This window comes from Salvia splendens, chromosome 3, assembly GCF_004379255.2.
Source record: "Salvia splendens isolate huo1 chromosome 3, SspV2, whole genome shotgun sequence".
In the NCBI taxonomy this organism is placed as follows: domain Eukaryota; kingdom Viridiplantae; phylum Streptophyta; class Magnoliopsida; order Lamiales; family Lamiaceae; genus Salvia; species Salvia splendens.
The window spans coordinates 45,309,731-45,432,072 of NC_056034.1; the positions used below are offsets into that span (position 1 = coordinate 45,309,731).

Here is a 122,342-nt window from a genome sequence, read left to right on the forward strand (position 1 = left end):
AAAACATACATAATTAAATAAAAAAATAAATAGAGAGAGAGAAACTCGTTAATACAAGTGGTGCGAATGAAATGAAGTTCAACGAGCCGTATATATAAAGTTTAAAAGAAAAAAAAATTCGAAAATCGGGACGTCCGTCGTGTCACCGCAATAGCGGACGTCCGCGCACAGCCGCGGATACCTCACGTCCGCCGGGGACGTCCGCGTCCGTCTCAAACGCCGCAATAGCGGACGTCCCGTATAGACGACCGGCACGCCGGTCCGACGTCCGCCAGGACCTCCGCTATTGCAGATGCTCTTAGAAATTAAAATAGAGGAAGCAAATAGTACATGAGTTTGGTTTGCTGTTGGGCTGAGAGAAACATGAGTTGTATTGGGCTTTTTCCAATTATTGGGCTGAGAGAAAATGGAGTTGAATTAGGTTTTTTGCTGCTGGGCTATAATTTATTTGGGCCTTTGAATGAGTCAATTTAGGAAGGCCTTTATTAAAACTCTTAATTATTAATTGTTTCACTTAGTAAAACTATTTTGATATGAATGAGTTTATATGATTGTCAATAATATCATTATTAATAAAATATAATAAATAAACTTTTCATTAACTTTATTATTCTAAAATTGGAGTTTGGGATGGGGAAGAAAATAACGTGTCTATAGAAATAAAAAAATCATTTTCTGACATAATATATATTCTCATTTGGATATTAATGACATGATGACATTTTGAACATGTCCAAGTGGAGGAATGACAATTTTTATCTCATGCAATATTTACAAAAGTTTACCAACTATAATTTAATTTCGTATGATTTATATCATTTGCAACTTGACCCATACATCATAAAAATTCAATAATTAATGTTTTAGTAAAGGTAGGGGTCTTAAATCTTATAATTTCATATAAATCAAAAAGTGAAAAAAGTTAGAGATAAACACCTTGTATCTAAACAAATTAATATTCTTAGAGTATCTGCAATGACGCCCGTCCCGGCGGACGTCCGCCATTGTGCAAAGGTGACGCGGATATGGACGTCCGCTGTGGACACTGGAGTTCCGCAGCGTTCCCGGGACATCCGCACGGACGTCCCGATTATTTTATTATTTTTTTATTATTGCGGGAAGTCCGTCGGGATGTCCTTGGGGATGTCCGTCACTGTGCAGTGGGATGTCCTGATGACGTGGCAGTGCAGTAGGAAGTTCTTATGACGTGGCATGAGGTGTTTTTGGGATGTCCGCCGGGACATCCGCACCACTGTGGATGCCCTTACTAAGAGGATTAAAGTTATTGGCCGCTACATAAAATGATCCAAAATATCAAATGTAGCATTGTTTTAATACAGTAAATTAAACTAGGGCTGTCTTTAAAAGTCATAATTTTTTGTTAAATTTTGGGTTTTTCCACAGACAAAAAAAATTGGCATATAATGTCATGAACTTTACATTCGGTCGCTGTTTTTCCATGAAGGGTTTTTCGGTCATGAAGCAAGCTGACGTGGCTGCTGAGTGTATAAGCTAACATGGCTGCTGACGTATCAAACTGCCCTAAAAGTCATAAACTATTCTCATTTTCTAGTTTTTCCCACAAACTAAAACATTTTTCAGCTGACGTGGTTACTAAGTGCGTACTGACGTGTTAAAATTATGTTAACTCGTATTTTAACCCACAAAATCTCCAAAATTACCCTAATTCACTCTGCATTCTTGCCTTAAATTCACACACCCAAATTCCCTTCACTTCACTCTCAAATCGGTGCCGACGACGATGAGCACGATGATGGTGAGCGGCTTCTGTGTGGCGGCGGAGGAGTAACTTTTCTTGATTCTTAAACGCCACTAGCAACCCGGTAAAGTTCGTGATATTATACGTCAATTTTTTAGTTCATGACTTATTTTAAAATCTTGTTTGATGAAAAAAATGTTTTATAAGATTAAATGGTATATGGACAAATATATCCTTCTTTTAAATCTTTATTATAAAGTTCTTAAACTTAAATTAATTCTTAAACTAATTCATTGATTTAAATAGAGATTGATTGTCGCTAAAATTATCCTTAGTCATGCTTGGTTGTCAAGATTCTGTGTGAAAAAGTAATCTGATTCATTAATTTTCAAATTTTGTGTTTGTTTTGATTATTAATAGAATTGAAAAAGTAATCAAAATCATAAAACCAAGGAAAGTAATATTCCCTCCGTCTCAAGGTAGGTAAGTCGTATTCCTTTTATGTTTGTCCCAAGGTAGTTAAGTCATTTCTTTTTTTGATAAAAACTTATTCCCTTCTTTTACTTTACTCTCTTCACTTTAACCTTTAACAAATAAATTTCTTTAATCTCGTGCCCAAAAAAAATGATTCAACTATCTTGGGGCAGAGGGAATACAATTTTCCAAGATTTTGAATCCTAACTTTTCATAGATGTTCTTTTCCTTAGTTTTAGTATTCCTACATTTTAGGTATTTAATGGAGTAAGTGTAATTTTATACAACTATTATTATTACGAAATTTTCTAAAAAAATTTCTTTCCCCACGAACTTTGAACTTTGAACTTGAGATAGATAATATAACGGACTTTAATAGTTAGTATTTAATTTTTCTCACCCGCAACAAAATCCAACAATATTTCATTTCGTCAAATTATATAAAATATCGATGAAATAATAACAAAAATTACTATTATAGATATATAAAATAAATGAGAAATTAGAAGAAGAGGATAACTTAGTAATTTGATTAGACTATATATCTTGGTCCAGTTTTCAAAGCAAATAGCTTAACCCAAAATAAATTAAGTTAATTTTTCATGAAGTAACATAGGTTTCAGGATGGGCTTTTCTGGACCACAAAATAACATGGGCTCATTTCTAGTATTTATTATGTAATACCAGACAAGTGAACAAGAGCTTATAAGAGCTCTTTATCTTAATGTAATTAATATACTCCCTTCGTCCGTGAATAGGAGTCTCGGTTCATCTTTACTAAAAATGGTAGGGTCTCACACCGCTAACTCATTTTACTCATATTTCATTTAAAACTAATATGCAAGTGGGATTCAAATTTTACTAACTTTTTTTCCATCTATTTTTTTTAGCAATTCTTAAAATTCATGTCGGAAAGAAGGAGACTCTTATTTATGGATGGAAGGAGTAGCTACCAACCAAGTGTATAAATAAAACATGTCAATCTTACATTCAATCCCATTGATAATGCACACATTTCCCTAAAAAATTTAAATTAATCGATTACTATGAAAATTCCGCAAAATGATTATCCATTGAGCACCGCTTGAGCATAACATAACCGACTTTTATTTACTGCTCATTATACAATAATCTTCAGGTAGTAGATGATTACGTAGGAACACTTAATTTACAAAAAAAAAAGATTTCTACCCAAAAGAATAAAGTAAAACTCCATGATTAATTTACGGCTAGTTGTATTAGTTGATGTACAAGTATTGAAATACAAAAAGTCAATAGTTGACAAACCTTCGATCTGGCGTGGCATATCTCTTATAGTCAACGCTATTGCCGCCTTGTAACCGTTAGATTTTGTTTTTGTAGTAAAAATACAAATGTTTTGGTCAGGGGTTCGTACAGTGGTGGGCCCCAATAAGCCACTTATTTTGTTTCGACTTTTCATATTTGATTCGACACTGATTTTAAAAAATATGAACACAAGTGAGTGAAAAAAGTTAATGGAATATAGGCTCACATTTATGTATTAGTTTTATAATAGAATGTAAGTGTAATGGGTTAGTGGAAAGTGGAGTTCATTTACCAAAAAAAGGAAAAAAAGCAAGTGGACAATATTTCACGGACGGACCGAAATGACAAAACTTGACAACATTTCACGGATGGAGGGAGTATACTACACAGTAACACTATAAATTTAGTGACGTTTTACCAAATAATTTGTAGTACACTATAGATTTATTGACGTTTTACCAAATTAAATAATTAGTTATATGTAGCTGGCTAGCATTTACTCTGTCTCACATTACTTGAGTCTCTTCTTTTTGCATTTGTTTTAGAAAAATTATAAAAATTAGTTAAGATAGAGAAAAAGCAAAGTAAAAGAGAGAATATGAACGAGAAGACTTTTCTTTACATTATTCTCTCTTTTATTTTATTTCTCTATGCTTAACTATTTATTATCATTTTTTCTAAAATTGGTGCGAAAAGAAATAACTCAAATAATGTGAGAATGAGGAAGTACAATTGTAGGATAATTCACTGCAAATTTCTCTAAAACAAATAAATAAATAAATGGATTGAATAAAAAAGATAAACGGCACCGATTAAAGCGACGCCTCAATAAACAAAGAAATAATAAAGTATTATAGTAACTTAGATTGTTGAATGGTTCAGAGTTTATAACATTGGCAAATTAAAAATGTCTAGTAGTACTGCTAGAACTTATCTTTGATCTTCTGTGCCTTGAACTACTGTTTTGTTTTGTTTTGTTCCTTAAGATAGATAATACCCCCTCCGTCCCGCACTACTCGCACTTATTTTCTTTTTGGGCGTCCCAAGTTACTTGCACTCTTTCCATTTTTAGTAAAAAATTTCACCTGCAGCCGTCATTTTTGACTTTCCTATACACTCATTCCTTAATCTCCGAGTCGAAAAAGAAATGAGCGAGTAGCCCGGGACGGAGGGAGTACTATAATATAGGGATGTTTGGAATTATCTCATTGATAAAATCACATCAACTCTCTCTCTCTCCAGCCTAAAATTAATTAAACTAACGCTGTATACAGCAAATGTATTAAAAGTTTTACGATGTCACTCCTGTATTATACTACTACCAATTCACTTATAAATTATTATCATTCTTGTTTTTTTTTATTTACCACTATCTTCTACATGTTCTCAATTTTCTACTAGGTGTAATCCACTAAGCTAGTACTATTAGTCAATTGACTACTCATTATTTCCACTATTATCACATTTTAATCACAAACTTGGTAACCTGATGCTAATGTTCTTATTTCAATTCACAGCATCACTTGATGTAACGGAAATTTCAACAAATTTTCAAAGTTGTAGTATAAGGTTATCAACTATTTTTTGTTGAATAAAATATTTGTAAAATAGCTTATTAATTTCCTATAAAAAAAAGGGTGACGAGCACTAGAAGAATTCTCATACGGTGTCGCAAAAAATCAAAAAATTAATTTCCGATTAAAAAACGATCATTTAATCAATCCAAGACGCAAGTGGAGGTTATCGAAAGGCAAAATTTTTCCCAAACCTCAAAATTACGTGAATACACTCAGATAAAATCAAAACATTCCAATTGGAATAAGTATTTTTTTTATTGTGAGTTAGTTAAGACTCACACCTCCTATACACGAACTCAGGGAAATTCACAACTCATTGATTAATTATAGTGGAAACATTTGATCAATTAAGTTATGTTACATATCATCGCCTACCGCTCTGCAATAGTTAAGATAATGGAAACCGGCCAAACCGCCATTTACATACACTGCGATAGAAAGTTACGAGAATTTGCGTGAAAAAAAGGTATAATTTGTCACTCCAAAAACAGCTAAAAGGTACAACTATTATATATCCAAGAACGAATGACTGAATTAGTATTCAATTTGTCAACTTTGAGCCAATACGAAAATGACTACAGAGGTAAAGTAGTTATTCATTTCCCTTCCCTTCTCTTCCTTCGTCAATACTTGATATATCCCAATAAATAATACTCATACTCCCTCCTGTCCAGTCCCCATTAAATATCTCATATTTCCTTATTTGGATGGTCCCCAATAAATGTCTTATTTCATTTTTCCTACTTTTTGTAAATGGATCACACATTTCACTGACAAATTCTACTCATAATTATTATAAAACTATTATATAAAAGTTGGGTCCATTTTCCACAAACTTTTTCCATCCACTTTTTTCACCAAGTCAAACAATTTCTTAAACTCTGCAGCGGTCAAATATTAGATATTTAATGAGGACAGGAGGGAGTAATAAGTAACAACAATATTATAGTAATGGTGATAAGAAAATTCATATCTTCTTATATATACGCCTCACTTAAGAAAGATACTCAAACGTATGGATACAACTTGTTCAAATTAAATGAATAGTAGTACTAGATACTTTCTTGTAATATTAGTATACATATGTACTATTAATTTCTAAAAAATTAATCACACTTTACTGTCCAACAAAATTTTGCTACTTTCAATCCCTTCTTAAAATAATTATCACTTTCCATTTATCCACACAATTTACAATGCTCACTTTTTCTTGTCAAAACCATGGAGTACAAAAGATTTTTAAAAAAATACTGTATATACGTATTAAAGCTGACTTTTAGAATAAGAATTGGGACTTTTAATCATAACTATTGCCACTAATTATATACTACTAAAAATAATACTATTAATTTGCTAAGCCACCCAAATCCATCTAACTATTCCATTGACTTGCTAAATTTTGCATATTTGCATTAGTATAATATAAGAAATGGGGATGATAAGCGATCAAAGACAGAAGAGGATAAGTGCAGAAGCTGATTATTGAAATCCCATTTCTCCACGTTAGGTTTTTGGTAATTAATGCAAATTCTCATCAACTCCCATTATAAAACCTAATTCTCTCACATCACAGCACAACTCAATATACATTTCTCCTTTGATAGGCAAAGTTGAACACCTACCAAAAAAGGTCATCAAGAATGAAGCTCATTTGGTCACCGGAGACGGCGTCGAAAGCTCTCATCGACACCGTCAAATCTGTATAAAATCCAAACCCAAAAAGATCCAATTAATATTTTTTTCGATTTCTTGGCAAGTTATAGTTATTAATCGAATTTCTTTATTCCATGCAGTGCGAGATCTTCAACGAATCAAGTGCGGCGGAGCTGGTTTCGGCGATGGCGGCGGGGTGGAACGCGCAGGTGGTGGTGGAGACGTGGCGGCGGGGCGGGGCGATCGCGGCGAGCGTCGGCCTAGCGGTGGCGGCGCGGCACAGCGGGGGGAGGCATGTATGCGTGGTGGCGGACGAGGAGTCGAGGGCAGAGTACGTGAAGGGGATGAGGGAGTCCGGCCGCGCAGCTGAGGTGGTGGTGGGGCGACCGGAGGAGGCCATGGAGGGGCTCGAGGGGATCGATTTCCTCGTGGTGGACTGGCGGCGGAATGATCTCGCCAGAATTCTGAGGGCGGCCAGGTTGGGACGGAGAGGGGCGGTTGTGGTGTGTAAGAACGCTAGTTCCGACGCTGCCGACGATTTCCGCTGGCGGCAGGGGAAGTTGAGGATCGTGCGGTCGGTGTTCTTGCCGGTGGGGAATGGACTGCACATCGCACATGTTGGCGCCGCCTCTGGTGCTGCCGTGGTCACTGGCCGGAGCAGGTGGATCAAACACATTGACAGCCAGTCAGGAGAAGAGATGGTTTTTAGGAGATGAACTTTCAGTTGCAATCAATGTTACCTTCTTAACTGCGCCTTTTTTTTCTTAGCTTTTGTATAAATGTACAATTTGTATATAAGGGAGAAGAGTTGACTCTTTACAGAATCCACCACTAGTGGATCTGCTTTAGCCTGAAGACAGAAAGAGAGAGAGAGGGGGGATGAATGAGTAAAAATAAGGTGCCAAATGCACCCAAGTAGCAAATCTTTATGATGCAGTTGACATTAAATAAAACTATGAAACTGTATATTGGAAGGCCATTTAAGATATGTGGTACTCCTACAGGATAGATAAACTGCATATATAACAATGAGATACTATTATTTAGTCCCAACTGTCTCGGCTTCTTCGTAGAGCTTTCTTTTGCGAGTGGGATTTCTTGGTGTCGAGTCGTTTCTGCTCCCCAATAGCAGACCTATGGAGTAAGAAAGGAACACTTAGTTAACATGATATTGCATTTTGTTGAAATTAATCAAGCAGCAAGAGTTGCTCACAGTTTCGCTATCTTTTTTACAGTCTCTTGTGAAGGAGGTGGGGGTACATATGAAGCAGCATCGATAATAGCCTGCGTCCATTCCATCCACAACTAATTAACTTTCCAGTTTCCCAACACAACATGAATATATCTTTTCATAATTAATCACCTGTAGTTTTGCCAATGCATCTTCAATGTTGCCCCTATAAACAAACAGAATACCATGTAAACAATTGCTCTCATTCCTTGGTAAAGAAAAAGGTGTGGCGGTCGAGTTTTACTTTTGAGTTCTAGTCTTTGTTGACGAAATAACAATCTCCCCGTCCTTGTTGATCCGGTTCTTCTCCTGTCACCAATATAAGTTAAGATTAATACGATGATTGTCTCCAAAACAAAATACTCCATGAACCAGGAGATGATTAGAAGGATGTGCTCTGCATGTTATAAGCTAAATGACATACATGTAAAATGTCAGGGATTTGACACACAGGTCCATGGGAATCTGCTGCTTATAAGATGCTGGATATGATCTCATTGCAGCAGTATATACGTGGCAAAAGAAAAAATAAAACCATATTGTAACATAGAGAAATTTGGTTGAACCTGATTAACGATGGCGTAAAACACAAACAAAATTGAGATTTGAAAGGAAAGATCAGATATTGTAGATGATGGCAACATGCATTTCCAATGTGAGATAAACAAGAAGCCTTATCAATTTGATGAAAATAATATTAAGATGAAGAGGACATACACTAACTTATGTTCGACAACTAACAACTTTTCTGCTTAGGATAGAAAGAAACATCTTGTTCTCTGACTTCATCTAACTATATATAGGAAGATGCCCAAGGCTGAAAGAAATTGACGCATATTGCATAAAACTCGAAGAGTAAACCAGATATCTGATGGGACAGACTCATAACTCCACACGTCTTTCATTTGCAATCAGTAAATGCATATAATAAAGAAAACATCATTCATAAAAAACTTTCTGGCGACAGTGCCAAGGGTGACCTCGAATTAAAAAACTAAGAGTGAGACGGTGTACAACAAATATGAAAGGGTGCCAAGGATTTGATGGAATAGAACATGAGGGGTAAGCAACACACATGCTTTTCAAAATCAAATACTAATATGGTAAATAGGAACATAGAAAGTAACACCTCACCGTTTGCATTATCCTCTCCCTCACCCATTCACTCAACCAATGTGCTTTTTTTACATTAAATCGCATATCCACCTTCGTGTTTACTGCAGACATACAAACCTACTTAGCTATGCGGCCAATCAAATACGATAAAATGAGGCATCACACACCTTTGTTGACATTTTGCCCTCCAGGCCCACTACTCCTGGCATAGCTTACAGAAACATGATCTGCATAAAGAAAAGAACAGTGTTGAAAATGTGCCAATATTCAGACATTCTACTCTATCATAATTATTTTCCTAGAACGAATCTGGCAACATACAAATTTAAACAATAATTCAATGATAAATATGTCTCATAAAACAAACTCCACTTGCTTTATTCTTTTCGTTATCAGCATAAAAAATCAGTAACATTAGGTGCATATCCTTTCATCTTCATCATCTTAGCAAGAATTCTCAATAATGAATATATTTCCCTCTTCTGTGAATGTCTACTATCTTTGGCCATGAAAACATGCACATGGCTCCCAATCTCAATCCAGCTACAACCAGGCTGTTTGACGACACCATGACATCTCATCAGCTTCCGAACCCTTGTCACATCTCTCCATTTCCCAACCTCAGCATACATGTTCGAGAGCAGAACGTAAGGCCCAGAATTCTGGGGATCAATCTCTATAAGTTTTTCAGCAACAAAATTGCCCAACTCAACATTGTGGTGAACTTTGCAAGATGCAAGCAAAGATCCCCACACAACACCGTCAGGAGGGATTGGCATAGAGAGTATCAAGTTCTTAGCCTCAATGAGTATACCAGCTCGACCTAGTAAATCAACCATACATGTGTAATGGTCCTTCTTAGGTTCTAGACTATACTCCTTCCTCATTGAGTGGAAGTAGTGACGCCCTTCTTCAACTAATCCTGCATGACTACAGGCACAGAGAACTCCAATCATGGTCACATCATCTGGGTCTTCTCCACACTCCAGCATTTGCCTAAACAGCTCAAGGGCTTCCCCCCCTTGTCCGTTTTGCGCAAATCCCACAATCATGGCATTGAATGAAACAACGTCTCTTTCAATCATGGTGTTAAACACTTTGCTCCCATCTTCAACGGACCCACATTTCATATACATGTCGATCAGAGAATTACCAACGAAAACATCCGATTCAAGGCCATGTTGGAATCGGAGTCCCTGCTTCAGGACATGGCTATGAGATTGTCTACCAAGCTTCAAGTCAGCAAGATTTGCACAAGCATTCAGTAGGTTTCCAAATGTATAGTGTGTTGGCCACATAGCTTCCCTTTTCAAGAGAAGAAACAAACGCAATGCCTCTTCATTGTCCCCATTCTGTGTGTACCCAGCAATAAGTGCATTCCATGACACAACATTCCTTTCCATCATCTTGGAAAACACACTTCTTGCAGCTTCAACACTAGCAGCTTTGGCATAGCCACTAATTATTGATGTCTCAGAGACCACATTTCTTATCGGCATCCGATCAAAAATCCACCGTGCTTCCTTTATCTTTCTACATTTGGCATACATATCAACTAGTGCATTGGATATCACAAGATCATTGCATAACTTATCATATTTCACCACTCGTGCATGAATTTCCAGGCCTTCTTTAAGAGCAGAGAGGCTTGCACATGCACTAACAACGCTGGCTAGAGTCATCTCATCCGGCTGAACTCCACATTCCATCATCTTACGAAACACCTCAAGCGCTTCATTCGCCGGCCCATTTTGTTCATAACAAGTAATCATACTATTCCAAGACACAATATTCCGCTCCCTTATTCCAAGAAAAGCCTTTTCAGCACAATCCACATCCCCACACTTAGCATACATATCAACAAGTGCAGACCCCATATAAACATCAGACAAAAACCTCGACTTAGCCAGAGAGCCATGAATTTGTGTACCCATTACAACATCTCTCAGTCCGGCACAAGCACTAAGCGCACTACCATAGCTGTATTCATTCAATACAAAGTTTTCATAGTGCATTTTTGCAAAATGCTCCAATGACCTATCAAACACCTCGAGCTGAGCAAAACCAGAAATCATTAAGTTCCATGAACACTGATCGGATTCAGGCATTGCAATAAAAACTCTTTCAGCCTCAACAATAGAACCTGATGCCACTAATGCACCTATGATCGAGTTATAACTAAAGGCGTTTCTTGTTGTCATATTACCAAACAGTTTTTGGGCATACTTGAGACACCCACATTTCCCGTAAACATCAATGAGCCTGTTGTTGATGAAAACTTCATCACTGAACTGGGATTTGAGAACACAAGCATGAGTTGCGCATACATCGCGTGCGGACTTGGATTTTGTGCAGGTTTCCAAGAGTTTGGCAAAAAATGAAGATGAATGAGTGAGAGAGAGTTTGTTGACATAAACTGAATAATTTCTTCCCATTCCATTACGCGAAGGATAATTAGAAGGGATTTCATCTGCATTTTATCAAGCTCCCTTTTAATCATCACTACAAACAGTTCAGTCAATTTGTTTCAGCTTAGCTTTATCCCGTTTTTCAATCAAGGCAATTACCATAAAATCTTTGTTGTATTATAAAATCTTTGTCGTATTAACTATGCATAATGCACCAGGAATCAAATTTCCGAGTAAAGCACACAAAACAACCGAATAATTAATTCATTAATCATTCAGACATAAAAACTTAGTGCAACCAAAAACTAACTCCAAAGGGAAAAATAAACAAGGCAGAAAACAAAACATCAAAACGGACGAATCTAAAAACTATACCTAGAGTTATTTGAGGAATGGGCTCGGCACCACCTCCGGCAGCTTTATACCGTTCCTCTGCTTCGTCCAAAAGTCGCTGAACCTCCACCAGCCGCGCAGGCGACTTCTTGTCCTGGCCACCGGATTTCGAAGAACTGCACCTCAAGGCGCAGTAACCAGTCGGCGCTCTCCACCGCAGCAAGGTGAAGCCACCGGGAGATGGCGAGGCGCGAAAAAAACGAGCAGAGACTTGCGCATGAAGCGGAGGCCGGAAGATTGATCGAGCAAGCATCGCCGCGGTAGGTGCCGCTCTCATTGCTGCCATTATCTAACAACTGATAAACACTCCTAATTAGGGATTGAAGTTTCTTCCCAAATCGTGTATTCTCTTTTTATGTTAGTGGGCGAAATTTACACTGAAAGTTTCTTCCCAAATCGTATACTACATCTCGTCCATAAAAAAATGTTTTTTCATTTTCTGAAAATTAATTACGTACAATTTTAGTACCTAAATAATTTTAAACAATAAGTGGAGTACTAATGCTATAGTATATGGGGCCACATAATAATTTGCTACAACTTCAATAATCGGGTAATAATAATTGTTTAGCTAAAAATAACATCAATTTTTATTTTTTTATAACTCAGATAAAGCAATTAATAATCTTATAAATTTATTTAATATTAATTCAGTCGTAATCTTAAAAGTTAAAACAGAGGTTGCAGTTGCCCATCAAAAGAAGTCAGAACAGCTCCCCATCCATTCATAATTTCATACACATAATTCACAAAGAGAATTAAGCCATTACAGATATGCTAAATTCAACTTATAACATCTCATATAGTACATTAATTCTGGTACACGTAAATCACTAACATAGCTAGCAACTCTCAAGACCCAGAAACCTCCATCCCCCCCGTCTGTGTGAGAAACTGGACCGCTCAAATTAGTAGTGCTTGTTGTTTTGATGACCACTGCCAGCTCTGTGTTCTCTAACACGTGATGAGGAGCCTGATCCATTACCACCATCAGGTTTTGCTCTTCCTGAATGCTGCTGAGGGAGTCCTCCTGCAGCTGTTTTTGTGCTTCCTGCATTATTCGAACTCCCAACGCTAGGAAGTGCCCAGCCCCCTCTATCACTGATTCTTGCAGACCCTGAAAACATGTCACAACTCATACATCTCAGCCACAGGAGTACGAAGCCAAGAACCTACTCTCGAGATAAAACAGAGTCCATGACTTAAGAAACAACACAAATGAGGGAAGGCAGGGTTGGAAATGATACATAATTGCTTCATAAATGAATTATAGCTAACGGCTAACCACACCAAAAAAAAATAAGTTGTCATATCATAATGGCATTAAATGCAAAGATGCACTCGCCATGCTTTATCTTTTCAATATGCCTCAATAGCACCTCTCTAATAAGATACTAGTACTATTTATTTCATTGTAATTGGTTGTACATAGTCAATTATCAGGTAAACAGGACTAGACCAAGAGTAAAAGCAAATAACATACGCATAGCATCTCGGCTAGCAGATTCTTCACTCCATCCAGGGAGATGCATTTTAGCATTTCCTTTCCATGCTTCCTCAAAACGAGGTAGTTCATCTGAGCATGAAGACATAAACACATTTGTTAAGACAAAAAGGGAGGAACAGAAAAGGAATAAGTATCTATGTTATATAATGCTTGTGCAGTGCCTTGGTTGATATTGTGCAGAGTCTGCATTGTATCTACATGTCCATCTGACTTCAGTTTCCGGGTGACAGAATGACCCTGGAGTATGATCCAAATTCAAAAAAGAGATGCCAAATTAGGATATGTCCAGAAAAATACTATACAGGAGTAACAGGACAGGAAAAAATAGCATTGATACCTTGTTGTGGATTGCCCTTCCGACTCTATGAGTTGCTTGACGAGTTGATGAATCAGCTTCTTTGAATTCTTCATAGGTCAACTAGATTCAAAAGGTCCAAATTCATTTAAATGCCTAGTCCAATGAAAACATTAAAAAGGAAGATGGGTTCAGTGTAAAGTTAAAGCTTACTCCATCACTCCCTGTTCTCCTAGTACTAGATGTGGTGTAGAATGCACCATTAGCACCGCCATAAGAAACACTGGAACTTTGAAAAGTGAAGCTATTCACTCCAGGCTGCATCCTTCCATGTTGCATCTGGTTCATATCATTCCAGTGAGCAAGATGCTTGCTCTTTTTCTCTACAAGAAATGAAGAACAAAGCAGGAGATATTAGGACCAACCAGTCTAATCACCAGATACACCTCAGATGTTGCAACACAAAGCTCACCACTCACCAGTAGCTTCATCATCAGGGTCCTCCACAATGGGCTCCTTGCTCAATCTTCCATGTTTTCTAGGATTCTCTTTCTTCATCTCTCTACTCTCCTTCTCATCCTCTTCGTCGTCGGAGTTCAGCTCCTCAATCACCGGTCCCCTTGACATCACTGGTCCCCTAGACAGGTTAGGCTGCTGGGGTAAGCTGGGTGGCGGGTGTTGGAGGAATCCAGAAGTATGGGAATTCATAAATGGACCTCCATTAGAGCCAAAAGGGCTCGACTGAAACATTCCCCCAAAGGGGCTCCTGAAAAAGGGATCGTCAAATGGATCCCTTCCCCCAAAAAACTCGGAAATCATACTCCTTTGACGTCCAAAGCCACCAAAAGGGTCCCCAAAACCACCAAAAGGGTCTCTACCTCCCTGCATTTCTACAAGCTAGTCCCTGAAAAAAGCGAATGAAATTACAACAATTAGGAATGACAGATAAACCTTTTCGAAATTATGATAAGCAATAACCCTGCCTAAATAACTTTAACAAGTACAAGACAACTTCAGTTTCCAATTTACTCCAACAGATACTCAGATAGGGCTACCAACGAATGTTATAGTTTCAGCAAACATAAAACATTAATACTAAGGGCAAAAGAGTATGAAACCAGTTCTAAAGGAACAACCAATAAATCTTAGAGCTAGATAATGTTACATCCAGCTCAAAACAATCCTACACAAGGCGTTTGAAATATATCTTGTTTTAAAAATCACTCATATTCTTCGATTAGTAATCTTTTTAGGCGATCAATATCAAGGTAATATTCGCCCCTGGGAAGCAATCGACTAGAAAACTACGCATAAATATCTAACAACAGCTGAAATTTAGATGATTACACCTATAATCATCAAAGCATTAAATCACCCAGAAATTCGAAAGAAAAACATTAAGGGCAATTAACCAATCCTACACCAATAGGAAATCATTAACTGACACAAACTATCGATCGCACACATACAAACATAGTCCAACCATTACTTTGGGGAAGAAGACAATGAATATACCTAATTTGATAGCGTAAAAGAGATTGACGAACTTCGATTCTGCAGATTTGAGGAGAATTGAAGTAGATAGATGAGAGAAGTTTCTGGTAGGCCCAAAGAGAAATCGGGCTATGCTTTATCCAGCCCATTATTTATCGTAAGTAATATTTTTGTAAATTTATTGTTCAATAAACTTTTTTATATGCAAATGTGTTGTAGGAGACTAGTAGTAGTATAATTTAAAGTTTTTGTTAAATGGATTCAAAAGCTAAGATATCTATTAATTACTCTACCAGGCTAATTCACATACAATTTAATTTATTTTAATGCTGACTAATTACTGTTTAATCTACGTAGGTTTTACGTATTTTTAATATATATATATATATATATATATATAGGATATACCATATCAACAAATGACAAAATAACAGCAACAAAAAATGTTAACACAGTGTCAACGATTGACATTGTGTTTATACTTTATTGATATCAAAATCTTGAAATTGTTAACACAGTGTCAACGATTGACATTGTGTTTATACTTTATTGATATCAAAATCTTGAAATTTTGAAATTTTACAGTTGACTGCAACATTAGTTTGATATTGTCCGTTTTGGGTCAAGTCCGCATGGATTTGTTTTTGAGTCACTCCCAAAAGGCCTCAAACTAATTGGAGTTGGATAGAAATTATATACACCTTCCAACTTCCCTCACTCATCCGATGTGGGATGAGTTTGTATCCGAACAGACATTGTATTGAAAAGTTTAGAGTTTGTACAATAGAGTTTACATTTTATATAATATAACGTGGGTCGATAGAAGATGAGAGGAAAGTATTTAAGACCATGATCGAGAGAGACATTGTTTTATTCAAGGCCCATGATTGTGGGATTTGGGGAAAAAAAGGCAAGGGGTGAAGCTCTCGAGATGTTTAGCCAATGTTGGAGTCTGGCAGAAAAAAACAGATGACGTGTCCATGGTTGGAATTATAAGTGGATGTAATTGTAGGAGATGGTGGCTTGAGCATCAATGCATGTGCATGGTTTGCATGGGACTGAAGCAGCCGTGTGTGTGCTGAAGTCCACAGAAGCTTAAGGTGTGGAGCACACCATTTGATCAAGGTTTAGAAGTTCAATAGTTAGTTGAGCAACTAGCCGTTAGGTTGTTTGATTAACCGATTCTTGAAAGTGAAGCGATTCTTTCACTTTGTTGTTTCTTTTTTAGTTTGTATAAGTAGTCGGTTAGTATTGATAGTTGTGTGAGTTGAGCTTCGAAATAAGAACAGTGTACACAATAGATTGCTTCAATAATATTCTTCGTTTTCACCCTCAAAAGTTTCATCTTGTTCTCGGTTTACAAACCCCAATTTGTGTTCTTGAATTGTAGATCGTTTGATTTCTAAAACTCTTACAATTGGCGCTGTCTGTGGGAAGCGATCAAGAAGCTTGAAGAGATGGCTGCGCGCATGGAGGCTGAGAAGTTTAGTGGAAAAAATGACTACGGCTTATGGAAGATAAAGATGAAAGTCGTGCTGATTCAACAAGGCTTAGCGGCTGTGATTCCTTCTGCAGATCCAACCAACAAAGGGAAAGAACCAGCTTTGGACGAGAAAGCTTTGGCTAAGTTTGAAGAGATGCAATTAAAGGCTCATAGCGCAGTCGTTTTGTGCTTGGGAGATAAGGTGTTGAGGGAAGTTCAAAGTGAAACGACAGCGGATGGAATCTTGGCGAAGTTGGACAAGGTTTATATGGAAAAGTCTCTGGCAAATAGGCTCTATATGAAGAGGAGGCTTTACTCTTACAGCTTCTCTGAAAATAGGTCTATAATGGAGCAGTTAGAGGATTTCTCCAAGGCTGTGGACGATCTTGAGGCAATTGATGTCAAGATCAGTGATGAAGACAAAGCCATCCTTGTGTTGAATGCCCTACCTAACTCCTATGATCAGATGCGGGATGCGATCTTGTATGGATGGATAAGGTGAATTCTATGGCCGAGGTGCATGCTGCACTCATGGCTAAGGAACTACAAAAGGGCGCTCCAAGAAAACAGGAATCTCAGCCAGAATCTTTGAACATTAAGAAGTTTGGGAAGAAGAAGTTTAAGAAGAAGCTGGAAGATCCAAAGGGAGGGGTTTCTGTGATTAAGGAAACTCGAAGCTGCCACTGGTGTAAGAAACCTGGGCAGCTCAAGCGGGATTGCTTTGCTTAGAAGAAGAAGCAGGCAATGGAGGGCACATCTCACACCAATATAGTCAGTGGAGAAGCTGATGAAGAGCATGAGGTGCTGAATGTAATGGAGAAGGTTGAAAAGGGGTCTAGGATCATGGATTCGGGGTGCTCATTCCACATGTGCCCTCACAAAGATTGGTTTCAAGATATGGCAGAGGCTACTGGATCAGTACTCCTGGGCAATAATCAGACTTGCTCAATCGTGAGAGTTGGGAGCATTTTCTTGAAAGTCCATGATGGATCTGTGAAGAAGTTAACTGATGTGAGATTTATTCCACAAGTCAAAAGAAATGTCATATCCTTGGGAACTCTTGAGAAAAAGGGATTCTCATTCATCTCACAAAATGGAGAAATGAGAATATGCAAGAATTCAAGAACCATAATGATTGCTCAACGAATGGGAAGTCTCTATTATCTGCAAGCCACTGTGGTGAATGGGGAGGCTAATACCATCATCAGAACTGACTTAAGGAGTTGGCACCTCAGACTTGAGCACCCGGCAGAAGGCAGCATCAAAGCATTGATTCAGAGAGGCCTTATAGATGGTGATGGATCAGAGAAGCTTGGTGTATGTGAGGATTGCTTGCTGGGAAAGGCCAAGAAGCTCTCATTCCCCACTGGTAAGCATAACTCAGTCTCACCTCTTGATTATGTACATCTGATTTGTGGGGACCTGCCCCAGTTAGAAGTCAAGGTGGAGGCAGGTATTATATGTCAATAATCGATGATTGGTCTAGAAAGGTGTGGGTTTATGTGCTTAAAGAGAAATCTGATGCTTTTAAAACCTTCAAGACCTGGTGTAAGGAGGTGGAGGTTGAGAAAGGGTGTACACCTAAGGTGCTAAGAACAGATAATGGCTTGGAGTATGTCTCAAGGGAGTTTGATGAATTCTGCAATGAGAAGGGTATAAGGAGGCATAAAACGGTGCCAGCGAATCCTCAACAAAATGGTGTGGCCGAGAGGATGAATAGAACTCTTGTTGAGAGGGTAAGGTGCATGCTATCTTCTTCTGGTGCTAACAAGAGTTTCTGGGCAGAGGATGTGGCAACTGTTGCGTATCTTGTTAATAAGTGTCCAGCTTCTGGGATACAAGGGGAAATACCAGATGAGAGATGGTATGGGAATAAGGTGGATTATTCTGGACTTAGACCTTTCGGATGCAAGGCATTTGCACACCAGAGACATGGGAAGCTCGACCCCAGGGCCATTCAATGTATCATGCTCGAATATCAAAAGGGTGTGAAGGGGTATAGGCTGTGGTGTATCGAGCCAGGGGGTCAAAAGCTGATAGTGAGTAGAGATGTTGTCTTCATAGAAGACTTGATGCCCTTCTTGAAGCACAAGGCAGACTCAGAGGCTGACAAAACCAGTACTGCAGATGATGACCAATTTGAGGTGGAGCTGGATGGGAAAGAGGCTGCTCCAGTTCATAAGGAGAATGTTGATGAGGTTTATGAGATCCCAGGGGTGGATTATGAAGACCAAGAACCACACACTGATCAGCCTCCAGAACCTCAACATGATCAAGCAGATCTTACAAATTATCAATTGGCAAGAGATAGACAAAGAAGAACCAACATCAGAGCTCCTGCAAGGTTCAGAGATGATTCAGAGATGTTGTATTTTGCTCTGCACATTGCTGAGCAATTGGAGATGAATGAACCTGCTTCTTACACTGAAGCTGTCAAGGGACCAGAGAGCAAGCAGTGGATTCAAGCAATGAAAGAGGAGATTGATTCTCTGATCAGCAACAAAACATGGATTCTTGTTGACAAGAAGGAATTCAGAAAGGTCATTGGCTGTAAATGGGTTTTCAAGAAAAAGTTTGAGACTGCTGGCTCAGATAAAGTTAGGTTCAAGGCAAGGCTTGTGGCTAAGGGCTATAACCAAGAGGAGTGAGTGGATTACAATGAGGTTTTCTCTCCAGTTGTTAAACATAATTCAATAAGGGTGCTCCTATCAGTGTCTGCTAGAATGGATTGGGAGCTTGAGCAGTTGGATGTAAAAACTGCATTCTTGAATGGGGACTCGGAAGAAACCATATACATGTCGCAGCCACAAGGCTTTGAAGTCCCAGGATCAGAGGAGAAGGTTTGCTTGCTAAAGAAGAGCCTATATGGCTTGAAACAAAGTAGTAGGCAGTGGTATTTGAAGTTTGGAGAAAGCCTCACAGATCTGGGATTCACAAGATCCTTATATGATAGCTGCGTGTTTGTGAAAAAACAGCAAGGAAAGGAGCCTATATATCTTCTACTCTATGTAGATGACATGCTTATATCTGGTGCAGACATTGGTGAGATCAATAAGGTAAAGGCTCAGCTCAGAAAGAGTTTTGAAATGAAGGATTTGGGAGTTGCTAAAAGGATTCTTGGAATGGACATAATCAGAGATAGAAAGAGCAATAAAATGGGGCTGATCCCTTACTCCAACATAATTGGAAGTCTAATGTACATGATGATCTATACGAGACCAGATATAGCTCATGCTATAAGCACCACGAGCAGGTACATGACTGGTTATGGAAAGCAGCACTGGAATGCCTTAAAATGGACTATGAGATATCTGAATTCAGCTGATAAACTGGGAGTCATGTTCACTGGAGGAAAGAAGGATGAAGGGGAGCCCTTGGTAGGGTACTGTGACTCAGATTATGCGGCGAATGTGGATACAAGGAGGTCTCAAACAGGCTATATATTCACCCTATATGGTTCAGCAGTCTGTTGGAGATCAAGTTTGCAAAGTGTGGTTGCTTTATCAACCACGGAAGTTGAGTATATGGCACTTACTTCAGCAGTAAAGGAGAGTAAATGGCTGATGGGGCTGATATCAGATTTTGGAGTGAAGCAAGCCAGAATCTCCAGACATTGTGACAGCAATGGAGCTATCTGCCTATCAAAACATCAAGTGTTCCACGAGCGAAGTAAACACATAGATGTGAGGGCTCATTTCATCAGGGATGAGATAGAAAGTGGAAGAGTAAGGGTGGTGAAGATAGAGACAGCCCACAATCCGGCAGATATGCTAACAAAGGCATTGAACAAAGAAAAGTTGGACTGCTGCTGCAGACTTGTGAACCTGTTTGTAGTAGGATCTTGAGCATTGACATGCTAAGCCAAGGTGGAGATTGTAGGAGATGGTGGCTTGAGCATCAATGCATGTGCGTGGTTTGCATGGGACTGAAGCAGCCGTGTGTGTGCTGAAGTCCACAGAAGCTTAAGGTGTGGAGCACATCATTTGATCAAGGTTTAGAAGTTCAATAGTTAGTTGAGCAACTAGCCGTTAGGTTGTTTGATTAACCGATTCTTGAAAGTGAAGCGCTTCTTTCACTTTGTTGTTTCTTTTTTAGTTTGTATAAATAGTCGGTTAGTATTGATAGTTGTGTGAGTTGAGCTTTGAAATAAGAACAGTGTACACAATAGATTGCTTCAATAATATTATTCGTTTTCACCCTCAAAAGTTTCATCTTGTTCTCGGTTTACAAACCCCAATTTGTGTTCTTGAATTGTAGATCGTTTGATCTCTAAAACTCTTACAGTAATCATGCAGGATTAGTTAAAGAAGAGTGTCATTACTTGACTCGATGAGGAACGAGTATGGTCTAGAACCTAAGAAGGACTATTATACATGTATGGTTGATTTACTTGGTTGAGTTGGCATGCTTATTGAGGCAAAGAAGTTGATTCTCTCTATGCCAATCCTTCATGATGATGTTGTACGGGGATCTTTGCTTGCAGCTTTGCTAAGTTCACCACAACATCGATAGACAATTTTTTTGCTGAAAAACTTATTGAGACTGATCCCAAAATTTCGGGTCTTACGTTCTGCTCTCGAACATGTATGTTGAGGTTGGAAAATGGAGAGAAGTGATAAGGGTTTATAGAAGCTGATGAGATGGCATGGCGTTGTCAAACAGCCCGGTTGTAACTGGATTGAGATTGAGATCCATGTGCATGTTTTCATGGCCAAAGATAACAGAAGATGGAATATATTCATTATTGAGAATTCTTGCTAAGAAGATAATGAAGCTTAAGAAATATTCTCCTAATGTCAATTACCTTTTAAGCTCATGAGAAGCATTCAAGATGAAGAATATTTGTTTGAATTTGTGGGAAATGTATGTTAGTTTTTTCTCAGTTGTTATAATATAGGTTAGAACTTATTAGACTTAAGAAATAATTGGAATTTCAAGTAATTATTGGGACCATATAAAGATATCCATATATGTACTAGAAAAAGTTATGTTAAAGCATGAAACATAACATGCTACCTAGTCATATCAACCAGAAAACTTTAATTTTTTTCCCTTTCTAAGTAACAATTGAATGAATTTTATTTAACTTGAAGATATATAGACAAAATAATAGCTCCAAGTATGTGATATCGTTTCTACTTGTATAGAGAATTAAATGATGATAATAACAAGTTTTTAGTATGTTTACACGTTTCATAATTTCTTTAGCTACAACAACAACAAAAACGACGACAATAACAATAACAATAACAATAACAATAATAATAATAATAAATAAATAAATAAATAAAGATGAAAAAGAAAATGGATAATGAGACCAAGGCGTGTGGACTAGCAGATGAGTAGCCAGCCCGGGGCTACAACTCTTACCTTCAGCCCAACATTAAGATACATTACGTCGCACTAACCTAAATACAAATTATAACTCATACTGTAAAAAAATTCTGACCTTCAGCCCAACATTAAAATACATGACGTCACACTAACAAAAATACAAATTATAACTCATACTACTATAAAAAAATTCAATCTCATTGCATAAGATTCTTTATTTATTTCTTAAGATTTTTAAACGGTTTTAACCCGAATGAGATTGTTAAAACCATCCAAATCGATAAAATCGGGTTAAAACCGTTTAAAAATTGACAGAATTGTTAGTGTATGACCAATTGTGATCCGAGTTGAAATGTTCATGATGCAAAAATTCAAAAGATAAAGTATAAGACCAAAATCATAAAGTGAGCATATGTCCAAGACCAGTTTTGGCCTTTACTCTTATTTCTTATTTTGAACGAGTATATAAATATATACTCCATATATATTAGAAAACTTTGCATCTAAGTTAGACAGTATATTCAATGCATTTCATTCCATTGAATGCAGCTCACATAGTTTTTCTTGTTTTCAAATCATTATACGTCATTGTTATGGACTGAGAAACGTGCCTATGGCACTTGAATTTATACCAAATATTAGTCGGTAAATCAAATTCTTTTTTTCATGAGAAATAATGAAGTCGCAGATAAATCTACGTAGTCATATTTATGTTTTGATGAACAAATAGTATCTGTATATGGTCATGACAATTAATCGATTTAAGTGTTTTAATGGTTGATTAATTCTTTGCAATACATATTCAATTTTATGATATAGTTACTAGTTATAGATACTCCATAAAAATTGGAGCTCAAAGGAATTCTCAATCTGATTTCTACTCTTATGATACACTTTTGCACAATGCATTTAGAGAAGGAAGATGGTGACAACAAAAATTTAAGATTTCATGGAATTACGAAAAAATGAAAATATTGTAATTTAGGTAAAAGCTAGAAAGTTGAAGAAATGAAATCCAAAAATGATATTCCTTGCAAAACGGGTAGCACGAGTCTTCATTTAATGCTCTGGAGATGGAGATGGAGATGGAGATGGAGATGGAGATGTAACTCCACTGGACCTACCTACCTCCACAAATTGCTCTCACCATTAATTATCACTTTATTATTTTCAACATATAATTTTGTTTTATAAATTTTCACCTATCACCCACTCAGACGTTACGTGGACTCGGGCTTTAGAGCATCTGTAACGCGGCGGGCCGGGCCGCAAGTCGCGAGTCCCGGCCCAGCGTTATACGCTCCTCGGGCAGGGCCGCAACCGATTTTTATTTTTTTTTAAATTCGAAATTTTTTTCTATAAATACTACTTCATTTTCATACACATTCAACTTGGACAAAATTTGGACTCGCACCAACGTTTTCCAGCATTGACGTTATGTTTTTATGTATTTTATTTTCAGTTTTAAAATTTATATGTTGTAATTTTGCAGTATTCGGTGAAATTAAATTTTCCGTGTTATAAATTTTCGGCGTTTTTTATTTTACGTTCAAAATAGGTTGGAGTTGTGAATAATGTCATTTATTAGTTGTGGCCCGAGTTGCGGCCTGCAGGGTTATAGCAGTTGGGACCTGGGCCGCAACTGTAGAGGAATGATGACGTGGAGGGGACTTGGGGCCGGAAATGGTGACGGGGTTATTGATGCCCTTAGGCCACCCGCAACGCGTTACGCAGGTGGCTCGAGTCCTGTCCCTCCGTAACAAGACGGGCCCGGGACGCGTTGCAGCGTCCCGTCCCGTCACCATCCCGCCGAGACCCCTGTCACGCTGAGACAGCGAGTGGGTTTCGTCACGCTGACGCAATAAATTATTTTAATTTTAAAAATTCAAATATAATAAAAAAATTAAAATTCGAAAACGGTAATATTACCGTTTCCCTTTTTAAATTTTTTTTTATTTTTTTACTCTATAAATACTCCTATTTCATCCTCATTTCACACACAAACACACATGTAATCCTCTCAAATCATCTCTCTTTCCACTCCAATTTTCATCTCAAATTATCTCTTTTATTCTTCTCTCAAAGTTAATCGATCTAATGGGTCCATTTGAGCAAATGCGTCGAATAATGGAAGAATCACTTGAAGAAGATCGACGCCGGGAGGCGAGGAAGCCGCGCAGCCCCAAAGACGCTCCCGGACTTACATCCATCGTAACCGGGAGGAAGCCGCCGCAAGGTTACTTCTGCGATAACCCGGTATGGGGAGATACCTACTTCCGTCGTTGTTTCCGCATGCGGCGACCGCTATTTCTCCACATCGCAAATATATTTGCGCCCCGGGAAGAGTTCTTCTATGAAAGGTTTGACGTCGTCGGCCGTCCCAGCCACACGACGCTGCAGAAATGTACTGCAGCAATCCGTCAGCTTGCGACTGGACAAACGGCGGATGTGTTCGACGAATACCTCCACATTGGAGAAAGCACTTGGAGAATGTGTTTTATCCAATTCTGTAAATTTATGTAATTTTTTTAAATGTAATTTTTTTAAATGTATTTGTTCTAAATTATTGTACTTTTTGAAATTTTAATAGTATTATTCAATTTAAATGTATTTGTCTCGTAAATTAAATTCCGTACGTTGATACGATTGTAAATTAAATTATATAATTATTATTAGTGATGTGGATATGTAGTGTGAAGGCTATGTGAGGGCTATTTGATGTCCGATGTGGCAAACTGATGTGACAGGAGAATTGTAGTGCTGTGGCAGTGTGAAGGCTATGTGAAGTCCAGGGTTACTGGAGATGCTCTTAGAAGCCCGTTGGCCAGAGAGCCTGATGGCCAAAGAGACGAGCAATGCAGTCGCTTGATTATGGAGTAACAAGAAAATCCAAAAATGGCCGGGAAAAGTGAAAGCATCAAAAGTTTTGAATAGGCAGTCAAAAAAGGTCAATCACTTTTACAGCGGAGGCGAGTATACGTCACGCACCAGTAAAGGTGGAGGCATCAGAGAAGGGCGCGTGGCATTAATGACCCAGCTGCATTTACTGATCCTGCTGCTGTTGCGTTTGGGGTAGATACATACATACAAACATGAGTCATTAAATTCTCACTAATCTCCTTCACTCTCAATTTCTCAACAAATTCTTCACCCAAGAATCAAAATATAAAAAATACTCTTGTGGAATGATTGAGATTTGAGAGATAAATAGGCCATGCATGAATCGTTGTTGTGAAATTGTTGATTTTGGTGGGATTTGTTGAGAAAAGAAAGAATCTGTGGGTAGATGAAATCAATGGCGACTTCTTCTTCTTCCTCCTCCAAAGCCTCGCTCTCCCCGCATCACCCTCCCCACTTCACTCCGGTTAGTCTCTATCTATCTATCTCTAATCTAAATTAGGGCATTCGATTTGATGAATTTAATTTGGTGATTTTGACAGATTGAAGAGGGCAACGAGGAAGAGGAATTCTCGCAGGGGAGGGTGAGTTACAGAGCAACTCCGACCAGCAGCGATTACACGCACTTCCCGACGCCACTGAATTCCGAGAAGAGTCGCCGCAGCAGCAGCAGCAAAACTTGTTCGTCATCGGCGAAGAAGAGCGATGAGACGAGCGGCGTGTCGTGCAACAAGTGCAGGCCTAGCAATAGGGAGAGGTTGTCGGTTGTTCCGTTGGAGGGCAACAACCACAGGCTTTCGATGACTAGCCCCAACGGAATTTTCAAATCTGTTTTAGCCTCTCTCGCGCTCAAGAGGAGCCCTAAGTCGTCGGATTCGTCGTCGTCGCGGGAGGAGCACTGGAAGATCGCGGTGGCGGAGCTCTCCAATAAGCTAATCCAGGCGAGCCGGCGCCGCGATGAGGCCGTTCTAGAAGCTTCCAAGCTCAAGTACTCCATGGCCGAGCTCGAGAAGAAGCTCAACAAGCTCGAAATCTACTGCCACAGCTTGAAATCCGAGCTCGAAACCTGCAATTTTAACGGCAACAATGAGCAGCAGCAAAAATCGATGAATTACAAGCAAATCAAAGTGGGGGATGAGTCTAAAGTGATCGAGCATTTCTTGGTGTCGGTTTCGGAGACGAGGACGTCGGTCCGTTTCTTGGGCCGGGCCCTGGGCCTTCAGCTCCGACAGATGGGCCCGAAAGTCTACGACCGGATCGCTATGCTTCTGCAGCCTTACGACATCAAGATTTCCATCTCGAGGAACCCTCGGGCCCTTGTGTTGTACCTCGAGGCCTTGCTCAACAGAGCATTCTTCGAGGATTTCGAGTCGGCTGGATTCCACAAGAGCGGGCCGAGCCCGATTCTGAACCCCATCGACCGCTGCGAATCCAACTTTGCCATGTTCAGCCGGCTGCAGGAGCTCACGTGGGAGGAGGTCCTCAACAAAGGGACCAGGCATTTCAGTGAGGAGTTCAGCAAGTTCTGCGACAGGAAGATGAGCGACATTGTGGCTCTGTTGGGCTGGAATCGGGCCTGGCCCGAACCCCTCTTGCAGGCCTTTTTCGTAGCCTCCAAGGCCGTGTGGCTCGTCCACCTTCTGGCTAACTCGTTGCACCCGGGGCTGCCCATTTTCCGGGTCGATAAGGGGGTCCGGTTCGACCCCGTGTACATGGAGGATATGGGCGGGGACAAGGCTAGGAAACTCGTCCCCGCCATGGTTCGCATCATGGTCACACCTGGTTTCTATGTGTACGATAACGTCGTTAAGTGTAAGGTGCTATGTAGGTATTACAATAACAACAACAACGGAGTTACTGGTAGCCATATATTGGACGCGGGCTTCACCCCATCCCCGTCGTAGCCGATAAATCGAACCAAATCCAATAGGGAAAAGCTATGGTATCATTTGTCTCGATATCTTGTGTCGATTTGCGAAAAGCTGGGATTTGGACAATGAGCATATTTGAAATTGGAGGGGAATACCGAGAAGTAGTTTTTTATTGTTGATACAATTAGCAAGTGGAAAGTAGAATGTTTGGAGTTATGTTATTGTTTGTTGTGTACTGACTCGTTAGTTGGTCAATTTTGCTGCTGAATTCTCTTGTTTTTTTTGCAAGGTTAAGACAAGTTTGGCATGTGGGTATACAATGTATGAGTAGTGTATAAAATTTTTGGACTTTTCACTTTTTAGCACTATATAATCATTACACATTTCTCATCTGTTTGAGTTGTTTGTCGGGTCGGTTAACCCGGTAGGAATACGGCTCATTACTGGTGTACATTATGGGAGTGTTGTAGTTGGTGTCTTGGTCATTAATGTTGCCACATTAGACTTGGTAAAATCGAAATCTTTTAAATTATTGGACTAACTAAAATTACAAAATAATACTCCCTTGTCCAGTAAATTTTAAGTGGGTCATGTATGGTGAAAGGAAACACTCTTTGTTATAAACTTTTATGATAATATGGGTATGACAAGATTGAAAAACTTGGGACAAAAAATACTTTATGGTAGGATAGTGACCAAAAGATAAATGTCTACAAGTTTTTCTGTTGTACTAAATGGTAAAAACTATAAACTCTTGCAAGAGGAAAGAAGTTTTATGAACTCCAATGTGGTTTTGATTTGAAAGTTAAGAAACTCAGTTCGCACTTAACCTTTTCTCTCAGTACTAAAATAGTGTAGTTAACCAAATTTTGAATAACTCAAGCAGTCAAGTCAATTATAAAACTTTTTTTTAATGAGACAATTGAGAGCAAATTGTGCAATGAGCAGCATTTACAAACAAAACCGTTACAAACTGCTTGAAAAACCTTAGGACTGGTGTAGATTATTAAAATGATGAAGATATTCAGCAAAGCTGAAAGCTAATGCAAAAGAACAGGATTTTAAAACAAAGATAGTTAACAAGTGAGGCCCACATATTTTATACTGTTAACTTGCAAACTATCAGGACCCAGGGCTAGTATCTTCGCTCACATAATACTACAATTCTGTTGAGACTCAAACATTTCTGGAGACCTGCAGCAGCAAAAACAACAACTCAATTAGCTATTCCCCTAAGAAAAATCAAGAAACATATGATACGTCTGGTGAAGAAAATGAAACGAGCCAAAATCCAGGCAACTCACATGAAGCAAAGCTTAACTTAGAAGCATGTCTAGGGAATTAGGAAATAGATTCATCTGCAATCATGCTGTTATCCACAAGCTAAATCTACACAAGGAATTGAACTAATAATAACCTCTTTATCTCTTTTAAGAATTTATCACAACTGTGAAGACCTATTTGCAGTAGAAGTTCATTGAGGAACGCATATTCTTGGATCTCCAACACTGTATTAAGCTTTTGTGTATACCAAATATCTGTGCCTTCAGTTCAATATTTTTTCACAAAACTCAAGCTAGAATACTCCTCAAACTACTGCATGATTGGTGTGGAAATGCAATTTCTCTGATTCAAGTTAAATGATTAACATAGCTGCTCTGCGAAAATGTATGTTCCTGATATGCTACACCAAACTAGTGCATTCCTCTTAGGCTAAAAATATTTAGAATAGAAACAGGAAAATTTATACTAGTATATACTTACAATTGTCCGAGATTTGATAGATCAAAGTCTGGGGCAAGCTCTTGCACAATATCATTCGGTGGTTGACCACACTCTTGCATTTTCTGCATAAGCTCGACAATCTTGTTGAAGTTTTCAGGCTCGGCTTCATACACTTGATTCAGATCTTTTATAAACTGGTGTTGATTAGAATATCGAGTGTACTCTTCATCTGTGAGTTTAGCTTTATTCTCTTCCAACCAAGTTGGGTAGCGTTCACCAATTTCTTTCATAGGTTCATAAAGGATTTCCTTGGACAGGAGCTGTTGCATCATGGTTTCTACAATTGACTCCATATCCTGCAACCACAAGTCCAAAAGTCATGTTTATCACCAGTTATACGTTAAGTAAAACATTAATAAGAAGAAAATTAAAAATAAAACAGCAAGCATTAGCTGCTATATCTGCACAAAATCATGCTAGTAAGCCAAAGAAAAAAAAACTGATGTAGATAGAAAAGAAGAAAAGACAAAATAATTATACATAACCATGTCGTGTGTTGGGGAGGAGGACAGGCTATGAAGAGTGGTGAGATGTTGAACGCAAAACATATAAGGACACCATTAGAAATAAACAATTCCAAATAACCAAATGACTTCACTACCATCGATCCAACATCCTCTTCATTTAGTTTCACAAAGATGCTATCACAAGTATGCGATGGTGAACACTGAGGGAGATCACATTTTTTCTGCCTGAATACCTTATGGTACATGCGCAATCATTCATTGACAAGTGCATTGCATCTAACCATACAACTAGGTAGAATCAGAAGACTTCAGGAATGGCACACATGAAAATAACGTTGTAGTGATCAGGCTTATCTTGTTCGTGGCACTACCATTCTACACGATAATTTTTTTTTACTATTTTCCAATTAATTGTTATATATTTTACAAGTTCTGAGGTTGTTATGATATATTCTTATCTCATGTACTTGAGTATAATTTAATTAACTAATATAGTACTGTTGTAGTGTCGACAAGAACACGGTCCTTATCGTGTTTGTATCATTATTGTAATAGCATGAAACATGACAGAATTACAAGAATTGCCATCCAAACTAAACTCTTTATTTGGGCTGGGGTTTAATCCATAATGCTAAAATAAGTTGATGATAAAATTCATTAATTGATGGGACTTGGGAGAAGGAACATCACAAGATCCTTCCTACTCCTACATAGTCTTTCGCAACACAACAAGGATAACAAGTACCCACGGCTAAAATTATCCAATTAATTGGCTTCAAGACTCATGAATTTGATTATGCATTTTAGTGGTGAGAGTTACACAACTAAACATCTTGCTCAATTCCATCCATTGACCTTAAGGACACGAGACCATGTCACACAGCATGCAACTAAGACTTCAGATCATGTATGTAGCATATATACGATTTTAATGATAAAAATGTTCTTAGTTGCAAGGGAACTGCAGAGAAGGACTAACTGCTCTTTCTTTCTCAAGAAACCATCAGCAGCCAAACTTAACTTCCTTAAGAATTCTCACTAAACAGAACCAAAATTTACACCTCCACTTACAAACAGCAAAGACCATCAGCTAAAAACCATAAACTGCAAATTTAGCAAGCCACACTAACCTGTGTGCCTGCAAGCTCCTCAAACTGCTTGACCCAATCTTCTATCATTGGCTCTCCACCAAAGCCATCTCCAGCCATTGGTGGTCGAGGCCCAGACACCGATTCCAAACCTTTCACCGCCTCCCTAGTTTGTTCCCTCAGCTGATCAAGTGCCTCTGTAATGTGTGATTCTTGCTTTGTTGGTGGTACCTTTTGTTTACCCTTTTTCTTGCTCTTTAAATCGGGCAACCCCATCCCCAACCCTTGAACATTCCCACCAGTCGATGTACAATGCTCTTGCTTGGTCTCTCTATTCTTATCACCATTATCATCCACACCTCTATAATCCAACAACAAATATCATCAGTACAAATGTCTAGATTAAAGAATCCAGAAGTATAAGTATATAATAAAATCCTTAATCACCAAAAATTATTAATTAAAGAATCCAGAAGTAAAATATATAATAAAACTTAAAACCACAGTCCACTTGATTCTCTACAATCCAATCACCAAAAAAAACATAATTTAGGTAAGGGAAAGACTAAGGTGTACCTTTGAGCAGAAGATGCGAGATTAAGGCTCTGAAAATCATCCAGAGCGCCTGAAAATAGTTTTATAAACATATACAGAATCAACTGGCTGCTGTTCTGTGCCCCTCTCCATATTCATCCAAACAAATAGAAAATCAAAGAAAACAAGTAGAACAAAAAGGGATTAATTCCTCTTACTGTCAAGAAGTTGGTCTAAATCGTCGGAGTGGTCAGCCATTTCTTGTTTTCTCCAACTCAAACTTCAATTACTGAATCGCCCCTTTTATCAGTTGCGCGTGTGTATTATTGTGTATATACACAGCAGAAAATATTTCTAGAAAAAAAACAAGAAGAGAAAACTAAATAAAGGGTTTACTGGACAATTAACAAATGCGTAAGCGTAATAATTAATATAGGACGGATTAACCGAGCGAGGAATCTAAGGCGGTGGTTAAGTCTCCGTAGCCTATTTTCTAGCTAGAGACTAGAGTTTCAATTCGCACTCGTTATTTTTGTTTCATTTCACCCACACTCGTGTATAAATTTTGCATCGCAAAAATATCCAAATTCCTGTATAATTTCTGAAACAAGATAAGATCAACTGTGCCTGAATTGATAAGCATAAATCAGAAACAGAAATAAAATAAATAGATAAGGAAAATAAGAATAGAATAAGAAGTTTGAGTTTGTGGGGAAGAGGAGGCTAACAGAGAGGTGGCGGTGAGCTGTTGTTCTGAGGCGACTGTGGTTGGCCGAAGGGCTGATAGAAGTGGTGGCTGGAATTGAGTTGGACCCGCCGGTGATGGGTCTAGATATGGGCTTTTTGTTGGGCCTGGATTGATTCAAGTTATTGGGCCAATCTAGATTGTACCTTACCATAGCATTTTTGAATCAAGTGATGGATGAGATTTTATGTTTTAGTAGTACTCTGTACCCACAACTTCAACTAAACAAAGAAACAAATCCCAGCCTAGATTACAAAAGTATTGGTTCTTGAATTCTTCAGAAATGTCAACATTGCACGTATCCCATAAACATAGTATGTTCTCGAATACTATAAAATTAGCAAGTCTCTAAAGTCACATATCTAGCACCAAATTCTTAGGTGTGCAGTTGTTTTGCTTTGCTGTTAAGGAGAGCTTCTGCTTTCCTTTTCTTGCATTCGCCGACTATCCTCTTTATATATGCAATGTAGCCTTCCACATCAAATTTTCTCTTGCAACCGGCATAGTTCATGTACCGAATTTTTCCAAAAACTGGTCGCTCTCGCCACCCCTACCCAATCAAACGTGCTTGTGTTAGCACTAAAAAAGGACTTGGATCAAAGTTAATAGTGTCCTCCCCAAACATGGTGATGTATTAGAGGTGGAGGGTTAGAAATAACCTGATCATGCACTCCACATATTGACCACATGCACCCGACGTATCCATTTGGATCCCTGCCGTCTATTTGATACTGCAGGAGATTGAAATGAGAAAAAAATGTGCATTACTAAGACAATAAGTCCAGTGACAGAGGGAAGGGAGTTCAAAATGTTTTACTTTATCATTCAAGTATATTGATGTTGCTAGTGCTTCTTCTGGTCCACTAGTCCATTCAAGAATCTTTTTTGCCCAATACATCCTGAATTCATATTACAACTCCCAAATTATATTCGTTATTGGAAGATATATAGTAAAAGATATCATTGCTCATAATCACTGATAGATAATTCAACTGCACAAATTGGAATTTAGGTATTCAAACATATATTTCATCGGTTATGGGAACGTTCAGGATCGCAGTAGCAGAATAAGAATCCCAAGGAGAGCAAAAATTATCATTATTGAATATTTAGCACCTTTCCAAATTTAAACTCTCCTGGGCCCGCGTTAAGGCAATACAGTTTTTTCTGAAAGAGCCTTAGAAAGCTGGATAAGAGTACTCATTGACGTAAAAATAGTAAGATAGAAATTCGCTCACCTCATAAAACCATGCATCTTTCCATAATGAACCATTTCTAACTGAGAAGCATTCCAAAGCTGAAAGAAAAATGGCCCAGAAGTTTCTAAGAGAAAAATATAACATGATAATTTACGAGTTTGAACAAAGTTCAATTTCCAAGGAGTACATATATGGTTGAATTGAACAAGCACAAATCTTAGCAATGGCAAGGTCTTTCAAAAGAATATAGTAGGTTATTCTTCAGAGAAAAATGTCAAGATTCAAATACTTACTGGATCAGCTGTTTGTGCTTTCTCCAACTGCTCTCTCCTGCAAATAAAAGTTAGGTACTCAAAGAATTAAGCCCCTTCCGAAAAATGGACCATAGAACCAAGGAGAAAAAAAAACAATCACTAACATATATATGTGTTCTCGTTTATCAGAGGCATGGTCCATTAAAGTCTTGCGAGCCCACTCCCAAGCACCTTCTAGAGAATCATAATGTGGTTGGTAGAAGCAAAAGTTATCAGCAAGTTCTCTGCGGACAATTAATTCTTCCAGAAACACATCAACTGCCTTATGATAGTAGCCGCAACAAGCATTTTGTTAGACACCAAGAACAAACTAAGCTTCGAACTTAACAAGTCTAAATCTAAAGAGAAACTTGAAAGATGCACCACTTGCAGCACACACCTTGGTGTATAATTTCCGTACTTTTTCTGCCTCTAATGCACATCTCTGGGCTGATATCTGGCCAAAATGCAAATAAGGAGAGAGGCCGGATAGTGCTTTAGGTTTCAGCGGATTATTTCTGTCCGAAGAATAGTTCTTCAATCTTGCTTTCAGAAATCCACTCTTGTCCCCCATTAGTACTTCGAGAGCTGCCTTTTCACCTGGCTCGCACCATTCAAGTTCAGGAACTTCTGCACCTTGCCTGGACATATAGTTAGATGCATACCAAGTTACCAACATCAGACTACAGGTTATAAATTCATTCAACAAGTGTTATCATCATACCTTACAATACTAACAATGAGGTCCTCCCATTCAATTGAATTACCAGAGGAATCCCATTTTTTTACTGGACTCGTGAGTTCAGGGAAATCAATTAGATATTCAGGAAGCTTTTTGTTTATCTTGCCCCTTAGAGTTCTGGCAGCGTATTCCAATTTGTCCGATGCCACCCAAATAGGCACCACATTATGCGCGTCAACTTCATGAATAGAAACTGACTCAGTTACCCTCTTGCAGATTTCCTCTTTCCACTGCCTAACCTCCCTCAATGGTGAGAAGTCTGTTACCAAAAGCGAAGCCTGGGATTCTTTCAGAAAATCTGGAATTGTGTCAACAGCTTCTCCCTATGAATTCATTATGATATAACATCAGTACTATTCCAGAACTACTATCCATGTTCCGGATATAGTATGCTTGAGTTTTTAGCAGTTATTAATGCATACAGTAATCCTGGTTATGCAAAATGATTTTCACTGGTGAGTAAGCAGAGAGAGAGAGAGATTACTACAGTTAAAACCATACTCAACAACAAAATTAACATTAAACCAGAATTCTGAAAGAAAAAAAAAACAAAAAGCTACAACAAGTAGCTTCCAGCAAGTGCCCAAGCAATCACAAATTAACAATTGCTATCATTACCATAAACATTGATAATATCAAGATAGATTTCTCAAATTTTCACTCTCGTATAAGCAAAATCCAACAAAGCAAATAAATAAAACTACAAATCGCACATAAACATAAAAAAAATAGAAAGAAAACAGAGAAACCTAGGCGCGAAATGCGAGTCACCTGGAACAAGAAAAAGGGGATGTCGAGCGTGGAGCGGAGATCCGAATGCAATTTCCTTAGGCCTCTGAGCATAAACCCTAAGTGGCGAGCTTTGGCGCCGTTGAACTGATGGAAGAGGTTGAAAGCGATGGCGAGGGGAGCCTGCAGCAGATTAGCCTGATGGATGGCGTGGATCAGAGCCCAGTTGTCCCTCAGCCGTTGATCCCGGAACATCCAGTACACCACCGGCCCGACCGAGTTCCGGTCGGACCCTTGCTTTAGGATCCGGATCCTGCCAGGATGAACTGGCGGTATCGAGGAAGACATTGGGTTGAGCTAACTGCGCCGGCAGAGAGTAGGTTTGAATTGAATGAGAAGGGAATGGAGCGAGGGCGCTGTCAGGAAATGGAGGGAATTCAAACGGTTTAACGGTTGTGGTTTTGAAGGTGGACACGTAGGACTCCTCTCATTCGCTTGTTTTTGGGAGAGGCCCAAGTTAGAAAGCCTCCCTGGCCCACCTTTTAGAGGGCCTCTTGTAATCCAATTAATTTACCTTCATCCAATATTGTGGTACCCCTGATCCTTTGGAGAGTGTTTAATGACTATCTTACTACAGTTGTTAATAGTGGTGTGGTTATATTCTACTGGAAAAGGAGTAAATTTTGTTAGAATATTTCACTCTAAATAGATTGTTATAAATATAAAAATATAATTTTTATTTTATTTTATTTTTTTTCATTTTACTTACAAAACAATAGTAGCATCATTTCTCAACCTCTACTTTACAACGACAGAGGAAATAATATTGAAATTTGGAAATTGCAGTCCCACCTTTTCAAATTCCACCCAAAATAAGAAACCCTAAGCTAAGAGCATCCGCAGCGGTGAGTAGGACGCTGTCCGTCCGTCCGTGTCAGCGGCACGGCACCGCTGCCCGCCGCTGCGCTCTTGCCGCTGGCGCGGCGCTGCTCGATGCATCGAGCACGTCTGTGCCAGAGAGTAGCTAACGTGGCACGTTCTGATTGGCCAATGACATTTCAGTTAGAAATTTAATTTTTTAAAAAAAAATCGAAAATAATACCAAAAATTAAAAATATATATTTTGGAAGATTACTTTCGGTGCCGTTTTCGCATGTCAAAACGCTTGTTTATGCGTATTGTCAACACATTGTCCGCCCGTGTTGAATACTTTCAATCAAGTACAAACGCAGCCGGTCGGCAAAGTCTCTCGGCTTTGCAGAAGTGTACTTGTGCCATCCGACAACTTGCTACTGGACAAACGGCTGACCTCTTCGACGAGTATTTGCATATCGGTGAGTTCACTGGAATCATTTGCCTTAAAATTTTTTGCGAGGGCGTTCATTCAACTTTCAGTGATGAATTCCTTCGGGCACCCACCACCGATGATTGCCAACGGTTGCTTCGTCTTCACAAAACAGTCCATGGTTTTCCCAGTATACTTGGCAGCATTGACTGCATGCATTAGAGGTGAAAGAATTGCCCGACTGCTTGGAGGGGGCAACACTTAAGCGGACACAAAGGCGGCGGCCCAACACTTATCCTTGAAGCGGTCGCCGACTACCGCCTATAGATTTGACATGCATATTTCGGTGTTGCCGGATCCAACAACGACTTGAACGTGCTCTATTCTTCACCACTCTTCAATGATGTGTTGAATGGTGTAGCACCGGCGATCGACTCCACCGTCAACCGAAATACATACCACATGGGTTACTATCTCGCCGATGGTATCTACCCAAGGTGGTCGACTTTCGTGAAGACGCTCAGCAACCCGCAAGACCCGAGACGGGTTCTTTTTGGGCAGCGTCAAGAGTCCGCTCGTAAAGACGTCGAAAGAGCTTTTGGGGTCCTTCAATCTCTATTCAACATTGTGAATGCCCCGTCTCGGCTGTGGTACGTGAAAAATATCACCGACATCATGTACACGTGTATTATTTTGCACAACATGATTATAGTCGACGAAGGACTGAGGGCGGCTAGCTTTTACGACGAGGATGAAGCCGGAAGCTCAACCGTGAGGTCTCCCCCACGCCGAGGTGTTCATACGACGGTGGGTGAGAGGATCAAAACAAGGCACACAATCCGCAATACCCGAACCCACGTTGAGCTACAAGAAGACCTAATCAAACACATTTGGGCGAAATTCGGCCACGAGTAATGGGTTTTTTTAATTTTATGAATTTAATTAAGTAATTTTTAATTTTTATGGTTTAAATTATGTAATTTTAATTTTTAAGACTTTAATTAGGTCTTATTTTCTTATTTAAGACTTTAATTTTTAAGACTTTAATTTTTAAATTTTTTGTAATTTGTAATATTATTTCGGTTATTTTTAATGTATTTTAATATTGTGGAAATGTTTTTATTTAAATTGAATAATAGAATGGTGAGATCCTAAACTTGTACTTGCGGAAGAGCACGGATGTGAGTGTTGTCCCCTTACCTAAGAGCAGAGAGTAAAAGTGGGTCCGGGGCACTGATGTGGGCGCTCTAAATCACGGTTACAGTAAGAGCATCTCCAATAAGCACGGACGTCAAATAGCCATCAAATAGCCTTCACACTGCCACATCATCAACACTACAATTCTCCTGCCACATCAGCTTGCCACATCAACTGGACATCAAATAGCCCTCACATAACCTTCACACTACCTATCCACATCACTAATAACAATTATATAATTTAATTTACAATCGTATCAACATACGGAATTTAATTTACGAAGCAAATACGGGAAATTCGAATAATACTATTAAAATTTAGAAAGTACATTAATTTTAAACAAAAAAGTACAATAATTTTAAAAAAGTACAAAAATTAAAAAGTGCAACATAAAACATTCAAGGATATCTCTATAAAAGAGAGACAACTTAGAATGATTTTTTCCCACATCGAATGTGAAACATAAAACATTCAAAGATATCTCTATAAAAGAGAGACAACCTAGAATGATTTTTGTCCCACATCGAATGTGAAACATAAAACATTCAAGGATGTCTCTATAAAAGAGAGACAACCTAGAATGATTTTTGTCCCACATCGAATGTGGAACATAAAACATTCAAAGATGTCTCTATAAAAGAGACAACCTAGAATGATTTTTGTCCCACATCGAATGTGGAACATAAAACATTCTAGGATGTCTATATAAAAGAGAGACAACCTAGAATGATTTTTGTCCCACATCAAATGTGGAACATAAAACATTCTAGGATGTCTCTATAAAAGAGAGACAACCTAGAATGATTTTTGTCCCACATCGAATGTGGAACATAAAACATTCAAGGATGTCTCTATAAAAGAGAGACAACCTAGAATGATTTTTGTCCCACATCGAATGTGAAACATAAAACATTCAAGGATGTCTCTATAAAAGAGAGACAACCTAGAATGATTTTTGTCCCACATCGAATGTGGAACATAAAACATTCAAAGATGTCTCTATAAAAGAGACAACCTAGAATGATTTTTGTCCCACATCGAATGTGAAACATAAAACATTCTAGGATGTCTATATAAAAGAGAGACAACCTAGAATGATTTTTGTCCCACATCGAATGTGGAACATAAAACATTCTAGGATGTCTCTATAAAAGAGAGACAACCTAGAATGATTTTTGTCCCACATCGAATGTGGAACATAAAACATTCAAGGATGTCTCTATAAAAGAGAGACAACCTAGAATGATTTTTGTCCCACATCGAATGTGAAACATAAAACATTCAAGGATGTCTCTATAAAAGAGAGACTACCTAGAGTGGTTTTTGTCCCACATCGAATGTGGAACATAAAACATTCAAGGATGTCTCTATAAAAGAGAGACAACCTAGAATGGTTTCATAATTCGCAAGCCCATTAAATATATATGGGCTATTACGAATTTCTTGTATAAATTTATTTGTAAAAAATGTTTTTAAATATTAAAAACAATTTTCATAAATAAATAGTATTTTTAATTTTTTTTTTAAATTTGAATTTTTAAAATTCGAATTAAAAAAAAATAAAAAATTTGACGCCGATTTGACGCCGATCCGGGACGCACAATGGCGCCCGTGAGGATCGGCGTCGGAACCGGCGTCAGCACGGGAATCGGCATGGCGACGCCGATTTTGACGCCGATTTCGCCCACGCCGGTTCCAATGGTTCGGCGTCAAACCGGCGTGGGCGAAAAATCGGCGTCGCGGTGGTGACGCCGGTTATTGGAGATGCTCTAACAATGGCAGAGGACGGAGAAGATCCGTTTGGTAGGATCCTCAAATGCTGCAAGGTCAGCGAGTCGCAGGAGGCGAAGCTCCTCAACTGCCCATTCGCGCGGGATTCCGAGAATGTTACGGACTCGATCCCCCTAGCCCAGTTTTCCTCCACGACGCAATCGGAAGCCGATCACCTCGTCATAGTTACGCCGCCCGAAAGCCAGTCGATTTTGGAAGAGGATTCTGTGTTCCACACCCCGCCGGAACATCACTCCCGCTCTCACCTCTCCTCCGAGGACCAAATCCCTAATGTGGATGACAGAAGGAGGCAGGTATTGGATGATGAGCAGGAGAGCAAGAGAGTCAGGGCTGTTCCTGGTGAGGAATATGATAATGAGCCGGAGAGCAAGAGAATCAGAGCGGATGCTGTAGATAAATCTGGTAGCAAATTAGGCGAAACAGAGGTGGTTGTGATCGAGGAAGATGATGGGGTTATTGATTTAAGTGATTCTGAGTTGGGAGAAATTGGAGTGCCTAGAGGTGAGAATTGTGATTCAAGTAGGCGCTTGAAGGGGAAAGATGTTGAGGAATGTGCAGAGATGCATGGTGATGGGGGATGCAAGGCCAGAAAGCGTCGATTGCCGCCATCGATGTTGTTGAGGAGGTTAGATTGTTTGGGATGGTGGATAAACTCAGGGCCATTTTTGGTTTTCCAGGTGCTGGTGCGCATGTAGACTTTCTTGAGACAGCCAAGAAGAATGGTATGGTGTTTCCCAAGCCAAGATGGCAGCAGGAATCCTAATGATGATATGTAGTTATGTACTAAGTCAGTGTCTGTTCCTTTTTTTTTTGCTTGGTTTCCATCCATCATTGACCAACTAGTTTGAGATGGATGAGTTTTGATTAGTTGTAATCAAGTTTGACATAGTATTGTAATGCAAGAGTTAAGTTTAGTAGTAAAACATGTGTCATAACATTATGTGAGAGTAATATGTTTTTTAATCAAAGTTTGGATCAAAAGATTCAGCTTTGATTATATCTATGCAGATATGCATGTATAGAAATTTGAATCTATGTATCATCTATAATTAGGATACTAAAACAAGATAAATCCAAAAATATATAAAATAAAAACAAGCAAGCAACTTATACCAAAATCAACAATCACAAGCTTTTGGATCGACATAGATAGCGAGGTACACACCACAAACCATATAAGGTTATGTCTACCTAAACTACACAAGGGTAAAAGCTTGAAAGCCTACCGGCTGACATACTCTTAACAGCACCAAGCAAAGTCGAACCTCCACTGAATGACAAGAACTACGAGAGGTGGACATGAAGCAGAGACTTAGATATGCCTTTGGGCCAATGTAATCTTGTCACCCCTAAACTAGTCCTCTTTATGGCTTTGTGCAAATTGGTCGTTCAAAAGTCCATTCTGCTCGTTCTTGGTTTCAAGCCCCTCGCGTAGCTGGACAAGTGGCAGTGTATATTGTTAAGAGAACATCACAAGCAAACTTCAATTGAGAAGAAAATGCACTGGTATTAAAACAGCATCATTTGGTGAATCCTTTTGGAGCATGCCCACTTATCTCATCTACGTTTAACATAGTCTAAAACAATGAAAATTCATTCCCAGTTGTGAGATCTACCAAGGAATAACATCCAAGAAGAATTCAGCATGTTTCAGATTAGAGGGAGAGAATGAATAACTTAGGCATGTGCGGCTACATATTAAACACGACAATGTAGTTATATACCTGCTGAAGAACTTTCTTTTGGTAGCGGTATCCCTGAAAAGTAAGGGGAGAAAAAAGAAAAAAAGGCAGTGTAAGAACACAATAATTTGAAGCCACTATACGCTTGTAATGGAAGATATAATTCGTTTTGGTAATCACCTTGTCAGTGCCATAGATATAATCGCAGTAGGTGAATACTGATGCAAAGTTACTTTGGCTCTGTCCACCAACGTAGTGATGGTAATCATGGTAATCTGCCCCCCCGTAAAATGGAATATACTTTGTCGGAGTCCACGGGAAGTCATACCTGCAGAAAGCAATTTTTACATTAGTGGCAAATAAAAATCAACAGATGAAGAAAAGTTGAAATAGCAAAGTATAGTTCAGATTAATTATAAAATTTGACAGCAGCAAACAGTTTATGGAGAACAGATCGATTCAGAGAGTTCCATTTTACTGGCGAGATATCTTGGTCGTAAAATTAGTGGCACATCTTCAGCATAAATCTTAAATTTATTTTAGAATGTAACATTTTCTCAAACTTCATCAGAAAGGTAATTATATGTCACCACAATTTTAAATCGAAAGAGAGATTTCAAGAAATGGGAGATATATTCACTGAAGTAGCATATAAGAATCATCCTTGGAGAAGCTCTGAGGAAAAAGTTAAACAATTAAATAACTAAAAGAATCATGTCAATATGTAAGGACTTTAGTAGGCCAACCTGGGTCAACCTCACAACCACAGCTTCTAATAATGAATCGCAGCTTGACAAGATAAAATTTCAAACAAAATGACTTTGTGGTACTTATTACAAAGCCTAAGCATAACTCCGAGCCCAGAAAAATGAGAATCTCTGGCATGGTACACAAATGCGTAACAATCATTCAGAAACAAAAATGTGTTCACAGTTTTTCAAGAACAAGGATAAGGAATATGAGAACCAAAGTCATAGAACACAAATAAGGACTTCTTATTATGTCACCTTATCATAAATGCTTCCCTGCATCCACCGGCATTTTATTTTGACTACATGCATTAACACACTTATAGTAAAAAAAAATAACAACTTGAGTTGAGCAAAGATGGAGAGGGGGAGCATTTTTATCTTGTTTAGTTACTTCAGTATGAACTATAATGTCTATACAGGAAAATTAAAACAACTCGTGGAAACAGACCACTAAATGCATAATCTGGAGTTGAAACATTCATGGGCCAACTCCTTTCCCTACATTCAAAAAAAAGAGATTTCCCTTACTCCAGAATTTAAAACTAAATATATCATTGGACTCAATTAGCAATTTTCTTATCAAGTGGTTATGACATGTCTAATGTACATTGCTAGTAGCTAATGTGTGCAGATAGTCATAAGTGATAATTAACCAAAGGTTAACCTAATCAAAATTAGTTTATAAGTCTAATTTAGAATATGAAAGTTATGCTACTGAAAATTCAATCATATAAGAAAGATTGATGCCAACAGATGGAGGCTCTCGAAGGCAAATGGAAGATGTACGAATCTCACTTGTCACACCAGACACATTACCTCTAACTTAGAAATTTTAGAGAGTAATGAACTGTTTTTTTAACCAAAACACGCGTAAGTATGTAACACATAATAAAAGATATGGCATCCAATGATATAGCTACTCTGAATTCACTAAGGGTCTGAGCCACACAGATACTAAATCAGGAAGGAAAAAAGGTCCCCTTAATAAAATTAAGGGAAAAGATAACATCAAATAGAATAAGTTAAGAGGCACACCAAGGGGAGGGGGGGAGAGAGAGAGAGGCACAAAGTTAGTCCACTATTATTGACCTCATCCCACCAATGCATTTACTTTCCAGCAGATAAATCAAGATATCAAAAGCAAACAGTTAAAAGGAATGGAATGAATAGCAGTGTTGAGGCATCATTGGGTCAAATGATGAAAAGCAATGCAGATATAATGACAGTTTAAAGAATAAAGAGCTGGAGACTTGTGACTAAATTGCATCTAATGAAAGCATGAGGATTAGGCATGCAAAGTGGCTTACCCACTGTGAGTCTCAATAGCCTCAATCTGCCTGAAAGCAATCCATAACCAGAATGTAATCATATGGCCCGGGGCAATGGCGGGCCCTAGAAAAGAGGGGATCCCGAGGATCAAAATCTCGGCCCAGTGAGCATAGGGCGCGGCAAAGCCAATGGGAGCAGTGTACTCATGATGCACCTTGTGGATTTTCTCATACCCCCACTTGCAATGCAGAAACCTATGGACCCAATAGTTTGTGTAGTCCTCCACAAGGAAATAGACCCCCAATTGCAGTGCAATTTCTGAAAATGAAGGCAGTGGCAAGCTGGTTCTTATTCCTATCAGCTTCATTAAAATAATAAACAAATCAGAAATACTACTCCATGAAGTATGATCCTGATCCAGCATAAAAAAGCATATCTTGATTAAATCCAACACAGATCACATCACAGCATGTTCAATTCAAAATTACCTGAACGGATGGATAGGAGACGAGCTGAAGCGGACCGACGATAAGGAAGAAGGTGCGCATTACCGATTTGTAGCAGCGGAGAGTGTCGGAGAAAGAGAGCCTGACTTTGGGCTGAATTTTGAAGGGGCAGACGGAATTGGAGAAGAAGTATTCGAGGAAGAGGTAGTAGAAGGGGAAGAGAGAGAAGATGAGAAAGAGGAAGATGATGTTGTGGCAGTAGAGGATGTAATCAGACTTGGTGGCGGAGTAATTGAACCAGAGGGTCTCGGCGGCCGAGAGGGATCTGCCGAGAGCCGCCTCCGCGTCGTGGATGGTGGCGTAAGGCAACATTGGCGACGCCGATTCGGACAAACTGTGACTGTGCGTTGTGCGTGTTGTGTGTTTGTTGAAGGACTACAAATTAGCATGTCACAGTCCTCCTTTTATTTATTGATTTTTTTTTGGGATCCTAATAATTAAATTTTACACTAAATTAAATTGTGTTTTTGAATCAAATACTACTACTAGTAGTAACTGATTTCTTGTAAAATCTTTCATACTAAGGCTATGTTTAAAGATCTCTAACTAGTAAAAGTAAGATTTGTGTGAATCTAAAGTGGAAAATTGTATGCAAAAAGTTTGAATATAATGATTTGAAATGTAGACTTATATTTATTCACTTTTTTTATTTTCCAAACTTTTATTGATTTTAAGAAAGTAACTTTTGATTCACTTTATATTGACTATATTTGGTTATGCGTTGAGATATTAATTGGGCATCCATGAGGTATATTGGTTAGTTATTGTTAGAACTTAGAAGTGAATTAAATCTCGTATTTGAATTTGACCTTATAGCACCAATCCGATCTAACACATGCAATTTGCGTAGCCTAATTTTTGCCACTCATATACCAAAATAAAAAAACTACTCCCAAAATGGATCACAAACAATTAATTACTTAAGATATAAAATATAAGAGGTAGTTATCTCATAGTTATAATAGATGATGAAATGCAATTTTAAAACCTAAAAATATCATTTGCGATACTGAGAGCAAATTCATTATCATCACCGTAATAATAACAATACCACCAAAAAAAGTGAATGGAAGAGCATGGAAGTGAAGTAAATCAATTCAAATGAGTGAGAGAGAGGTCAATAAATCATATCTCATGATGTATATTAATGATATGACCCAATCATGATTTTTAAAATAGGAGACCCTCCCCTACTAACTATACTATCATTCCTAACATTAATTTCCCATTATTAACCATTCCCGCAAATAAAATAAAATAAATGGACACCTAAATTGTATTGTTGTTATACTACTCCTATTATTTGTGGAATATTTATGTTTCTTCATAGGCTTTTTTTATTAACAAAAGCGTTGGCGGCTCACAATTGCGCGGGCTCTAACAATACAGTCCATTGAGACGAAAAAGTATAAAATGGGCCGAAATGTTTCTCTGGATCAATGGGCTGACTACTGCTCGAGATGCTTAGAATTATTTTCTATTCATTATTTAGTGAACTGCGGTAACTTGTGGAATATGACATCTTGGTAAAAATGAAATTTGACTTGCGACAAACCGAAATGGTTATTGTGGGTCAAAGATAGTGTGTAAATAGATACTGAACTTTATAAATACAGTAATCACCGTAATACAACGGGTTGCAGGAGTGCTTGATTATGGTGATCTTAAGGTCATGAATTCAACCCAGATTATTCAAAACTAAAAAAATAAAAATAAAAATAAAAATAGTGTAGTGGTAGAAGTAGTAATACATATAGAAACATTAAGAGCTTTTGAAGGAAACAGAATCAACCCACCACCTCTCCCACTCCTTGTTCCTTTCCCAATGCACTGCACTATCTATGATTCTCTCCTCTCTCTCTAACTCCATGTCTGACCAGAGAGATCTCCGAAGAAGGAAGCTTCCGGCCAATCGGAGAACCGCCAGACGATCGCCTCGTCCTAGAATCAATTCGGAGGCGGGAAGGAGTCCATCGGAATACGCCAATATTCTGACGAGCTACAAGTCGGAGCCGATTCTGCCAAACGCCGGCTGCGGAGAGGTGGTGGTGATCGTAGAGCAGCAGGAGGAGGAGGAAGTGCTTTATCGGCCATATTTTTGCCCCCTTCTGAACCCTTACAGGTAATCAATATCAATTCGTTTTCGTGAATAAACAATCAATATTTATGAATTGGATTAACAAGCTTCAATACTCTGTTATTGATCATCACTTATATATGCGGATTGAACAAATTGTTTTGCAGCGGTACAATAGAGATGCAAAGGTAGTGGTAAATGTGACGGTTGAGGGAAGTCCAGGAGCAGTTAGAACGTTGGTTAAGTTAGGATCCAAGCTCGTCATCAAAAAATACAACCAAGAAGGCAGAACGCCGCCTCTTCACGAAACCGCAGCTGCTTATTTTGAGCTTCACCACTCATTTTTCAGTCTTGAGAGCGAGTTCTCTTTCAATATAAATAAACATCAATTTCTAGTTGGATATTCTGGCAAAATCAGGGCATAAGTTGATAGCAGAACCTCATTTTATCCCCAAAAATTACTACCTTTGCCTTTGTTGGTTGTACACTTCAATTTAGCCTCATTCATGATTCATGTCATAATAATCTTCAACAACTTAAAGCTCTTGAAATAATGGCATTAATGATTAATTAAAAAAAAAGAAAAAAAAGGCACTCCTATAATTAAGTTGAGTGTTGTGTCGTTAACGCTATGGTTAAAAATGAATAGGGCAGAAAACAACACCCCACTTCACAAAAAGTCCATTTCTACTAATTTTCGATCAATAAAAAAATCTGCTGTTTGCTACAGCCTACATGAGCATGAATAGATTAAGTTATATTAACTGTATTTGTTGATTTTAAAAAATAGAATTGAGGAAGTCAGATTTGATCGGTGATATTGGTAGCCGAAACTTTTATCTTCGCAAGCAGAGTAACATCAGCAACCATGAAAATGAAGCAGTACAGATTTCCAATGCTCGTCCTTTCCTTCAAAAATTCTTCAACACCATTATTCGAGCAACACAAAAGATGTGGAAAATATTTGGTTGCATTCCTTAATTTATTTAACAATATTAGTATTTTTTTATACATGTATATATAAGAAGAGTATGTTGTTACTAGATCTATTTATCTTTTTCGAAGCCAATCATCATATTTGGACGATTGGTTTGTGGTATTGTAAATCTCATAATTTGAATTGTTATAAGAGTATTCAACTATATTTTAGTATCAAATTAAATGATAATCATGGCTGGTATTATATATCGTCTTTAGTTAGAGCTTTCCCAAAACTGCAACATATTCACGATTCCTAATTTCCTACTCCATTAGCTACCATCAAAATCGAATATTAACATAAACTATTACGTATTTTTTGAGTATTAAATTATAAACTAGTTGGATTCCATTGGTCGTTTTTATTTTGCGTCTCACTTGTGACAAATATGATTTGAAGAGAATTCATGTGATGTCATTCTCTAATGGACAAATTTCGATAAATTTCCTACAACTTTCGCTATCACATCATCATGCAATCATTTTCTTTTCATTCATTATATATCTCCCAATAAAAACCCCATCAATAATCTGCACGCTATACTTATATATTTCAATTTTCTGTTTCTCTCTCTCGACAGGAGTACATGAGTAGTATTTATTGATTACTAATTTTGTAGCAAATTTATTTGAAATTAGTATGGGCTCTTTATCTCCGCCCCAACGCCAAAGTTACGGTAAGGAGAGACAACGGAAGAATAACGGCGGCGGTGGAGTGGCGGATGAGAGGAGATGGCAGTTGACAAAATTGTTGTTTAATGTGAGCATGCAAAACAGTTTGTGGCCGGTCCAGGTGATGATCTCGCCGGAAAACACCGTTAGGGAGCTCGTGGTCGGAGCTGCGGTGTGCTGATCCCGGTCGCTACCAGTTGCATTATTCTCAGTTTAGCCTCGAAAGTGAGTTCTCAAACTTTGTCATTTTCAATTTAATCACATCTTTGGATATAAATTATTTTATTAATACATGGAGGATAAACCGATTTATAGTACTCCATATATAGGGAGGAGTAGTATAAACTAAATGAAAGACAAATTTGTGCCGAAGGTTTAATAGTACTAAGGAATTTGCATGGTGCAGGTTTAAAGCCAGAGATGAAGTTGACGGACCTAAGATCTCGAAATTTCTATATAAGTGCAAAAAATGTCGTTTTTGAACACTCACGTAGCACATGATCATCTTAATTAGTGAGCATTCCCATGTTATGTAATGTTCCGAGACATCAGCCGAGCCTGAGCCTGAGCATGACTATACGCTCAATAAATATTACTAGTACTAAATTTGATGAGCATTTTTTGAGCATAATGTAGTAGTAGTAGTACTATATTTTTATATTGAATATGTTATAGACCAATTCTTTATTGGACCACACGATCTATAGTTTAATCATGTAAAGGTGACCAAGTAAACATTCACCAAACTCATACTCCCTCCTCGCTCTGTAGCTGAGTCATATTCCTTTTTGGGTTGTCCCATTTTAGTTGAGTCGTTTCTTTTTTTAGCAAAAAACAACAACTTTTCTTTTCTCTTCTCTTGCTTTACTCTATCTTATTTTAATCTCTATAATTTTTTTTCCTTTTCTACTTTATTATTCATTTACTTACCTCATCTAACACAACTTTTCTTAAATCTCGTGCCGAAAAGAAACGCATCTACTACATATGGACGGAGGGAATAGTTTATTAAATCAAATAATACTAGTATAGTAAATTAGGTTGAACAAATCCACTACTCAGTAGATAATGAATTTATGATTCCAAATACTATAATTCTCTAATTTATTAAAAAGCTAAATATTTTCAACCTCGAACTTAGCTCATTTATGTGATAAATTTTAATTAAGTTAATAGCTAATAATGAGTTATGACTTACGAATCGATAAATTATAATCAAACTAATGATTAGTTTGATATACCTAATCCAAATAAAATTCTATATTCCGTATCCTTTTTATATTAGCTAAGTATAAAGCTAAAGTAACACCTTCAAATTCCACTTGGCCCTCTTTTCCGCCGCCTTAGAGTTTCGATTCCGGTCATCTCCGATTCCTTTCTTTCGCCGGCGGAGATTCGTTTCTTTAGAATTGAAGCTCCACTGTGCTCTATATCACCGTCTCTATTTTATCCCTCAAACATCAACGTTAATTTTTAGGGGAAGAGAGTAATTGAGAAGGGGAAAAAAGGAAGAGGATATGGGAGAGGTGTTGGCATGGCTGCTCTTTTTCTTCATACTCATTGCTCTCCTCGTTATGATTGTTTTCCAGGTTATGATCCATAAAAATACCTTAATTGTACATGTATTTTTTGGATTTGTCTTCATTGTGCTGCTAGGGAGATGCATAATGTTGTGTAAAGATTCGTGCTTTCTTTGATTTTGTGGATGGTTGGTTGGTTAATTTATTCTGCAATGTAGGAGTGGAGTGTTAATCTGATTTGAAATTCGACAATTTTTCTGTTGAAACTTGGGAGCTTTTTGTGTTGATGAGTTCGCTTAATTAGTATGTACTCGTTTTGAGGAATTTTCTTATTGGCTTAACTAATCAAATTAAGTGTAAAAGCTTCCTAGTACTTCAATACTTGTAAATTGCTTAGAATTTATTATTCAGGTTCAAAAATTGATTCATCTACATTTAGCATAACATTTACAATCTGACTATTAGGGTATTACCAATTATTATCATTCTGGGAGGAAATGTGCCTGAAAGGGTTTCTGATTTTAAAACTGATGAATTTGGGATTTTGTTATGCATGATTTATCAAATTGAAATATATGTATAAAGAATTCTTGTTGTTTAAGGATTGTGGGTTTTGAACATTCAAGATCCAGTTAATAAACTAGTGAGTAAAGTACATATGTAGGTTTTGAATCTGAAGAATGCATAGTTTACATTTTCGTCCCAGGTTCGGTACAAGTTGGCTTCTTTATGATCTCGCAGAGGAAACTTTCTGTTTTGAATTTTGATTGTAGCTAGTGGTATTGCTCACCCTTGTATGAATGAATGACCAAGGTTTGCTACTCAATTACATATCCAACAATTCAACATCACAACAATGGCCAAGGTTTACTATAAACCGTACAGTTTAAGAACACTGGGGAAAAATTAGCTGTTCATGTTTTCCCTTTAATATTACAGATGTACTGCTCTAGAGCTGCATGAAGTTTGTTCGTTGTCTTGATTCATAAAAACTGCATGGAATACAGTATCTTTAACCATATTCCACATTTAATGCAGCTTATGTGCTTGGCGGATTTAGAGTTTGATTATATTAATCCTTATGATTCGGCGTCTCGAATAAACAAAGTAGTTTTACCAGAGTTCATCACACAAGGAGTTTTGTGCTTCCTTTTCCTTATCACTGGACATTGGTTTATGTCACTTCTCTGTGTACCGTACCTGTACTACAACGTGAGACTGTAAGGTTTTTCTGCTTCTGCTTCATTCTTAAATTAAACATTCTTAAATTAAACATATCTTCTGCTTTTGATATTCCATGAGACATGAATTCTTTGAACTTTCTTTTATAGTTATTCTACTTCTATAAACTCAGATGCTCAAGGTAGCTTAGAAGATAAATATGAATAAAAGATAGCATCTGATAATAGAGATTAAAATCATCCAAAACACACATCAACTGATAACTTCAACGATTAAGATTCTCATCACTTCCATTTCCTACTGACACTGCCAACTTGGTTTTGGACATATTCTTCCACTGCATGAACTATTAGGGTGTATTTGATATTAAGGCACATGTCACTTGTACCTTGAGCTTTCTGGCATTGCCTTTTGTTTGTGATGGTGTACTTAGTTGCCGCAGGGAGTGGGAAGCAGCAGAAATGAAAACACAGTCTTTTCAATGCTTTCTGGCATTGCCATTCGTCAATAACAAAATAACTTGAACCCATAGAGTGCCTTTTATGTGACCAAGACCCTAACTTGAAACTGAAACTTTTGGTTTTTTATTTCCCGAATTGGATCAAAACTGAATCCTTTAAAACCAAATCCTATTGGCCCGGTTTGGATGTGTGGTGTCAGTTTAGTTATGCTCGTCCCTACCACTGACGATCGCTACTTGTGTAATTGATGGCTTCTCTCCTCTGGGGGTGAATATAAGGCTTTAACCTTTTTCGCTCACGTGCATCGTTTGATATTTGGTCATGCCAGTTTGTTAGTTGTTATAGATCATTTGGACCTTCAACTGAAGCTTTTTTTCTGCATGCGAAAATGTTTTAATCAGGTACCTTCAAAGACAGCACCTCGTAGATGTGACTGAAATCTTCAACTTGTTAAATTGGGAGAAGAAGGAGAGACTTTTCAAGCTCGGTTATATCATACTTCTTCTCTTCATGTGTTTGTTCTGGTAAGCTAGTCTCCTCCCCCGCCCGTATCATCTGATATTTTGAAAAGATAAAATTGTTAAACACAATCTGAATATATGGTGTAGGATGATTTACAATGCACTTGAAGACGACGAGAATTCGTTTTAGGACACTGGAAGCTGCTGCTGCTGCTGCTGCTGCATTCTGTTTGGATGGATTGGCTAAAAGCGACATCTTATTTGATTGTATTTATAATATCTTTAAAACACTTTTTAAGTTTCGACTAAAGTTATTCCTCGAATTTGGTTTTATCTTGAAGGTGTAATATACTCCTAGTTCAGATGTAAACTTGTTTCTTTTTTGATGTACCCAACTTGCGCGCTCCTTTCTTTACACTTATAAATCCAAATTTTTCTGGTTGTTTCTAGATTTTTATATAAAAGGGAACTTGAACACGAGTAGGAAATTTAATTGAATATTGGTTATATGCATCTTTTTTGTTAATTCTACTATTTTTACTTTCCAGCTTCGGGAGATATTCATCTTTAAAAAAAATAATACTCAAATTAGGTTCAAACTTGACTTAAGAGCTTTAAAAAGTTAATCAAATACTATAGTATAAAATTAAAAGAAAATCATTACTACTTTATTTATACAGGAAAAGGCTTGAACCTCCGACCTTGTGGTTAACAGCCACACGCTCTAACCAACTAATCTATTCCGACTTATATTAATCTCTTCGGTCCTATAAATATTGATGAGCTCCAATCTATGGAGTAATTGTTTTAATCCACAATCGATGAGCTCCAATACCCCCTCATTTTGAACTGAAATCCTTAATCCACAGTTGACGAAGCCGCCAAAGAAGAAGAAGCAAATCCGCAGTTTCAGGTACACTGTTATTTGCCCAACAGCTCGTTCAAGTTTCCCCTTTTTTGGTTTTGTTTGCTTAAATCTCCTGGATTAATGGATACAATTTGTGTTGGAGTGGAGAGATGGAGTATAATATAATCTGTGTTTGGTTGTATTCAAAATCAAAACCAAATTAGTTATTCAATTTGGTTCCCAGGAAAGTTACTCTTAATTCCTCTATTTGGACTTTGAACATTCTTAATAGTAGTTTGTATTTTGTTCAACAAATGTTATGTGTAGGGATGTTGTTAGGAAACAAGACTACACAATGATTCGAATCCAATGGCGTTACTTGTTAAGGGTTTAATAATGCCAAATGTAGTGCTTTCTCTCATAGTCTTATTGGAGATTACTTGAGGTTTGAAAGATACATACTATACTAATATCTATATCTCAACTTAGTCCTGACATAAACCCACAATTGATTTGTATCTATACTAATCTTTCTGTAGATAATTTCTCATGCCTTTGGTTGAATAATGTGTGATATTTTGGTGGTTTGAAGACTGAGTGATATCAAGATGAAAAAAGTTGCACAACAGGAGAAGAAGGTCTCTGGAAGGGAAGTGAGATTGATGAAATCTTTGCTGCAAAGTGCAAACAAACGCAAGAAACTGGAAACAGAAAAGAAGGCTGAGGCAAAAGTGAGACCCCTCGACAAAAAGAAGGGAAAGAGTGTGAAGAACCGCTCCTTTGAACACAGTTCATTGGCAGTCAGCACTTCTGGACTGAGGAAGAAAACTGCTGACGGGCTGGCCGTGTTTTCAGAAGAAGAGCTGGGCATAGGGAAGCCTGATGCAGGAGGAACTGCTTTGTGCCCTTTTGATTGTGACTCTTGTTTTTGAGGGATTGAAACCACTATTTTGTTAGCTGCTTAAGTTTTTGCATCTCTATCTTGTAACTTTGTATGTTAGCAGATTGTAATATATGGTCTCCAATCTATCTTGTAACTTTGAATGTTAGCAGATTATAATATATGATCTCCAAATTAAATCATCATTTATGTGAATGAACTTATGTTTTAATCTTAATACTACAAACAAGAGATTTGAAATCCTACTTGTCTCTTTATTTATTGAATGCACAATGTGCCAAGCAGGAGTATGAGACATGCATATCGTTTTATTCTGTGTATGCAAATTTACTTGTACTTGTCATATGTCGGAAGAAACATTATCAAGAAAGGGAGTCATCAAATTAACAAAAAAAATGAGTTTGTCAATGCCAAAGTCTACTGAACCTTAGAACATCTGTAACTACGTATCTGCCCGAGGCATAAAGATGAACTATCCAAGACCTGCGGTAGTATCCTGTCGTGGCGCATCAGCCTTTATACGGGGTGGCCTAACTATCCGATCAATGAGACCATATTCAAGAGCCTCCTGAGCGTTGAAGCGCTTCACCCGACTTAGGTCCTGGTGAACCTGCATATGCATGTCGAAGATTTAGTGCACAAGTCAACAGAGATACTAAATGCCATAAAACAAGAGCTTTTGGTTGATCTTTTGCAAACTGACTTTTAAGTCTTGCACAAGACCAAAAAGGGGCTAAAATTCAAGTACTTTATGGAAATTGTCACAGTAAAAGATGTTCGGATTCATTAAAATCCACTTGGCACTAGAACAGAAATGAAGATAATAAAAAATATTAACAATTATGACCTTCTCAACTGGCTGGCCAGTTTTCTGAGCCAGCTCCTTGAAAAGATAGTCTCTTATTCGTAGCAGCTCATCAGCCTCATTACGAATATCATCAGCCTAGAAAAGGGTTCTCAAAGATATGTTATAAGTTGCTGGCAAGAACAAAATGAGGCTTGAGATACAAGACAAAATTAATTGATCAAACCTGACCACGCGCAGCTCCAGCTGGAGATTGTAATGAAACTCTTGACAGCGGCATGGCAAAGCGATTACCCTTCAAGAAAAGGAAATTGTAAATGAAATCACTACACCGAGTGTCAGGAATTTCATATTATCATATTATGCAACTCAATGAATCTGATGAGGAGGCAATCAATTGCCACATGAAAGAGATAAGCTGATCATTCAAAAGGTAAGACCTTTTTGTCATTTTATAGAAAGACATCAAGAAACAAAAAGAGATGCAATAAAATCACCATGTTCTACTCAACACATACACGTTTCAGACCTAGATTATGACCGAAGACGTATCTTTATGAGCCTGTTTTATAATTTCATATTTGTTTGGATGGAAGAATTCAATATTGTTTTTATAGCTAACTATACATTTAAGCCCTTAAAAAATCTACCTTCTCACCAGCAGCAAGGAGAAAACCTGCCAAATTATAAGCATATCCCACACAGTGAGTGCCAACAGGACTTTTCAAACTCTGCATCGTATCATAGATAGCCATGCTAGGAGTGAGCTGCAACAGAGATACATAGTGATCTTAAGATTTTAAATGGAAAAGGAGGAACAAAATATTAAATTATGACATAAAGAGTGCTGCAAACATAAATAAATGCAAAAATGTATGTGCCAAGTTGTAAATGAAGAACTCACATCTCCTCCAGGGCCATTAATGTACATATAGAGCCTCTTTGAATCCTCAATACTGTCGAGGTACAACATCGTAGCAAGTATCTGATTGCTGAACTCCTCGTCTATGTTTTGCCCAATAAAAATAACACGCTCACGGTACTGCAATTAAAGAGATTATTAACTTCTGTCAGACGAATTTCAAAGAAGGTGGTACCGTTTAACAAAAAAAACAAACTTCGATATTTTTATAATGCAGGGAATGGACACGAAACAACTCATCTTCTTTGCACATCATATAACCAATTGTTCCGGGAATAACTAAGTGGCAACAGATGATCTGATGACATGCTTGATAGCATAGCACAAATCTTTGATAAAAACAAAGGAAATATGGTAAAGCTATGATGAGCTCTCAAACTCTTTTTTATGAAGTTATTCAAAAAATAAGCAATTCATACAAATTTGCTGGACATGTGTAGCCAGATAGACTTACAAGAGCATTCCACAAATCAACCCACTGCCAAGTTCCTTCAACTGGGTTTCTGTAAGGCACTCTAGGTGTTCCAATAGGCATCATTGCTACACGACCCCTTGTTGGTTTGGTATTAATGGATCTGGAAAAGGATAAAAATGTTCATTTAGAAATTATCAAGACAACAAATTATGCATATCTAATGGTATATTACTCCCTCCGTCCCCTAAAAATAGAAACTCTTTCATTTTTTGCCCGTCCCCTAAAATTAGAAACTTTCTATTTAAGAAAATTTATTTCCCTCTAATGACGTGGGACCCAATTTTCCACTACCACACTTTTCTTTCTATCTCTCTTACTTTACCAATTTTGTATTAAAAGTCGCACCCTTTTCAAAAGTTCCTATTTTTAGGAGATGGAGGGAGTATTTATCAAAGTCAAGATTTAGGAGTGAGAGATGTATGCTCTTGAGCCAAAGTAATTGTTCAAGGAAAACTAGGAGGAGTAGATTACCACTGATGTACCCAAAGGGGGGAACAGAAACCCAAGAGTAACACCCTTCAAATTTTAATTAACATATACTTTTATGTTCAAAAGGTGAAAACATGGATTAGGGAACAAAGTGAGTATACACACCAGTTAAAGTGCAATATTTACAGAAGTTTTTTTGTCAAAGTGCTTATCCTGTCCCATTAAAAAAATTACATAGCAAAACGGGAATAGGCAAACTCAAAAGGGGGAGTTCCATGCATTTTAAAAATCACCAAATAAGGAATGAGTTTGAAGGAGAGTAGAGACTGTAGTGTACACTCAAATCCTACACAAATTTAAGCTTAAAAAATCACTAAAACTCGGAGAATTGCTTGCTGATTGAAATATGCAAGCATAGCCCGCATATACATTGACTTCTCACTCTACTGCAGAAAACTTCTTTAACTTCCCTGGCCAAGGTTGATCTTCAATTCTAAGCAATAACTTCCACCTAAAAGTGACATCTTAAGTGGCTGAGAATCTATCTCAAGTTTTTCCGTTGCCATAACATCCCCTAAACTGACCGGTTTTGCTGTTACCAGGCATGTGCGTCTTACCTTTTGATTTCAATGGTAGCCCTAGGGTCATTTGTTTAAATTTAAAGCTAACTAACAGCCCCTCCCAATCCAAGTTTCCAACTACATTTCTCAAAATTGGTGTCTTTTTCGATTCAGCCAAGTTAGCAACACAATTTATTTTAAAAGCTTAAGCTAAAAATATTCCCAACAAAATGTTCCATCCTCCATAAACCAAGTAGTAGTCCGGATTGCAGTTTATTCAATTAAAACAATTGGCAGCTAATGTTACAATATACGATTACCATAATATCAAAACACAGCCGAACTGAAATTCGAGTGGTAGCAGAATGCATACCTGGACTCCATGCTTTTGTACACTTTATCACGAAATTCCACATTCAAATTGGACTTTCCTACTCCCCATCCATCTGCGAGATTATTTTCAAAAAGGGAATTCAAAATCACATCATAGAACAAGATATATTTGAAAGCGAATACGTACTTGGAGATTGAACTCTTAAGCCCACGAAGATTCTGGTGCTGCAGCTGCAAAAGGGCATAAATTGTTAAAAATTAGGGCCTACCTAACATAGCGAAATTTACAAGAAAAAATGAATGAGAACCTTAGAGAATGAGGGGATGGATCAAGTGTGGAGTTAAAATATGAGGCTGGAGCGACTGCCATTGTTGGAATAGAGAGAGAAACAATGGATTTCGTGGTTTTGGATATGGAGGAACGCTGTGTTGCTGTTAAAAATCACGTAGACCCGAACCCGAAGTTATCGACCCAGATCCAAATTTATTTATCCAACACCATTAAATTATGATTATTTGTAATTTAATTGGCTGTTCTTTAATTTTTGTATTTGGATTAATTTTCTCTCCTTTCTGCCTTTGTTTGTGTTTGCTCTTTTTATTTTTGTTTTCATACTACTCATTAGTATTAAATTTAAATAAATCTTCATTGTCTAAGTTAATTGTTGGTCTTTAGTATAGAAAGTGTGTGATTTTGGTTATAGTTTTTCTAGAAGAGTTCATGTTTTAAGAGGTTCCGTTGTGAGGTTTAAGCAGCTAGGTACTTCATGATAGAACAGATGTTTCCTAATTTTGTTAGTTTATTTTCATTACTTCATAATAGTATTTTCTTTTATAACTATACGTGCTTAGATTATCCATACAACTTTTTCTAACGCAGGATACAAAACTTTATTTTATCTTCTACATTTCTTTATTATTTACTATTTTTATCTTTGTCATGAAAAACTATTCTTCAAGGGGAAGGTGACGCTTTATGCTTTTGAATTAGTTAAACTTCAGTGTGAATAACCAATTAAAGGAAACACAATTACTATAGAAAGCCGTATTCTATTTCTACCATGTGATGCCATTGAACATGACGTATATACACTATATCCTCAACCTGCAAAAAAAATGGTAGGAGTATTAATTTGTAAGAGCATATTAGTTTAACCACATATGTAGTGGCTTTTAGGTCTCTCACGAGAGAGGAGAAACCAACATCAAACCGACAAACACTTGTTAACGTAAGTTTGTCAGTGAATCTAAGGATGAACACATGTAGAAGATACAGGCTGTTCAAAGTGGTGTGATCGAGAGAAGAATGTCGAGCAATCATAGAGCTCCTTTAATTTGTTCTCAAACAGCACGTATCCTTTTCACAGACCAAATAGCAAGTTCCCAGTCTCTTCCTCTCTGTTCCTTATATGATAGGAAACATACATAAACCAGTAAAAAAGAGTAGAATTGATTACCAAATTGAATATTGATGCCACACATTAGTAGATAAGGAATGACCAATAAATGCTGACATGCTGTAAGCTAGTAGTGGACGTATACAAACATGAAACACTAATTTCTTTCGAAAATAAATACTATTTGATACTAGTATTTTCAACACTAATCACAATCAGCATTCAGTTTCTGAAACATGAATTAGGTGATTCAACTCAATTGCATATTGAGTTCGATGCAAAAGAACAATTAGATTTTTCAGCATATATATAATACTATAGAATCAGAAGTTGAACACTTCACAGGAAATAAAGGTAGGGAGATGGAACTTTGAAATGGCAATCTTCTTTGATGGAGACACAGACACAGACACGGAGAGTGGTGAGATTACGTTGTGGACTTATATTTTCTCTTGGGCCTAATTTTGAAGGCCATTTAAATTTGGAATGAGATATTGTTATTGGGCTCACCAAAATAAATACAAATACAAATAGAAATGTCCGTCGCCTCCACCGCCGTGATTAACGCCACGTTGTTGCGATGCGGTTACCAACCCTACCTGCATTCCACTTTCTCCTAATTTTATTTCATTTTTTTAAATTTTCTCCATTTCTTTTATCTGTAGTTTCTGACTTCTCAACATGTAGTGCATGTTTATATGCTTCCATTTGTCTACGGGTATCTGCTTTAATTCACACCAAATTTCAAGTCAAACTTGCTTTGTTTTTTTAAGCATAATTCTCAATGATCAACATATCACGACGAATCGATGATTATACTTTAATTGAAGGATGTGATTTTTTTTAATTGTAACATCCTCTTCTATCAAATATGCAAAATATCCTCCAGCTCCAAGAATTAAAATTCACTAATAAATTATTAATAAAAATTTGAAGTATATTATGCAGGAAACTGAGTAAAACAAGGAGACGAGACGAGACAGACATTTAGAAAAAATGTGTTGGGGAAATCGAAGGAGCCACAATTAGTAAATTAATTAATTTGCGCTATGTTTGTCGACATGTCTCATGTAGTGGCCTTTTCCTCGATAATAGCACTCCAAAACAAGTAGCCGTATAATGTCATTTTGACCTATGTTACTAATTTAATCATATCGCCTGCAACCAAATTTAATCAGTTCAATAAAGCACAAGAAAAACTCCATATGAAGTAGTATTATTACCCTATAGAAAGATTAGTAAAATTCGAAAAAGAAATGTTGATCTATTTACAGAAGACATATCCTATGTAACTATGTTAAAGAAACCAAGATCCCCTTCTAACCAACGTAATCTTCTCCCAAACCCCAACGCATCCAAGCAAAGAATATATGCCACCAAACAAAACAAAACCGACCCTTGTCATAATCAAGAACAAGATTTTATCAAACCCAAGTTGTATAGATTCCTCCTCACCATGTTCCCAATCGACCAACTCATGGCCGTCGCCTCCCCCCTCTCCACTTTCTCGTGATAGATCAACGGCAGCTCCTTAACTTTCAACCTACTCACCCCGATCTTCTGCCGGACCGAGTCGATGATCTTCTCATCAGCCGGGTTGCCCACTGCATCCGTCACGTGGAACACGTTCCGGGCTGTCCCCATCACCGTCGAGATCTCTGCCATCGTGACATTGAGTCCGTTCTCACGGAAGGTCCGTGTCACATCGGCTAGAAGACCCTTCTTGTCGACCGTGCAGAGCTCAAGCCTCACACCCTGTGATAAAAACAAACCAGACACGAATCCTCTTTACAATTTGTTCATAAAGTAGTATACATAAAAATGTAGGCACGAATCAATTCTTCTTCACATGTTTAAAGGAACAAAGACAACACCTGAGATGCTCTCCTTTTGATCGCTGCCGCAATGCAGAGGATCACACGCTGCTTTTCGGCCTCTGAGCTTATTGGGGTGCCGTCCATGTGCCTGATGAAGAATTCCTGATCAAAAAACATAAACCACATTGTAAGAAAACATCACAAACAGCTTAACAAAACAACTAAATAGAGCTATGCTACGCAAGGACAATATCATACCAAGGAAGCTCTGTCACCCGATGTGTCCACGGTGGCATGGAAAACGACATACTCCATGTCCGTCAAAGTGCAAACCACGTCGAACAGAAGCTTGTTCCTATCCTTGCAATGAATACTCACAACGGAATAATCCTTCTCCAAGTAGTTTTGCACCAACACAACAGGGGCATTGCCACAAATGTTACCATCATAGTCCCTATCCGCGAACATCATCTGGTGAAGGCGTCTGTCCGTGTGAGTAACGGCTAGTGACACCAATGTCTTAGCACTCTGAATGTCATTATCCCCTCTCAACACATTCCTCAACGTCACCTCCATCTTCTCCAGCTTCTCCGAGTCCTCAACTGGGCAGCCCGAATCATCATCCTTCAAGTAGATCAAGGACGCAATCCTGCCGTTGTGTGTCCAAACTTTGGCATCAACCACATTGCAATGCAGATTCGACAGCACCGCGAAAACCTCAGACAGCAGCCCGATCCGGTCTGTGCCCGTAAGCTCCAAAGCAGTTAGGCCATCAATACCTTTTGATCTACCGTAATGAATCGTCTCCAGTGACTGTTCCAAGAATTTTCGCCGAAGCATAATTAGCATAAATTATTGCAAGAATTTAATCGGTTAAAGAGGAAAACATTTAACTGCGGTAATTAATACTAATTGCTACCTCCTCAATGCAGCCCAAAACGCTCTCATCAGTTAATTTGTTTCCATTCAAATCAGTCACGTGAAAAACTGCAAAGCGTTAAAAAGGTTCAATGCCTGGAAAATCAAACGGCAGCAAAAGAGAAAATTACCATTTTACTCACCATCCATGAACCACCTGCCGTCGGAGCAAATGTAAGCCTTCTTAATCGATAGATTTAAATCCGTCAAAACCTGGACAGCTTCGAGAAGAATCCCGTGCTTTCTAGCACTGTCGATCTGTAAGGAAAATAATGCAAAAATAAACGATATAGAAATCACTGGAATTTGATTATTCGAGGTGAAAGGATGCAATATCCATTACCGTGAGACGAGTCGCGTTGGAGCAGCCCGTATTATCGATCATGACCCTGAAAGTAGTCGACGGAGGGGCATTATTGGAAATTCAAAGCCTAATTTGAGAATTCTCATGTGGAAATTCTAGAAATTCGATGGAGTAACTTGAAAGGAAAGAAATTGGGAAAATGATTGAGCTAGTTAAATTTCCATCTCAGCTAAAAATGGCGAGAAATCGATTCACAGATCCACTAATTCGGAGGAGATGTCTTGTGTTTGTATCGTAACAAAGCGATTCAAAATTCGAAATAGGTGGAGTAGTTACAATATTTAAAAGCTAGAGAAATGAGAAAATTTAACACAGAACACGCAGTGAAGGAGAAGTGACCTCGGCGTAGACATTCGAGTAAGAAGCTTTTCATATTCATCCAAATACGTCGGCCTCCGCCACTCCATATTTCACAGAGCGACTGTAGCAGTGGGAAAATCTGGCCTGCTCTTTCTCTCTCTAGAAGGGCGGGGCGCCTTTTGGTTTCTCTCTCTAAAACATTGACTGACACACACGACACACTGCATGCACTTTACTTCGGTCGAGAGGAGAACGGTATTTATATTGATATTATATTATATTTTTATTAAATGTGTTGCCTTTTTTTCTGTACTAGTATTAATTTATACTCAAATTGTAAAAAAAAATATGGAATGGCCGGACTCCGGATTATGGTATGGGACGATATCCGAATTTGTATGAAAGTAGTGGAGTAATTATTATTATTTTTTTCCTTTAAATTTGAACATATCTCAAAGTACGTGTGGCACGTGCAGGGGCCAGCATGGATGACACGTGTTCTTTTGGTGGAATTATACTTTGCTTGCATTCGACTCAATAGAGAGTGCTCATCGGTGCAATGTGGTTGGGAGTTTGTAGACTCGTCTACTCATCTCTATAATTCTTTATTTAATTATCAAATCACCCCATGATTAGTGGAGTAATATATCAATGATAGACTAATAGTCCACCGGCCTGTTTGTAAATTCGGAACATAATATAGTTAGTGATTATGATATTCCTTATAAACTAGCATATTAAATGTGAAATTGTTGAGAGCCACTTCGCCGTTGCATACTGTTGATGGTGCCTGACATTTTGGAAAAATTGTGACCCTTCTCATGTCGGAGGAAAATGGCTATAAACGAGTATCATGAAAAATTTTGCGCATTAATTAATTGATAAGATTCACTGGATTAATTGAATAATTGATTGTCCAAGCATCTCACCATTAGGCAAATCTTCCAAGATTTGCTAAGATTTATAGTCACGTTCCACAAAACATGCCACAAACATGCATGTCCACTCTACATATTGTTTACATATTAAATGTAAGTATCTTCAATTAACACCACAATTTTAAAATCTAGTTTAACATTGTAGCATAGATTAGTTAGATATTAAGATGAGTTTAATCGAGCCAGAAATAATGAAAACCATCAAATTATGATTGGACGGTTGAAACTATATATCTGTAAAAAATTTATTTAGGTATTTTATTAATTATATCCATTAATTAAACCTTAAGAATCAATATATCTTTTTTTTTACTCCAACAACATTAATAAGTTTCTAGGATTGACAAAGGGATATATAGTAGTATAATACTTTCCCTTAATTAAAGTATGCAATGAATGAATGATTAAATTTTATGAGGTGAAAGGCATGAACCAGCATTAAATGCGAGCACACAACTTGGCGCATGCGTCATGCCCAATTTCTCATTTTCATTTCATGAGACATGCCAACCAATAACCCAAGAAAATGGAGCTAATGGGTAAACGAACATGGCAATAAAGGAAAGTAAACAAAAGAACTACATTGTGCAAGTTTTGAATTGCATTTTTGGTATGATTTTCGAATGATCAACAAGTTACAAAATAAGCTATATATATAGTCATCTACTGTAGCTGATAGAATGTGCAATCTGAAACTAACTAAATCATGGTCCATCATCCCTTCTTCTAACCACCATTTCACCCACGTTGTTAGTGGCCCAACAGAGCAGCTTTCCAATTCATGAGCTGAGGTGGAACTGCTTTGGATTCCTTATCTTAACGATCAATATCCACACGCGCTGCATTACATCCATATTTTTCGCTCGAGCTTGTTTCTTCATTCATCAAGTCGTGAGTAGTTTCAACAATGGGATCACATTAGTGTAGAAAGTTTGTCGCCGGTGTCAGAAGGTAGAGTAGCCGGTCATTGTTAATTTGGCTGACAAAGAATGGGCAATGAAGTGATGAACTCGATTGAACTATGAAAAATTAGAACAAAGTTGGTTGAGCAAATGTCAAATTATGTCACATGCAATGGGCTAAACTTATAAAAAGGTTTTGTTTCAAAATGTGAATAAACATTAACTTGTTGTAGGATACCATGTATGGAAATATGAACGGGCTGGGCCTAGCCATTATAAATGTAATGGTTTGAAAAGAGTTTTGTGAGTCTCTTTTGTCTTAATATAACAGGCACATTAATTTGTTAGGGTATGAACTAACTTAAGGCCCAATGTCATGTTTGTAGAGCAGCCTCCTGGATTATTGACATAATATCAAGAAGTAGATTAACTATTTTCATAAAGTTATTTGCAAATCAACAGGATACAAAAGTTAACTTATATCATAAAACTGCATGCAACTCGTGAATTATATTGTAAATTATCTAGGGCCAAGAGTGCTCGAGAATATATATATAGTAATATTTTTTTGGGTTAAAAATGTCACAACACGAACATTTTTAGATAAATCGAAGGGACATTATAGTGTTATTACATATCCATATTTAATTACAAATATGATCGAAGAAAACTAACCCTATATATTATAAAAAACATTTCGAATCAAATCTTAAGCATAGCATTATTTAGTATAATACACACGCCATCTTCATTTATATCGTGGAATTTTCCTCGAGAGTCAATATCACTATTAAAACAATAGCTTTTAATTAAACACGAGACAGTCCCTTTGCGCCAATGAAAAAACATTTCAATTAATTTTTATTTAATTCGCTATTCCAAGGCCCAAGCCAATATAGTCAACATCTCCACTCTCCTTGATCTATATATACATCATCAAAATAAAATTTAACCTTATTACATTTTTTTGTTTGAATTTCCTCACATGGCTACCTCCTCTTCCACTCCCATCTTAGGCCTTCTCCTCAGCCAAAAAAAATCCTACAACCACAAGAAATTCAATGATGAAAGCCAATTCTCCTTCCCCCACAGAAGTAATTTCCACAAATTCTCCATAACAACCCCATCAAACAGGTAGGTATATAAATTAATGTTACTTGCTCCTACATATGAAAAAAATGTGCGTGGACTAATAATTTTTCTATTTGGGGATTCTCAGAGATCTACTTGGCAGGAGAGCCACCCCGGAGGTTGCCGGAGATGTTATCTCTTCTTTGTCCATCCCTGGGATACCTTCATGGTTCCCCACTGACAATCCATGGTGCGTTACTAGTGAAACCACAAATCTTATTTCTTTTGAATTGATGTAACAAAGTGGTATTTTTTTTTATCTTGTTGTAGGGTTGTTAGTGTTGCTGGACTGCTAGTAGGGGGTCCGTTTTTGATCCAAAGGCTAGTAGCATTTACAAGTAAGGGGCATTTTTACCTATACTAGGAGTAATTTTTAGGGTTTTGTGAATTAAAGTGAAATTTATTTGTTTTGTACATATAGAGCAGCTTGACATGGCGGCACAGACGGTGGAAAATATCGCAGACGCGGTGGAGAAGGTGGCGGAGAGGGTGGAGCACGCGGTGGAGGAGCTCGAGGAATCACTACCGGAGGGCCGTCTCAAGGAAGTTGTTCACTTCGTGGAACATCTGGCTGAAGAGACAGCTGAAGAGGCTGATAAAATTGGAGATTTGATGGACAAGGTAACTTTTATTAATTAATTTTCAAAGTATATAGGATTGTTAATTATAAATGTGACACTAGTAGGAGTATCTCGTATGCTTCAATTAAAGGTATGACTATATTTTTCCCATGTGCATTTTTGTTGGGGCCAGAAATGAATAATTAGGTAACATGAAAGATGGCGCTAGCTGTATAATTAGACAGACTTGAATATATATAGGGAAAATCTATAATATCATTAGTTATAATCAGAATATATTTCTAATTTAATAAATAAAATAGCTGTAGTGATATTAAATGCTAGAGCTAAAAATAATACAAAGAGAAAAAGATCTTTGAAATGAAAAAAAAAAAAAAACTTAATGATCGACTGAAATATTAGAATATATACAAAGTAGGTGAAGCTTCATTATTGAATTTATTGTAGTAGTTGGGGTATGATGGGCACGTGAACCTGCCAGCCTTTGATAAGTATTTCCTTTTTATTAAGAAGATCGACTAGTATATATAGATTAAATTTTGCGAGACAATAATGATCATGATCCGAATCTAAACAAAATAAAACATAGCAAATTACTCAACTCATATATAGTAGTATTATATATGTTAGGTAATCCAAATATTTGACATTTTTAAAACTTTAATTATGGTCTTACGCAAGTTGTAATGTTTAATTTGTTGATAAATAACTTAATCAAATTCTACATTTCTACTACCTAAACTATACCATATCGACCCACTCATAATTCTAATACCTAAGAGTATAGTTTAAATTGTGTGAATCTTAGTGTAGCATATTGCGCAATATATGTGCATTACTTAACTTCGACTATATATATAATAAAGATTGTGAATTCACAAAACATTCAACACACACAATTTATTAGAACCAGGTATATTGTTAAGTTATTAGTATAAAAAGCTTCTCATTAGAATCATATTATGTCATATTAATCTACATATCCGATAAAAACTTTGTTTGGTAACGAAATATGCAGGTGGAAGAAATTGATGACAAGCTGGAGGAGTTTCTGGACAAGCAATTCAAACGCACTGATAAAGCATGAATCTTTAATTACTGCAACAATTTAATCTATGGTTTGTATTGACATCGATCGAATATTACTATTTATTCTATTAATGTCGAAAAAGCTTGACACATTTAATTTAATACTACTCCACTATCTTGTTCCTAATTTTTTGATCGTTATGAATCGTTTAAAATTTAATTTTGTTACTTGCCATAATTTTATTTTTGAAATGACGGGTGGGCCTAACCCGAACCATTAATAGCACACAAGTTAATTGGATCAAAATTGACAAATCCCAACTCAACCCGACCCTATGTTATGCTAGCCCAAACATACTGTGTGTTTTGGCATATAATTATAAGTATTTGTTTGTTCATTATTATAGTCGTATTTACTAAAATATACTAATATTCAATTTATTGTGGAATTTTAGAACGATTTGTCTACAAATGAAGTGCTTTTGGCTTGACGCATGCCAAGATTCTATGGTATCTATTCTTGAAATTTGATAAGTACTAGTAGTATATTTTCATCTCAAGATTATACTTTTAATACTTTCATTTTCTCACATTTCTATTGATTGAGCATGTGACCAAAGTAGTGTTTTAGCGTGAATTAACGAGGAAAGTTTTTCGTTTAGCTACTTTTTTGGATATTAGTATATAATAAAAAATATGCACATAGAATAAATTTGACGTTGTTTAATGTGTAGGGCAACTTATATAGCTAGCTAGAGCCACGGGGTTGCGTTTATAACAAGGGGTACAACTATATTCCCAAATAATTGGGTACATAATGTTATATTTAAATTCATATTTCAAAACACGTCAATGGTGCAGCAGTTGGAGGGTATTTTACCTACCCGGAGAGATCCGAGTTTGACTCCCCTTGAACTCAATTTTCTTTTCATTTGTATTATGTTTTGTAGTTTTATAATTTTGTTCCTCGTTTTGTATACTTTTTAACTTATATTTTATCTTTTGTAGATTAAGTTTTGTGATTTTGTTTTTTTTTGTATACTTATTTTACTTAGATTTATATTTTGTAGATTATCATTTTATTCTTTAGATTGTTACTTATATTTAAAGATTTTAGTAAGTTTTTTTATGTTCTCTCCTTTTAGTACTATTTTGTGGTAATTTACATATATATATATATATTATAATTTAATTTAATTTATTTTATTTTATATTTTAATGTATTATTATTTTATGTTGTATGTTTATTTATCATAAAATTCGTACCCCAATTTAAAAAGTCTAGATTAGCCACTGTGTACCTATGTATATTGGTATTGAATATAATAGTTCTTGATTTTTAAACAGAATAAAACATTAACAACAAATAACGCATACTATAGTTAATTATGATTAACTAGCAAAATCATCCAAAGTTAACATCAACTAACTAGTTTAGCTTATTTTTCTTGTGACTAAATTAAACGTTTAATTTTTTGGAAATAAGTAACATAGAATTGATGTACAAAATTAAACGTTTAATTTTTTGGAAATAAGTAACATAGAATTGATGTACATAGTGAATAAGGGGAGCATTAGGGTGCCAACCATATTTAAAGTGACAACATACCACTAATCCTAGCCCTTAGATCTATAAGATGAACGCCTAGGATTGAATTGATGAAATAGAGTTCGGATTGCAGTCTTATGTGTTGGATATTGCAGGCGTGGATATTTTAGTCGATTCTCAAAAATTTAAATCAGAAACGGATTTGGTAACATTTAAACTGCAAATACTACTTAGTAATACTACAATATTCATAGAGTAATACTGCAATCTGGTATGGTGAAAAACCATTACGAATTATCCAGACACGTAGCACTGCAATGTTCATAGAGTAGCACTGCAATATTCATAGAGTAACACTGCAATCTGGTAAGGTAAAAAACTATTACGAATTATGCACACGTAACACTGCAATATTTATAGAGTAAAACTGCAATATTTTTAGAGTAAGACTGCAATCTGATAACATACTGGAAATAGAGAATACCGATTTTGCCCTTCAGCGTTTTTTGTTATCTTCCAATTAAATTAAAATAGGCTGCCACGTGGCAGCTTGAGAACCACACGATCTTCAGATCTAAAGGTATAAATTGGTGGTATGATGTTACAATAAAGAGTATTGTCATATTAATACATCCCTAGTGAATAATCATGATATATTTACATACACAGAATCCGATTTTTGGTAAATGAAAAATGATACTCAAATGATGAATTTATATGATAAAGTGGATTGTAAGATTTAATGCTATCCCAAGTTAATTAATCAAACCTTTATAATAATTATGTGCATAACAAATACTCCATACATTGTAAGTTCACACCATGAGATATTATACTCCTATTGAGGACGAAGGAAATCATAATAATCATAGATGTATTAAAATAGTTAATGTTTTCTAAAATTCGCGTATATTTAGTTTAAAAAGTTAATCTTGATTATCTATAAGTCTATATCATGTACTATTACAAATAATAAATACAGCATATCACAAAAATATCAAAATCGAGATATAGCATGGTTCGAATTAAAAAAAAAAACCATTACTTTGAGATCGACCTCTTAATTATATTAGCTTTTGCTATTGCATCTTCGTAGAATCATCTAATTTTACTTGCTTTGACCAGCGATGACTTTTCAACTCTGCTGCCCAATGTGATGTGGAGTTTATAAAATCTCGTCCTTTTCTTTGAGGCCATTGGAATTTATGCAAATGTTTTGGCTCTCACTTCAGCAGCCAAACAAGAAGGCTGAATTCTATTCTGGATGGGCCCATTTTAATTGAAGAAATCGTTTCTGCTTCTGGGCAACCCTCGAGATTCTTCATCTTTCAAAAGCATGATCAGTTGTGATTGTGAGAGTCTTTAATTCTGCAGCTTTGTCGTATGGGAAGAACGAAGAAGAAATTGTTTGACTTGGAGGGGGCGGTGGAGTCTTGGTACAAGTTGGTGGAGCAGCAGCCGCTGCTGCTTCCCTTTGTTGTACCTCTTCTGCTCTTCCTTTGGGCTGTTGAGAAGTGGTTTTTCTCTCTTTCCAATTGGGTACTTCTTGTGTGTGCTGTTTGGGCAACAATTCAGGTACTTATTCGATCATCTAACCTTGTATTTCATGTGCTTATACTTGTGTTTTGGACTCTGTGGCAATATATGTTATGATGTTTTTTTTTGAGTTCATGATTGTAGAAAGAGCTGTTGTTGGTCAACTGGATTTAGTTAGCTTCAATTGATCAGATTACTTGGATCATCAATTGCATCAAATCTTTGATGGGAATTGCTGATGGAAAGACTAAATCGTCTTGTAAGAAAAAAAGCACCATTTTGAGTTGTTTTGCAACAACTTTTGCAGTAGAAAGAAGGAAGGGAACATGAAAATTATGATGACTAGAAATACGGATATCTTGCCTTTGATCTGTAATTGGTATACGGAAGGGGACCGGTTATGTTTCTAATTTAGGATCACTCGTCTTGAACGTTTCAATTTTTTTCTTAGGAAGGATGGAAATGTATTTTGTTGCTCTTCTCAAGACAGGACCACTTGAACTTTGATGCAAGTTTTATGGATGCTGGGCAGAATTTAAACTGTTCCTGAGTTTGTAACTTCACGGGTTGAAAAGGATGAACTTCTCATGCATATGTACTTGTTATGCTCTTCTCGAGATCAAATGCAAATGATATGTCTAGAAAGAAGATATCACTACAATTACATTGCAGGAGTGTGTTTCTGTTCAATGTTTTATGCCTGACTGAATATGCTTCTCCTTCGAATTCATTATCATAATGTTTGTGGCTACGCTCTTAACATTTTTGTACGTGGTCACGGTCTCAGATATCGACTGCTTATATGCTCTTTACGGTGTTCACACCTGGTATTGGTGTGAGATACTTGTGATATTTCTGAATCTCACGTGCAAATTAATTACAAATGAAAATCCGGCAGAAGTTGTATTTATTGATGATGTCTAAACAAGCTAGTCTAACTATAATTTGGAAACAACTATAAAGAATAGAGGATTTTGTGTAACTAATATTAATCCAATGATGCCTTAATTGGATGGTAGATTGTTAAACTTTGATCACGTATCGACATATTGGGAGTATCTGATTATGGGTAGTTAGACATAGATAGTGCTCTGTCGAACAAAGCAGAAAATGGCACCTGATGTATTGGTTGATTTGCCTAGAAGGTTTACAATGATTGCATTGTTGTCTAGTTGATTAACCCATACCTTTTGTTTCCCCACAGTACGGAAGTTATCAGCAGCGAAACATTGTGGACGACTTGAATAAGAAATGGATGCAAGTGACACTAAACACTTCAGTATGTACTCACTTTATTTCTAGGATCGCTTTTGTTTTGATTGCTCATTTCGTTCATTATTTATAAAAATGACTGTTCTTCTTCGTATATGAACAGCCTGTCACACCTTTAGAACACTGCGAATGGCTGAACAAGCTATTAATGGAAGTTTGGCTGAACTATGTAAACCCAAAACTTTCTTCACGATTTGCGTCTATAATTGAGGTAACTATTCTGATCTCTATATTTTTTGTTCTTCAAAATTTCAAATTATATTATTAATTTCCAAAGCCCTTTTCTGCTCCTGCACCATTAGCCCACCTAATGAACCCACTTATCGTCATACGTAGAGAAGAGTTGTTACTGTTACAGATGTATTGCTTATTAACTTATAAATAATTACAGAGGCGCTTGAAGCATAGGAAATCAAGGCTAATTGTAAGTCCTAATTCTCTATTTTGATCATGTGACGAAATCATTTTCGATCATGTCGGTATTAATACTACGAAACATTACTTATGTTTAGGAAAGGATAGAGTTACAAGGATTTTCTCTTGGCTCTCGTCCTCCTTTACTTGGGCTGCAGGGAGCCTGTTGGGCAACATCAGGTGATCAGGTTTGACATTATTTACTCATTAAATGCAAATCTTCTATCAAGCATTTTTGACCGGTAGTTCGTTGAACTTCTCAAATATGTTGGCGTAGTCTTATGAAACTGATCTTCCTAATCCAGTTTCTTCTCTCTCTTTCCCTATCTTTTTTGCTCATGTAAACCATATATTTTTTCATGACGCAGCGAATCTTGCGATGTAGTTTTGACTGGGATTCAGATGACGTAAATATACTCTTGTCGGCTAAGTTGGCTATGCCTTTAATGGGGACAGCCCGAATTATTGTAAACAGCATCCACGTCAAGGGCAATGTGCGCATCAATCTTGCTCTCTTGTTTCTCTTTTCCTTTTGTTCTTGGATCTGTTCTTGTTTGTGATTATGATCATCAGATTTATTTCTCATAGTATTTATTTTTAAACGATGTTTGTCACAATACTTTCTGCTTTGTTCTGCTCTTAATTTTTTGTCCCTATACTATGAAGAACCTATAGAGAACAACTGGATGGGGACCTTATACTTGCAAATGCAAGGCTGGCCGAGTTAGGAACTTCTTTCAATTTGTTCTCGCAAAAGCTATGCGTTTTTTTGTTAAACGCTGGGTGATGTTTAGATGGAGTGGTTTGTCAATTAATTCTCTCGATTACCAATTTCGTGTTTGGTAGCATATCACTAGTATGTCGTCAGAGATTGAAGGGAAGGGGAAACTGATGTAATCAATTGCCTGAACTTTATAATGATTTCAATTTTTAGTAACTGTTGCAAATAAACCCGACAATACTAAGGGTCTATATTTTACTGTCATACTTCCTATTTGGTAAAAAACTTTGTCCTCTGAAAAATATCACATCATTTGCATTGTGCAGCTTCTTTTCATGCCAATATTAGAAGGAAAAGCGATATCATATTCCTTTGTATCGACTCCTGAGGTCAGACTTGGCGTCGCTTTCGGAAGTGGTGGAAGCCAGTCTTTACCCGCAACTGAGCTTCCGGGTGTTTCGTCATGGTTGGTATGCACTATGGTTTTCACCAATGTTGTCTATGATGAAATATCTTGAAACTCGAGACCCATTATGAGATAGCAGAGCTAATAGAGATGATATGATCTTCTATAAATTTTAACATGTAGCTAATGGTTCTGTTAATGAAATACATTGAAAGTTTGAAACTCGAGACTCTGTTGTCAATGAGAGAGCAGAACTGGAAAAGATGTGAGATTCTTCTAAAATTTTAACAATTAGCATGAATCTATCTCATTGTAGAATCCCTCGATTAGCAGAATAATATAGTGTCGAACTAGCATGGGTCATGGATCAGCACCAAAACGATCTTTGGTGCTGGTGGTTGTTTTCTCGCCTGTATGATAAAAAACAAAAAAGGGTTCAGTTTCTTTTTTGTAACAGTTATGGCAACTTGCTGAATCTGATTTAACTTCACATCTCGATAAATGCTTCGTTATATTTCTGTTCATGTTTCTAAAATTACTAGAAGGCAGATGTATGTATCAAACTTTTTTCCGTTCAAGCCTTTAGTTTCCCTTCTTTGTTTCCAGAAATACTGGAAGACACGCAATGTCGCTGAAACTTTATTATTATCTAATTACCCTCGGAGTTGGTAATAGGATGCAGAATTTATTTAGATCTGAATGCTGTTACCCCTTATCACAAGAATTCGTGCCTGTCCTATTGTATTTTTAGCACATATTCAATGGGCAACATATACTGTTTTGCAGGTCAAACTTGCAACTGAAACACTGAATAAGAGGATGGTTGAACCACGCCGTCAGTGTCTTGCTTTGCCACCTGAAGATTTGCACAAGAAAGCTGTTGGTGGTATATTATATGTAACAGTGCTCTCTGCTAGCAAGCTTTCGGGTCATAACCTGAAGAGCAATGGTTCCTCGAAGCAATTCAACTGTGCAAATCCAGATGCAGTCCCCAGTGACAACAAAGAGCTTCAGACATTTGTAGAGATAGAACTCGAGGAGCTCACCAGGAAAACAGATTGTAGAGCAGGATCTTCTCCTAAGTGGGACTCGACATTTAACCTAATCCTGCATGAAAATGCAGGAGTTCTTAAATTTCATCTCTATCAACGCACCCCTGGAAGTATAAAGTATGACTATCTTACTTACTGTGAAGTTAAGGTATGTTTATCGCTAATTCTTGTTTCGTGAATGTAAATAAAGAAGTACTATTAGTTGGTTTAAATTTTCAATTTGCTTGATCACTTATTACTTTCTCAAGTATGCTTAGTTTTGGGTTCTCGGTATTGGTACACTTTTGAGAACATCACACAAACCTTTCCGACAATGTAGGTTAGGTATGTTCAAGACGATTCAACCATATTTTGGGCCATCGGAGATAATAACAGTGTGATTGCGAAACATGCTGACGTTTGTGGAAAAGAAATTGAGATGACAATTCCATTTGAGGGGGGTAATCTAGGAGAGGTACTTTCTCAACTTTTAATGAACTAATGGTTCATAAATTTTTTTGAGGAACATGGATTATTTTTGTCAGTTTTTCCGTCTCATTTAGATGCTTCATCATCTCATCTGTTCGTGGGACTGATGTTTAGAGGATAACGTTTGGTGACAAGGCTTGTTCATGACGTATGAATAAGTTTTACAGTTACATCTGAAAAATAAAATGAAAATAGAATGTTTCACAGCTAAATTTGTCCAATCCAATCGTGCTTGTGTTATCCAACAATTGTGTTACAGACTCAATATTCATCGTTAACGATAATTTAGCAGAAGACTGAAGAGTAACTATATTCTAAATCTATGGAAACTGTCTTGCAGCTAACTGTGAGGCTTGTACTAAAAGAGTGGCTGTTTTCTGATGGTTCACATAGCTCGACTAATTTAAATGCAAGCTCTCGTCATTCACTCGGTAGCTCATCGAACTATTTTTCCACAACCGGAAGGAAAATTTGTATTACTGTGGTTGAGGGCAAGGATCTCCTTGTGAAGGACAAAATTGGGAAATCTGATCCCTACGTCAAACTGCAGTATGGCAAGGTACGTAATGCCTCTTACTGTGTTGCTGCAGCCATGTAACACGCTGTCTTTGTTTTAAGTTCTCTTTTCAGTATTATTATATAGTGACTTGATAGCAGAACACAACTTAGATGTTATCCTCTATAAAATTCTTCATACGTTATGAACAAGCCTCGTACACGTGTCCTCTCCAGGCTGTCCAAAGAACGAAACCCGCCCTACATTCTTCAAATCCTACTTGGAATCAGAGATTTGAATTTGACGAAATAGGAGGTGGGGAATACTTGAAGGTAAAATGCTTGCTTGAGGAAACACTTGGCGATGAGAGTATTGGCAGTGCACGCGTGAATTTGGAAGGACTCGTGGAAGGTTCTATAAGGGATGTGTACATTCCACTCGAAAAAGTTAATTCTGGAGAGCTGCGGCTTCAGATAGAAGCGATAAAAGTTGATGATGGTGAAAATTCAAGGGTATGCATTAAATAGTTTAAAGTTAATAGTCACGAATTTTGTTCAGTTCAGATTTGATGAAGCATCTTGTCTTATTCTCTCTTGGTAATGTCAGGGTTCACATACTCGGACAAATGGTTGGATAGAGCTCGTTCTCATTGAAGCGAGAGATCTCGTTGCTGCTGATCTCCGAGGAACGAGTGATCCTTACGTAAGGATACACTATGGCAACTTGAAGAAAAGTACTAAGGTTAGATGATGCTTGATGCATTAGAAATTTCAACAGTTTTTCCTAAGATTTTACACCTTGTCCGTCTTCAACGCCCCCTTGGCCGCTCACCAGAAATTCGTCTTATGCATTATATGAATATGATCATCAACGACGGACTTTCTGCATTTCTTACCATACTGTGCCATGTCTCTGCAGGTAATGTACAAAACACTGAGCCCAAAATGGCACCAAACTCTAGAATTCCCCGATGATGGAAGTCCGCTAACGCTGCACGTGAAAGATCACAACACCTTGTTGCCGACATCCAGCATAGGCGACTGCGTGGTCGAGTATCAGATGCTAGCCCCCAATCAGATGGCCGAAAAATGGATACCTCTGCAGGGAGTGAAACGCGGGGAGATCCACATCCAAGTCACAAGAAAAGTCCCCGAGCTCGAGAAGAGATCGAGCGTGGATTCCGAGTCATCCCCCACCAAAGTTCACCACGAAATCTTGAACCGGGTGAGAACACATACCAGCTGTTCTTGTTTGATTGAACACTTGAACCAAAAAATGATTTCTGGGCTTCGTGTAGATCAAGGAGACGATGATCAAGCTCCGATCGCAGGTCGACAACGAGGACTCCGATGCGGTTTCGGTATCGCTGAATGAGCTCGAAAGCCTGCACGAGTGCCAAGAGGAGTACTTGTTTCGACTTGAAACAGAGCAAATAATGCTAATTGATAAAATAAATGAGCTTGGACAGGAAATCTTCAACTCGTCTCCTTCCCTGCTCAGGACTTCTACTATTCCTTGAACAAGATTTCATAGTATTTAAACTTTCAAATAGAGTTGTGCAACTGAATCATGTGTTACAGTTTGGATACATTATTACATACCACCTCTAATATCTACATGTGTAAGTATTGTTATAGGGATGTTAATTGGGTTGACCCGAATAAATCGAACAAAAAGGACGATTGCGGCCGGAAATTTGTAGCCCAAAGAAAAGTTCAGCCCAGTTGGCCCGAATTTGAAATAACCGAGGAATTGTGTAGGTCCGATTGACATACCTATCTATTATAATGACATTCATACTTTATTTTCTACTTAAATGATAGTTTGGATTTACAATACGAAAGAATGTATTCAAAGGTGTACAATTGAGCATGTGTTTGGAAATGAAAAATAAAATAAGTATTGTATTTTTATAAGAATTATACTTTTTTCGTGAGATAATGCATTGAACGCATAAAATATTGCATTTGTAGTGCGGTTAATTGCATTAAAAGTTGGAATATTCACCTCTCATGAAATTTAATTTAAGATGTTACAATCAGATATTCAATCAGTAAAAAAATGCATTATCGTAAATCTTTGCTATTAAAAGGTTAGAAATGATTTTCCGTTTTTGTAAGAACTTAATGTTATTATTTGCGCTATTCTCCAAATATATGTGAAAATATGTCACATCAATTATATTCAAGTTTTGATAAGCAATAATATATGTTCTAAAATAAGTCGATCTTGATTCATGCATTTAATATTCTGTCATACAAAACTATAACAACCTTAATCATACTTCCTCCGTCCCCGAATAAGAGTCGCTAATTTCCATTTTGGGTCGTCCCCCATTAAGAGTCACTCTTCATTTTTACCATAAATGGTAGTAAGCCCCACATTCCACTAACTCACTCCACTCACATTTTATTATAAAACCAATATAAAAATACGGGTCCCACATTCCACTAACTTTTTCAACTAACTTTTCTCTACATTTCTTAAAACTCGTGTCCGGTCAAAGAGCGACTCCTATTAGGGGACGGAGGGAGTATAATATCGATATTAACTAGCATGTGCAATTAAAGATCATGGACCAATAATAGCAAACATTAATTACAATTTGCATGTGAAAATGCGTCGGTGATTAATTAATTAAACTCAATTTTGGAGGGTTCCATTTCTGCAACATACTCAAAATTAAAGTACATGCAAAAAAAATTATCATTTTCTTGTTGACCAACTCAAATTAAACACACCATATTCCCATACTACATAGTTGGGCTAGTAAACTTGAATTTGAGTGTTTCTCAGCCATTTTTTCAAACTGCCATTATTAGCTCACATTTTCCATAGAGTACATTTGGACTATATCAATATCAAAAATCTTTATTATATTATTACACTAGATTTTATATTGAATATGAAACTTATAGCTCCATCAGGCACGTCTAGATATAATTATGGCTTATATTTCTTAGAATCAATAATTATGGCATATTTCGATAGTATTGAAAAAAAATGCAATATCATATCAATAGTGAATCTAGAAAACAGAACTCGTGAGATCAAACATAATAAAAAAAGTCATCGCTGACACTGTCATTGGTAATGGACACTAGACTAAGAATGGAAGTGAGCCCCATCTCGAGGGTTGGACCAGAACTGATGCAATGCAGGGCCGCTGACAACTCCAAAGATAAATTCGAGGATGGAAGATAAGGATGAGTTTTTGACATCTTGCAAATACCTTTTCTCCCTCAAAAGCTATATAGAGAGTAGTATAACATTGTTACGATTAATTATGTAGTAATTTTTTCTCTCTTTTTTATAGACTAGTTTATGTTTTATTTATATGATTCATTGTATATAAATAAATTAACATGTATAATTACAATTGTATTACAATGAGTGGATGTGAAGTACTTTTCAAGAATGTGAATAATTAGATGCTCAAATCCAAATATTTCCAAACATAATAGTCCACACATTCAAATTGCAGAAAACTGGCCTACAATTAATGGTCCAACAAAACCCCTAAAATCTCAATTACGAAAATGACAAAACAAAGTTGATTGGAGTAAATTTGTACATACGTACACATGGTGCATCAAACATTTTCCAAGATGAATCATAACGCCTCAAAAAATAAACATTTTGTGTCAATTTGGGACATGAGAAGCAAAGAGCTTCGAGAGTTTGAGAATGAAAGATTTTTTGGAAATGGGGCACTATAGTGCGATACAAATGGTGAAGGTCATATTCGTAGGGCGAATTATGAGTTAGGGATGAATACAATTCATGAGTACTCAATTGCAACAAGAATAAATAAATAATGCCCATTTTAAATGGTCTTGTATGTATCCATTATCTGAATGAACTTGATAGTATATAAATTATAATGATCCATGCTTTTATTCCATTTATTTGAGATGAATCTTAATCAAAAGCTCACGATCGATAGTAGAAGAAATTTTATGTAGTTTTGAAGTTAATTCGAGTAATGTTTGATATTTGTTGGAGAAATACGCTTCGTGACTTTAAAGCTCAAGGTGATATTGGAACGAACTTTGAGTAGTTCGATCATGAAATATGGTCTTAGGTCTTACAAAACGATAGTACAGTATTATTTTTTTATATGTAAAATCAAGTACTCAAATTAATGAACATACAGTAAAAATAAGATTAAAAAACAAAATAAGCAAAAATAGGGGGGGGGGGGGGAAAAGGCAAAATCACCGAACACCAACAAATCAATCTAAAGGTAAAAAAAAAAGAATACATACAGTAGAGGAGTATGATTCTTAGTTTCTTCTTATTATTATTATTATTATTATTATTATTATTGTTGATGCATGATTACGTATGGATGGGGTTGACAGCGATTATCATGATTACCATTCTTGAATTGTAGTAGTAGCCCTCATCATATCTTATGCACACATGCCTCCACATTGAATTAAAAATGGTAAATTCATGTATATATATAGACATGCACCATTAGGTAGCTAGATCACACACAACACTTGTAGTAGTCGAAAAAATGTGTTGTAGAGGGACAAAAGTGTCGATGAAACCGAGAGGAACCAGGAGGGTTCGCATTCTCCGGCTATCGAGGTACGTAGGTACGGTATAGAACATTCTTATTGGTTTAGATTAAAAAAATAATTGAAAAAAATGTAACGTATACGTTAATACAGCAGTAGGAGACGATGGGACGAAAATGAGATGGAGTTGAAGAATTTAAGGCTTTACATGGAGAACATCAACATATATAAAGAGAATGAGAAATTGAGGAAGAAGGCTCGTCTCCTTCAACAAGAGAGGCTTGCCTTATTGTCCGAGTTTCAATTTAAGTTTAAGCAGCAGCCTCTTTAATTATGTAACTTTCATTACTTAGTAGTAAGATCAATGGCCAATGGGCAATGGGTATGGTATACCTTGATGCTTGTGGATCAACATTACTTACATCGTATCATGTTGAAAATACAGTAATAAAATTTGGCAGCCTAACAATACGGTAGTACGTGAAAGAGTTGCATCGCCATCGTTATATACTTAGAGTGTCCACTATAAGGCGGACACGCCCAATAGCCCCGCCCCAGTTTTTGTCAATAGCCCCAATTTTGTTGTCCATAGCCCCAAAATTTTGTGTCCGCCACTATGGTGGACACCTCCAATAGCCCCAAAATTTTATAATCAACTTTTATTTTATAATATTTCAAGTAATTATGAACAACTTTATCGGGCTATACGTAATTAGAAGAAGCCGACTATACGAATTAAAAATAAAAATAAAAATAAAAAATAAAAATAAAAATAAAATACAAATTAAAATTAAAATTAGGATTACACACTAAATTATATTTAAAATTAAAATCACACACTACATTGAATCTAGTACAAATCACTATCAAGTTTACACAACGCCACCACCTCCCCTACGTGCCCACACTTCTTCAATCAAATCGGCCTGCATTGTGTTATGTGATGTGGTCCTGCGCATATCAGCGAAGCGTTGGATCAAATATTCATTGCTCCGTGGTACGCCCATCTGGATCGGCGCGGAGGCGACACCGTGACTTGTACTTGCACCCTCTTCCGGCGCCCATCGCTCTGCCGCAAATCCTTCATCTTCTATTATCATATTATGCAATATGATGCAGGCTAACATAATATTCGCGACATCATCTTCGTGCCAAACTCGTGCCGGACACCGTATAATAGCCCACCGCGATTGGAGGACACCAAAAGCCCGCTCAACGTCCTTCCTAGCACTCTCTTGTTTGTGCGCAAAATATTGTTTCTTCGGTCCTACCGGTTGGCGGACAGTCTTCACGAATACGGGCCACCGCGGATATATTCCATCTGCCAAATAGTAGCCCCTACTGTACTGCGTACCGTTGGCTACGAAGCTGATTTCTGGCCCCTCCCCCCGGCACTCCTCGTTGAAGAGAGGCGACGACTGAAGAACATTGATGTCGTTGTTCGAACCTGCCACGCCGAAATACGCATGCCAGATCTTCAGTCGGTAGTCCGCAACGGCTTCCAGTATCATCGTTGGATGTTTGCTTTTGAATCCAGTAGTGAACTGGCCTTTCCATGCCACGGGGCAGTTCCTCCACTCCCAATGCATGCAATCGATGCTTCCTAACATTCCTGGGAAGCCGTGCACCGACCCGTGCATATCAAGTAGGCGCTGACACTCATCCGGGTTGGGCTTCCGTAGAAACTCCCCACCGAAAATTTCCCGGATCCCCTTACAGAACTGCCTAAGCACCGTGAGGCCAGTAGTCTCACCCATCTGTAGGTATTCATCGAACATGTCCGCTGGTCCGGCATAGGCAAGCTGTCGGATTGCAGCGGTGCACTTCTGTTGTGTGGACAGCCCGATCCGGCCAGCCGCATCACGCCGGAGGGTGAAGCACCGGTAACGCTCCGCCAAATTCGTCGCTATATAATTGAACAGCCGCTGCGACATCCTGAATCTCCGGCGGAATATCTCGGGTGGATAACGGGGGTTATCCACGAAGTAATCATCCATTAAACGTTGGTGAGCACCGACGTGGTCTCGTGGGATTGTCCGCCGATGAGTAATGGTGCGAGGGATCGGATCCTCCGCATCCTCCGCCTCCTCCGCCAAACGGGCCGCTACCTCCTGGGCGGCCTGGTGTTGCACCTGTTGAATCAGAGCATTCCAGTTGTCTCTCCACAAATTGTTCATTTCCGACCCCAAATTGTAGTGAGAGAAATTTGTATAGATGTTGTGTTTGAATGGTGTGAAAATAATGAATGGAGTGGGGTGTATTTATAGGTGAATTGAAGTGAAAAAATAAAAAATAAAAAATCGCATGCAACCGCCGCGGCTAATGTCTCCACTATAGGCGCCGCGCCTATAGGCGCGGCTATTGCACCCCCGCCGCGTCCTCGCCGCGCACACGGCTATCGCGCGTCCGCCGCATCTCGCCCCATTCGCCGCGTCCACCCCCGCGCCGGACACCCTTCCCACTATAACCCGCCCCGCTTCCGCCCCGCTTTTTCCCCAGCGCGGCTATAGCCGCGCCTCATTATAGTGGACACCCTTATATGTAAGAGAGGAAGATAAGAGATTGTATTGATCTATGTTGAGATGTTCCAATAAATGTGATCTTGGAACTAGCCTAATATTGGAACAAGACTTTATTAAATGATTCTTGGAACTCTATTAATAATTCTTGTAACTTCCCAACAAAAAGTTGGTAGGCTATTGTACATTAATTTCCTTGTTATTTAAATTTATAAGCTTGTGAACAATGAAGTACGAACTAAATCCAGATACAAAAAATGAATTCAGCCCAAGAAGCATTATAAATTAGCCACAACAAGAACAAGTTTAGAATTGTTATTATTCGGTAAGGTTGCATAATTCTCAAGATTAGAATTCTGACAAAGAGAAAAGTGCCCATGTATCCACAAGACCCTCTCTACCACCCATGGTGTGAAAAAAAATTCAGTCGCAGATAAACCAGTGTAGAAGGAATTCTACACAAAGCCTTGCCTGGCATTAAGCATAAGATGAAGTTTAGCTAGTGTGGAGAAGAATAGTTCACCATATGAAAATGTATGTTATTAAGGATAATTTGACCACATCTATTTGCAATGTAAAAGTCAAAAATTATTCAAACTAAATAAAAAAGAGATGATGCATGACCTACCTGTGTCTAACCAAGAACTTGATAGAAATCTTAGTTATGGGTGGGTCGGTACGGTACACTGTACCAAAATGGGCACACCGCATACTGTACAGAAAAGTGCAGTATGAGAAAAAATGATACTGTACCGTACCGATTTTTTCGGTATATCGCATTGCGCTATACCTTAAATTCGGTATATCAAAATATGAATACCGTTACCTTATTGACATTTCGGTATACCGTACCGTACTTCGGTATACCGCTATACCGCAGTATAGTACGGTATATCAAAATACTACCAATATATCAAAATCATGCTCTTACCGAAAAAACTTGTTCCATACATTAAATACTAAAAATAACATTTTAACTATTCGATAATGTTCAAAACGATAAAATTAATACAACTTCCAATTAATAAAATTTCAATATAAAAAAATAGCTTTATTTCCTCAAACTCCAGATCACTTTACAACCATGAGTTTATGAAATTTGTTAAACAAATTATACTATAAATATAGGGTTAGGGCTTTAGTTTTAAAAATATATAATACTCCAAATATAAGAGTATTATATATTATAAATAATAAATTTTATAATATTATAAATATGGTATATATATATATATACATATTCGGTATGCGGTATTTATTAAAGGTATATACTGAAAATTGCGGTATATACCGTAATTTTGCGGTATAATGCAGTATATCGCGGTATATGAAAAATTCATACCGTTACCGTACCAAAATCTTACGGGGTACGGTATCATACCGTATCAAAAGTTGCGGTATACCGAAAATTCGGTATTTTTTATATTTTTCGGTACGATAAGTACGGTATTTCGGTGTTACGATATTTTTCTCCGGCCCTAATCTTAGTATTAGAATAGTTTTAACTTCAAGAAATAAAAAATCCTGTAAAGATATTGAGACCTCGGTATTTCCCAATTGGTATTCTAAAGATCGGGAGCATCTTTGATATAAGTGATATTTACTGCTTCTACATTAACTCTTTTCTAGTTTCAGGTATGATTTACTGACATCATCATCATCAACAGAAGGCAATGAGTCATGATTCTACATCATATATATATGAGCATTATTCTCCTATTGCCCCCTTAGTGTCTATTTCCTTCTTAATATCAGCCATTAGATTAGAGAAATGGACGGTCAAGATCAAAATTGGGTAATTAATCCCGTGTTACATTATTGGTCATATTTTGTGCATTATGAGGGTACAATAGTAATCCAATAATGGCTGGAATGCGTTTCAAAACGGAAGTTCCGATAATTAAGCGGGAGACCTTCCATCTACTCACTCCATCCCATCAACCCACGATCAAACCTTTCTCCCCTAATTCAAAACCCTTGAAACCCTAGCCGCCCCTCAACACCGAGAGAAACCACCTTCACCATCGATTCTCACCATGAAAAGCTCAATCAATCGTTGATACAGACTCAGAAAGTTGTGTTCTAAGTTCGCGCGCGCAGTCGGTCGTCGATTCAGTTTCTCTTAACCAAAACGGCGTGCCTCTAAAGTCCGGATTTTTAGTTATAAATACCCCTATTCGTCGATTGTCGACTTCTAGGAGGCGATATAGTAGACGATTCACATTTTTTTAGTGTTTATTTGAAATAATGCTCATGAAATTTGGTTTGTTAGGGTTTTGTATACTAGAAATCACCTTTCGAGTGATTGGATACTGTAAAACTCTAATTGTTATTTTCTAATAAATGCAACAAATTATTTTTTGTCATAATGTTGTTATGTTTTACATTTAATGGTTGTTTATTGCATATTTAAATGTATAAGCAAACGTAACAAAGTCTAAGTCTTTGTTTTAGTAGACCGGTTGTGGGCGTCGTCCAATTTAAGGTAACACGATCAGTTCTAAACAAAGAAAAATAAGAATTTCACAACCTAGATAGCCCTAGATTGCCTATCGCGAAAGGTTGCAATGTCAGTCCTATTATTTCTAAGCCTTATTGAAATAAGATGACGTTGGTGTGGTATAGCACTGAATGGATCTAACAGCAAGACGAGTCTTTATGCTATCTACTAAAAGACGAGGTCTTGATAATTAATTTCTTAATCAATGTACTTAGCATTGAGCATACGATATTGAGTATCTACTACTTTGACTTACCAAAGGTGTGGGGTTTTCGTCACCCAACGATGCAGGTATATTGGGTAGTGGTGATCATTATCTAGCGGTGCTAGGATTGCTATTACGTTGAATCGTACGCGAGGAGAGTCTCGTTTGATAACATCCACAAGAGGAGCTCGAAACAAGGTTTTATTATTCGGAACCTAGCTAGTTGGAGTTTAATTACTCTATGAATAATAAATAAGAGTTTCTTGCTAAGTCCACTCTTGGAAATTAAAACATGTTAATTAATTAAGTCCATAGCAGACAATAATTAATTAATGGATGTTTCTATCTTAAGCGCGAGAAATAAAATTAAATGCAATTAAAGAAAACCCGGAATACTTGTAATTTCGGATTTGGAAGGCAGTGCAATATTACTTCTGTAGTGGCTGCTTGTAATATTCCAATATAAGCTTATATTAAATTGTGGGTTCAATTTAATTAGTAAAAAGCTAATTGGGTGAGGCCTGATCCAAATTTTTCCTTAGATCCCTGACTGAGCCCAATATGTGACTTATATAAATAGGAGAATAAAGGAGACAGAAAACATAATTTTTTCTTTCAAAATTTTCGTCCCCCTCTAGAGAGAGAGAGTTCGAAATTTGTGCTTCCTCCGTGAGCAGTTTCTGTCTTCGTTATTCAAGTCCTAGTACGTTGGTGAGATTTGCTCACACAAATATCAGCGTATAGTCCGGGACACCAGTCAGAAGGTCCGAGGTCGAGTACTGAAGATCTTCACGTGGAGAAGACGCAAGCTATCTTCGATTCTTGATCAAATCAACGAGGTAATTTGGCTAAATCTGTGGTATGCATATTTTAGGGATTTTATATTCTAAAGCATGATTTTAATTCAAGTTATGAGCATGATACATGTGATAATTACACGAATAGAATTTGTCTAAATAATCTGCTAAATAGATCAAATTTATGTGATCGGTGTTTTCTGCATGCTTCCGCTGCCAACCCCTTCAATTGGTATCAGAGCCAGTCTTTGGCTCTGATTATTTGGATTTAAATTTTGCGAAATTCATGTATTCATGTCCAATTTGATTGCGAATAATGTTGTTGTGTTTTGTTTAATTTTTATGCATGTTGAACTCAAGAACTATCGAATCAAAGAACTTGAATTGCTCGAACGTACCACATGCGATCGAGGTAGGGATGACGAGACAGTGGGAGCTGGGGACTCGCGATCACGAGGCGACGCGCAGGCGAGCTAGGGCTCGTGTGCGCCGCAGGCCGAGACCGCATGACCCAGACGCACCTGTGTCAAGGTCGACACGGTGGAAGGCATGGCACGGAAGTTCGACCGAGAACGTGCCGAGGCGCCGAGCTGCCAGACCGAACTCTAGGCAGAAGGTCCAGCGCATCCCGACGAGATGCCAGGCCGAGAGTGTCGCGCCTGTGTGCGTGCCGCTGGCTCGGGCAGTGGGAGACGCTGGGGGCGAGACGGCCGAGATGGATGGTCCGAGCTGGCCGAGAGCGAACGCACCACCGAGCGCGTCGCTGGCCGAGAGCTCGCGCCACCCGTCGAGACGGCTGGCCGAGGATTGCGGCACCAGACGAGCAGCAGTGGCGCGACGTAGTGCCGAGAGCAGCGCGCGACGACGCGAGCTGCTGGCCGAGATGACGCGTCCGGGTGCTGGTTCGAATGTGCGCAGACGTCCGAGATGCTTCATGCGTCGTGATCCGACGACGAACTCGTCGTATTTTTTCGTCGTTCATCGTTCGTGCGAACCTCATACGATGAGATAACGATGAAGGATTATTTTAATGATTATTTAATTATTTTATTAAAAGATATCATTGATATATTATTATTTAATGGAAATAAAATCTTTTTGGAAGATTTGCCTAGATTTTAGGAATACTTTTATTATTTTCTATATCTATGGAAATAAATAATATTATTTTGATTCCTAGATGATATGAATGAGAATAATTTAATAGTTTCCTAATATTTATCTAGATTTAAGGAATATTTTATTATTTTCTATATCTATGGAAATAAATAATATTATTTTAATTCCTAGATGATATGGATAAGAATAATTTAATAGTTTCCTAATATTTATATATCTAAGATCCTAAAAAGGATAGATATGTATGAATACATTAAATAATAAAATATCTCTTCCTAATCTTGAAAAAGGAAATAATTTGAATTTATTTTTCATGTCTTATTAAGGATTAAATAATTTGTTTATTTTAGATATACCTTATAGTAGACATGAATAAGAATTAAATTCTAGAATAACAGTTTCCTAAAGGAAGATAACAACATTAAACTAAAGATTTAATACCAAAAGAATTTAATCAAGCCTTTCTCTACCCTAAGGCTAAGGATAATTAAAGAAAAACCATAACCCAAATATCTAAGCTATAATTACGAACTCAACGTATGTATATGGTCTCCATCAATTGGTCTGCAATTTATGAAGCCTTTTTCTAATATTATCGCCACATGCTCTGTGGGGACAATAATCCTAAGAAAATAGCAAGTTCATGAGGGCGGACTTCTCAAATATAAATAGTATGAACTAGAATGTAGTTTCCAATATTATCGCCACCTGCTCTGTGGGGACAATGATCCTAAGAAACTACGAGATTCAAAAGTTCACACAGGATTTATGAGATAGCTTGATCTTGTTAGCAGCACGTGAGCATTGTTATGTAGTGTGTTGTAGAAATGAGACTCTGTAATGCTAAAGAGATGGTTGTGCTTAGGCAACATTAGGCGGCTGTGGTCTCTGGACTATTCATCGGTGTTGTGACCAGTAAAATTGTAAGATTTTAATGCGTATTGACTTCCTCTGGAGGGTACAAAATTTTAATTTTACAGTTGTAAGATTTTGAAAAGTTTTATGGTTAATCTAATCAAACTTCTTACATAAGTTTATGACAAATGGTAAATATTCTGTTTTGCAGTGCAAACAAAATCGTCAATATGTCGTTCAATCCTCTTTCTGCAATTCTCAAAGAAATCAAACTCGAGGGCCAAAATTACATAGAATGGAAACAAAATTTGGACATCGTTCTTACAGCTGAAGAGTACAACTTTGTGCTCACAACCCCGCGACCTCTAGTGCCAGCGGCTAACGCTGCGGTAGGACTCAAAGATGCACACAGACGGTGGCATAAGGCGAATGAGATGACTAAGTGCTACATGTTGGCATCTATGTCATCAGTACTCAAGCATCAATATTCTGCCATGGAAACTGCCGCCGAGATTATGCAGAATCTCAAGAATCTTTTTGGTACTCAGAATCGAACGGCTAAGTCTCAAGCCTTTCGGAGTATCATGTCGAAGACAATGAAGGATGGCTCGCCTGTGAGGGACCATGTCCTCGAGATGATGGGCCACCTCAACCAGATTGAGGTGTTGGGAGGGACGATCGATCCCGAGTCCCAGGTAACAATCATCCTTCAAAGTCTTCCCCCTAGCTTCCAGCAGTTCAAGCTCAACTTTGAGATGAACAAAAGGAATTACACCTTGGCAGAACTATTGACTGAACTTCAGTCAGCAGAGGACCTTATGGTCCAGGCTAAGGCTGCCATGATGACTTCGGCACCTCGTTCCTCTGGCTTCAAGCCTAGCAAAGGAAAAAAGGAAGGCACCGAACTCAGAATCGGGCAAAGCGGCTAAGGGAAAGAAGAAGAAAAGGGCAAATAAGAAGCCCTCGGGGAAGTGTTTCAAGTGTGGTGAGAAGGGGCATTGGAAGCCAGACTGTCCTAAAAGGGGCAAGGCTACAGGTATGCACCAAGCTCTAGTAGTCGAGTCATGTTTGGCTTCGACATCTACTTGCACTTGGGTTATTGACACATGAGCTACTGATCATATTTGTTTTGATCCTGACTTAATGCAGGTGACAAGATGGCTACATGATCGTGAGATCGAAGTCCAGCTGGGCGACGCTACCAAAGTGGCGGCCGTTGCAGTGAGAGACATTATTTTCGTTTTAGTAGTGATAGATTTTTTATTTTGAAGAATGTTTTGTTGATACCTTCTTTTAGAAGAAATTTAATTTCAGTTTCTAAATAGGTTTTTGATGGATATTCGATTTCTTTTAATGACAAATGCGTTATTAAGAAAGATGGTTCTTATATCTGTCGTGGTATCATGGAAAACAATTTGTACACAATCACTTCTACACAATTTAATAATCGCAAATCAGAACTCAATACAACATCGAAAATTTCAAAGAAACGAAAGGAACCTTCAAGTTCAATGAACGAAACGTACTTATGGTACCTTAGACTTGGTCATGCAAATGAAAGGATGATCCATTCTCTTGTTCAACAAGATCTTATCAAAGGTCTAGAGGATGAACCTTTTCATGAGTGTGAGTCATGCTTAGAAGGCAAGATGACTAAGAGGCCTTTTAAGGCTAAGGGCAATAGGGCCAAGAAAATACTTGAGCTCGTTCATTCCGATGTATGTGGACAATGTCTACGGAGGCAAGAGGTGGTTTTCGATACTTCATCACATTTATTGATGACTTCTCTAAAATTGGATATGTCTATTTGATGCGTCATAAGTCAGAGTCTTTTGACAAGTTTAAAGACTTTAAGACTCTTGTGGAGAAGTATCATGGAAAGAATATCAAAAGCCTACGATCTGATAGTGGAGACGAATACCTCAGTGCCGAATTTTTGGACTACTTATCGGAGTCGGGAATTGAATCCCAACTGACTGCGCCGGGCACGCCCCAGCAGAACGGCGTGGCTGAAAGAAGGAACATGACCTTGTTAAATATGGTCCGATCGATGATGAGTTATGCACGTCTGCCTATTTCATTTTGGGGACATGCCTTGCTTTCTGCAAGCCATATTTTAGACAATTTACCATCAAAATCCGTACCTACTACTCCTTATGAGTTGTGGACTGGGCGCAAGCCCAATCTAGCACATCTCAAGATTTGGGGTTGCCCGGCTCATGTATTGGAAAAAGATCCAACTAAGCTAGGATCAAAGACGGATGTATGTTTGTTTATAGGATACCCCAAAGGGACGAAAGGTTATGAATTCGTTAGTCCCCGAGACAAGAAAGTCATTGTGAGTACTCACGCGACATTCTTAGAGGAAGACTATGTAATGAATCATAAACCCAGCAGTGAAGTGGCTCTTGATGAGCTAACTTCTGTCACAAGTTCCATTAACCAAGAACAAGTACCAAGTGTACAAACAATTCCCGAAACTTCAACTTCTACTCAAAATATTGTAATGTCGCGCCGCAGTGGGAGGGTCTCGCATGAGCCCGACAGATACATTGGTTTGGGAGAATCTATGGATCACTCCTCGGACAGCAATGTATTAGATCCCTGGAACTTTGCGGAGGCGCTGGCAGATGTCGATCATTGCGAATGGGTGAAAGCAATGGATTCGGAACTACAATCTATGATAGACAAAGACGTCTACGATTTGTCCGTCCTACCCGAAGGCTGTACTGCCATTGGGAGCAAGTGGATATATAAATGTAAACGTGGACCCGATGGACGAGTTAAAGTCTTTAAGGCAAGACTAGTGGCCAAGGGGTATACCCAAAAGGAAGACGTCGATTATGACGAGACCTTCTCCCCAGTGGCCATGCTCAAATCTATACTGATACTATTGTCTATTGCAGCTTATATGGATTGGGATGTATGGCAGATGGACGTTAAGACTGCGTTTCTAAACGGCGGTCTTGAGGAGACCATCTACATGGAACAACCCGAAGGATATGCCATAAAGGGCAAAGAACACATGGTTTGGAAGCTTAAGAAGGCCATTTATGGCCTCAAGCAAGCATCTAGATCGTGGAACCAATGTTTCGATCAAACTGTTCGCAAGTTTGGATTTGAAAAGTGCCAAAGTGAAAGATGCGTGTATAAGAAAGTTGATAAGGGGAATGTAGTGTTCTTAGTATTATATGTAGATGACATTCTTCTAATTGGAAACAATAAAAAGATGTTGTCATCAGTACGAACATGGTTGTCGAACCAGTTCGAGATGAAGGATATGGGAGACGCGGGACACATCCTCGGGATCAAGGTTCTTCGGAATCGAGAAAAGAAGATGTTGTGCTTATCTCAAGAACCTTACAGCAACACAGTACTTAGTCGTTTTAGCATGCAGGACGCCAAGAAAGGTTTCTTACCTTTTAGACATGACATCCATTTATCTCAAGAAATATGCTCTAAAACGCCGTCTGAGATACAAACAATGAGAAGGATTCCATATGCTTCGGCAGTTGGAAGTCTCATGTATGCTATGCTTTGTAGTAGACCTGATATTTGCTTTGTTGTTGGCATGGTGGCAAGATATCAGTCGAATCCGGGCCAAGGACATTGGACTGCCGTAAAGAACATACTCAAGTACCTTAAACGGACTAAGGACTATGCTCTAGTTTACAATGTAGCCGAGCTCTGTCCTTAGGGATATACTGACTCAGACTTTCAAGCTGATCAGGACTCAAGAAAAACTACTTCAGGATATGTGTTCACCTTAGGAGGTGGAGCCGTAATTTGGAAGAGTGTGAAGCAGAAATGCATCGCGGACTCGACCATGGAAGCCGAGTATGTGGCCGCTTCAGAGGCTGGAAAAGAGGCTGTATGGTTCAAGAACTTCCTTATGGATTTAGGTGTGGTTTCGAATCTGCCCAAGTGCATCACCATTTATTGTGACAATTCTGGTGCTGTGACAAATTCGAAAGAACCAAGAGCTCACAAAGCGAGCAAACACATAGAGATGAAGTATCATATCATAAGGGATATAGTGCAGAGAGGAGACATACAAGTGGTCAAGATTGCGTCAGAGAACAACCTGGCAGATCCTTTTACAAAGGCTTTGGCGGTGAAACCGTTCGAGTGCCACGTTGAAGGGATTGGAGTTCGACTCATTCAAGACCTCAACTCGCTTTCAGTATAAGTGGGAGAAATTTATTAGACGTGGTGCACTACCATTTTGTATACTCGAAAGCTGTTTTGAGTATAAGTGGGAGATTGTTAGGGTTTTGTATACTAGAAATCACCTTTCGAGTGATTGGATACTGTAAAACTCTAATTGTTATTTTCCAATAAATGCAACAGATTACTTTTTGTCGTAATGTTGTTATGTTTTACATTTAATGGTTGTTTATTGCATATTTAAATGTATAAGCAAACGTAACAAAGTCTAAGTCTTTGTTTTAGTAGACCAGTTGTGGGCGTCGTCCAATTTAAGGTAACACAGTCAGTTTTAAACAAAGAAAAATAAGAATTTCACAACCTAGATAGCCCTAGACTACCTATCGCGAAAGGTTGCAATGTCAGTCCGATTATTTCTAAGCCTTATTGAAATAAGATGACGTTGGTGTGGTATAGCACTGAATGGATCTAACAGCAAGACGAGTCTTTATGCTATCTACTGAAAGATGATGTCTTGATAATTAATTTCTTAATCAATGTACTTAGCATTGAGTATACGATATTGAGTATCTACTACTTTGACTTACCAAAAGTGCGGGTTTTTCGTCACCCAACGATGCAGGTATATTGGGTAGTGGTGATCATTATCTAGCGCTGCTAGGATTGCTATTACGTTGAATCGTACGCGAGGAGAGTCTCGTTTGATAACATCCACAAGAGGAGCTCGAAACAAGGTTTTATTATTCGGAACCTAGCTAGTTGGAGTTTAATTACTCTATTAATAATAAATAAGAGTTTCTTGCTAAGTCCACTCTTGGAAATTAAAACATGTTAATTAATTAAGTCCATAGCATCATAAAATGATAGTTTGAGGGGATAAAATGATAGTTTCTAATGATAAAATGATACTTCTGCTTGATAAATTGATTGTTTGAGTTATTTGGTTGGATAAAATGATAGTTTCGGGGAATAAAATGATAGTTTCAGTGGGTAAAATGATAGGTTCAGTGATAAAATGATATTTTTGTTTAATAATGATAGTTTTAGATTTTTGGCTGATAAAATGATACTTTTGTATCATAAAATGATAGTTTGAGGGGATAAAATGATAGTTTCAAATGATAAAATGATACTTTAGCATGATAAATTGATTGTTTGAGTTATTTGATTGGATAAAATGATAGTTTCGGGGAATAAAATGATAGTTTCAGTGGGTAAAATGATAGGTTCAGTGATAAAATGATATTTTTGTTTAATAATGATAGTTTTAGATATTTGGCTCATGAAATGATACTTTTGCATCATAAAATGATACTTTTGGCGATAAATCAGAACACAGCTCCCAAAATTTAACATAACCCTAACATATGCATTATTCAGCACTGAGCAGAGAACCTCATCCTGATCAACAACTGCAAAATGTCTACTTAAAGAAGTAGAAATAGCAAGCAACGAAGAGTACATATTCTGATAAAAATGATCAGAGACAAATCTAGACAACGTGCTCAGCAGATCAAATTTCCTCACATAAACTTCAATTTGTGCAACAGATTAAGAACACAAAAGGCAGTTTTAATTGTTGTTTTCTTAAGGATTTGGCAGATCAAATTTCCTCACATAAACTTCAATTTGTGCAGCAAATCAAGAACACAAAAGGCAGTTCTAATTGTTGTTTTCTTCAGGATTTGGCTTGATCCCGCTGCAACAGAAGAAGTGAGGTAGCTTGACACGGCCGCACACCCTGCAAAGATTTTAACATTCAATCACTACGAAGAAGCAATACAGAGGATAATCAAATCTCCTGACAAATGTTATTGTTCTAAAGATTTAGTCATTCTCTAGACAACAACCAGATACCAAAATATATCGCTGAGAAGAGGAGAGAATCGAACTGAGAGAGTGAAAGAATGAAGCGAAATTCAGAAATTAAATGAGAGAAATGACATATTTACCCTCTGTGCCTTTTTTATGAAGTAAATCTAAGTTTGAATATATTTAGTTATAGGGTTATTACGTGATTTGAGGGTTATTATATGATCACATCTATATATATATCTAAATTTTCAACACAATTAAGTAGAACAAACAAAAAGAACACCAATATTGATGTCCTAAAAACATTCCACGAAAAATAATTAACACCAAGCTATGTAGTAGTACTAATGCTCGATTGCTATTTAAACTCCTTTTTTCCTTTCCATTAAACAATTTATCTTCTTTAAATTATTTGGCCATGATGAATAAGAGTTGTCTAGCTGTTTGTACTTTGTATATTAAATTATTCATTTCAGAATCCATTTTGTCACTTTCTTAATGTTAATTAAATTCAAATACCACCGACGATACATGGTCAACGTTTGGCAATATGCTTAAGGCTAGAAATATACAAATTTAATTATCAACTTTAATCATACCTATTGATTATGTTTTATAGTATATTTTAAACCGTTTCCCCTATACTTGTATTTTTATTTTCATTATTCCCACCTTTCTTATGAAGGGAGGAATGTCCAAAATTTTAAACTAAAATAATGAGGAGTGAATTAAAAGCGAAAACAAGAGTCCAAGAAATGAAATTGTGAATCTTACATAGCACCATTCATTGTCATAATTTTAGTATGTACACAAAAGCATTAATTTTTTAATACCATGTAGTATGTAATTGTGAATCTTACATAGCACCATTCATTGTCATAATTTTAGTATGTACACAAAAGCATTAATTTTTTAATACCATGTAGTATGTAATTGTGAATCTTACATAGCACCATTCATTGTCATAATTTTAGTATGTACACAAAAGCATTAATTTTGTAATACCATGTAGTATGTAATCATACGTATATTAATCCATTATTAGAAGATAATAATACATGATACGATAATTAAGAATACAAATCATTTTTGAGATAGCGTCAAAGTAACATTCTGTGAACGTTTTATAATTTGGTCACTCAAATTTAAATAATTGTTTTCGTTTAAGAACTGTCTTTCTTCCGATTCCTTGTTTTCAATAAATTCTGCCAAATTCTGCTGATTCTGTTCCTCGTGAATTAGATTAGGATCATAAAATTGGCATATCTAGCAGCTACTGCTGAAAACTGAAATCCCTCACCCACTAAGGTGTCGGGTTTTGGAATTGATTTTCATCATTTGTGTTTGGTTGATCAATAGATTAGGTTTCTGTGTCGGCGTGATATGAGTTATAATGCTGGCGATGAGGAGGATTGTAGGCTCGTGGAGGATTACGTGAAATTGGAGGGAGGCGAGGCGGAAACGTCGACGTCTGGTTGTTGCGACGGCGGAGATGATGGTGGAGGGTGGTTGTGGTCTTTGTGGTGGTGGGCGAAACTGGTGCTGGTGGTGTTGTTTGTTGCCGTGTTGGGCGCGGTTTTCTTCAAATGGATCGGACCATTTTTCATGGACAAGGTTAATTTTGATTCTGATTTAACCGGATAAATCATCTTTTGCTCGTAAATTTCTGGGTTTTATCATTTATGTGTTGTCATGCTGTTACATAAATTTATGGTGTTTACTCTCAAATTATAGTTATCCATTTAGTTGTTGTTGAAGCTAGGTAAGTGTTCTGATTTAGGTTTACAACTTGAGGCTCTTTTCATTCAGTCACTGATGCATTTGACAAGTTAATTTATTGTCATTCTACGATTAATATAATGTGCTTACATGGACTCATAAGCTGAACATCTATCTGGAGTAATATATCTAAATGCTAATTTGGTGATTGTTTTTGTTCAATAAAAATGTGTTTTGACCAGTTTGATGCTCGTTTTAGCTATAGAATAGCTTGTTAATTGTTAGATACAATAGTTTATCCCAGGAACATAATCTGATTGCATCTCTTGACCATTTCATATAAGCCAAGAGCCGGTTCGACAGCATTCGCACATTTTCACAATATTTATCCTAACCTTAACCCTAATGTTTTCCAGGAAATTATCCCGGTGATAAATTGGGAGCAGAGAACTTTCAGCACCGCTATTCTAGGACTCATAGTGTTTGCTTCTCTGGCAATATTCCCAGTATTTCTTATACCTTCTACACCATCCATGTGGGTTGCTGGGATGACTTTTGGTTACTGTTATGGTTTTCTGATGATCATTGGTGGAGTTTTGATTGGCTGTTCTATTCCTTATTTTGTTGGTTCATTATTCTACCATAGAATCCATGTATGGAAATTTCACTTCTGTATTTTTCTTGTGCTATGGTTTTATACTCAACAATAAGCACACACCATATCTTCTCACATGCAGGTATGGTTAGAAAGGCACCCAAAGCGAGCTTCTATCATAAGACTAGCTGGCGAGGGGAACTGGTTTAGTCAGTTTCGAGCTGTTTCTTTGATTAGGATTTCTCCATTCCCGTATGTCATATATAACTACTGCGCTGTGGCTACGGATGTGAAATATGTTCCTTATTTGCTGGGGACTGTGGCGGGAATGGTGCCAGAAATATTTGTTGCACTTTACACGTGAGAACTCCTCGGTTCCCTCCTCTGTGTGTGTGTGTGTGTGTCTGAATCTCTGGATTTTCTTACTATCTGTCCATAAAAACATGTAAAATAAATTGAGTTTTAAGTACTGCTAATTACAGTCCATGAACTTTGAACATCACCAGGTAGTTCTACTTAGGTTATGGAGAATCTCTTGTGCTTTGTACTTCACCACCACCACCACTAGCTATGAAATTTTGATGTCAATTTGCTTCTGATATAATTATTGTTTGCTTTCCTTTTTGCATGATTATATGCCCTCTAGGATTCCCGTCTTATGTTCCCTTAAAATTGTACACTTCTGTGCCTTATACAAGGGTGTGTTTTGGTGTAGGTGCTTAGAATTCCAAGGGATTACAAATGATTGGATTTTAATTCCTTCTTTGCAGTTAAAGTGGATAATGCAAACAAACGCAAATCCTTAAGTTAAAAAAGTAGTAATTGCTTAGCAAAGTTTAATTGAGTGGAAAGTGAAGAAACTTGCTCTTGCATTTGAAAGCATGCTACAATCGTTGTGATTAACATCCTCTACTCTAGGTGACTCTTTACATGGAAGATACCTGTTCTGGATGCACTTTAACTACATCATGCCATAAATAGGAGTAAAGAACATTTTGTGTGTGGTGTGTACAGAGTATGTTTTCTTACGGTTTGTGCTTGTTGTTTGTAGGGGGATCCTGATTAAAACATTAGCTAATGCTTCAAAAGATGGGAAGTCCCTGTCAGTTTCCCAGATTGTGATGAGCGTGGCTGGGTTTTGCGTCAGTGTGAGCGCGACTGTAGTTGTGACGTGGTATGCAAAGAGGCGACTGAAGGAGCTACAGATGCGAGAGGAGCTTTTGTTGCACTGAATGCAGTCGAAATGCAGCTGATGAAGATTGAAGGCCTAAAAGATGAACCAACAACTGTTTTGCCACACATGGTTATGTATCAACCAAATTCACATATAGATTTATGTATGTACTCAACAAATGGAAGCACAGCCTTTTCAAATGGTGTTGTTCCTTTCTTAATGTCAATACATATATTTTATACCAACCCATTTTTTTCATTTTAATTGTAAGGCTCGTGTCCTTTTCTTTGTAAAGTTATTCAAATGGACATTACTTTGGCTGTATAATGTTAAATTTTTTTTTCTTATTTGCTCCCAATGACTGATTGGACGTTGTAATTAATTTTACTCAAGACATTATTTATTTAAAATTTTTGACATATAATTAAAATAATATCAGTGGACCTCTATTATTATTACTTCTTATTCCTACATTTTGAAATGGAAGAAAAAAAAAATACTACTCCTAGTCAAGCTTAACGGGTATTTACCACTGAAAAAAATGGTTTGACACAAGTTTGAGTGGATTTGCAGAGAATGAGCGGATTCAGGTGGTGAAGTTGGTGTTGATTTGTACATCGGATACCCCGTCGCGGAGGCCAAGCATGTCTGAGATTGTTCAAGACCTTCAATCTATAAGGAATGGCTCTGGTTCATGATCAGAAGCTTTGCTTTGCTGAAGAGATTCTTTTAAATTTATTGATCAATCCAATTGTATTAGTGTGTAATAATGCCACGTTAAGAGATGTTCAAACCATCATATTGTTGTGCATGTATTTGCATATATAGATTCTAACACTAATATACATGTGAATTAACATCGTGTAAAGAAAATATGTTCAAACATCTATACCATATTTAAATACATAAAAATAAAATAAATTTCAGTATACAGTAATATATAAAGTAGATTAAAAGACTTAAAATTTCGAAGAATTGATCTTTACATGAAAAAATGCATACTAGTATTAAATAGAAGAATGCATATTGTTTAAAAAAAATGCTTACACAAATTCAAAAATGTTGAAATTTTCTAAAACCAATAACTTTCTATTTTAGTAGGATGATGATGCATAAAATAAATTCACGGAGTATGGACTTTTACAATTCAAAAAATGCATTAAATTTTCTGCACAGCTTCGTTTCTGGGAAATAGTATGAGATTATCAAAACAAAAAAACTACGGATGTAACCCTCTAACTCTAATCAACTCTAAGCCACAGAAAACTTCTAAACCTATATGCATTCGCCTAAGAAGTCGACTGTGTGACGATCTGATTCCACTAAAGAAGACAACCCACAGATTTCTGCACAATGTGAGCGACTGAAAACTCCACTCCAGCTATATACAGTTTGGAAGATGATTTGCTAACTATACGGAAATTAAGAAACTCCTTCCCGTAATGTCATCTCATCGTATAATTGGATCTGGAGCGTACGTCAACTCAACACACGGCACACTGCATAGATAATAGTCAAAGATTAGCACAGCAGTTAACCATATAGTGTGAATCCAAACTGTCATAAACCAATTCAAGAGTATAGGTTGATCACTAACACATCTATAGCATAAAAACTTGCACGGAGGAGAATGTTAATACATGGGTCTAACACATCATTATATATAGATAAATCATGGAAGAAGTTACAGTTCCAACGAAAGTTTTACAGTCCCACAGTTTCTTAAACACAAGCTGTGAATATTTTTTGTAATTTCTGTACTGAAATTTCATGTATGCATAAACAAAACCCAAAGGTTTGGACTGCATATGGCATGAGACAGAATGCATATATGAATGATTTAGTATTTACTATCAGTTAGCCTTAACGAAGTCCTTTTATATAGGTAGATGGTTGGAAATCTTTAAGGATGTTCCTGGATTGAGGGATTTGAATGTAAATTCAGAAAGTGCACACTCTAAGTCTATCTACAATCGTCACTTTTAATCCTTGAGGTTAGATTCGAAAAAAAAAAGAGTTGAGGTTTCAGTCTGGTGTAGGGATTCCTAGTCTTCATATACAGCGGGAGAAAGGCGCTCTTTCATCGGGAGGCGGCCAAGCAAAACATCAAGATAGGACATTTTCGTGATACTCCATTGGTAAATGAGATAGATTAGATTGATAGAATAGAAACAGATTGGATTATTTGCATCATTTTGCATCGTATTTGCATTGATTGATTATTTTTTAGGACAAATTGAAGGATTACGAGTAGAAGAAGCTCATCTACAGAAAACTCACTTTTGCTTTACTTTAAGCATTCCCGTACCAACTTGCATGGGTATGCCCATGATGATGCATTCAGAGACTCCTTCAATCTTATCGACCCTTCCATTCACAGAAGCGTTAAAGAGGGAACAAAAACCAATAATCAAACCCAATCAGAAAATCAAGTATACCTCCCTCTAAAATTCTGTCACAAAAATCTCTACAAGGGTTTCCCTTATCAAAGTACTGAATAATCGAGAAAAAGAAAAGAACAAGACGGGAATTCAAATTAGAGCAGTAAATGCAGAAGAAAATATGCTGTTCTACTAGTAATGTCAACTTTTTGCGCACATCAGGATCTTTTGATTCATTAAGTATTATAGCCATTTTTAGTAGTCAAGCTTTTGCATATATAGGCTTTATTATAAGACAGTATCAAACTTGCGGCCTATACTATGCTGTTACTGCTGGCTGCCTACTTCCCCTCACCCTTAAAATCTACTATCAATACATTGCTAATCCATACCTCCATAATAAATTAAAACTGCATTTTGAGTTACAAAAACAGCACATGCCCTCCAAAGCTTCCAACACTCTTTACATATATCCAAATAATTTGTTGTAGGAGTACAACTTTAGTGATCCCCAATTTTCATTTTTAATCCACACTTGCCAGTTGTCCCCTTTTATGTACGTAACTTATACTAATTAATTCTTGTGATTTGAGGGATTAATTAGCCGCTCCTCCCGCTTCTTACTGCACACTGATGAAAACTTGGAAAATAACGACATCCAATAGTGGTTTAATTTGTGATTACGAATCATGAGACATGAGGTGCTCTTCTAGAAACTAATTACTACTTGATTAAACAAAACAGATGAACAAATCAAGCAATATAAGCAAACAAAGAAATTAGAGTGCATGCATTGAAAGGGCAAGCAATGTTTCCTCATCCGCCCGCGTGACGAGCCTCTCGTACGTAGCCTAAACGCATCTCCCTCCCGAACGCTATCCATCTCACCCGAAACATCAACAGCTGCAGTGCATCGGCCATGTCCCAGCAGATCTCCCGGAGCGGCCCGTAGCTGAAGCCGAACTTCACCGCCAAGCGGAACGCCCCGCCAGTGGCGTATCCAGGATTTTTAATATGTGGGTGCGAAAAATAATTATAACGATTTAATGTTTCAAATTTTAGCTAATCCATTTAGTTCTATTTGTTTTGTTTTCACAATTGTTATGTTTTTTTTAATATTCTCTTTATTTTTTCATAAAAAAAATTTGAAAAAATTGAATTATGCACATAGATACTTTGTTAGTTATGACTATATTATATAAAAGTTAATTGTATAAATTATTAAGAACAAAGTAAATATCAATATTAAATATAAATGAATAAAATAAAATTTGACAAGAGTATGTCAATGTGTATTGAATTGATACAAAATTTTAGGAGAAGTTGTTAGCAATGAAGGAAGAGAATATCTATTAGTAATGAAATAATAACAAAAACTAAATAGGAATTAAACAAATTGAGTTAAAAAATATTGCTTTGTATACACACAAAGTCTATTAAAAAGGAAATAATAAACCAAAACTAAATAGGTATTAAACAAATAGAGTTGAAAAATATTGCTTTGAATACATACAAAGTCTATTAAAAATGAAATAATAAACCATAACTAAATAGAAACTAAACAAATTGAGTTGAAAAATATGAGGGGCTGGCAGCGGAAGCGTGCGGACAAAACGGATCACATGAATTTGATCTATTTAGCAGATTATTTAGACAAAATCTATTCGCGTAATTATCACATGTATCATGCTCATAACTTGAATTAAAACATGCTTTAGCACATAAAATTCCTAAAACATGCTTACTACGAAATTAACCAATTTACCTCGTTGATTCAATCAAGAATCGATGATGGCTTGCTCCGTCTCCAGGTGAAGATCTTCAATACAAGACCTCGGATCTTCTGACTGGTGTCTCAGACTATACGTTGATATTTGTGTGGGCAAATCTCACCAACGTACTAGGACTCGAATAATGGAAGACAGAACTCAGCTCACGGAGGAGAGCACAATTTTCGAAATCTCTCTTGGAGGAGGGGGGGACGAAAATTTCTAACAATAATTGTTGTGTTTTCTGTCTCCTTTATTCTCCTATTTATACAAGTCACATATTGGACCCAGTCAGGGATCTAAGGAAGAATCTGGAACAGGCCTCACCCAATTAGCTTTTTACTAATTAAATTGAACCCACAATTTAATATAAGCTTATATTGGAATATTACGAGCAGCCACTACAGAAGTAATATTGCACTGCCTTCCAAATCCGAAATTACAAGTATTCCGGGTTTCCTTTAATTGTATTTGATTTATTTCCCGCGCTTAATATGGAAACATCCATTAATTAATTAATGTCTGCTATAGACTTAATTAATTAACATATTTCGAATTCCAAGAGTGGACTTAGCAAGAAACTCTTATTTATTATTCATAGAGTAATCAAACTCCAACTAGCTAGGTTCCGAATAATAAAACCTCGTTTCGAGCTCCTCTTGTGGATGTTATCAAACGAGACTCTCCTCGCGCACGTTTCAACATAATAGCAATCCTAGCACCTCTAGATAATGATCACCACTACCCAATATACCTGGATCGTTGGGTTACGAAAAACCCGCATCTTTGGTAAGTCAAAGTAGTGGATACTCAATATCGTATGCTCAATGCTAACGTACATTGATTAAGAAATTAATTCTCAAGACCTCGTCTTTCAGTAGATAGCATAAAGACTGGTCTTGCTGTTAGATCCATTAGTGCTATACCACACCAACGTCATCTTATTTCAATAAGGTTTAGAAATAATCGGACTGACTTTGCAACCTTTCGCGATAGGTAGTCTAGGCCTATCTAGGTTGTGAAATTCTTATTTTTCTTTGTTTAGAGCTGACCGTGTTACCTTAAATTGGACGACGCCCACAACCGGTCTACTAAAACAAAGACTTAGACTTTGTTACGTTTGCTCATACATTTAAATATGCAATAAACAACTATTAAATGTAAAACATAACAACATTATGACAAAAATAATCTGTTGCATTTATTGGAAAATAACCATTAGAGTTTTACAGTATCCAATCACTCGAAATGTGATTTCTAGTATACAAAACCCTAACAAAATATTGCTTTGAATACATACAAAGTCTTGGAAGAAGTTAAAGGGAAAGAAATGGTAGAGGGAGGATTCAAACCTGGTCCTCTAGGTAAAAATACTACGTTTCTGACCAATAGGCTATGACGGAATTTTGGTTTTATCTCTAAGTATAATACTATTAACAACAAGTTTTGGAGTATAACTGTACCCTTGTTCCTATGTAGATACGTCACTGCGCCCGCCGAGCTTCGTTAGCGGCAGAACCACCACCGCCAAACCCATCTCTATAAATTAATGCATGGCCTGCTTGTACACACGAGACTAATATATATCGACTATAATATAATGTTTATTTTTGAAATTATTATGAATCTGGTTACAAGACAAAATTGGTGGCTTTATATTATTCGACTAGGAAATTTCCTTGTAATTTCATGCAAATCGGACTTTCTGAGATCAATAATGTTGATGGATTTTTGCAAGATTTTATTATATTTTTTTATTGATTTATAATTTTATATACTATATGTGTGAAAAAATATTACCAACATTTAGATGAAATCATGAAACTTTTATTTACTACATAGACACGTTCAATCAACAGTTGGTCACGTGAGATTCTTTTATGAGACATTTTAATAATGTAGATCGTAATAAGTTCATACTCCTATATCTATACTAATATAAAAGGGGAGTTTTGGGACGTTTTGAATAGTCATTTTAACCCAGGGATGAAAATGCAATTTAAAGGCTTCTAATTGTAATTTTGTATTTAATTTGTGTATCATTAAACGTTGAATTTAGTCATGATATTGTAACGGCCAATTACTCATAATTGTATTAATCATGATTCAATTTAAAAGTTTGACTTTACGAATTATACAAATTAAATTTCTACAGAAATTATACAAATTAACGCGTATAAATTGATTAATCCAATTGTATAAATACGAGATAATTCCACAATTATTTCATACTAATAAACTTTTGATATACACACTATCTATATCTATACATATATAAATGGCGAGTCTTGAGTTAAATATTGAATACTTAAAAGTTTTGGGTGGAATTTTAAATATTTATTGTTATTGGACGTTTCGTATCAATTTGATATCAACATAAAATAAAGTAATGGGGTACAAATTTTCACTTGAATTCTCAATTATTATTGTAACGGTTCTGCACTAATTAAAATAAAAGGGGAGTTTTGGGACGTTTTGAATAGTCATTTTAACCCAGGGATGAAAATGCAATTTAAAGGCTTCTAATTGTAATTTTGTATTTAATTTGTGTATCATTAAACGTTGAATTTAGTCATGATATTGTAACGGCCAATTACTCATAATTGTATTAATCATGATTCAATTTAAAAGTTTGACTTTACGAATTATACAAATTAAATTTCTACAGAAATTATACAAATTAACGCGTATAAATTGATTAATCCAATTGTATAAATACGAGATAATTCCACAATTATTTCATACTAATAAACTTTTGATATACACACTATCTATATCTATACATATATAAATGGCGAGTCTTGAGTTAAATATTGAATACTTAAAAGTTTTGGGTGGAATTTTAAATATTTATTGTTATTGGACGTTTCGTATCAATTTGATATCAACATAAAATAAAGTAATGGGGTACAAATTTTCACTTGAATTCTCAATTATTATTGTAACGGTTCTGCACTAATTAAAATATTAAATTACAGAGAATTAACCTATCCTAATTAAATTCATAGCTATAAATATATGGTCAATAGGTGCAAATATCATATTGTATTCCATAAAATTCTTAACCATGATTTGTAAATGTGGACCATAATTCAAATAAACAATTGACTAATTTCTTCTAAATAATCAATATAGCTAATAGCTATGAACTGAAAACGTATTTCTCCATTAATTGCATAACTTAATTCAATTAAACGTATATCCCCATTAGTTGCAAATTTAATCCAATAAAACTAACTTAGCATCAATACTTTCCCTATTCTAGGCATTCTTATTCGGATATCCCCTCCCACCTTTCGGTTCCAATACAAAAGTAACTAATGGTCGGTTAAAAATTGTGAGCCATTTATTACTATTGACTAATTTATAATAAATGAAATTGAGCGAGACAATAAAGATGAATACGAAAAGGATCATTCGAAAAAGAATACCGCTACTAGATATTCTATAAATACTAATTCTACTAATCAACATTGTCATGATCATGGTGAAAAAAAGTGTGTTGTTTGTGGTTATTCTCATGTGGTGATGTTGCCTCAAACGTGCTATTGTTGTCATGAATCGAACTACTAAGATTTCACCTGCGATTGTTCATCTTCTTCAGGCGATATAACATGAGTATTGTAATTGTATGACAAGAATTTTCAAACAACCGGTACATTTTATTTTCTTTGATATGTTGGGGGTGTGTGTAAAAAGTAAATGGTGAGATCATTATGGTGGTCTTTGGGTGTGTAGATGGCCTTAATTGCTCGGTTGTAGTTCATCGTCGAGTTCAAGGAAGATTGGGTGGAGAAGGTAATAAGCAAATAATAACATTTTGTGCTTAGTTATTTTATATATATAACATCTTATTTGATATTTATTTTCATTTAAATTAAGATCCTAATTCTTTTTTTTGGACGTTTAAAAATATGGCATGTGGTAGTTACAAATTCACTCACTCTTTATTTCTATTTTCTATTACATGTCACTGAATTTTCGATAAACTTTTCAATCTTGTGATTCTCGTGGAATGCTTCCTCAAACCTGCTATCGTCGGCATGAGCTGAAAGGTTTCACGACGAAAGTCCAACAAATATGTTGTTGGAGGTAGAAAGAAAATGAACATTATGCCTGAGAAGATTGAGAGGTCACCGAAAATAACAAATGAAGCATGAAGGAGTTGCTGGAAATTGCAGGTGATGAAGTGTAGAGAAGAAGATGAAGGAGGCGTCTCGAGCGTGAGAAAGATGGAGGCTATCAATTTTAACCTAATTAACTCTAAATAGAAATAGGTCAATTTTATTGTTACCTTAGTGTGTTTTATATACATTCGCCCAATTTATTTAATTTAATTTATATTTGTGTAATTTAATTTTGTTCAATTATTTGATGCTAAGAAGTTAACTATTAGGGGTTTAGCCGTTTTATGATTTACGGTTTCTTTACTAAATTGGCTCAATATTCAATTTTATATTTAGCACAATTATTAAATTCTATTTATAATATGTTGGTTTGCTTATTAAATTTTATTAACTTATTTAAATAAATGACTATTTAAAAAAAAGGGAGCTAGAAGTAATAAAACCGATTATTATTTTAAATACTCCATCATACATTATAATTACATAAATAAAACAAAATTTATTTTTTTTACTGAATATCTTATCCAATGTATTACTATTTTAAATTTAAGAAAATGTTGGAGTAATATAGAAAAATTAGAAAATACACGGTACAAAATAAATGTAAAATGATTATTTATATAGACGGAATGTAACTCATGAGAAATCAATTACTAATAATTAGTATAAATGAGAATTAAATGCTTTAATGTTATCTATATTTTATATCTATATCTATACTAATATAAAAGAGGAGTTTTGGGCATAGTTTTAAATATTCATAAGGTTTTGACATACTTTTAAATATTTATTAGTTATGTAGGAATATTAGATAATTTTTTCCTAAACGTTACTACCATGGCTGAATAATTGTGTAATCGCCGCCTTCCACGTTTGATAATAAAGTTTCAATTTTTAATGCATTAAAGTAATTGAAAAGTTATGTAAAATAAATTGTGAGATGGTGCTCGAAGTTGCTCTCCTTTTATTTTACAAAGATATCATACACATGATTAATATAGTAAATAATTGAATGCTCAATAATTATTATGCATTTAATCCCCAATATTTGTGCAAAGTGTGCGTTACTTGAATTACAATGAGGTTGTCGTTTAATTTTTTAAATTTAATATTAATCTATTTATCCGATTTGTGGATTTTAATATCAGGGAAGTTATACGCGCTTCAACCGCGGACGATGCATCGGGCGTGGGCGTAGGGCGCGAACGATGGCGGGCACCCACAATGGGGCGGACGATGGCGCCCACGGACGATGGCACGCATCGGGCGTGCCATCGGGCATCCCATTGTGGATTCCCTAAAATGATCAAGTTCCAATAAAATTGAAAATCACAATTCCACAATTTAAACACATTCATTCTTCACTTTTCTCAGCAGACTGAAAAAAGTTTCGAATTTAATTGAAAGTAAAAAACATTACAACATAGTACAATTAAACAAACACATTCATCCTTCATTTTTCTAAGCAGGCTAAAAAAAGTGTCAAATTTCATTGAAAGTAAAAAACATTACAACCTAATACAATAGATACAGGATCATTTTCTTATTGAAAGAATTGCACAGACAGTCTGAACCACATAGATACTGATAACAAAAATTGCTGCCAGTAATAAAACCATCTTCCATGGAGTCAAGATGTATGAACTCTTAAAAGTTGCATACCAAGTTTTAGCTTCACTAGAACTGTCTTCTTATGCGCGAATAAACAACACTGAAAAAATTGTTGTTGTAGATACCAAACGTATCAATATTCTTGAAGACATCCGACACTTCTTCATCATTGACCATCGTACAAGATAGTATGTAGGCTTCCCTCACCAACTTCACATCAGCTGTATTCTCAAGAAGTGATTTCATAAAACTCACATATGGAGTAATACAATAATTAGTAAATGAATTAGGAGAAAGCTCATAAGCAATAAGATTTGTAAACAACACTTTGGTGTGTCACTAGACCTGCCCAAGGTTTACCGAACCGGCGGTTAAAACTAAAACCGTAACCGCTGGTTGCGGTTCCGAACCGAAATCGTGAGAACTTACCCGAACCGAAACCGTCAATTTTTAACCGTGGTTCGGTTCAGGTTAAAAATTTTTTGAACGAAACCGTGCCGGAACCGCCGGTTCCAGTTTGGAACCGCAAAAAACCAGCGGAAAATCATGAAACCAAGCCGGAACCGAAAAAAAGGGCGGTTCAACCCGTGAAAAAACGTAAAAAACAGTCGAAAAACCGAAACCCAAACCGGCAGTTTTGGAACCAGAACTGTAACAGCGAAACACCCTCCCGGTTCGGTTCTAGTTTGACAATTTCCAAAACTGGAACCGGTGGTTCCAAACCGTAACCGCCGGTTCCTTAACCGTGGGCACCTCTATGTGTCACTCGTTACACAAAAGAAGGGGATTCAAGAACCTTAGATAGGCACGCTGGGCGAAAGTTGATACCTTCAAACATCTAAAACTTAGCCGGAATTTTATTCCTTTTTGTATCAAAAGTGTGGCAAAATGACTTGGTTTTAATCTAAGCTCCTGCACCAGATTGAGAGCTCCGCCTTGTGACAAACTCATGTTTTAATCGGTTTAATTGGTCTGTTTAGGTGCTTAATGTCGAGTTTATTGCTTGAATTGTCTATTTCCAACCAATTATTATATCTTTTGGAGTTTTATGTGTTTGTTGAGTGTTTTAGGAAAAAATAGATGGAAAAGGAGGCAAAATGTGACTGAATGGAGCAGCGAGGCCGTAAATAGCATCACGTGGCTGGGTGAATATTCAGCTCTTTAATACCACCCGGTCGGGTACAGTAATCCAGCATTGGAGAGGCAGAAAAGGGGCGAATACAGGCACCCCGCCTGGTGCTTTTCTAGTTCAGAAATGCTACCCGGCCGGGTATGTTGCTTTGATGAATTGTTTTCGCTGAAACACGATTTTGAAAAGAAGAAAAAGGCTAGGGTTGCAGTTACGGAAGATCATTTCAATTGCTTGATCACCATTTGATTGTGTAGGATTAATTAGATTAATCGGGAGATGAAATAATTAATCTAGAAAGAAGAATAATTCACATCTTAATTCAATAGAACCGGGGAGAGTTGAGGTTTTGAATGGGGTCTTTGATCTTTTTGTGCTTTTGGGAGTTATGGGTTTTAGGATTAGAAGGGGACTTCAATCCTAGCACCTAATCTACAGTTTTTTCACCTCGGGAGAGGGTTTAATCTTTAATTGTGATCTACTTAATAACTCTATGGACACTAAAAGGTAAGACAAATCGATTTGATAAGAACTTGGAATTGTGCATCGGATCCTTGAGTTCTACGTTTTCTCCATATTATCTCTTCACAACTTGTTTACTTGTTTCAATTGTCTACTTGCTTATTATATGCTTTCATTGGATTGAACAATATGCTAACATAATTTCATTAGGTTGGGAGTTGGTAGGAAGAAACAAAATTGTTTATAATGATTGTTGTTTCGAAAAATATATTGTTGGTTGTTACAGAATTAAGAAAACTTGAATTTATTTCATCAGTATAAACTAATACTCGTATTAATCCATGGTAAATTCTATCTCATCTATATTTAAAATTGAGATATTGGTTTCCAAAATTACGAACTTTATCTAAATTTAAGTGTTTTTTTCATGATGTTTAAAATTAGTCTAAAATACCTCAAACTTTACATTCGTTTTGTTTTTAATTTCTGAAGTCGGCCTAAATAGAATACTTTTGGCAAAAACTTATTTAATGGACAATCGTAAACGTTTATGATAATTTAATTATTTTTTAGGTTTGTGATTAGTAGGATAAAAAAGCACGTCGAAAATCATGTTAATTAATTTAGTTGTGCCAAGTAGGATAAAAAAAAGTTATGTACTTTAGTTGGATATAGTGGTTGATCTAATGTGAGAAATACAGAATTATAAATTTGTGATATTTTATACTATCAATTTTAAATTTATAGAAAATATCATAATTTGATCAAAGTTCATAATTTTAAGAATCAGTATATAAATGAAACGTCTTTACTCTTGTAAATCTACTGCATCACTACCTTAAACTTAAGGTTGACCATAAGTCAGTTTATATGATATCTTCATCAATGGTAGTAGTAAATTAGGAATTGAATCACGATATGGTTAAAATGTTAAGCAATCTTATATTCACCATATAGAATTGATGCGAGTTTCGATTTTTTTAACATTTGTGCTTGTTATTTAGAGTTTGCAAGACATCACAACTACTAAATGTTTAATTACGCAAGTTTCACTAGAGCTGAGGAAAAATGCCGAAATACCGGCCTTATCGTACCGAAAATACCGAATTTTCGGTATACCGTGATTTTCGGTACGGTATGATACTTTACTGAAATATTTCGGTAAGGTAAAGGTATGAATTTTTATATACCGCGGTATACCGAAACATACCGAAATTCGGTATATACCTTAATTTAAGGTATATACAGTAAAATATGAATATAATAATATATAAAGTATTTTATATTTTTTAAAATTATAAAATTTATTGTGAAATATAATATAATATGAATAAATATACTAGTATTTAATACCCCGTATATTATTTAAATTACTATAAAATATAAATGTTATTCTAAAAACTCAAATATTCAATTTTCATTGATATTGAAAGTAAGGTATACCCCAAAAGTATGGTATACCGAAAATGAGGTACGATGTCGGTATGAAAATTCTTCATACTGAAAATAAGGTATACCGAAGTTCGGTATACCGAAAATTTTGGTAAGATAAAGGTATAATTTTTTCGCATACCGAATTTACGGTAAGGTATACGGTATGATGGTTTTGGTAAGGTATACCGTACCTACCCACCCCTAAGTTTCACATCCTCTTGTTTTCATGTTTCGACTTATATTACATACTCCAATGAGTTTTTTGTATTCAATTTTCAAACATAAGTGATTTGATGTTATTGACTTCATTTATTTTAGTATGTTCTTTAAATTAAAAAATTATATACATTTTAATAAGTTTTTTTTAATGAGTTGATACACATCTTTTACTGACAATACTTCAATTCTCTTAACTCGTGTCATTTCAAATATTTTTATTTTTAAAATGAGGAAACAATTGTATCAATTAGTTAGTATATACTCCCTCAGTCCCACAAGAATATGATTTTTTTTCCTTTTTAGTATGTCACACAAGAATATGAACTTTCTTAATTTAGGAACTCATTCTCCCTATTGAGGTGTGACTCATTTTTCATTAACAATACTTTAACTATTTTTCCTTTCTACTTCTCTTTTATTTTATCAATTATATATTAAAACTCATATATAATCAAAAGTATATATTTTTATAAAACGGAAGGAATAGTATGTAAAAAAGTAAGTCACACCAACATCATCAACCTCAACCTCTTGCTCATTGAAAATAAAACTCATTTGGAAGCTCCAAATGTTTTAGTTGATCAACTTGGCACTTGAAATGGATTGTAATGTACTCCACAAATTATTGAAAACCAATATAGGTTAAAATTTCCAAATTTTTATATTATTATCTTGAAAAAAAATTGACGAATATAACCACTCAAACATATGAAGTAGTAGAAAATAATTGATCGAATTCGAAATAATCTCTATTTTCCGACATTGCACAAACAAGGAGTACTAAATAGTTTTAATGGAATAACCATCATAGTGTGTTTTACTTTCATAGGCCCAAACAATATCGGCCCAATAAATTAGTCTTAAAATTCAGCTCTAGGGTTTGACATAGCACTCTATATAAATACCCACGCCCATCTTCTAATAGCATCGCACAACAATCTCGCTTTCTTAGTTACTCATTTGCTCAATTCCTTTTCTTCTCGCGCTTCATTCTTCTTTTTCTCTTTTATCCGATGATGTATTCAACTAATGACCTTTTATCTCCTGAGATGATTTTTCTGCTGAATACATGTAGGCTGAAGATATTCATTTGTTGATATGATTTTGATTTTTTCTTTTCCAACATGTTAATTTTTTGAAAATTTTCTAATTATGTTTTCTGTGTGTTGGCATCTGATGATGATTAAAACATAAACTTTCGTTCTTCTGAGATTTTTTTGTGCGGAAGATATATGGAGACCTGAACTGAAGATGCTTTCAATTTTAATTTTCATATCAAAATTGATTTTTTTGAGCCATGGATTATCGTTTTGTTCATTTGAGCCTAGAAATTATGTTTTTATTTCGAAGGGGTTTTGTTGGTCTCAGTGATGATGAACCATAGATGACGAGTCTGATATCCATTCTAAAAAATATTGATGACAATTCGAGGCATTTGTCTGAGAGGTTCAATATTACCCCATTTCATATACTGCTGCTTTTGTGATAAATATATTTAAAAAATTAACTCTAATGATGCTGAAGTTTGCAATAGAAAAAAATTGACCAATATGTTCAATTAGAGTGTCCACAATGGTGGCCTTCAAAGACCACCAAATGTGGCTCGGCCACCATTTGTGGCTCTCTTGTGGCCTTCACAATGGTAAAGGCCACGAAATGTATAAAAACAATAGGGCCATGAAATGTGGCTCTCTCCAAAAAATAAAATTAATTTGTTTGCTTTTGTAATAATATTTTTTAATTTATGTCTAATAAATTTTATTAGTCTTTAAATTTATGATATTTATAAATTTAATAAAAATAAAATAATTTGGATTGTAAACAAAAAAAATTCACAACCTAAAAAAAATGTAACAATAATTTCGTTGTATTATATTGAAATAAGAAAATTATACAATGAAAGTGATCTAGTTTGAAATCACTCTGCGGCGCTACTTCTACGGTTCCAGACCTCTTCAATCATATCAGCCTGTAGTGATGAATGCGATATTTGGCTCCGCATGTCGGTGTACCGCTGGATCAAGTATTCATTACTACGTGGTACACCCACCTGCAGGGGCTCCATGGCAGTACCCGAGCTCGAACTAGCACCATCTTCCGGTGTCCACTGCTCTGCAGCAAATCCTTCGTCATTTATTATCATATTGTGCAATATGATACATGCAGTCATGATGTCTGCGACATCATTTTCGTGTCATTGTCGAGCCGGGCACCGTATAATTGCCCATCGCGCTTGCAGTATACCAAAAGCTAGCTCCACATCCTTCCTAGCACCCTCTTGTTTTTTCGCGAATTATGTTTGCTTCGGTCCAACGGGTTGTCGGATAGTCTTCACAAACACGGGCCAGCGAGGGTATATCCCATCGGCCAAATAGTACCCCATGTTGTACTGAGTGTCGGTTGCCATGAATCTAACTTGCGGACCCTCACCCCGGCTCTCGTCATTGAACAGGTGGGACGATCGTAGAACGTTGATGTCGTTGTTCGATCCAGCGACCCCAAAATACGCGTGCCAGATTCGCAAGCGGTAATCAGCAATTGCTTCAAGAATCATCGTCGGATGTCGGCCTTTGAAACCAGAAGTGAATTGCCCCTTCCAAGCCACCGGGCAGTTCCTCCACTCCCAGTGCATGCAATCGATGCTCCCCAACATCCCTGGAAAATGATGTACAGTCCCGTGCATATCCATCAGACGTTGGCAATCATCAGCCGATGGCTTCCGTAGATACTCCCCTTTGAAGATATCCTTAATGCCCCTGCAAAACTGGCTCAACGTCTGTAGGGCAGTCGTTTCGCCCATCTGTAGGTATTCGTCGAACATGTCAGCGGGCCCGGCATATGCAAGCTGTCTAATTGCCATGGTACACTTCTGGTATGTCGATAAGCCGGGTCGACCGGAGGCATCATATCGCAAGTTGAAGCACCTGAACCGCTGCGCCAAACATGTCGCTATATGGACGAAGAGACGTGCGACATTCTGAATCGCCGACGGAAAATTTCTGCCGGATAACGGGCGTTCTCGTTGAAGTAGTCCTCCATCAACCGGCGGTCAGCCCCGGTATGATCACGATCGAAAAATCGCCGATGATAGAATGGCCGAGGGACTGCCGCCGCCGCCGCCTCAGTCGCGGCCTCCGCCGCATCTTCCGCCTCGTCGGCTTCACGTTGCACCGCTGCAACAAGGTTTTGGAACTCCAGATCTACCGCTTGTTGGAATTGTTCATCGTCGGAATCCATAGTTCCAAGGTTGTATTGAAATTGGAAGGAAAGATTTGAGTAAAATGGAAGTAAAATAGTGTTGGAAAAATGGAAATGAGAGTGTATATTTATAAAGTAATTTTCGAAACTTAAAAAAAAAATTATTTTCCGCGGCTTAGCCGCGAAACGCGGCCCGCTGCAGTGGAGGGCCGCGGCTCCCACGGCTCAGCCGCGTGAAGGCCGCGGCCGCGGCTCACCCTCGGCTCCCGGCCCTGCGTCCCGGCTCTCGGCTCTCTGCAATGGGGGGCCGCGCACCGAGCCGCGGGCCGCGGCTCCCCCATTGTGGACACTCTTACGATACGCACTCATGTGACAATTTTAAGTTGTATGATATTCTCTGTTTGCTACAGTTTCCAAATTTGTTATTATTTGAAATGGAAATGAAAATGAAAATTAAAACTACTACCATAGTACTACATTTTTTAATCTTTTATTACCATATTTCCAAGTACATAAATTTTATTTATAATACTCATTAATCCATAAATCATTTTGAACTTATTAGGACCATTTGAATATTTTTGGGATATTGACACCTAATATCATAGAACTTTTAAAAAGTTTTTTTTCAAACTTTGAAATTTATAAATAATATTACGAACTTCTTTAAGTTTGTTATTTTTCACTAATAAAATATTTTTGCAAATAATATCATGATACATAATTTTTTTGTAATTTTTTTACAACAACTCTGAGAATTTTAAGGTTTTTAATTTTTGAGAATTGTTTTTTAAGCACACTTTTCAAATTTTTTCTTTAATCTATTAATGTATCTGGAAAATTAACTTTCCAAATTTGTTCCATATGTTCTACGACTAATTGTGGTAATAAAATTATTAAGTGATGAAAACGTTAGACCCTAGTTGTTCATGGATTAAATTTGTATTTCACTTTTAATTGTCTATACAATGTATAAAAAGGTAGTTTATGAGAAATTTACAAGATTGTTATTTAATTTTAAAAAATATATTAAATTAAATATATATAATTTAAAGGCTATTTAACATGTGATTAAGTGGAGTGAGTTACGTGAGGGAGGTTTTATTATGTCATTTAAATTTGGTTTAAATGTTTGATTAGAATTCCAAATAAAAATATTTTTATTCCCTTCATTGAATGCATGTGTTATGAATTGTTTGACTTTTATGGGTCTCATCTTATGCTTTGCTCTATGGATGATCGTTTTAATACATATTGGTTTTGTGCATTGCAAATTGATTTTGTTTCTTTTTTTATTGTAGTTTTAGGTGAGACGATCGTCTTTAAAGATGACAAATGAGTTACTATTTTATTTATGAGTTCTGTTGAAGAGTGACTAATTGTGAACAATTGAAGGTTTTAGTTTATAATGATGAGATTAATTTTAATTTTAAAGTTAATGTAGTGTATAAAAAGTTTTAAAAATGATGAGTAATTATCCATTGTGTTTAATTCTTTATTGTGATAAATTTTTATCTTCCTACTCCATGATTTAATGTTTAAACATTATATTATGCGATTTGTTTCTCATTTATTATGCTTGATTTGTATAGATTTTTTATTCTCATATAACTAAAATTGTTACTCATATTGTTCATTGTTAATATTGATTCTATTTTTGTTTAATTAATTTAAAATTGAAACTTAAAGTTTTAAAAATATACTATTAATTTGTGTATAGAACATGTGTGATACTCGTTCGTAATAGAATAGAAGTTGTTTAAAAAGATGATAAAGAAAGAGGAAAAGATGGTTTTAAAATCTGGAAATTAAATGAGGATGATCGGAGTGGATCACCTTCCCCACATCCTACACCATTTACTACCTCATCAATAAAATAGTTACATGTGTTTACTACTTAAAATAAAAAAAAAACAAGCAAAATAATATGTGGCACATTCTTCACAAAATCGTGTATATTTTTTTCAGACATTTCATCTTCATTTTCACTGAATTATAATCTCGCCTTTGAACACCATCTTTAAAATTATGTAGTGAGAAATCAGCTGCTAAAATTTTGGGATCTCTCTAAAATCTGCAATGAAAAAACATAAGAGCATCCACAACCGTGCTCTTGCCAGCGGCACGGTTGTGGGCCCGGGCGGTACTATTCATGCCTGCTCTCTGGCAAGAGCACAACACCCACAACTGTGCTCTTCCGCAAGGACGAGCACAATTAATATAAAATTCAATTACACAAAAACATTTTCATAATACTAAAATTCATTAAAAAAACCACAATAAAAATAACAAATTACAAATAAAATAAAAAGACATAATTAAAATCCTAAAAATTAAAAATTACATAATTAAAATACTAAAAATTAAAAATTACATAATTAAACTCCTAAAAATTAAAAATTACATAATTATTGGCTAATATAACCCGAGGAAGACTACGCATCCGGCGGCACCAACCCCAATTGTTTTTGGAGACCCAATATCATGGACTCGTGCGTTTGAAGTTGCGTGGGGGTCATAGTTGACCTATCGGCCATATTGAGTTGGGCCAAAAGGGCCCACAACGAGTTGTTCGGGGGTGGAGGTGGAACATAGGGTGCGGGTTCGGGAGCAGGGGCAGATGGAGTCGCGGCGCGACGTCGTTCGGCCGCCGCCTTCTTCCTACCTTGCGGTCGGCGTCGGGAACCGCTTGGTTGGGCATCGGGGCTACATAGTGGTGTTGTAGGGTGTGAGAGGAAGATGAAAATGGATATGAGAGATTGATGATGAGAATTGTGTAGTGAAAGTGTGAATTTTTTGGAGTGAAATTGGGGGTATTTATAGATGAAAGTGTGTATTTTTGGGGTAAAAAAAATTAAAAAAAAATTAAAAAGTGGGGAAAAACGGTTATAAACGGATATAATTTTTTGGGGAAGTGAAATTTTTTTTTTTTTTTTCATCGATTTTTTTAATAAAAATCCGATTTTTTTTTAAAAAAAAATAAAAAAAATGTTTGAAACCAACGGCTATGCCGTTGGCGAATGGGAGACCGCCACGTGTGCGTCCGCTGGCACGGACGTGCTCGATACATCGAGCAGCGCCGTGCCAGCGGCGCGGTTGCAGCGTTGGCGGTCCTTCGCCTTGCCGCTGGCACGGACGGCGGTGGCGCCAACCGCCACCGCTGCGGATGCTCTAAGCACCTCAGCTTCCAACTTCTCCAATTCACCTCAGCTTCCAACTTTTCAATCAAAACCCATTTAATTATTGACATTTTGAAAATGGGATAGTACCACTTTTGAAAATCGGATAATCTGGTATTACTCGGTACTCGATATCAAAGACAAGTCAATATCCGATCATGTACCCATTATCTGATTATTCGGATATTGGACACCCAAAACCCAATAATTTTTGGATGGGATCGGTACCAGAACTATAGTCCCTGTCCTTGGAGTGAGAGAAAAAATATTTAAAAAAATATTAATAAAATGGTAGGCAACAGATCATTACTCTGTAAAAATATCATACTCCCTTCGTCTCTCATTAATTGTCAATTTTTTCCATTTTCGTCCCCTATTGATTGTCCACTTTCACTTTTATCATAAATAAAAAGTAGGTCACACATTCCACTAACTTATTTTATTCACATTTTATTATAAAACCAATAAATAAAAGTGAGACCTATATTCCACTAATTTTTTAAGCCACTTTCCTTCACATTTCTTAAAACTCGTACCGGAACTAAAGTGGACAATTAATGGGGGACGGAAAGAGTATAATGCTAGTAAAAATTATCTTAAAAACTTTGTTCTATGTTCTTATCGAAATCTGTTCGTAGGATTCATTTCTTAATTATATGCATTGAATTTATAGAGTTTATTGATTAAAGATTGCTTGAAAAATTTCCAAGAAAATATTATGAGATTTTGATCATTACAACAGTTATGGATATTAGGGAAACTAAATGGAGTAAGTACTATGTTATATTAACTAGTATCACACCCGTGCGATGCACGAGTCATTTTAATTTCTTCGTATTTATTTCATTATGCGAAATAAAATTAGTGAAATGATAAACAAAAGAATATTCGACATCCTCTTACTTTGGATTATACTTTTTCAATCACATTAACCCCACATGGCCACAAGAGTGCGTGTAAATGCTAACTTTTCTTTAAAATGTCAATACAATCACATTAAAATTTCAGCACATATTTGTGTTGACATTTTAATAAACTGTCTTGACATTTAAATATCAGACTTAAAATTAAAAAGCATTTTAATTCTGTGAAAATATGAATTAACCGTTGAGTTATAACTGCAGGAGCAAGTTTACGTTGCAATAATTTAAGATTGCACTGGTGAGACACTTCCTAGTCGAGCTTCATTTCATTGCAATATAGTGCCCCTATACACTAAAAACCCAAACCTTGAAACCTAAATCCTAAACCCTTAACTTTAAAAACCCAAACCTTGAAACCTAAATCCTAAAACCCTTAACTTCATTTCATCCAAGCCCCTTGGCCTAGCGGTAAAGGGTGCTGGATACCGCGTCTATCCTGGAGGTCTCGAGTTTGAACCCTGGGTGGCGTAATTTGTCTTTCCTCCTTGTTATAGGAGTTGATTTGTAATTTCCTCCTTCATATATATGATATAAATATATGAAGTTAATTTTTGAAAAAAAAAACTTTAAAATATACTCATCATGACCAACAAATGAGCCAAATATCAATAAAATTCTCCATCCGTCCCAGTTCAATTTTACTTTGTTGATCACTTATTCTATTTTGAGGGTTTTAGATCTGTATTCGATATCTTACACTGGGTCGGCCTACTTGATAATCCTTACTGATAGTAGGTTTTTTTACCTGAATCTTGGCTGTAAATCTGATTATATGCTCATATCAAGAAATTGCAATTTTAATTAAAAAAACATGATGACATTCTGTTTTTTTTTAAATTGTGCAAATCTATACATATATAAAAGAGAGTTTTGGATCAATAAGAGTGGCTCGATCGATACATTTAAATCATAAACCATAAACACTAAACTATGAACTCTTAAACATAAATACTAAACCCTAAACCCTATTAGCTTAAAAAAATTAGCTTCTAGATTTGAGATCAATTAGAATGGCTCGATACACTTGAACACTAAACCATCAATCATAAATCCTAAATGCTAAACATTGAACCCTGGATGTAACCGTTACCTTCATCTCAATTACATGGAGATATGTATTAGTATTAATTTTCATAAACTTTCTCACTTCTATTAAAAAAAATATGCACACAAAATTGTTGATTAGTGAATTTAGCAAAATAAATAATCTATATTTAATTTTATTAGTATTATGACAATACATCCAAATTTTTGTTAATAACACCCACAGGAGTAATTGCAACTTGACCCAACTACTACTAACATTGTTAGATTATTGAGAAGGGAGGCTCCTCCCTCAAACTCTCATTCTCACTATCGCGACCTCTTTGTCTCCGGCGTGTAATTGTCGGCGTCGTCCTCACTCTCGGTTCTCACAACGCTGTCCTTTCCCTCGTGAGCTCTCATGCATCTGTTGAAGAACTCATCTACGGGGAGACGTCATTTCTCAATTATATTAACGACGTCAACCCCAAAATCGAGCTCATCATCTTCAGCATCACCACTAATTTTGGTGTACCTTGCATCAGCTCTTCGAGGAATTTTGATTGGAAAAATTATTCTGTGAAGAGAATTTATAGATTACCCTTTGATTCAAAACTCTGCACCTTTCCCATTCCTATATTAATTTGTATGTTAATGAAATCGATCAAGCTTCTCTTGCCATTTGCAAAGAATTCCAAACCAAATTAATAATTTTATTATTTGCAGACCATGACATTTTATTTCCCCCCCACTATAATCAGTGATTAATTAGATTTGTAAAGATCATTCACTGCCAGGCCTTCCCCTTGCAATACTCGAACCACTCCATTGAAATTTCTACATTATCGTCATTAACTCAATAAGTCACTGAATACCATGTTGTAACGTTTCAATAATTACTAATATAATTACTCATATATGTATGAAGAGTTGCTACTAATATGATTGAAAATCATATTATGTAAAATAATTTAAATTTACAATCACAAAAACATAAATAATGCAACTTTAGAAATAAACCAATCATATACACATATTTAAGATAATTATATGAAATTTACATTGTTTATAAAATTAATCAAGCTTCCAATAACCACAATTAATGTACTCTTTTATCTCCACCACAAAAAACAATAAGCATAATTTCATATATTTGTTTGTTGTATGCCATTTTGTGTCCATTTCTTTATGCAATTATGAACAATTAAATACATACAAAAATTAACTAAAAATGACATAAATTGGGGACGTGATAGAATATATTGTTACTACTACTTTACTATCCTAAATAAGTGGAACACGAAAATATTGATATATTATATTTTTAGAAATAATTTTATAAAAACGTAAATCAAATGCATACAAATTTAAATAGAATTCATATAACACTAAAAATAAATAAATATCAACAAATTTTAAAAATTGATAAATATGTTATTTCGAAACATCCTTCCAAGCCAAAAATCCTAGCCCTAATTAAAACCCCTCAATTTCTCAAGCCTTATTTCCCCAATCATCTCAAAGTTGAAACACATCCGTTTCTTCTTATTATAAATGATACATATATAATCAATCATCATTTCTTTGAGAAAATCCAAAATCAATTTACACAACACAATCAAATGTTTGAAGTTTGTACATCCATCTCCAATTCCGTCGCCGTCGATGCTTCTTTCAACCGCTATTTCCATTGGAAACCTTCCACTCTTCTTCGCTCAAGAACCACGATTAGCCCCCCCGCCCCTCCAATCTAAACTAAGAAATCTTTCAAATAACAGAATACACCTTTCCGGTTTGCATCACTTCTTCTTCGATCTCTCATCGGAGAGAGAGAACGCGTCGCCCTTCGGATCAACGGCGTCCACAGCGCTGCACCGCCGAGAAAGAGCTCTGGATTATCATCCTCATGGCTTTGGGGATCTGCAGCGATATCTCACCGCCGTTTCCCAATTATCTCGACCGCAAAATCGAGATCATCATCCCAAGCATTCACCATTGAAATGGCACCACCGCATGCAGAATTATCCTGTGGTAGTAATTATTTATAGGGAGACGTTACTTTGTTTCATACAAAGAGTCTTTTTGATTCAAATGACTTCTCATTCATTCTTATTCCTATATTAATGAATATTGATGGTAGAGTCAAGAGAAAATTAAACGTTACAATGGAGACCAGACCAATCGATATTTCTTCTTAAGGCAGCTACCTACTTTTTAATTTTATTATTCATAATGACATTAAATGTGATTAAGATGGATAATGTGTTAATAGCACCAGCACCAACAATAAAATGAAACTGCCGATTGTGATTATTAAAAATCAGTTTTAAAATTGATTGTTCCCCTCTCTTTTTTCTTACATTGTGATGACTTCGATATGTCTTTTTAGAAAAAAAAGAATAACTTTCATTATTATTCATTCTTAATAAACTAAAATTCTTATTAATTATTTTTGAATATCCCTTACCCCATAGAGATATAGAATAGAAAGAAGCATTTTGATTTCCGCTGTAATTCTGAAAATGAATATTTAAATGGCCTTCAAAAGTAAGCAAATAGATGCGAAACATATAAAATGCAGTTAATCCTGCGGTGGCCCAAGCTATTACTGCAAAAATAGGCGAATACAACCAGCTATCATTAAGAATTTCATCGATTTTAGTAATCTAATGGTGTATAAATTGTCAGGTGTAATTTCGTTTATTATTATTTAAATTTAAAAATTTAAAAGAACTATTAAATTTAGGGTTTTGGATCAAAATAACATAGTGTATTAAACATATCAATGTGATGCTTGGAATATGTCAACATAATTTCGAATTGACATTTTATATGTATTATATTGACATATTTTATTAGATATGTTTACATTAATCTGGCACTACAAAAATACGAAACTCAATTTTTTTTCAAATTTTGACATCGGAACATATGCAAATGAGGTCTCGTTAGAATCATTATAAAATTATCTTTAATTTGATATATGTTGTGTGAAAAAATAATTTAAATTGAGATAGTTATATGCATTTAAACTTTTGAGATATTTTTAAAAAGTTAGTTATAACTATTTTATTAGTAATTGACATAAATACCCTAATTCACATTTTTTGTTGGATACATTGATACTCGAAAATGATGGATATTGGCCGTTGATTGAAGATCTATTGTTTATCATTTAGTTGTAGATATAAAAATTCTATCATAATAATACTGGGCTAAAGCAGCTCAATTTTCTGTCACTAAAAAGGATTCTAATGATCTCATGGATAATCTTTTCCCCTTAAGAAGCAGTAGGTTTCTTTTGTGATCTATTAACATTATTCTTGTTTTTTCACATCAGATTTAGTAAGTTTTCGTTTTCCTTCAAAAGGTTCCTATAATGCAGGAGTTACTCCATGCTCATGAATTGTGAAAGATAAATCCTTGATCTGATTTAACATTATTCTAGATCAAATATTCTGATGAAACTGTATCTGACATGGAGAACTGTATTGAAATGACAACTTTTCCAAATTAAAACACAATGGTATAAATTGTTTTACTTGATATGTAAGAACAATTATGGTTTGCTGGAAATGAATTAATGCTAGGGTACTGCGTTGATGAAATATTAGTATTTAAAACATCCTATTTAATAAGGTTTTTATTCTTGCATAATAACATTGGGACGTTGGGTGCTATACTTGATATGAGATGATCATTTTTGCATATTAACATCAGTTCATATGGAAGGCTTTAAGTTGCCATTTTTCTCAGTTTGGGACTTTTTGGGTGCAATACTACTGATTTGAGAAGGGCTCTAAACCCTAAAAATGTTAAGTGGGCAATGATATTGCAATAAAAAGATAAATGATAAATCACAAAACAAATAAAAGACACACATAGAAATACGAATAAAACTTAACATTAGAACAATAAAAAAATACTTCATTAAAACATTAAGTAAACAACATTAACTATACAATAATAGGAATAGTAAAATAAAGAAAAAGAAATAGTAAAGCACGAACTCAACCAAATATACACCATCATAGCGCCACAACTTCTCTCTCCTACTGTTTTCTACCCCATTTTCTCCTCCAGTCTATTTAATCTCCAAATTGAAGATTTATGCATGTGTGCAAGAACAATGTGATTCGTCTTCTTTGCTTCCTTTTGCCAATCATTGACTTTGGCTGTGTTTTTTTGCACCAAAAACATGAAAGTGATGAAGTTGACAACGAATGTGCAAAACATTAGCTTCAAAATATTATAGACAGTCAGATTCTATGACTTTTTTTTTTGTAAAAAAAGAACTATTTTAGCTCAAGCAGAAGAAATTAAAACAAAGTTAACAATAAAATAAAATAAATTAACATTAAGAAAAAGTTTAAATGTGAACTAACATAACTCAAACAGAGAATGATCCTCAAAATCAGATTTAAATGTGATAGCGTAATTTCACATTCATCTGAAAAACACATACAAACCTTACTTTGATGACATATGCAATATTGTTAGGCGGCAGCTCATTAAGGAATTAAGGAATGTGAATTCCATAAAACATTTTATCTTGTTGGAGAAAAATTCAATAATGTAATCGGAGAAGCTAATGAAGTTGTGAAAAAGAAACATAGCAAATGAGACATATTTATAGGTAAAAAATATAAAGTAATAAATGACGCACGTTTTTGTATAGCATTGGTGTATATATTGCAATTTGGGCATGTTATAATTATTGTTACGTTACTTTTAATTGATACGTTACTTCTAATGACCATAACTGCCGAAACACTAAAAATTCCAAGGAAGATGAAGGAAATTATCTAACTATGGTTGCATTCTTAGAGAAATAAATTCCCATCACAATAACCGTCCTATATAGGAGTATATGATTATGATTGTAATCAATTAACCAATTTAATTCCTATCAGCATAACCGTCCAAATAAATTCCTATCATTTTTGTTTATTGCATTTACACCCTATGCATAAAATAGTTATTCAAAACCTGGAATTTTGAAAGAGTCTCCTGTAATTCTATTTTTTGGACTATAAATATAGGAGATTTGATGGTTTATAATCCACTCACTCATCTACATGTTTTAGGCTTTTCTAAGGATAGATTCAAAATTTTCCATTACTCTCCAACGATATTAACATGAATCAGTTTCTATATGATGTTTTTTCCCTTTGTCTATTACCATTAAAGTTTGTTTTGAGTCATCATATCACTCTCTCAGCTGTTTTATTGTTGGAGATTTTTTTACTAAAAGTTTGTTCTGAGCCATCATATCACTCTCTCTGCTGTTTTATTGTTGGAGATTTTTTTACTTTAGTTTACTGATCTCTATTTCCATCAGTTTATGCATTTAATTTTTTATTATTTTTATGTTAACATATTTGTTGTTGTTGAGGACAAGGAAGAAAAGAAGGTGATAAAGACAGAGATGATGAGAAAAGAAAAGGTTTAAAATATTTGTGTTTGATATAGCCAAAACATTGGTTTTGCTACATTATCTTTTGTAAAAACACTACTTCGGCTCCAATAAATAATACCATTAGGTGAATAGATGCTTGGATGAAAGTAAACAAAAATTTTTTTTGTTTACCGTTCACATAGCCCTATTGTAAAGCACTTTTTTTATATGAGCATATAAACACATGTACAGCCAAAATTCAGGTAAAAGAACCTCTACTCTCAGTAAGAATTATCAAGTAGGCTGACCCAGTGTAAGATATCGAATACAGATCTAAAACCCCCAAAATAGAATAAGCGATCAACAAAGTAAAATTGAACTGGGACGGAGGAAGAATTTTATTGATATTTGGCTCATTTGTTGGTCATGATGAGTATATTTTAAAGTTAAGGGTTTAAGATTTAGGTTTCAAGGTTTGAGTTTTTAGAGTAAAGGGTCATTATATTGCGCATTATAATGATTACGCGTTCACATATAATTTTTAATGGGATAATTCAAAAAGAAAAATGTTTCATTTTTAGTGGGATAGGTGGAATATTTATTATTGATCTATATTTATTATACACATTTTTTTTACCATTTTCATATAATGATATTGTTTTTACTTTTATTTAATTAATTTATAATCTAAATCAATGTTTTGAAAATATCTTAGTCCGTGCATAGCACGGGTGTAATACTAGTTCTTTAATGTGTAAGAATGTGATGGAGAA

General features: G+C 36.4%; 14 protein-coding genes, 1 long non-coding RNA gene and 2 other non-coding genes across 22 annotated transcripts; 10 read left to right on the plus strand and 7 right to left on the minus strand.

The window, feature by feature from the left end:
• The first annotated feature begins 6,457 nt into the window (after positions 1 to 6,457).
• On the plus strand, positions 6,458 to 7,764 carry LOC121796396. Of its 2 annotated transcripts, XM_042195259.1 has the most exons (3): positions 6,458 to 6,572; positions 6,663 to 6,758; positions 6,852 to 7,764. In XM_042195259.1, the coding sequence occupies exons 2-3, from the start codon at positions 6,699 to 6,701 to the stop codon at positions 7,425 to 7,427; spliced, it is 636 nt and encodes a 211-aa protein (XP_042051193.1). In that variant the 5' UTR covers positions 6,458 to 6,572; positions 6,663 to 6,698; the 3' UTR covers positions 7,428 to 7,764. The 2 variants fall into 2 exon arrangements, with proteins under 2 accessions (XP_042051193.1, XP_042051192.1); XM_042195258.1 differs by lacking the exon at positions 6,458 to 6,572 and having other exon boundaries at positions 6,588 to 6,758.
• On the minus strand, positions 7,596 to 12,273 carry LOC121796395 (pentatricopeptide repeat-containing protein At2g13600-like). 3 transcript variants are annotated; one of them, XM_042195257.1, is made up of 7 exons: positions 11,842 to 12,260; positions 9,226 to 9,285; positions 9,077 to 9,159; positions 8,187 to 8,251; positions 8,075 to 8,108; positions 7,925 to 7,995; positions 7,596 to 7,845 (listed from the first exon to the last, which is right to left on the minus strand). In XM_042195257.1, exons 1-7 carry the CDS (start codon positions 12,143 to 12,145, stop codon positions 7,755 to 7,757), a joined length of 708 nt encoding a protein of 235 aa, XP_042051191.1. In that variant the 5' UTR covers positions 12,146 to 12,260; the 3' UTR covers positions 7,596 to 7,754. The 3 variants fall into 3 exon arrangements, with proteins under 3 accessions (XP_042051191.1, XP_042051189.1, XP_042051190.1); XM_042195255.1 differs by lacking the exons at positions 7,596 to 7,845; positions 9,077 to 9,159 and adding an exon at positions 9,435 to 11,528 and having other exon boundaries at positions 7,960 to 7,995; positions 11,842 to 12,273; XM_042195256.1 differs by lacking the exons at positions 7,596 to 7,845; positions 7,925 to 7,995; positions 8,075 to 8,108; positions 8,187 to 8,251 and adding an exon at positions 9,435 to 11,528 and having other exon boundaries at positions 9,090 to 9,159; positions 11,842 to 12,273.
• Positions 12,274 to 12,559: 286 nt separating this feature from the next.
• On the minus strand, positions 12,560 to 15,300 carry LOC121793406. 3 transcript variants are annotated; one of them, XM_042191410.1, is made up of 7 exons: positions 15,177 to 15,300; positions 14,141 to 14,565; positions 13,875 to 14,044; positions 13,704 to 13,784; positions 13,528 to 13,603; positions 13,343 to 13,435; positions 12,560 to 12,976 (listed from the first exon to the last, which is right to left on the minus strand). In XM_042191410.1, exons 2-7 carry the CDS (start codon positions 14,547 to 14,549, stop codon positions 12,768 to 12,770), a joined length of 1,038 nt encoding a protein of 345 aa, XP_042047344.1. In that variant the 5' UTR covers positions 14,550 to 14,565; positions 15,177 to 15,300; the 3' UTR covers positions 12,560 to 12,767. The 3 variants fall into 3 exon arrangements, with proteins under 3 accessions (XP_042047344.1, XP_042047347.1, XP_042047345.1); XM_042191413.1 differs by lacking the exon at positions 15,177 to 15,300 and adding an exon at positions 15,131 to 15,150; XM_042191411.1 differs by lacking the exon at positions 15,177 to 15,300 and adding an exon at positions 15,107 to 15,125.
• Positions 15,301 to 24,934: 9,634 nt separating this feature from the next.
• Positions 24,935 to 27,092, plus strand: LOC121793407 (IRK-interacting protein-like). Its single transcript, XM_042191414.1, has 2 exons — positions 24,935 to 25,336; positions 25,413 to 27,092. Exons 1-2 carry the CDS (start codon positions 25,259 to 25,261, stop codon positions 26,772 to 26,774), a joined length of 1,440 nt encoding a protein of 479 aa, XP_042047348.1. The 5' UTR covers positions 24,935 to 25,258; the 3' UTR covers positions 26,775 to 27,092.
• A 626-nt stretch (positions 27,093 to 27,718) lies between these two features.
• Positions 27,719 to 31,432, minus strand: LOC121796399 (peroxisome biogenesis protein 19-1-like). Its single transcript, XM_042195263.1, has 6 exons — positions 31,344 to 31,432; positions 30,834 to 30,969; positions 30,658 to 30,706; positions 30,124 to 30,442; positions 28,506 to 28,822; positions 27,719 to 27,935 (listed from the first exon to the last, which is right to left on the minus strand). The coding sequence occupies exons 2-6, from the start codon at positions 30,871 to 30,873 to the stop codon at positions 27,890 to 27,892; spliced, it is 771 nt and encodes a 256-aa protein (XP_042051197.1). The 5' UTR covers positions 30,874 to 30,969; positions 31,344 to 31,432; the 3' UTR covers positions 27,719 to 27,889.
• A 144-nt stretch (positions 31,433 to 31,576) lies between these two features.
• On the minus strand, positions 31,577 to 34,725 carry LOC121796397 (deoxyribodipyrimidine photo-lyase-like). Its single transcript, XM_042195260.1, has 9 exons — positions 34,366 to 34,725; positions 33,577 to 33,917; positions 33,253 to 33,493; positions 32,978 to 33,135; positions 32,853 to 32,889; positions 32,599 to 32,657; positions 32,178 to 32,259; positions 32,020 to 32,091; positions 31,577 to 31,910 (listed from the first exon to the last, which is right to left on the minus strand). The coding sequence occupies exons 1-9, from the start codon at positions 34,669 to 34,671 to the stop codon at positions 31,737 to 31,739; spliced, it is 1,470 nt and encodes a 489-aa protein (XP_042051194.1). The 5' UTR covers positions 34,672 to 34,725; the 3' UTR covers positions 31,577 to 31,736.
• A 4,942-nt stretch (positions 34,726 to 39,667) lies between these two features.
• On the minus strand, positions 39,668 to 43,196 carry LOC121796398 (methylsterol monooxygenase 1-1-like). Its single transcript, XM_042195261.1, has 5 exons — positions 42,791 to 43,196; positions 42,341 to 42,663; positions 40,462 to 40,609; positions 40,324 to 40,356; positions 39,668 to 40,034 (listed from the first exon to the last, which is right to left on the minus strand). Exons 1-5 carry the CDS (start codon positions 43,118 to 43,120, stop codon positions 39,954 to 39,956), a joined length of 915 nt encoding a protein of 304 aa, XP_042051195.1. The 5' UTR covers positions 43,121 to 43,196; the 3' UTR covers positions 39,668 to 39,953.
• Positions 43,197 to 44,533: 1,337 nt separating this feature from the next.
• On the plus strand, positions 44,534 to 45,288 carry LOC121796400. Its single transcript, XR_006049742.1, has 2 exons — positions 44,534 to 44,930; positions 45,053 to 45,288. It is a non-coding gene; the product is annotated as an uncharacterized LOC121796400 (long non-coding RNA).
• A 2,537-nt stretch (positions 45,289 to 47,825) lies between these two features.
• On the plus strand, positions 47,826 to 50,608 carry LOC121793408 (protein cornichon homolog 4-like). Its single transcript, XM_042191415.1, has 4 exons — positions 47,826 to 48,124; positions 49,094 to 49,275; positions 50,100 to 50,222; positions 50,307 to 50,608. The coding sequence occupies exons 1-4, from the start codon at positions 48,053 to 48,055 to the stop codon at positions 50,347 to 50,349; spliced, it is 420 nt and encodes a 139-aa protein (XP_042047349.1). The 5' UTR covers positions 47,826 to 48,052; the 3' UTR covers positions 50,350 to 50,608.
• A 1,006-nt stretch (positions 50,609 to 51,614) lies between these two features.
• Positions 51,615 to 51,938, plus strand: LOC121797090 (uncharacterized protein C6G9.01c-like). Its single transcript, XM_042195821.1, has one exon. It carries the CDS (start codon positions 51,615 to 51,617, stop codon positions 51,936 to 51,938), a length of 324 nt encoding a protein of 107 aa, XP_042051755.1.
• A 257-nt stretch (positions 51,939 to 52,195) lies between these two features.
• On the minus strand, positions 52,196 to 55,893 carry LOC121793409 (ATP-dependent Clp protease proteolytic subunit-related protein 2, chloroplastic-like). Its single transcript, XM_042191416.1, has 9 exons — positions 55,740 to 55,893; positions 55,619 to 55,662; positions 55,472 to 55,544; positions 54,089 to 54,209; positions 53,617 to 53,754; positions 53,363 to 53,479; positions 52,939 to 53,007; positions 52,755 to 52,850; positions 52,196 to 52,517 (listed from the first exon to the last, which is right to left on the minus strand). Exons 1-9 carry the CDS (start codon positions 55,799 to 55,801, stop codon positions 52,380 to 52,382), a joined length of 858 nt encoding a protein of 285 aa, XP_042047350.1. The 5' UTR covers positions 55,802 to 55,893; the 3' UTR covers positions 52,196 to 52,379.
• Positions 55,894 to 58,025: 2,132 nt separating this feature from the next.
• LOC121793410 (ACT domain-containing protein ACR8-like) lies at positions 58,026 to 60,474 on the minus strand. The gene is made up of 7 exons (XM_042191417.1): positions 60,267 to 60,474; positions 59,907 to 59,952; positions 59,707 to 59,821; positions 59,565 to 59,632; positions 58,904 to 59,458; positions 58,703 to 58,807; positions 58,026 to 58,583 (listed from the first exon to the last, which is right to left on the minus strand). Exons 1-7 carry the CDS (start codon positions 60,332 to 60,334, stop codon positions 58,236 to 58,238), a joined length of 1,305 nt encoding a protein of 434 aa, XP_042047351.1. The 5' UTR covers positions 60,335 to 60,474; the 3' UTR covers positions 58,026 to 58,235.
• Positions 60,475 to 63,006: 2,532 nt separating this feature from the next.
• Positions 63,007 to 64,970, plus strand: LOC121793607. Its single transcript, XM_042191637.1, has 5 exons — positions 63,007 to 63,201; positions 63,287 to 63,388; positions 63,469 to 63,536; positions 63,620 to 63,819; positions 64,798 to 64,970. The coding sequence occupies exons 1-5, from the start codon at positions 63,053 to 63,055 to the stop codon at positions 64,864 to 64,866; spliced, it is 588 nt and encodes a 195-aa protein (XP_042047571.1). The 5' UTR covers positions 63,007 to 63,052; the 3' UTR covers positions 64,867 to 64,970.
• A 2,581-nt stretch (positions 64,971 to 67,551) lies between these two features.
• Positions 67,552 to 74,539, plus strand: LOC121796401 (extended synaptotagmin-1-like). Its single transcript, XM_042195264.1, has 14 exons — positions 67,552 to 67,932; positions 69,098 to 69,172; positions 69,269 to 69,376; positions 69,557 to 69,589; positions 69,678 to 69,767; positions 69,948 to 70,073; positions 70,627 to 70,770; positions 71,493 to 71,906; positions 72,078 to 72,212; positions 72,567 to 72,785; positions 72,959 to 73,234; positions 73,329 to 73,463; positions 73,641 to 73,946; positions 74,020 to 74,539. The coding sequence occupies exons 1-14, from the start codon at positions 67,741 to 67,743 to the stop codon at positions 74,239 to 74,241; spliced, it is 2,475 nt and encodes an 824-aa protein (XP_042051198.1). The 5' UTR covers positions 67,552 to 67,740; the 3' UTR covers positions 74,242 to 74,539.
• A 17,767-nt stretch (positions 74,540 to 92,306) lies between these two features.
• On the plus strand, positions 92,307 to 95,063 carry LOC121793411 (transmembrane protein 64-like). The gene is made up of 4 exons (XM_042191418.1): positions 92,307 to 92,842; positions 93,364 to 93,600; positions 93,685 to 93,902; positions 94,594 to 95,063. Exons 1-4 carry the CDS (start codon positions 92,612 to 92,614, stop codon positions 94,772 to 94,774), a joined length of 867 nt encoding a protein of 288 aa, XP_042047352.1. The 5' UTR covers positions 92,307 to 92,611; the 3' UTR covers positions 94,775 to 95,063.
• Positions 95,064 to 109,017: 13,954 nt separating this feature from the next.
• LOC121797560 lies at positions 109,018 to 109,103 on the plus strand. The gene has a single exon (XR_006049919.1). It is a non-coding gene; the product is annotated as a small nucleolar RNA Z159/U59 (small nucleolar RNA).
• A 107-nt stretch (positions 109,104 to 109,210) lies between these two features.
• On the plus strand, positions 109,211 to 109,296 carry LOC121797524. Its single transcript, XR_006049888.1, has one exon. It is a non-coding gene; the product is annotated as a small nucleolar RNA SNOR75 (small nucleolar RNA).
• The last annotated feature ends 13,046 nt before the right edge of the window (positions 109,297 to 122,342 follow it).

Coding starts and splice junctions, on each gene's coding strand:
- LOC121796397 (XM_042195260.1), bottom strand. CDS start 34,671: ATGTCTTCCTCGATACCGCCAGTTCATCCTGGCAGGATCCGGATCCTA. Junction 33,918..34,365: donor TCCCCTTTTTCTTGTTCCAG/GTGACTCGCATT, acceptor ATGAATTCATAG/GGAGAAGCTGTTGACACAAT. Junction 32,260..32,598: donor AAGATGCATGGTTTTATGAG/GTGAGCGAATTT, acceptor ATATGAATTCAG/GATGTATTGGGCAAAAAAGA.
- LOC121796401 (XM_042195264.1), top strand. CDS start 67,741: ATGGGAAGAACGAAGAAGAAATTGTTTGACTTGGAGGGGGCGGTGGAG. Junction 70,771..71,492: donor CGGGTGTTTCGTCATGGTTG/GTATGCACTATG, acceptor ACTGTTTTGCAG/GTCAAACTTGCAACTGAAAC. Junction 73,235..73,328: donor ATGATGGTGAAAATTCAAGG/GTATGCATTAAA, acceptor TGGTAATGTCAG/GGTTCACATACTCGGACAAA.
- LOC121796398 (XM_042195261.1), bottom strand. CDS start 43,120: ATGTTGCCTTACGCCACCATCCACGACGCGGAGGCGGCTCTCGGCAGA. Junction 40,610..42,340: donor GCTATTGAGACTCACAGTGG/GTAAGCCACTTT, acceptor TGCTTTCTGCAG/GTATGACTTCCCGTGGACTC. Junction 40,035..40,323: donor AAAAGAAAGTTCTTCAGCAG/GTATATAACTAC, acceptor CCACTTGTCCAG/CTACGCGAGGGGCTTGAAAC.
- LOC121793408 (XM_042191415.1), top strand. CDS start 48,053: ATGGGAGAGGTGTTGGCATGGCTGCTCTTTTTCTTCATACTCATTGCT. Junction 48,125..49,093: donor TCGTTATGATTGTTTTCCAG/GTTATGATCCAT, acceptor CATTTAATGCAG/CTTATGTGCTTGGCGGATTT. Junction 50,223..50,306: donor CTCTTCATGTGTTTGTTCTG/GTAAGCTAGTCT, acceptor TATATGGTGTAG/GATGATTTACAATGCACTTG.
- LOC121796399 (XM_042195263.1), bottom strand. CDS start 30,873: ATGGCTGACCACTCCGACGATTTAGACCAACTTCTTGACA. Junction 30,707..30,833: donor TTTAGACCAACTTCTTGACA/GTAAGAGGAATT, acceptor AACTATTTTCAG/GCGCTCTGGATGATTTTCAG. Junction 30,443..30,657: donor CTCGCATCTTCTGCTCAAAG/GTACACCTTAGT, acceptor GTTGGATTATAG/AGGTGTGGATGATAATGGTG.
- LOC121796395 (XM_042195255.1), bottom strand. CDS start 12,145: ATGGCAGCAATGAGAGCGGCACCTACCGCGGCGATGCTTGCTCGATCA. Junction 11,529..11,841: donor CATTCCTCAAATAACTCTAG/GTATAGTTTTTA, acceptor GATAAAATGCAG/ATGAAATCCCTTCTAATTAT.
- LOC121793411 (XM_042191418.1), top strand. CDS start 92,612: ATGAGTTATAATGCTGGCGATGAGGAGGATTGTAGGCTCGTGGAGGAT. Junction 92,843..93,363: donor GACCATTTTTCATGGACAAG/GTTAATTTTGAT, acceptor AATGTTTTCCAG/GAAATTATCCCGGTGATAAA. Junction 93,601..93,684: donor TATTCTACCATAGAATCCAT/GTATGGAAATTT, acceptor TCTCACATGCAG/GTATGGTTAGAAAGGCACCC.
- LOC121793607 (XM_042191637.1), top strand. CDS start 63,053: ATGGCTACCTCCTCTTCCACTCCCATCTTAGGCCTTCTCCTCAGCCAA. Junction 63,389..63,468: donor TTCCCCACTGACAATCCATG/GTGCGTTACTAG, acceptor ATCTTGTTGTAG/GGTTGTTAGTGTTGCTGGAC. Junction 63,537..63,619: donor AAGGCTAGTAGCATTTACAA/GTAAGGGGCATT, acceptor TTGTACATATAG/AGCAGCTTGACATGGCGGCA.
- LOC121796396 (XM_042195259.1), top strand. CDS start 6,699: ATGAAGCTCATTTGGTCACCGGAGACGGCGTCGAAAGCTCTCATCGAC. Junction 6,759..6,851: donor TCATCGACACCGTCAAATCT/GTATAAAATCCA, acceptor TATTCCATGCAG/TGCGAGATCTTCAACGAATC.
- LOC121793407 (XM_042191414.1), top strand. CDS start 25,259: ATGAAATCAATGGCGACTTCTTCTTCTTCCTCCTCCAAAGCCTCGCTC. Junction 25,337..25,412: donor ACCCTCCCCACTTCACTCCG/GTTAGTCTCTAT, acceptor TGATTTTGACAG/ATTGAAGAGGGCAACGAGGA.
- LOC121793406 (XM_042191410.1), bottom strand. CDS start 14,549: ATGCAGGGAGGTAGAGACCCTTTTGGTGGTTTTGGGGACCCTTTTGGT. Junction 14,045..14,140: donor CCCTGATGATGAAGCTACTG/GTGAGTGGTGAG, acceptor CATTTCTTGTAG/AGAAAAAGAGCAAGCATCTT. Junction 12,977..13,342: donor TGCTAGCCGAGATGCTATGC/GTATGTTATTTG, acceptor ACATGTTTTCAG/GGTCTGCAAGAATCAGTGAT.
- LOC121793410 (XM_042191417.1), bottom strand. CDS start 60,334: ATGGAGTGGCGGAGGCCGACGTATTTGGATGAATATGAAAAGCTTCTT. Junction 59,633..59,706: donor CGGCAGGTGGTTCATGGATG/GTGAGTAAAATG, acceptor AACGCTTTGCAG/TTTTTCACGTGACTGATTTG. Junction 58,808..58,903: donor CGGGTGACAGAGCTTCCTTG/GTATGATATTGT, acceptor TTTTTTGATCAG/GAATTCTTCATCAGGCACAT.
- LOC121793409 (XM_042191416.1), bottom strand. CDS start 55,801: ATGGCAGTCGCTCCAGCCTCATATTTTAACTCCACACTTGATCCATCC. Junction 54,210..55,471: donor TACAAAAGCATGGAGTCCAG/GTATGCATTCTG, acceptor ATCCTTTTCCAG/ATCCATTAATACCAAACCAA. Junction 53,755..54,088: donor TTGATTTGTGGAATGCTCTT/GTAAGTCTATCT, acceptor CTTTAATTGCAG/TACCGTGAGCGTGTTATTTT.
- LOC121797090 (XM_042195821.1), top strand. CDS start 51,615: ATGAAAAAAGTTGCACAACAGGAGAAGAAGGTCTCTGGAAGGGAAGTG.